The sequence below is a fragment of the Rana temporaria genome, chromosome 13, assembly GCF_905171775.1.
Source record: "Rana temporaria chromosome 13, aRanTem1.1, whole genome shotgun sequence".
NCBI lineage: Eukaryota > Metazoa > Chordata > Amphibia > Anura > Ranidae > Rana > Rana temporaria.
Window position 1 is genome coordinate 73,829,845 of NC_053501.1, and position 102,825 is coordinate 73,932,669.

Sequence of the window (102,825 nt, forward strand, 5' to 3'; positions counted from 1 at the left end):
ATGTGGTATAATGTCATAGTGGTATAGTGATGTCATAGTTGTATAGTGGTGTGATGTCATAGTGGTATAGTGATGTCATAGTGATGTGTTGTCATAGTGATATAGTGGTGATAATTATAATACAAGAACATTTAAACAGCCCAAAACAGCACAAACGCAGCACTAAAGAAACACACTTGAGTTTTTATTTGTATAATGTTATAGTGGTATAGTGATGTCATAGTGATGTGATGTCATAGTGATATAATGTCATAGTGGTATAGTGATGACATAGTGGTATAGTGATGTCATCGTGGTGTGATGTCATAGTGGTGTGATGTCATAGTGATATAGTGGTATAATGTCATAGTGGTATAGTGATGACATAGTGGTATAGTGATGTCATAGTGGTGTGATGTCATAGTGATATAGTGGTATAATGTCATAGTGGTATAGTGATGACATAGTGGTATAGTGATGTGTCATGGACCTTGGAGTAATGGAGTGGTTACTGTGCTATATTGAGACATTTCCATTATGTGATAAGCCTGTTTAAAGCCTTTGTGATTATCAGGTGTGGGTGTCTTCTGTCGGAGACAGCCCGTCTGAAGATGTAAGTGTTTATGCTAAGTGCCTTTGTACTGTTCTAAAGGTCAGAAGCCTCCTGTCAGGAGCATTGAATTAGCATTCTATTGTCTAAAGCAATGTAACCTCTCAGAGGTAGTAATTAAGTAGACCGGGTTATTGTGTACATTGATTACCCCCTGGGGCTTCTGTCTCAATACACAAGTCTTTCTATCCAAGCTATTGGACCAATCCCTGTTGACTATTTCAAGTCCTCATTTGCATGGTCAAGGAGGACTTGAGTGAAGACTGGATACTTTACAATTGACCAATAGGAAAGCGGTTGTTGGGAGTGGGATGTTCCAAATTCTGTATAAAAGTGTGCTGTGTATTTGAAAATAAAGAGTCCTGCTTGAACTTACATACAGCCTGCCTGGTGTTTGTTCTTAATGGGTCTGAATGGCACATAGCTGTAATTCGGACCCCGGAACTTTGGATGACTGGACCATCAGACGCTGCAATCTGCAAGCTGACTCACTGGTTGCAGAGGAGTGTCGGGAGAGCAGGACCTGGGCGAGGAAGGATCTCGTCACATGATGTAATAGTGGTGTGATGTCATAGTGGTATAGTGATGTCATAGTGGTATAGTGATGTCATAGTGATGTGATGTTATAGTGATATAGTGGTGTGATGTCATAGTGGTATCGTGATGACATAGTGGTATAGTGATGTCATAGTGGTGTGATGTCATAGTGGTATAGTGATGTCATAGTGGTGTGATGTCATAGTGGTATAGTGATGTCATAGTGGTATAGTGATGTCATAGTGATGTGATGATATAGTGGTGTGATGTCATAGTGGTATAGTGATGTCATAGTGATATAGTGATGTCATAGTGGTGTGATGTCATAGTGGTATAGTGATGTCATAGTGGTATAGTGATGTCATAGTGATGTGATGTCATAGTGGTATAGTGATGACATAGTGGTATAGTGATGTCATCGTGGTGTGATGTCATAGTGATATAGTGGTATAATGTCATAGTGGTATAGTGATGACATAGTGGTATAGTGATGTCATAGTGGTGTGATGTCATAGTGATATAGTGGTATAATGTCATAGTGTTATAGTGATGACATAGTGGTATAGTGATGTCATAGTGGTGTGATGTCATAGTGGTGTGATGTCATAGTGGTATAGTGATGTCATAGTGGTGTGATGTCATAGTGGTATAGTGATGTCATAGTGGTATAATTTCATAGTGGTATAGTGATGTCATAGTGATGTGATGTCATAGTGATATAGTGGTGTGATGTCATAGTGGTATAGTGATGACATAGTGGTATAGTGATGTCATAGTGGTGTGATGTCATAGTGGTATAGTGATGTCATAGTGGTGTGATGTCATAGTGGTATAGTGATGTCATAGTGATGTCATAGTGATATAGTGGTGTGATGTCATAGTGGTATAGTGATAACATAGTGGTATAGTGATGTCATAGTGGTGTCATAGTTGTATAGTGGTGTGATGTCATAGTGGTATAGTGATGTCATAGTGGTGTGATGTCATAGTTGTATAGTGATGTCATAGTGGTGTCATAGTTGTATAGTGGTGTGATGTCATAGTGGTATAGTGATGTCATAGTGATGTGTTGTCATAGTGATATAGTGGTGTGATGTCATAGTGGTATAGTGATGTCATAGTGATATAGTGATGTCATAGTGATGTCATAGTGGTGTGATGTCATAGTGGTATAGTGATGTCATAGTGGTATAATGTCATAGTGGTATAGTGATGTCATAGTGATGTGATGTCATAGTGATATAGTGGTATAATGTCATAGTGGTATAGTGATGACATAGTGGTATAGTGATGTCATAGTGGTGTGATGTCATAGTGGTATAGTGATGTCATAGTGGTGTGATGTCATAGTGGTATAGTGATGTCATAGTGGTATAATGTCATAGTGGTATAGCGATGTCATAGTTGTATAGTGGTGTGATGTCATAGTGGTATAGTGATGTCATAGTGATGTGTTGTCATAGTGATATAGTGGTGATAATTATAATACAAGAACATTTAAACAGCCCAAAACAGCACAAACGCAGCACTAAAGAAACACACTTGAGTTTTTATTTGTGCTGATTGTAGGGGGGGACAAAGTGAGTGGTTTTGGAAAAAACAAAAAAACTGTTATAACTTAAAAACCATAACAGCACAACTAAAAATTTTAGCAGCACAGACCAGCACAAACGTAGCACTAACCAACGAGACCAGTTTTGTGTCATTTGGGTGTTGTGGGGGGCTGAGTGACCTTTGGTGACCTTAACGATAAAAGATAGAAAGAAAATTTAAACAGCCCAAAACAGCACAAACGCAGCACTAAAGAAACACACTTGAGTTTTTATTTGTGCTGATTGTAGGGGGGGACAAAGTGAGTGGGGTTTGAAAAAACAAAAAAACTGTTATAACTTAAAAACCATAACAGCACAAATACAATTTTTAGCAGCACAAACCAGCACAAATGTAGCACTAACCAACAAGACCAGTTTCGTGTCATTTGGGCGTTGTAGGGGGGCTGTGTGACCTTTGGTGACCTTTAATAAATCATTAATAACGCAAAAGCGATAAAAGATAGAACAGAAATAATAGCAGCACAAAACAGCACAAACGTAGCACTAACAAACTAGACCATTTTCGTGTAATTTGGGCATTGTAGGGGGGCTGTGTGACCTTTAGTGACCTTTAATAATTCATTAATAACACAAAAACGATAAAAGAAAAAAAGGAGATTTAAAAAGCACAAAACGGCACAAACGTAGCACTAACCAACAAGACCAATTTTGTGTCATTTGGGCGTTGTAGGGGGGCTGTGTGACCTTTGGTGACCTTTAATAAATCATTTATAACGCAAAAACGATAAAAGATAGAAAGGAAATTTAAACAGCACAAAACAGCACAAACGCAGCACTAAAGAAACACACTTGAGTTTTTATTTGTGCTGATTGTAAGGTGGGCAAAGTGAGTGGGGTTTGAAAAAAATAAATAAACTGTTATAACTTTAAAACCATAACAGCACAAATAAAAAAATTTCCAGCACAAAACAGCACAAACGTAGCACTAACCAACAAGACCAGTTTCGTGTCATTTTGGGGTTGTAGGGGGGCTGTGTGACCTTTGGTGACCTTTAATAAATCATTAATAACGCAAAAACGATAAAAGATAGAACAGAAATAATAGCAGCACAAAACAGCACAAACGTAGCACTAACCAACGAGACCAGTTTTGTGTAATTTTGGGGTTGTAGGAGGGCTGTGTGACCTTTGGTGACCTTTAATAAATCATTAATAACGCAAAAACGATAAAAGATAGAACGGAAATAATAGCAGCACAAAACAGCACAAACGTAGCACTAACCAACGAGACCAGTTTTGTGCCATTTGGCTGTTGTAGGGGGGCTGTGTGATGTCATAGTCTGGAAAAAACAATTGCTAATATCTTCAAAATAAAAGCAGCACAAACGTAAATTTTTGCGGCACAAAACAGCACAAACATAGCACTAAAGAAACACACTTGAGTTTTTATTTGTGCTGATTGTAGGGGGGCCAGCTTCGCTGAGCTCCTCCCCTGCACTCCGCACTCTGCCCCCACCTGCACTCTGCACCCTGCACCCACCTGCACTCTGTACTAGGGTTGTCCCGATACTGATACTAGCATCGTTATCGGGACCGATACTGAGCATTTGCGCGAGTACATTTGCGCGCAAATGCTCCCGATGCCTTACCTGATACCTGGTTGGCGGGTAGAGTCAGTGGCCGGAGAGGGCGGGAGGAGTCAGTGACTAGAGAGGGTGGGTGGAGTCAATGGCCGGAGAGTGCGGGTGGAGTCAGTGGCTGGAGAGGGCAGGCAGAGTCTGTGGATGGAGAGTGCTGTCTATCAGTGCCCACAAGTGCCACCTATCAGTGCAATCAGTGCCATCTATCAGTGTCCACAAGTGCCACCTATCAGTGAAATCAGTGGCATCTATCAGTGCCCATAAATGCTGCCTATCAGTGCCAGCCACCTGTCAGTGCCACCTATAAGTCCCCATCTGTCAAACTGTCACATGACATTGAAAAAAATGTATCGGTAATCGGTATTGGCGAGAACTTGAAAAAAAGTATCAGTACTTCTACTCGGTCTTAAAAAAGTGGTATCGGGACAACCCTACATTTCACCCATACTATAAATGTCCATCTGAACTTTTTGCAAGCAAAATACAAGTCCAAGCAAACCACATATACAATGGGCAAAAAATGCATACTGTAACAACTAGTCAGTTTACATTCTGTTTAACTTCACTAGTCATTGTCACAACTGTATGTAAATAGAACATTTTGTAATACAATGATAATGCTACTTCCTGAAACATCCTATTAGCTATCCTTTAATTAGTATACACTTCTTAGGTCAACACTTTTATCATTAACTGCTATTGAGTCCTTTGTTCAGTAGAGATACTAGGGCGGTCCCTTACTGAATCTCAACAAACTTGCATTTTCTTAAAGGTCCTTACGAACAAAGAAATCTAATGTGATGCTGACTGAAAATATTTTATTTACTACAATTAGAAATGGAGTGTGCATGTAGCCATGAACATACAGTATAAATTAACTAAAACCAGAAGCTGCCGCAAACTGGTAACAGACAAATGTACACTGACTGTTTTTCAGGTTTTGCCCACTCCAGGCCTCTGCCATGTTCTGTTCTGTGAAGACTCATGTAGGTAGATTCAGTAAGAGTTAGGCCGGCTTATCAGTAGATAAGTCGACCTAACTCAGAATCTACGCCGACGTATGTTTAAGCGTATGCTCAAACAGAGATACGCTTAAACATATCTAAGATAGGACGACTTGCGCCGTCCTATCTTAGATTGCAATTTTTCGGATGGCCGCTAGGTGGCGCTTCCATTGCGGCCGGCGTAGATTATGTAAATGAGTTTGTACGCCGATTCACGAACGTACGCCCGGCCGCCGCAGTTGATTTACGCCGTTTCCGTAAGGCCTTTACAGGCCTAAAGTTATTCCACCAATAAGGTGGAATAACAATGTTAAAGAATGGCCGCCGTTCCCGCCGCGAGGTTCGAATTTTTTATGTCGTTTGCGTAAGTCGTCTGCAAATCGGGAGTTACGTTGTTTACGTCCACGTCTAAATCAATAGGCCCGTATGGCGTACTTAGCCGCAATGCGCACTGGGAGATGTAGGCGCCCGGCGCATGCGCAGTAAGAAAAAAAATGTCAAAAACGTGAGGTCAAGCCTCATTACCATTAAACACACCCCCCCAACCCATTTGAATTAGGCGCCCTTACGCCCGCTCGATTTAGGCTACGCCGCCGTATATTAGCAGGCAAGTATATAGAGAATCATTACTAGCCTAGCTAATTTACCGCGGCGTAGCCTAAACAGGCTACGCTACGCCGCCGTAACTTTAAGCCATTGTACCTGAATCTACCTAATGATGCGTACACACGATCATTTTTCGGCATGAAAAAAACTTTGTTTTTAAAAAATGTAATTTTAAATGATCGTGTGTGGGCTTCACATAATTTTTTAGGTTCTGAAAAACGACAAAAAAATTATTCGAACATGCTGCATTTTTTAACGTAGTTTTAAACCATGTCGTTTTTCGGGTTGTAAAAAATGATTGTGTGTGGGCTAAAACGATGTTAAAAACCCGCGCATGCTCAGAAGCAAGTTATGAGACGGGAGCGTTTGTAAAACTACCGTTCATAATGGAGTAAGCACATTCATCACGCTGTAACAGACAAAAAAGCGTGAATCATCTTTTACTAACACGGAATCAGCTAAAGCAGTCCAATGGAACTTCCTCTTTATAGTGCCGTCGTACGTGTTGTACGTCACCGCGCTTTGCTAGATAATTTTTTTTAAACGATGGTGTGTGGGCAACGTCGTTTTAATGATGAAGTTGGAAAAACATAGTTTTTTCAACATGCTGAAAAACTATGTTTTTTCTTCATGCTGAAAAATGATCGTGTGTACGCGGCATTAGTCCCAACCTTATCTTCAGTTCATTATATGGACCACTTGTATTTATAATTATAAATTGTTATTACATCCCCCTTAATTGCGTCTTCTCAAGAGAGAATACATTCAATTCTGCTCATCTTTCCTCATAGCTGAGCTCCTCCTTGTTTCTTATTAGTTTGGTTGTCCTTCTTTGCACTTTCTCCTGTTCCCTAATATCCCTTTTGTGAACTAGTGCCCAAAACTGAACTGCATATTGCAAATGAGGCTCTCTCTGTAGTCTATACCTCTTTTAATACCAGAAAGTATTTTGCTAGCTGTAGTAATTCACATATTCACCAGTTTATACCCCACATTAAGGGCCTGTTTACAATATTGCTCTGCGGTAATGCACACATGCATGTGGTAGCATGCATTATGCGTGGAAGTGCCATTCAGTGCTGTTCATCCTAAATGGCATCCCAACACACAATGCTGATTGATGTGCAAGCACTAACATGCATTGTAGTGCAGTGTGCTGCCAAAAGTGCTACTTGTACTTTTTTGGTGCATTAAGCACCCTATTTCAATAACTTAGCTGTCCTAATCAAATACATTTTAACATGCAGCAATGGTGCGAATTGGCCCCAACTAAATAAAGAATGTTAAAAGTGGTTGTAAAGCCACTTTGTCTTATTCATAGAATCCCCTGTGTTAGATTAAGTTATGTGCCCCAGTGTATGTGCTTTACAAAAAAATATGCAGCTTCATATCTTTATTCAGCCGCGCTCCTTCCCCGATCTAAGAACTATAGCAGGAAGGGCTAAGAATCCCCCGCTGATGTCTGCGAGGAGAGGAGGAGAGCGGGGGGGAGTCACGTGAGCACAGAGCGGCGCTCTAAAATAAGGTATGAAGCTGCATATTTTTTATATGGCACATACCCTAGGGCACATAACTTAATCTAGCACATGGGATTCTAGGAATAAAACAGTTATTTTAGCAGGATTTCGTATCATAGCAGCAGGAGGGTAGGGGCGGGGAGCAGATCAGCACTGAGACTAGCTGACAGGCAGGGAGGGAGGGGGAGAGGAGAGACAGTGGGCTGATGGAGGCACATAAACTGACCACGGTATCATGAATCAGCAGCCATGATAGACGTGGCCAGTTTATAGAGGGGAGGGCAGCAGCACCAGGCGGGATCAACCCGGTATTTTAGACTGTATTCATGCGTTATAGGAACAGAATACTTTTTACTTTTTTTTTTTTTTAGGGTTACAACCTCTTTAAGTCAGGTAGAAATCCTAGACCATAGACCAATTGTCTGGTGGCATCTTCTTTTCTGCCCCTTAAAATTCATAAATGGTTTCCAATATACAGAAATAATAACTCCAGGCACCCTTCAGTGTCCATAATGTAACTACTAACAGATCATTGGTCACATAATCTTTGCTTAAAGTATAACCAAAGACACAACTTTTTTTTTTAGTTTTAAATGGAGTGGAGAGAGATTAGAACCCCTGTCAGGCTTTTATTGCTGTCTGTGCTCCCATTAGATTCACCCTATTTATACCGTTTACCATTATAATTTAAATTGAAAGAAAAAGGTCTGTACCCTGAAAAGTAAAAGGGGGGAGATCTTCCATTGGGGACACTAGTTCTGGTGACCTGGGGATCCCCAAGGAATTCCCTTAATTTGTTGGGATTTCCTCTCACTTCCTGTTTGGCTATGGGACAGAAAGTAAAGGGAAATCTCTCAAATGGGACCCAGATGGGAAAAAATATCTGACCAGGGTTATAACTCTCCCTTACTCTATCCAAAATTAAATAAAAAAACGTTTTGCCTGTAGTTCTACTTTAGGTCTGAGGCAGACCTACTGAGTGACTGCAGTATAACTGCCTATACAGCAGTAGACTGTCATTTGAAAATCTTTGTTTTCAAAACAGTCATTCAATTTTCTAATGGTTAGTGGAATCAAATCAATGATCATTCTTGACTGTAGCAATGGAACAGGATGGAAATTTTTTCTTGAAAGATCAAAATTCTAACAGTTAGCCGTGGTTCACATTGATGCTATTTTAAAATCACGCTACTTCACTTGAAGTAGTGCAATTGTCACCACTTAAGGCCCGGACCAATATGCAGGTAAAGGACCAGGCCCCTTTTTGCGATTCGGCACTGCGTCGCTTTAACTGACAATTGCGCGGTCGTGCGGCGTGGCTCCCAAACAAAATTGGCATCCTTTTTTTCCCACAAATAGAGATATATTTTCGTGGTATTTGATCACCTCTGCGGTTTTTATTTTTTGCGCTATAAACAAAAATAGAGCGAAAATTTTAAAAAAAATTAAATATTTTTTACTTTTTGCTATAATAAATATCCCCCAAAAATATATAAAAAAAAAAATTTCTTCAGTTTAGGCCGATACGTATTCTTACGAAACGCAATAAGCGTTTATCGATTGGTTTGCGCAAAATTTATAGCGTTTACAAAATAGGGGATAGTTTTATTGCATTTTTATTAATTTTTTTTTTTTTTACTACTAATGGCGGCGATCAGCGATTTCTTTCGTGACTGCAACATTATGGCGGACATATCGGCCAATTTTAACACATTTTTGGGACCATTGTCATTTTCACAGCAAAAAGTGCTAAAAAAATGCATTGTTTACTGTGAAAATTACAATTGCAGTTTGGGAGTTAACCACTAGGGGGCACTGAAGGGGTTAAATGTGACCTCATATGTGTTTCTAACTGTAGGGGGCGGGGCTGACCGTGCGACATCATTGATCGCCTTTCCCTATATCAGGGAACAGACGATCAATGACAGCGCCACTGTGAAGAACAGGGAAGGTGAGTTTACACACACCTCTCCCCGTTCTTCAGCTCCTGTGCCCGATCGTGGTACTCCGGCGTGATCAGGTCCGCGGGTCCCGCGGAGCTTCGGACCGGGTCGACCCACGGCTGGGCACTTAAGGAGGACGTACAGGTATGTGATTGTGCCCAGCCGTGACATTCTGCCGAAGTATATCGGTGTTAGGCGGTCCTTAATTGGTTAAAGTAGCAAGGTCAGCGCGATTTCAGGTGTTACTTTATAGACATCTGCGTGGCTTCATACACAGATGTCTATTGAAGTCGCACCTGAAATCGGCAGAAGTAGTGCAGGAAATACTTTTGCAAATCGGTGCGGCACCCGCAAAATCGGTGTCCCGCCGATTGGAACAGTGCCATTGTTGCCAATAGGCTGTGACTTGCCATGCGATTTAATCTCTCAAATCGCATGATAAATCGCTCCAATGTGAACCTAGGCTTAATGTGGTTTCTGTTCAGGAAAAAGCATACATATTGCAACAAGCATGTTCTAGGCACAAATGAAACCTGTTTCATACAGTGCCTTGAAAAAGTATTCATACCCCTTTACATTTTCCACATTTTATCATCTTACAACCAAAAACGTAAATGTATTTTATTGGGATTTTATGTGATAGACCAACACAAAGTGGCACATAATTGTGAAGTGAATTTTTTGCAAATAAATATGTGAAAAGTGTAGCATGCATTTGTATCAAGTCCCCCCTGTGCTGGTACCCGTAACTAAAATCTAGTGGAACCAATTACATTTAGAAGTCACTTAATTAGTAAATAGAGCCCACCTGTGTGTAATTTTATCTCAGTATAAATACAGCTTTCATGGATGTCCACCTAAACTGAAAGGTCGGGCAAGGAGAGCATTAATCAGAGAAGCAGCCAAGAGGCCCATGGTAACTCTGGAGGAGCTGCAGAGATCCACAGCACAGGTTGGAGAATCTGTCCACAGGACAACTATTAGTCGCACACTCCACAACTCTGGCCATTATGGAGGAGTGGCAAGAAGAAAGCCATTGTTGAAAGAAAGCCATAAGAAGTCCCCGTTTGCAGTTTGTGAGAAGCCATGTGGGGGACACAGCAAACATGTGGAAGAAGGTGCTCTGGTCAGATGAGACCAAAATTTTACTTTTTGGCTTTAAAGAAAAACGCTATGCGTGGGGAAAAACTAACACTGCACATCACCCTGAACACACCATTCCAACCGTGAAACATGGTGGTGGTTGAATCATGTTGTGGGGGTGCCTTTCTTCAGCAGGGAAGCTGGTCAGAGTTGATGGGAAGATAAATTAAGCCAAATACAGGGCAATCTTAGAAGAAAACCTGTTAGACCCTGTACACACGATCAGTCCAAACTGATGAAAACAGACTGAAGTTCAGTTTCATCGGTTAACCGATGAAGCTGACTGATGGTCTGATGTGCCTACACACCATCAGTTCAAAAACCGATCGAGTACAAATCGGTGACGTAAAACACAACGACGTGCAGAGAAAAATGAAGTTCAATGCTTCCAAGCGTGCGTCGACTTGATTCTGAGCATGCCTGGGTTTGGAACCGATGCTTTTGCATACTAACCATCGGTTTTGACCTATCGGTCAGGCGTCCATCGGTCCAATTTTAAAGCAAGTTTTCTGTTTTTGGACCGAAGGACAACAGACCAATGGGGCCTACACACAGTCAGTTTTGACCGATGAAACTGAACTTCAGTCCGTTTTCATCAGTTTGGACTGATCGTGTGTATAGGGCCTTAGGCCGCGTACACACGACCGGTCCAAACTGATGAAAACGGACCGAAGTTCAGTTTCATCGGTCCAAACCGACCGTGTGTACGGCCCATAAGTCTGTTGTCCTTCGGACAAAAATTAGAGAACTTGCTTTAAAATCGAACCGATGGACGGCTGACCATCGGTCAAAACCGATGGTTAGTACACAAAAGCATTGGTTCAAAACCCGCGCATGCTCAGAATCAACTCGACGCATGCTTGGAAGCATTGAACTATATGTGATCTTGCTCTTCCGAATAAGCAGCACACATGCGTGCTGCGTGCTGACGGTGCCTCACTCCCGCTGTGATTATACACAGCAGGAGTCGGTCAGCGGGTACTGCAAACTCAATGGCACCCACCGATCATTCGTTACACAGGCAGAATGGCAAACAAGGCAGATTGCCGTTCTGTCAGTAGGGAAGGCATGGCTCCTGTGTTCCTGCTAAGCAGGGACATGGATCCATGCCTAATCCTAGTAAAAGCACCTCACATAGTACACAGAAACACTAGCTAGGCACACAATTAACATTTTGATTGCCCCTGATGTTAACCCCTTCAGTGTCCAGTTCAGTGACCCTGCATTTTTTTTTAGCACTGATCACTGTGTTTGTTTCACTGGTCCCCAAAAAGTGTCAGTTAGTGTCAGAATGTCCATCGCAGTCCAGCTATAAGTCGCTGTTTGCTGTCATTACTAGTAAAAAAAATTGCATTACCCCCAGTAGAGCTGCTGGATTTTTGGGTGGCGTGTTACCTCGTGGCTCCTCCGAAATTCCTAGGGGTGAATAATGCGTATTGCATATAGTAGAAGTAAAGGAATGTCCAGACAGGTGCTCTTTGCTGTGCTCTTTATTACCCAGCCAGGTAAAAAACAGTAAACTTGTGGTGAGGAAAGTAAAGCTGAAGAAGATAGGAGAATAGCAGATTCAGGCGTAATAATAGTAAACAGTCCTGCTCCTAAAAGTAACACTTCTTAGCACCACTCCCGCCAGAATGGGTTTAGTGTTTCCGGACAGGCCTCTCTCACTGACCTGGCAGCGAGAGTATCACTCGGACAATTGTAGGATAAAGTCTCTGCCACAGACCCTCCTTGGTGAACTTGATCTTGGGAGAAAGTCATTGCCACAGACCCCTCTCAATGAACCTCAGAAAGATACCTCTGCCACAGGTCCCCTTTGGGTTGGATTCTTGGAGATATGCCTCCTTAATTTAGTTACGTCTGGATCTCCTTCAACTTGTCGCCCAGGTACCAACCAACAGGTGATCAATCCCTCGGTGTCTGGCTACCTGTGATCCCCGGTGGTCTCGTCAAGGTCCTATTGGATCGCCAGCCTCTCAATGGTGCTCCTCAGACGGACTCCCCACCGAACAGCAATACAGCTTGGGATCTTCAAAGGTGGGAACCCAGTCGATCACTGGGTCCCCGTCGCTGTTCAGATTCTCCGGGCCAACATGGCCCCGGAACCAGGAACACTGCGTGGCACGCACGCCCCGGCCAGGTAGGCCATAACGCCGGGGCGCCGTGATGTGGCCACCCTAAAGGTGGGTGCCACACTGGACGAAGAAGACCCAGAACCAATGGCGTCTGCCCCATAAATACCCCTCCCCAGCATGCACAGCGAGGACAAACCCCCGTGATTGGCTGCTGGGAAAGAGCACCCAAACCTTGACCCACAGCACAGCCAAGCTAAGACAGAGAGCGTGTTTTGAAACTAACAATCCGGATCAGAGTTTAACTACACTCTGATCTACACTTAAATTTGACTAGCACCAGTACTATAAAGTACATAGGCGCTACAAAAAAAAATACAAATTAAAAATAAATAAGTAAATAAAAATATCCCATAGTTTGTAGACGCTATAACTTTTGTGAAAACCAAACAATATATTATTGTGATTTTTTTTACACAAAATATGTAGCAGAATACATATTGACCAAAATTTATGAAGAAATTAATTTTTTTTAAATATTTTTATTAGATATGTTTTATAGTAGAGTAAAAAAAACATATTTTTTTCTCAAAATTGTCATTTTTTTTTTTGTTTGTTTATAGTGCACAAAATAAAAACTCAGAGGTGATCAAATACCACCAAAATAACGCTTTATTTGTGGGAAAAAAGCACATTTTGCTTGGATACAGCATCACATGACTGCGCAATTGTCAGTTAAAGTAACGCAGTGCCTGGAGGGGAAATCTTACTGAGGTCAAGTGGTTAAAGTGTTTATGTGGAATTTTTTTTTTAAAGTTTCTGATATAGCAAGAAAGCATTTGAGGCCCTGACAATTGTGACTGTATTTGCTTTTCTATTAGGCCTCGTACACACGACCGAACATGTCCGCTGAAACTGGTCCGCGGACCAGTTTCAGCGGACATGTTCGGTCGTGTGTACGGCCTGTCGAACCGTTTTCCAGCGGACATTTGTCCAGCCGACCGTTTTCCAGCGGACAAAAATTTCTTAGCATGCTTCAAATTTGGGAACTGCTCAGGCTGCACAGATTTACAGTATAAAATTGGATCAAATTTCCTTCTTTATATGTCTTTCAGCATTGTAGGTCAATTATTTCCAATTGAAACGGACTTGGAAGTGTTTCAACATTGCAGTCAAATGGATTTTGAAACAGTTTTATATCATCTTCTTTCCCATCAAGATCAGAAAATCACTCCTGAAATTGTTTTTGCAAGCCCAGAATGATTTCAGTTGGAAATAAAGAAGGAAATTCTGTTTCACTTTCTTCATCAAATTTTTCACAACATGGGAAATTAAAGGGTTTTTAAAGGTGTGTGTGTATATATATATATATATATATATATATATATATATATATATATATTGTAAGGGGTTAGCTCAGTAGCCAGGGTGTGTGACCCTCTGAATGGGTTCACTACACACGGAACTATACAGAAAGGCAGTCGAAGACGGTTGAAAACAAAGATTTGGGTTTATTCTTCCATCTTGCTGGAAACAAGTGCAAGCATCCAAACAGCATAAACAAAATCAAACATAAAATAAACCCTGTTGATGGATGCGGTCAATGCTGTTCTCCCCCTGTATAGAATGACATACATGAACAGGGGCTGCCCATTGAAGTTTGAGCGTGTGTAGGGGCCATGGATAAATCCTATTTGACCCTACCTGGCTAATGACTCGCTGCCCTTTGCTGATTCTCTCCCCCCCTGCCCGCCCCCTCCTTCTCCCCCCGCCCTGCCCCCTCCCCCTGTCCCTCCCCTCCTCCCCCCTTCTTCCCTCCTCCCTTCCCCCTCCCGCCCCAAATTTTTCTTCGTTATTGATCAAGATTATTATGCTTAGCTGCACTCTGTCCAATCTTTGACCTGCCTAATGTTCTTTTGTGTGCTGCAATTCTTATGTCTCGTGATGCTCATGATGCTGCTATTTGTTTTATTTTTTGCACTTTGTACTGTACCACTTCTGCCTTAATAAAGACCAACCTTGTTGTTAAAAAAAAAAAAAAAACATAAAATAAACCCTGGCCACTTGGGGCGTCTACCTTCACCACACAGGAACCTATCTAGGGAGTCTGGCACAGCCTAGTGCTGGGCAGACACTGCTGGTCATACAGCAGAAAAACAATAGTCTTTTTGATTTTTATCACACAGAAAAATCAATCAATCACCTCTTCAGAAGTACTTCTGCTCACTGCTCTCCTTCACTCAAAAAGCCTCAGGATGCAGCAGTCAGTAGTAATCCTCTGGATTACTTATAGAGGCCTTAATTGCCTCATTTTGAACAGCTGAAGTTTTTTTAACGCCCTTAACCACTTAAGCCCCGGACCAATATGCTGGCTAAAGATCCAAGGGGTTTTTACAGTTCGGGACTGCGTTGCTTTAACAGACAATTGCGCGGTTGTGCGACGTGGCTCCCAAACAAAATTGGCGTCCTTTTTTCCCCACAAATAGAGCTTTCTTTTGGTGGTATTTGATCACCTCTGCGGTTTTTATTTTTTGCGCTATAAACAAAAATAGAGCGACAATTTTGAAAAAAATGCAATATTTTTTACTTTTTGCTGTAATAAATATCCCCCAAAAACATATATAAAAATTATTTTTTTCCTCAGTTTAGGCCGATACGTATTCTTCTACCTATTTTTGGTAAAAAAAATCGCAATAATCGTTTATCGGTTGGTTTGCGCAAAATTTATAGCGTTTACAAAATAGGGGATAGTTTTTTTGCATTTTTATTTTTTTTATTTTTTTTACTAGTAATAGCGGCGATCAGCGATTTTCTTCGTGACTGCGACATTATGGCGGACACTTCGGACAATTTTGACACATTTTTGGGACCATTGTCATTTTCACAGCAAAAAATGCATTTAAATTGCATTGTTTATTGTGAAAATGACAGTTGCAGTTTGGGAGTTAAACACAGGGGGCGCTGTAACATTTAGGGATCACTGTGTATGTGTTTACTAGTGTAGGGGGGTGTGGCTGTAGGAATGACTTCATCGATCGAGTCTCCCCTATAAAGGGGATCACCCGATCGATGCGCCGCCACAGTGAAGCACGGGGAAGCCGTGTTTACACACGGCTCTCCCCGTTCTTCAGCTCCGGGGAGCGATCGCGACGGTGCGGCTATAAACAAATAGCCGCGCCGTCGTCCCGGATCGCTCCCCGAGCGGACCCGACCTCCGCATGTACCGGGGGGGGTCCCGATCGGACCCCCCACCCACGTCTAGCAGAGGACGTACAGGTACGTGATTGTGCCTGTCCGTGCCATTCTGCCGACGTAAATGTACATGAGGAGGTCGGGAAGTGGTTAAATCTTTCTGGCTACTTCTGCAGCCGACACCTGATAATAATTGGTGTATTGTCTAAACAGGGCAGAAATGTATCTCCCGTCTGTGACAACACCCACAGATTTACCCGACTTCCTGTCACATACCCCCCCCCTCTTGTTTCAACCCTAGGGTTGGGACACAGGTTGCCAGGCAGGCATGCACTCGGGACAACCCATCTGCATTCCCCATTTTAGCACCGGGGCGATGCGTTACCACAAAACTAAATTCCTGGGGGGGCCAGGAACCACCTATTTATTCTCCTATTGGTCTCTTTGTTCTGTGCCATCCACTTCAATGGGGCATGATCCGTCACCAGTTCAAACTGTCTACCCACGAGGTAGTACCGGAGAGAATCCGAAGTCCATTTCACCGCCAAACACTCTTTCTCAATGGTGGCATAATTCTCCTCATGGGCCTTCAACTTTCGGCTGAGGTACATAACAGGGTGTTCCTCCCCCTTGATAATCTGAGACAGTACAGCTCCTAATCCCACATTTGACGCATCTTTCTGAACCACAAAGTCCCGTGAAAAATCAGGCGAATTTAAAACTGGCTCACTACATAAGGCCTGTTTTAAAGCCTGAAAAGCTGTTTCTGCTTCGGGAGTCCATTTGGTCATTACAGACTCCTTCCCTTTGGTCAAATTGGTCAGGGGAGCAGCCTGTGAGGCAAAATGGGGGATAAAGCGGCGATAATAGCCCGCGATCCCCAAAAATGCACAAATCTGTTTCTTGTTGGTGGGACGTGGCCATCCTGAATAGACTCAAGTTTGTTTATTTGGGGCTTGATTAAACCTCTTCCAATGGTATACCCCAGATACTTCGCCTCTTCTAGCCCAAGGGTATATTTTTTTGGATTGGCTGTAAACCCGGCTTTCCTGATGGAATCCAACACAGTCTGAACTTTTGGTAAGTGTGAGTCCCAATCCTCACTGTGGATGACAACGTCATCGAGGTATGCAGCAGCATAGGCTCAATGAGGCCGAAGGTTCTTATCCATGGTGCGTTGAAATGTGGCGGAAGCATTCTGTAACCCAAAAGACATCCTCCGATATTGGAAAGATCCGTCTGGAGTTACAAATGCTGTTTTTTCCCTGGCCGACTCCGAGAGAGGAATTTGCCAATAACCCTTGGTCAGGTCTAACGTCGTCATGTACCGGGCAGTGCCTAGGTCAGACATGTCCAAAGTCCGGCCCGTGGGCCAGTTGCGGCCCGCGGACCGGTTCTATACGGCCCCCATGGATGTCGGCAATTTGTCACCCTTGTGGCCCCCCAGCCCGAGCGCTAGATTTTAGAAAACAAAATTGAGTTCTCTAATGCCCACGATTAGACACACAGGCTGGAGCGTGTTGCTGTGGGCCTGTGGGTCCGTCCAGCCTTTCTGGGCGGAGGTACAGGCCAATAGCAGACACTGTGTCATTTCCCTAAGGCAGCTGCAGAGATGTCAGTGTCTGTGATTGGCGGCGGCGGTTGTCGGCGCTGATTGGCGGCGGAGGATGTCGACGCTGATTGGCTGCTGAGGATGTCGGCGCTGATTGGCTGGGGAGGATGTCGGCGCTGATTGGCTGCGGCGCTGCGTGCTGTATGTGTACCAGCCCAGCTTGTGTTATCCCAGCTGTGACAGGAGCTGTGAGAGGAGCTGTGAGGTAAACTAAAGACGCTCACTCACAACAAGCTAGGTCACAAATATAAGAAAAACGAAATAATTCACTTTACTGAGCCTAAGGAGGCAAGAAAGAAAATATATATATTAAAAAAAAAATTGCTCATCCTTGCCCTGTTTCTGAGCCTGTGGGAAAGTTACAAGTGGGGGCCAGAAATAATATATATATATATATATATATATCTTTAAAAAAATTGCTCATCCTTGCCCTGATCTGAGCCTGGGGGCAGAAATAATATATATATATATATACAGGGCTTTTTTTCAGGGGGAACTTGGGGGAACTCAGTTCCACCACCTTTGGCTCAGACCCTTTGGCGCCTGCTCACCACAATCACTTGTAAACACAGAAGTCTGGTTTCTGTGTTTACAAGTGACAGCTCTGCACTCTGTTTGTAACCACCTGAACTCTGCACTACTGTTTGTGAGATCTCAACGGGGTCGTGGTTGAGTTCCTGCACCTATTTTCTGAGAAAAAAAGCTCTGTATATATAGCTCATCCTTGCCACAGAAGTGATAAAGGCCAAATTTCTCAGGATAGAAAATAAATTATTTGTACTGAACTGAGCTCATCCTTCCCCTGAACGGAGCCAAAGAGGAGATATATCCAAAGATATACCTGTTGGGCAGTGTATTGGTGTATCGGACAAACCCGCCTAAATCAAAACCTCTGACACTGTGCTCACACAATCCCTTCCCCTTCTGGTCTATTTCTAAAATGGCGACTGTAAACAAGAAAAGGAAAGTTGACAGTGAGGGCCGCCGCTTCCAGGACAAGTGGAAAGTGGAATACTTCTTCACTGAAATAAGGAATCACTGTGTTTGTCTGATATGCCAAGAGACTGTAGCTGTTTATAAGGAATTTAATGTCAAGAGACACTACCAGTCGCGACATAGCACAAATGACAAGCTAACAGGGAGTGACCGCAGTGAAAAGTTGAAGCAACTTGAAGCTGTTTTAATGTCGCAACAGCGATTTTTCACAAGAGCCTGTGAGTCAAATGAAAATGCCACAAAGGCTAGCTATGAGGTGGCAACGTTAATTGCTAAAAATTGCAAATCTTTTGCTGAGAGTGACTTTATCAAAGAGTGTGTTATGAAAATGGTGGAGTATATCTGTCCCGAGAAGAAGCAAGAGTTTGCCAACATATGCCTGGCTCGTAATACTGTAGCACGGAGAATTGAAGAGATTTCATCAGATATTAAAAGACAGTTGACATCCAAAGGAGTGGATTTTGACTTCTTTTCAATAGCCTGTGATGAAAGCACAGACCTATCTGACACGGCTCAGTTTCTGATTTTTATGAGAGGGGTGGACGATGAAATGAATGTGACTGAAGAGCTACTTGACCTCCAGAGCCTTACGGACCAAACAAGAGGTAAAGATTTGTTTGTTTCTGTTAGTTCCGCCATAGATGACATGAAACTGCCTTGGAACAAACTTGCTGGTATTATTATTTATTTATTATTACACCTGCCATGGCTGGTGAACAAAGTGGATTGGCAACCCTAATCTGTAACAAGGTGATCGAAGAAGGAGGAAAAGCTATTAAACTCCATTGTATCATTCACCAACAAGTTCCCTGTGCTAAACATCTGAAATATGACCATGTTATGAAACCAGTGGTAAAGACTATTAATTTTATTCGCTCTAAAGACCTGTGCCACCGCCAGTTTAAACAGTTTCTACTGGACATCCAGGCTGAATATGAAGATGTTGTATATCACAACGATGTAAGATGGCTCAGTCGGGGGTCTGCACTGCAGCGTTTCTACTCTCTCAGAAAGGAAATTGGAGAATTCTTGGAAACAAAAAGACAACCGATGCAAGAACTATCTGATCCGATTTGGCTGGCTGATTTGGGGTTTCTAGTTGACATTACAAAGCATCTGAATGTACTGAACACAAGTCTTCAGGGGAAAGATGCAGCGGTGAATCAGCTTTATTCACAGCTCAAAGCCTTTGGAACAAAGCTGCAACTTTTCATAAGGCAGTTGTCACAAACACAGCCCAATCTCATACATTTTTCAGCGTTGCAGGAAATAATGAACAGTTTTCCACAGGACAACATCAGTGCACAAATGAGCAGATATGCAGCAGACATCACATCTCTGTCTGGGGAGTTTAAACGGCGCTTTCAGGATTTTTCAGCTATTGAAAAGGAGATGAGCCTTTTCTCCTCTCCATTCTCTGTTGACCCAGATAATGCTCCAGATCAGCTGCAGCTCGAGCTCATTGATCTGCATTGTGACAGCGAGTTACTCAGTCGTCACCAACAGCTCTCTCTTGTGAACTTTTACCGCCAACTGGATAAGAGCCGGTTTCAAGAGATTCGAACACTGGCTAAGAAAATGCTGAGCTTGTTTGGCTCAACATATATGTGTGAGAAGACATTCTCTGTTATGAACTTTAACAAGAACCGCGTGAGGACAAGATTAAGTGACTCTCACCTGCGTGACATTTTGCGCATCAAAACCACTGCCTTTGACCCAGACCTGGCCTATGTGCTGCAGTCCAGATCTCAGTTTCACCCTTCACATTAGTGCAGACAAGTTTTCTTGCTGCATCCTGGTTGTGACTATTATTTGAACGTGAACGTTTGTATGTTGACTTAAACGTGTAATAAAAAACCATTGAAACAAACAAAAAAGTTGACAGACAGCCTTTATTGTAATATGTTATGAACATTACAATGTTCCTGACATATAGTTCAGCTTCCTGGATTTTTTTTTTTTTTCATCCGGCCCCCATGCATGTTCACTTCATGAAATCTGGCCCTTTTTGAAAAAAGTTTGGACATCCCTGGCCTAGGTGATCAATTAGTTCATCTATGCAGGGCATAGGATAGGTGTCAAACTTAGTGATTTGATTAAGGCGGCGAAAGTCATTACAAAACCGCCAACTTCCATCTGGTTTGGGCACTAAGACAATGGGACTGGACCAATCACTATTTGACTCTTGTATCACCCCCAAATCAAGCATTTTTTTTAACTTCCTGGCGAATTGCCGGGCTTCTGGAATTCTATAAGGCTTCAACTTGACCTTATCCCCTGGTGTGGTGATAATGTCATGTTCAACTTCGGAGACCCAACCTGGCAGGTCTGAAAACTTCTCCTTATTACGGAGCACAAATTCTTTAACCTCCTGTTGCTGAGTTTTGGATAGCGTCTCCGCTATCCCAACTTCAGGGACAGCAAGGTTAAATGGAGCAGAAAATCGGGTAGTCTTAGCGACCAAGGACTCTCTATCCTTCCATGGTTTCAGCAAGTTCACGTGATAGAGCTGCTCAGGTTTTCGTCTTCCCGGTTGGCTAATTTTATAATTCACCACCCCCATTTTCTCCAACACTTCATAGGGACCTTGCCATTTGGCTAGGAATTTACTTTCGGCCGTGGGGACCAGGTGCAAAGGAACGGACCTGTGCCCCACGATTGTAAATCCTTTGTTGAAACAATTGGGCTTGGGCTAAATGTTCCTTCACAATCGGCATCACTTGGGCAATTCTATCTTGCATTTGGGCCACATGTTCAATCACACTTCGATGAGGGGAACTCTCACTCTCCCATGTTTCCCTGGCAATGTCCAGTAGGCCCCGGGGGTGCCTCCCATACAGTAGCTCAAACGGAGAGAACCCAGTGGACGATTGGGGAACCTCTCTTATGGCAAACATCATATAAGGGAGCAGATAATCCCAATTCTTTCCGTCTTTATCCACCACCTTCATCAACATTTGTTTTAAGGTTTTATTAAACCTTTCCACTAACCCGTCTGTTTGAGGGTGATATACTGATGTATGTAATTGGGTCACTTTCTGGAGTTTACAAAGTTCTTTGGTCACCCTAGACATAAACGGGGTGCCCTGGCCAGTTAGAACCTCCTTAGTAAGACCCACACCTCTGAAAACCTGAAATAACTCTTTGGCAATGGTTTTAGCAGAGGTGTTTCGGAGAGGAATCGCTTCTGGGTAACGGGTGGCATAGTCCAATATTACCAAGATGTGCTGGTGCCCTCTAGTGGACTTCAGTAAGGGGCCATCCAAGTCCATGGCGATCCTCTCAAAAGGGACCTCGATAATGGGCAGGGGTACCAACGGACTGCGGAAATGTGGCATGGGTGCAGTAATCTGACACACTGGAAAGGAAGAACAGTAAAATTCCACTTCCTTAGTGATCCCAGGCCAATAAAACCTCTGGGTGATCCTCTCCCAGGTTTTTTCTGCTCCCAAATGTCCCCCAAGAATGTGCCCATGGGCCAGTTCCAAAACCATCTTGCGGTACGGTTTCGGCACTACCAGTTGCTCAATGGTGTCCTCTATCCTCTGTGACACTCAATATAACAGGTCCCTTTCAATAATGAAGTAAGGGAGGGCAACCCTCTCGTCAGGGTTAACTAACTCCCCATCTATCTTCACTACATTCTCCCGGGCTCTTAGCAATGTGGGGTCCCTCAATTGCTCAGTGATAAAGTTTTCTCTGTGCACCTCGAGGTCATCAAACCCTATCGGCCGCTGTTCCTCTTCTGAGGTAGCAGGCTCCTCCCTAGGGACTGGTGTTTCCCCTGCTAAGACTGAGAATGGAAACTCAGGAGAATCCTCAGTTATAGGTTTCTGGTGTAGATGGTTTAGGCTCAGAAGAACCACCTACTGGGGAATCTGGGCAGTCCCAGAGTTCCCAGAATTTTGGGAAATCCCTTCCCACAATGGCGTCATGTGGCAGTTTGGGAACTAAACCCACCTGGTGACACAAGTTACCGAGGGAGGTTTCAAAGGAAAGGGAGTATTCTCGAGTGCCCCCATGTACACAAACTACAGCCATTTTCCTAGGATGTAAGGTTTTTCCCACCACTAGATCACTTTTCACTAAGGTGACCAGGCTACCTGAATCCAACAATACCACAACATCTTTACCATCTAAGCACATTCTACATAAAGGTTTCTCATTTTCCTTTACTGCAGTGCATGTGGTTGCAAAAAAGGGACTGTCGTCTCTCTGTCAGAAAGTCACACTGCATGGGTTCATCACCCGCTGGGCAAACCGCTGCTACATGTCCCTCTTCCCGGCAACGGTAACAAATCAACCTTCTGGCCCTCTCCTGTGGGATGGGTCTTCCAGGCCGCTCTCGCCAACCATTAGCAGTAGTCCCGATAATTCCTCTAGTTGCTCTTTGGTCCCTCTCTCCACCCCTATCCCTTGATGCAGTCTTACCTATAGGTGGGGAGGGTCTGGTCTTGGGGTGAAAAGTCTGTGCGTCTCTGGTAGAAGAGGACAAATTCTCTGTGGTTAGGTACCTTTCGACCAGGTCTACAAGTTTGTCTGCGGTTTCCGGACCACCATGGTTCACCCATTTCTGCAGGGTGTTAGGAAGAGACCTAAGAAATTTGTCCATGACTACTCGCTCCACAATTTTTGGTCCGGACAGAGTTTCTGGCTGCAGCCATTTCCTAGCCAAATGGATGAGGTCATACATCTGCGACCGAGGTGGCTTGCTCAGCTGATAACTCCAATTGTGGACCCGCTGAGCACGGACATCCAGGGTTACACCAAAACGTGCCAATATTTCCTCTTTTAACCGATCATAGTTTTTCACGTCTGCCAGCTCCAAATCAAAATATGCCTTTTGGGCTTCTCCGGATAATAGGGGGGCCACTAGTCCAGCCCACTGTTCTTTAGGCCAACTCTCTCTTTTCGCTGCTCTCTAAAACGTGGTCAGAAACATCTCAGGGTCCTCATCTGCAGTCATCTTTGGCAATAAGTGTCTTACCCGAAAAGTCGGTATGTTACTGGCCTGACTCCCAGCCTCGGTCTGCTGTCTCTGAAGCTGTTTCACGATGGCCTTCATTTGCTGCTGGTGTCTCTGTTCCAAGCCTGCAATGCTCTCTCGTTGAGCTGCAAGGCTCTCTTGGTGAACCTGTTGAGCTGCCATGCTCTCTTGGTGAGCCTGTTGTTGAGCTGCGTGAGCCTGTTGTTGAGCTGCCATGCTCTCTTGGTAAACCTTTTGTTGAGCTGCCATGCTCTCTTGGTGAGCCTGTTGTTGAGCTGTGTGAGCCTGTTGTTGAGCTGCAAGGCTCCGCTGCAAACCTGCATTTGTCTGCTGTTGATTTGCATTTGCTAAAGCCAGCTGTTTCAGTATCTCCTCCATTTTGAGTTTACTTTAACTGCCCGCGGCACTCCACCATGTGTAGGGGGTTAGCTCGGTAGCGGGGGTGTGTGACCCTCTGGATGGGTTCACACGGAACTATACAGAAAGGCAGTCGAAGACGGTTGAAAACAAAGATTTGGGTTTATTCTTCCATCTTGCTAGCATCCAAACAGCATAAACAAAATCAAACATAAAATAAACCCTGGCCACTTGGGGGGTCTACCTTCACCACACAGGAACCTATCTATGGAGTCTAGCACAGCCTACTGCTGGGTAGACCCTGCTGATCATACAGCGAAAAAACAAAAGTCTTTTTGATTTTTATCAAACAGAAAAATCAATAGCACCTCACCTCTTCAGAAGTATTTCTGCCCACTGCTCTCCTTCACTCAAAAAGCCTCAGGATGCAGCATTCAGTAGTAATCCTCTGGATTACTTCTAGAGGCCTTAATTGCCTCATTCTGAACAGCTGAAGTTTTCCAACGCCCTTAAATCTTTCTGGCTACTTCTGCAGCCGATACCTGATAATAATTGGTGTATTGTCTAAACAGGGTAGAAATGTATATCCCGTCTGTGACAACACCCACAGATTTACCTGACTTCCTGTCACAATATATAAAAATACTGTATGTGTCTATACAAATTTATATATACATATACACACTATGGGCCAGATCCACAAAAGGGATACGACGGCGTATCTACTGATACGCTGTCGTATCCCTGTTTCTATCTTTGGAACTGATCCACAGAATCAGTTTCCAATAGATAGGCAGAAGATCCGACATGTGTAAGGGACTTACACTGTCGGATCTTAGGATGCAGTACCGCATCCGCCGCTGGGGCTTTTCGAGTCGAAATGCCGCTTCGGGTATGCAAATTAGCACTTACGGAGATCCACGAAGCTTTTCAGTATTAAGTATTAGTTTGCAATCGTAAAATTAGGGCTGCTTTTACAAGGCCTAAACTGTTTAGGCCTTGTAAAAGTAGACCCTTCTATCCCGCGTCGCCGTCTTTTTTTTTTCAATTTTTTTTTTCGCCGCAACTCGTATTTTTTTTTTTACGCCCGTCGCGATTCTCAAAACCCGGCGCAACGTAAAACCGCGCAAAGCACGTCGGGAAAATTACAACGTGAGCATGCGCAGTACGGCCGGCGCGGGAGCGTGCCTAATTTAAATGGGACTCGCCCCATTTGAATAGGAACGCCTTGCGCCGGCCGGATTTAAGTTACACAGCCGAAAATTTCTAGGTAAGTGCTTTGTGGATCGGGCACTTAGGTAGAAATTTTCCGGCAGTGTAACTTAAATGGGAATATTTAAGTTACGGCGGCTGGCTGTGGATCTGGCCCTATGGGCCAGATTCAGGCAACACTTACGCCGACGTATGTGTAGATACGCCGCGTAAGTGCACATGTGCGCCGTCGTATCTATGCGCCTGAGTCTCAATGCAAGATACGTCGTTTACGTAGTACTACGTGAAAAGGGCTGGGCGTAGGTTACGTTCAGTGATTCGACGTATCTTAGGCCTTGTACACACGACCGGATCTATCCGCTGGGATTGATCCGCGGATCAGTTCCAGCGGACAAATCCGGTCGTCTGTACGGCCTAGCGGATATTTATCCGCGGAGATTCCTCGGCCCGATCGATTTCAAGCGGATATAAATTTCTTAGCATGCTAAGAAATCTATCCGCTTGAATCGGCTCCAGCGGATTGATCCGGTGGTCTGTACAGACTCACCGGATCAATCCGTCCGCTCCCCTCCCTCGCATGCGTCATAATGATTCGACGCATGCGTGGAAGTACTTACCTTCCAGCGTCGCGCACGTCGCGACACGTCACCGCGGATGAATTCCGCAAGGATTTGGATCCGATGGTGTGTACACGCCCTCGGATCCAAATCCGGAGGAGGAATCTCTGCTGGAAACGATCCAGCGGATCGTTTCCAGCGGAGATCCGGTGGTGTGTACGTGGCCTTAGGCGTTCGATCCGACGTGATTCTGAGCATGCGCACCGGGAAGCGTCCACGAGACGGCGCATGCGCCGTTCGTTCGGCCCTTCATTTGCATGGGGTCACAGTTAATTTAAATGTATCACGCCCACTACCTTCCCACTTTGAATTAGGCGGGCTTACGCCGGCAAATTTACGTTACGCTGGCGCAACGTAGGGAGCAAGTGCTTTGTGAATACTGCTCTTGCCTCTCAGAGTTATGTCGGCACAAAGATGCGCCGATCTACCTGAATCTGGCCCTATATATATATATACACTGTATATGGTTGTTAATATTCATTTTTAACCCACTGGTGCCGATATTAAAAAGAAATAAGCCTGCTTCCTCACACCAGCTTCTCTACCTCTACCTACCTGAGCTGGTGAATCTGGAAGGGAGATATTTCAGTGGAAGAGCTGTGAGAGTGGAAGAGCTGTGAGATCTTCAGGTCTCGGTTTATTAAACTGGCCATTTGTGACAAAACAGCCATGTGCTGTGATGAGAAGTGGAGAACATGTTCTCTGCTCCTTATCTCAGTTTATTAAACCGACAATGATCTGAGATAAGCCGTGATCATCATAATCTCGGCTTATCACGGTTAATGAAACATACACCTCAGAGTGATCCCAAATGCAGTGTGGTGATGGGGTGGAGAAACTAACATGTTACAGAGAAGTTTGTGCAGGAGGAGAGGAGTCCTGAGAGTAACAGTCTGCAGGAGTTGGTGCAGAGGAGTGACTGTAAATGTTGGTGCATCACTTATTCAGTGCTATTGATTCTACAATTATTCAACAATGATGGCAAAGTGATCTGTTCTATGGGCATCCCATACCTCTTTTCCCCAACCAAGTGTTATCCCCCAAACAAAAAAACAAAAGCAAATGACTGTTCATTGTCTGAGAGTGATAGATGGAGGTCTGGCAGCAGAGTGACATGGGGGATGATAGTAACTAGTACCATCCACTACACCAATAACTGATGTTGGTGATGCAAAAAAGAACTTGGCTCTTTCCAGCATATACAGAATATTAACAATGTGCCCTCATTACATCATATTGGGAAACAATTCACACAATCATCCACCATCTAGATCCCCTGCTCCACCAAAATCTACCTTCTGTGTCTAGCTCTGAAAGACTTATGCCCTGTACACATGTACGGGTTTCCCAGCTGACTTTTTACCATCGGGAAACCCGAGGGGAGAAAGCCGCGAACCAGCTCGGCAGCTTTTCCCCCCTACACACGGCCGGTTTTCCTGGCAGGAAAACTGCCATGAGAGCAGGAAACCCAGCCATGTGTATGCTCCAGCTCAGCGTTTCCTATAGGAAAAACTGTTGGGAAAAAGACCGGCAAGAATCGCGGCAGAAAAAAAAAGAGAACGTGTTTTCCTGTCGGGAAAACTGCCATGGAGCATACACATGGCCAGTTTTCCCAACGGAAAAAACTGGTCGTGTGTATGAGGCAATAGGCTTAGTAGCCCTTGAATATAAAAGGAGTTGAGTCCCCTCCCTTGTGGAACTACACACAAGGACCCGAGATGGTAAAATGATGGAAAATCTCACTGCCCACCTCCATAATACACACAATAAAGTCTGGGACTGTGACATCTCACATTGCATGATTAGGTAAACCAGCTCCCTCTGACCCGATTGCTTTCTGCAACTCTGAGCTGTGAGACTGGCAACTGAAGTGGATCTGTTGGATTTTTTCATTAATTTCTAAAATCTTTCATTCTGTTCTAGCTCTGATGTCCTTATTTCTTTAAGTGACTATATGCTTACACCAACAATAAGTGTACATTTTTAGTTATACAGTATGTACAAGGAACAAGATTGAATTCAAGGCAAAAAACAACAACCCCAGATTTATACCTTTTTTTTTGTATGTGCAAAAAAAGAAGAGAGTGTTTATGTTCTGCCCACTTAATTTTTTCAACATCACAACCACCATTGACAGTGTACATCATCTAGCGCCTATGTACTCCTTTACTGTCAATATATTGTCTTTGTAAAGTATGAAAAATATGCTGCAAATGTATTATTATGTGTCATAATGCTTGATTTAATGTTGCTTTTTACTTTGTGGAAATTCCTAAAAACCAACGGCCCGTTTGGGTCATAATGTGTCCTGCTGACGGAGCAATGACGTACAGTTTACCCTAGAGAGGGCATTGATTATTATTTATTATAGGTACTTTTATAGTTCAGGCAAGTTACATAGGGCTTTATATATCATACATATGCTAGGGCCAATTTAGACAGGAGTCAATTAACCTACCAGCATGTTTTTGGTACGAAATTAGAGTACCTGCAGGAAACCCACGCATGCACAGAAACATGCAAACTTCAGGCAGGTTGTGCTGTGGTTGGGATTTGAACCTACAACCCTAGTGCTGCCAGGCATATGTGCTAGCCACTGTGCTGCATCATTTTATTTTAACAATGTTACCATTAGATTGACAGACCACTCGGTTAGCAGAGAGCGCGATTCGATCTCACCCAGGTGTGTTACAACAGCGAATGAATATTCGCTGTTTTAACACATACTCAATCCAGCCAATAAGAAGCAGGTGTGAGACCCATTTTATGATTGGCCCAAAAGAGAAGACTCCCGATTGGCGCGGAGGAGGAGGGAGAAAACGAAAGCACCCGCCGCTGTGATGGCCCGTGGAGAGCAAGAGAACGGGAAGCCGCCAGTGATGGGGTAAGTGCTACCGACTGACCAGAGGGGGGGGGGGGTGTTATACTGTTTGCCGCCCTCCAAAAAAAAAAAATAATTCCACCAGCCGCCACTTTATACAACTGAGTTACCTGTGTTTGTATTTACTATATACAAGATATTGAGATTATATCAGGCCCTTCAGGTCTGCTATGGATATTACAGGTCCTTTAGAGGGGTCTTTTAGAAGACATGAAATCACCCAAGACAATATGAATATTATAATGAACGCTTAACAATTTAATTAAATTCTTTCCGTTTCAGTAAATCTTTATTCAACAAGTGTTATGCAATCCGAGTACAACAGACTTTGATATACAAGCGTACACATCTTAAAATAGGGAGCAATAAGAGAGTACAAATATGGGTACATCAAATTGCCCATATGACCATACTGTAACGCCAGTTGCAATACCAATGATGAGCATTCCTTTCAGAGGGGGCTCTGTGCACTATAGATATATCCTCAGTGGGTCATTTGAAATCTCTTATCAAAATTTGAGTGTTGTATTGGGGGAGGTCTCTACCCAGGGAACATCCCTCAAGCCTTAAAGAAGAATTCCAGGTATGGATATTTTATTACATATTTACATTATTCTAGCTTGAACCAATGGAAGCCGGCAATCACTGCAAACCATTCTCTGGTTGGATGAGGTAGAGAACGTTAAAATCATCACCACCCATGTCCACCTCATCCTTCTCGTTCAAATCAGGAAAATGCAAAGCATTCCCTGAATGGGTCTGTACCAAGCAGCTGATCCCGTTGTTCAGAATGCAGTAGGGCAGCCACTCGGATTGGGACTTAGAAGCTGGTGGAAATCATTGGACTACCAGTCTCTACTTCAGTGATTTCCAGATTCTAGGTGCATCAGTCAGGTATGGTATATGCATAGTTACATTGGCCCAAGCTAGACAAGGCATATATATTTTGTCCCATTTATAAAATATCTATACCTGTAATTCTCCTTTAACCATGACAATGAGTAGAGGAAAAGGGGGGGGGAAGGGGAAAAAAAAGGGGAAGTTGGGTCAGGATTTTTTTTTTTTTTTTTTTAACAGAAGGAATATTTATTGATACAATCAAACGATTACAAGCTTATGCAGTACAGGTGTTACAAATCAGAGCATCAAGACAGTCAATAACAGTCGTATAGAAACAAACAGGTTGTGCACAGAGTAAACAGTCCTAAAGTTCGGCTGCAAGGGTAAGGAAAGGGGAAGAGAGAGAGAGGGGAGGGAGGGAAGTCACACATCTTGCCCAGTAAAATAGAGTATTAATCAGGGGGGGGGGGGGATCCACAGCCATTCCAGGGGGAACAGAACAAATCAATATCAGGTCACATTAAATTGTTAACCGTCTAGCTGCCAAGTTGGGTCAGGTTTAATGAAGACTTTTCAATCCAATGTTGACTGGCATGACACTTCTCTGAAATCTCATCCTTATAGCAACTGTTATCTGATTTTACTGACTCACTCCACAAATTTCCATCAAAAGTTTCCCCTGTAGTGTGAAGAAAAAATAAAAATAAAAGTATAAACAATGCAGGATAAACATTGGACAATCATATGTGCCATTGGTAATATTTAGCTTACAAGAATAATTAAACTACAACTTTAGTCATTACATGATATACAATCTTGGAGAGATACTTTGTCTCAAGAATCAGGAGCCCCAACAGAGTAAGTACTAAATGCATCTTTTACCATAACACTACTCGATGTATGGAGTTTGCAGACCCCCTTCCCTGTAGGTGCAAACCATCTTAAGCATATAGGTTGTACCCCCCCCCCCCCCCCCGAAAAAAAACCACCCCAATTCTCTAGAAACCCAAAAATACTTCCCTCCAACACGTTTAGCCATGCATTCAGTTCCAAGCTTCCCATCTTTCCTGTATTGCGCTGTACACAAGAAATATTCCATAGAACATCACCTTTAAGGATTTTTTCCCCCCTCAACTTGCAGCTTAGTTCTTTAAAAAGCAGAGTTAGTTTCTTACCAGTAACCCTGTTTCAAATAGTCTTCCAGGGCAGCCCTTGAGAGATGGAGCTCCTCCTCACAAACAGGAAACACGTTGCCTTTAAGTCTTTTTAAGAGGCAGCCCCTCAGGTCCCTGGTCAGTCATCTATGAGAACTGAAGGCCAGAAAATGAAAACATAATACAAAACCCCACAAGGTTAGACATTTTAGGGTGGGATCGTGCTGCCCCTGGAAGACTACTGGTAAGAAACGAACTCTGCTTTTCCCCCAGTCGTCTTCCAGGTCAGCTCTTTAGAGGATAACCAAGAAACTCACCAGATTTAGGGTGGGACAACGGCTTGGCGGACTTTCCTACCAAAAGCCTGGTCCTGGCTGGAAATCAGATCCAGCCTGTAAATGTTGAACAAAGGTCGAGAATCTTGACCAGGTTGCAGCCCTGCTGATTTGTTCTGGAGTGGCTCCTGCCCACGAGGCTGCTGAAGCCCTTGTTGAATGAGCTTTAAGTTATTTTGGTGGTGTTATCTCCATAAAACTGTAGGACTTTAGTATGGCTGACTTGATCCATCTAGCCATTGTCTTTTTGGATGCTTGCTTGCCCTTCAGTTAGCCTGCGTACAAGACAAAACAGAGCATCTGATGTTCTGAATTCATTAGCAACTTCTAAATATTGAAGTAGAAACCTTCTGACATCAAGAAGACTTAGTTCATGTTCTTTGCCATTTGGTGAACTGCAGAATGAAGGTAGAATTATATCCTGGGACTTATGAAAAGTTAACGTCACTTTCGGAGTAAATCCGTATCTGTTTGAAGGATGCATCTTGTAGCGGCTCGAAGGGAGGTTTGATCATCCCCCTGAGAACCACCGACAAATCCCATGTGGGACATTTTTGGGTCTTGGGCTTTTTGAGAAAACCAGGCTCTTTTGGGCCAGTATGGTGCGATCAATACAAGTTCTATCTGTTCCTGTAGTAACATCACCACCCGCGGAATCAGATGAACCGGAGAGAAGGCATAGCAGTTTGAAATTCCAAGGATTTTGGAGAGAGAGAGAGAGTCTATCCCTAGAAGCTGATCTTGCTGGTTTAGTGAGAAGAAACGCTTCACCTGGGCATTCTTCCGAGAGGCAAACAGGTCTATGTTTGGAACTCCCCAGTGGGCTGTGATTTCCCTGAACACCTCCAGGTGTAATACCCATTCCTCTTGGGATATCTCCTGGCGACTGAGAAAGTCCGCTACTTGGTTGTCTTCCCTTTTAGATGGACTGCTTCCAGTGATGGCAGGTTCTCTTCTGCCCATCTGCATATCTGATTGGAGATGTGACTTGGGGAAGGACTTCTTGTGACCCCTTGTTTGTTCACATAAGCCACTGCTGTGGTGTTGTCCGAGTGTATCAGGATGCGATGACTTCTTAGCTGGTTTTGGAAGAATTCTATGGCTTTGGCTATCGCCATAAGCTCTCTCCAGTTTTGGATGCTTGTGCTTCTTCAGGGTACCATCTTCCAAGCCAGACCCCCGATTTAAATTTGTTGGGACCCTCACCACCACAGGTCCTAAATGGTATTTTGCCCATTGGACCGTTGGTATTGATGTAATCAGACCCAGAATTGACATCAGCTCCTGATAGATAATCAGGGAGGTTGTTCCGTACAGAACTCACCCTCCCGATGAGGCCTTGAATCTTCTCCTCCAGTAGGGAAGTCTTCTGTTCTATGGAGTCAAGCAGATATGCCAGGAACCGGATGTTCTGAGTGGGACACAGATTGGACTTTTGTAAGTCCAAACTTTTGTATGACTCCAGCCCAGAGACTTCAGTCATAGTTGCGCTTCTGTAAGGTCTTTACTAGCTGTGCTTCTGACTGAGTTGCAAACAGTAGGTCATCTAGATATGGAACAATGGTCATCTTTTTCAACCTTAGAGGGGCCAGAGCTTCCTCTAATACTTTGGTGAATATGCTGGGTGACGAGGATAGCCCGAAAGGAAGAGCTCTGCTCTGGAAGTGCTATTCCTTTCCTTCTATTTCCGCCGCTAACCTTAGACATCTCTGGGACTCTTCTCGGATGGGAATGTGGAGATATGCATCCCTGAGATCCATGGTCTCCATAAACGTTTCTATTTGCAGGCTGTTTTTGACCAAGAATATGGATCCCATGCAAAAAAATTGTATTGTATGACTTGGTTCAAGGGCTTTAGATTTAGTATCGAAAGTTCCGGAAGTTTTTTTTTTGATCACGAACACTGAGTAAAAACCCCTACTTTTTTCCTTCTCTGGGACTGGAGTAAGGACCTTCTGGTCACCGTCTCCCCTAACAGTGGTGGAATGGCCTTGGATTTGTCTGGATCTCTGGGAAGTTTTGTTAATAGAATCTCTCCGGAGGGCAACAATTGAATTCCAGGAGTAGCTCCTTGTGAAAATGTCCAAAATAAATGTATTGACTGTCGTCTTCGGCCATTGAGGTAGGGAGGTAGCCAGTCTTCCCCTACTGGCACTCTGTTGTCATTGCTTGGTGGTTTGGTTAGAAGAGCCAAAAGAAGGACATTACCCTTGTTTCCCTTTGTGACCCGTCCACTTTTTCTTAGGACAATCTCTCTTCTCTTGAGGTTTTTTCATGATGAAGAGAACGCCCCCTTTTGTGGAGGGTTGCGCTTTTCATCAAGAAAGGTTTTCTTCCTGTCCGCTGTTCTTCCCAAGGCCTCGTCTAGGCCTGATCCGAAAGGAAAATCCCCAGTAAATGCGATTGCATAACCTAATTTTGGATGCAGAGTCCCCCTGTCCAGGTTTTCATCCAAATCACAAGTCTTGCTGCAACAGCTAGTCCTCCTGACCCTGCTGCTAGTTTGACGGACTCTGCGGATGCGTCCGCAATGTAGCCAATTGCTTTGGAGAGAACCGGAAGTCTTCAGGATCTCCTCCCTAGACGTTCCATTTTTAATATGGTCTTAAAATTGGGATAACCAAAATTCAAGATTTCTTGCCATGCAAGTGGTGGCTAGTGCTGGCGACACTTTTCTCCCAAGCTCTTTTTAAGATAATGTCACCCCTCTTATCCATGCCATCTCTCAAAGTATCTCATATCTTCGAATGCCAATGAAGATTTTTTAGAAACCTTGGAAAGTGGTGCTTCCAATTTGGGAGTTATGTTCCACACTTCCTGTGGATCGTCACTGAAAGGAAACCGCTTCTTGTGACTTTTGCCGCAAATACGTTTTTTTTGGGGGTCTGCCCATTCATTTTTCATGGTGTCTGACATCACCGGATGAACTGGGAACACTTTGGCTTTTTTCTTCCTTAACCCTTGGTACATCAGGGCATGTTTGGAAGGAAGTTTTCTCATCTTTAATATCCAAAGTTTCATATATGGCCCCAAGCAAATCCTCCACATCTTCTAGGGACAATTTGTACTTGGGGCCTTTCCTTTCCTTTTCTCCCATCTTCCTGCTACGAGTCTGACCTGTCTGTGGCCAGAACGCCAACTGTGCTGCTGCCCGCTCGCTCCCTCACAGTCTCCTGTGACCCTGATGAGACTTCTGATCTTGGTAAGGCCATGGGAGAGGAACTTCCAGTAGGATTTGCTGGAGGTTCAACCTCTACAATAAATTTGAGATCTTTGAAAAGTTAGTAGCCTATCATCCCTCACGAATCCAAAAAGTTTTGCATAAACTGCATCTGTCTGTCAATGCAAATTTGGCATAGCTGTTCTATGTATGCCAAAAGGCATCTTGGTAGCACATTTTGCACTCCGCTTTCTGGGAGTGGGCTTTGGCTCTTTGGGTGGTTTCACCTGCAAAAAAAAAAAAACCCACACACCACAGGGGGACCCATGGCGGTGAGAAAACGCCACCATACCTTACTAAAGTGCACACCCGGTGACACCAGTAACTCCTGATGTAATCCCCAGCTTGCTAGTGAGCACCAAAATTCAAGCTGCTGTCCCATTTCAAAGGATACAACTGTCACCCACTGGTGCCTACCTGCATCCTGCTGGTGCCTTCGCCTCCCGGAGCCTGGGCTGATGGTATTTTAGCCTCCTCCTGCATCCTGGAATTGTGTGGCGTCCAATACTGTCATCTGCAGCCGTGTCCATGTGTGATAGCACCAGCGCGGCCATCCATCCTTCCTGGTCTTTTAAGGGGGTCGGACCATGTCCACAGCGCAGGCCGATGATGTCACCGCCCCAGAAATGACGCGCCAAGCTAGCCTCCATCATGGGTACATGATGGAGGCCCCGCCAGAGCTTGCCAAGGGGACACCGCATTGCCGCCTCTCTCCACGCCTGGGCTCAGAGGGGGGATGGATCCAGGACACCTCCTGCCACTGCACAAGGAGGGTTGCCTGTGGCCTGTAGGCCGACCGACCTCCACCAACAAAAAACACAGTAAGGATGCACTCACCCCTCTATCCAGAGGCTCCCATAAAGTCCACCCTGCTGCAGCCCGAGACCCCTGCTCAGCTCAGCCCTTGGGAGATGAAGCCCCTCAGGTCCTCTGGCAACATGTCTCCTCCGGCGGGCGGTGGATAAGAGGTTAAGTAGCAAGTGCCTCAGAAACAGTTAGTAAAAAATTAACATACAGGAACCTGTCCCATTGGTGTGAGCAGAAGTATTGTGTCACAGCATAACATATACCATGTGGTGGTGACCTGCATAAAATATTTGGGTCTTTCATGCAGCTCATATGTAGAAGCTTTAATGAAGCCTTAGAGGGAAAATGGTTGTAAGCAGTGGTGGGACAAGGCAATTCACAGTGTCCAGGGCAAATATGCCAAAATGCACCCCCTCCTCCTCCCGAGCAGGGGGCGGAGCTAGTTGAAGCATGTGCAGCGCACCAAAACATATGTAATGGTGCGGGATGCACCAGTATTACACACACACAGAGCCAATTTGATTGCTTTGATTTTGGTTTACAGCCAATAAGGAGTAATAGCAATAATAGCTGCCCAAGGGTGATTTCTGAAGATTTTAAATGGAGCTCGAGAACTAGCTGAAGCTGACCTTGGCTTCTGTCAAATGGTCCTGCTGGAAATCCTCTTGATCAGCAGGCTGCAGCACTGATCATTGTATTCTTGATCAGTGGAGGAGTCCTGCTGTCAATACAACAGCACAGAGTGGAGAGGGGGGGGTTCTGAATCCACCTTGTTTTGAGTTTTTCTTCCAGCAGTCTGAACAAAAAATAAATAAAAATAAATAGTCTGTACCCAGCTTTAGACAATGTGTCAGGGAAAACATTTGTCATTCTTAGTGCTCTTGCACATGAACAGTAAAGGTGAGCATACACTTTACAATTTCTGCACAATCGCGCTTTGATTTACCAAAACTTTGTAATATGAGGACAAACCTAAACAATTCATTATCCAGGCCCTTGTACTACATAGTTGGTGGTAGATCCAAAAGATATTGTACAATCAGATTGTATAGTAAGCTGACCATAGATGGATCAGTTTTTGATCAGTAAGTGTCCGATAAAAAAAAAAAAAAAAAAACACACCACACACACACACACACACACCACACACACCGAGGAGATCCCCCTCATTCACACAAGCGAGGTGGGTGGATGAATCCTCTCCACTGAGACATTGCATTGTGATAGTGGTTAGAATACATTGATTAGCCCTGCAGATCAAAAGGAAAACATTTTTAACAAGCCGGTTTGAGAGAAGTTGATCATATTAGATTGACTTCTCTTTAGGAATGGCCATAGATGGATTGAAACTCATCCAGTCCTTGGTGAACCAGCTGAATTTCCATTCATGTCCAGACAAGCCCTGTACACACGATCGGTTTGTCCGATGAAAACAGACCGATGGACGGTTTTCATCGGACAAACCGATTGTGTGAGGGCCCCATCGGTTTGTTTTCCCATCGGTGAATAAAATAAAACATGTTTTCAAATTTTCCTATGAATAAAAAAAACGATAGAAAAAACGATAGTCTGTGTGGAAGTCCATTGGTCAAAAATCCATGCATGCTCAGAATCAAGTTGACGCATGCTCGGAAGCATTGAACTTAATTTTTCTCAGCACATCGTAGTGTTTTACGTCACCACGTTGGACACAGTCGAATTTTTGACTGATAGTGTATAGGCAGGACTGATGAAAGTCAGCTTCCTCGGATATCGGACGAAAAAATCCATAGGATTAGATTCCATCAGATATCTGACCGTGTGTACAGGCCAGGGCATAAGCCTCCATGTACGCGAGTTGTTTAGGCCCATTCAGACATGTGAGAAAAGCCTGGAGCAAAAGAGGGGGAAAGTTCTAGGAGGAGGCAGCATGTCTGGGGTGGACAAAATTCTGGCCCAACTGCAGGCAGAAGCCGCAATGCAGGGCGAGGATTGGCTCCGGGTCCAGCGGCAGATGCAGGTACGGCGGGGAGAGAGGCCGTGCAAGCTTGCAGGTCCAGGCCTCCGGAGCGCTACTCACTGGCCCCTCCCCTAAAGCTTGGCGGAATCATGGGAGTCCCCCTAGGGCCCCCCTGGCAAGCGCACTGCCTTGCCTAGGGCGGGGGATCCCAGGAGGAATCCCCCACCGGACCACTAGGCCCGCACGGCGCATGGAGTCGGATGGTGCGGGCTCTGCCCCCGGAGGCGTCTCCAGGTGGCGTGGAGCCTCGGCGGGGGATGTCGGCGGCGGCAGTGACCGGGCCACCTACCTCCTCAGGCGATCACCTTCAGCAGGCACAGCATGGGTCCGGGTCGTGTGCGTCACATCTGGAAGATGGCGGTGCAGCAGGCTCGTTGCAACCGCGTGGGCGCAAGTCAACGGAGAAATCGGTGGGCGGGTCCGGTGCCCTGGGGAGGAGTCGATTGAGCGCCGGGCCCTCGGCTGCCAGGGACAGGTCGCCTGGTGAGCTGTCTGGTGAGGAGGAGCAGTCCGGTCGGCTGTCGGAGGGGGAGCTGGTAAGCTCGGAGGATGATCAAGGACCCAGACGGTCGGTGGGATTTCTTCCGGGCGGCCCGGTAAGTCAGCTTCTCTTCCACTTTCATGGGGCCATACTGGGGGTGGTGGCGGGGGAGGTGGGCCGGCGGTCAGAGAGGGGGGGGGAAGATGTATTGGCTCAGGATCTTGAGAGTGGGCAGGCTGGGGGGAGCGTGGCGCCCGCTGTGGGTGTGACAGGGCAGGATGGCTTGCAAGGGTTCCTGGCGGGACTTAAAGTGGAGGTTCACCCGGAAATACAAATTTTTAACCTTAGATTCCTGCTCATTTTGTCTAGGGGAATCGGCTATTTTTTTTTTAAATCGAAGCTGTACTTACCGTTTTAGAGAGCGATCTTCTCCGCCGCTTCCGGGTATGGGCTGCGGGACTGGGCGTTCCTATTTTGATTGACAGTCTTCCGACAGGCTTCCGAGGGTCGCATCCATCGCGTCACGATTTTCCGAAAGTAGCCAAACGTCGGTGCGCAGGCGCAGTATAGAGCCGCACCGACGTTCGGCTTCTTTCGGCTACTCGTGACGCGATGGATGCGACCGTCGGAAGCCTGTCGGAAGACTGTCAATCAAAATAGGAACGCCCAGTCCCGAAGACCATACCCGGAGGCGGCAGAGAAGATCGCTCTCTAAAACGGTAAGTACAGCTTCGATTTTAAAACAACTAGCCGATTCCCCTAGACAAAATGAGCATCAATCTAAGGGTAAAAATTTTTTTATGGGTGAACTCCCGCTTTAAGAGCTTGGTCAGCCAGTTTGAGAAAAGGGGGGACTGCCAGCCCAGTGGCGGCATGGGTTCCGCCAGTAGGGGGGTGTCAGGGGACTCACCTCTCAGTCTCGGAACCCTTCCAGAGGGTTAAAACAGTGGCGCGCAATTGCACATCGTCGCGCACCTGTGGTGCGCGTGCGTTAACGGCGCGCGCGCGCTGATTCCTTGGCGCCAAAAACGGCTTTAAATGGACACTGACAGCTCCAGCACATTGCTGTCTGATCTACAGTCTCTGAACGTTGTTTACCTGAAGAAACCTGATTACCTGCTATTACCTTTTGACCCGGCTTGTTTGACCTTCCGCACCTCTCCGATCCTGACCTCGGCTGCTATCGACTTACCTCTGATTGATCCACCGTTGCCCGACCTACCTGCCTGTACCACGACGACTCTCCTGCTTACCCCATCTGACTATCTGAACTATCTAATGTGATCCGGCTTGTCTGACCCTGCTTCCGTCTGCTGTCTATTAACCAGCTTGCCTTCTCAGTTGTTGCTGTGAATCTTCTGTCGGTGTCACGGACCCTGCTTCCGGTTACTTCAGCTCCAGTCTACACTTCCAACAGTGATCTACATCTACTCATCTATCCAGCTAGCCGGCACTCCTACCCCGCCAGGCTCTTGAGTCTGCTGTTCCCTATCCAGCAGCTCACAAGCCGGAGCTGTGAGAGAGGCCTACTCCTACAACCGGGCTCTGGTTACCAGGTACGTGGTACATAACAGGGGGCCTGTAGTGGCCCCGACTTCCGGGACCGGAGCTGCTCTGCCTGCTCAGACGGCGGACATAGCAGTGGTGGGTACCGGGACGCAGGTTGCCACGAAGGCGGGTGGTATGGTTGATCCAGCTGCGAGGCAGGATATTATCAGGTTGGCAGACTCTGCAAAATGCCTTTTTTTTTATTTGGCGCAGGGTTCCCCTTAATATCCATATCAGACCTGAAGGTCCTGGTAATGGAATTTGGGGGGGGCCCCCCCCCACGGTTGTTTTTTTCAATGACTTATCTGTATTGCGGAAACCCGACAATTCATTATAGCCGCGAGTTGTTTTAAATTACTTTTTTCCTTTAGAAATGTCATTTTGTGCAGGGACTGTTATAAACACGGGAATTATGTGCTACTTTACAGGCATACTATAGACACCCCCCAGGTACCAAATCTAAAGCAATATTTCACTTGTATTGTTTCACTTTAAGCATTATTAAAATCACTGCTCCTGAAAAAAACATCAGTTTAAAAACTTTTTTTTGCATTGATACATGTCCCCTGGGGGCAGGACCCAGGTCCCCAAACACCAGGGGGGGGGGGGTGTTAAGCTCAGCTCACCCCTACTCAAAAGCCCTGAAAATCCTAATCCTACAACCTATAAAAAGGAAAAAAACAACCCACATGTCCTAGTGGTCAAAACGTAAACATATTTCCATGTTGCATTTCAGTTATTTATAGCCTACTCCTATTAATCTGAATGATCTTGAGGTCTGCAAACTTACTTTATGAAGATCCCCACACATTTACTTCCTAGGATTCTAAGACACTACAGAGGTGCTGAGGAGGTGGATTCTATATAGGAATTACTGCTTGTAAGCAAGGTACCATGGCATATGTAGTCTTTAGAAAATTCAAGTTAGACTTACCGGTAACTTGTTTTCCATAAGTCTTTCAGGACAGCACCTTGAGAGATAGTGACTCCAACCACAGGAAACACCTCCCTCCAGATCTTTAAAGGAAGGGAGGTACCTCCCTAGCATACCTCAGTTGTCTCAGAGAAACCTCCGGCCCCGGCTGGAACACAAACACATACGTTAGTCACAGCATAGCATATTAAAACACTAGGGCGGGTCGTTGCTGTCCTGAAAGACTTCTGAAAAACAAGTTACCGGTAAGTCCAACTTGAATTTTCTCAAGGCGTCTTTCAGGACAGCATCTAGAGAGGATAACAGAGACTTACCACCTTAGGGCGGGACAACAGCCTGTAGAACCTTTCTGCCGAATGCCTGGTCACTGGCAGATGTGAGGTCCAATCTGTAATACTGCACAAACGTACGGTAGCTTGACCATGTTGCGGCTTTGCAAATTTGCTCAGGGGTGGCACCAGCTCGCTCTGCCCATGTGGTCGCAAGTGCTCTTGTTGAATGAGCACAGATTCCTACTGGTGGCACGATGTCTGCGTGAAAGTAGGCCTCCAGAATAGATAACTTTAACCATCTGGCCAAGGTAACTTTTGAAGCTTGGCAACCTTTCTTGTTGCCTCCAAAAAGAACAAATAATGATTCTGTGTGTCTGAAGCTTTTTGTTATTTCTAAGTAGCATAACAAAGCCCTTCTTACATCCAACATATGAAAAAGTTTTTCTCCCTGAGGGATTTGCACAGAAGGTAGGTAGCACAATATCCTGGGAGCGATTCCCTGTTGACGCTACCTTAGGCAAAAATTGTACAACTACCGAGAGATTCCATTTCGGGAAACCCTTAATCTGAACCAGTCTAGACCTAGAAAGGGCTTTGAAGAACCTAGCCACTAGCGGTTCTGAGGCCACAGATCTTTCCAGGAACACTGTCAAAGCAGATACTTGCACTTTTAAAGTACTGATTGCAGACCCTTATCTGCTCCCTCTTGCAAAAACTCTAAAATGGACCAAGATCGTTTCGGTCTTGACCAGACGAGTTACAGCAAGAAGTATACACCTTCCACACTTGTGTATATAGCCCTCGCGAAGCACAGCCGAAAGCTCCAAGGGTGCGCCAGAGCGTCTATTCCTAGGGACCCATCTAGTCTGAAAAAAGAAAAAGAACTGGAGGTACTTGAGAATTTTTCTTTGAGGCAAACAGATCCACATCTGGCGGACCCCACTTGTTGGAAATTTCCACAAAGACCTCCGGGTTCAGAGACCACTGACTGACTCCCATACCTGATGTCTGCTCAGGTAATCTGCCACCCTGTTCAGGGACCCCTTTAGATGTATAGCTGAAAGGGACCGCAAGTTCTTTTCTGCCCACAGAAGAATCTTTGCAGCAAGAATCTGCAGGGGTCCGCTTCTTGTGCCCCCCTGCCTGTTTAGGTATGCCACTGCCGTGGCATTGTCCGTTAGCACCTGAACATGGTGATTTTGAAGATCCGGGGCAAACTTTGTTAGAGCCAATGCAATCGCCTTTAGCTCTCTCCAGTTTGAGAACTGTTTTGACTCTTCTTTCATCCACCCTTGGATGAATTTTTTTTTAAGTGGGCTCCCCATCACCACACACTGGCATCTGTAGTCAGTCATTTTTCTACTGGAAAGGACCACTCCAGACCTCTTGAAAGGACCTCGTGATTTTTCCACCAATAAAGTGACCTCTTCAATCGTGATGGAATTTTTATCTGAGTGTCCAGGGATCTGAGATTGTAACCCCACGACCTCAGGAGAAAGGTTTGTAGACACCTGAAATGTAGTCTTGCCCATTAAATGGACGGCTTCGTTGAAGTCAGGACTCCTAATGCCGACATTACCTGCCTTACTGTTATAGGCTGGTTGGTCTGTAGCCACAACACGGCATCCTGAACCTTGACCTTTTTCTCCTGTGGAAGAAACATTTTTTTGGCTCACCGAATCGACTTGGTAACCCAAGAAACAAATCTCCTGAGATGGAACTAGGGATGATTTTTTTAAATTCAAAATCCAGCCCAGAGATTCCAGGTGGTTCTGCGCCCTGGATAGGTTGTCTAGTAATCTTTCTTTCGATGGGGCGAAGAATAGGTCGTCTAGGTAGGGTATAACTGCCACCCCCTGTAGACGAAGCGGGGCTAGGGCTTCCGCCATCCCCTTGGTAAAAATTTGAGGAGAGGATGACAGCCCAAATGGAAGGGCCCTGTATTGCAGATGAACTACTCCCTCCATTTTTACTGCTAACCCGAGTTACCTCTGTGACTGAGGGGAGTTGGGATATGCATCCCTCAAGTCTATTGACGCCATATAACAGTCTGGCGTCAATAGATTCTTTACCGAAAAGATTGAATCCATCTTGAACTTTCTGTATTTGACAGATTTGTTTAGAGGCTTCAAGTTTAGGATCATTCTGAATTTTCCTGTAGGTTTCTTTATCAGGAAAATGTGTGAACAGAACCCCAGTTGCTGTTCTTCTGGAGGTACTTGTACCACCACACCCTGTTGCATCAGCTATTTTAAAGAGGACTTCATGGGCAGGGATTTTTTGGGGTGTTTGTTATCAAAAACCTGCTTGGAGGTGTCTCCGAGAACTCTATAACATAACCCTGGGCAAGGGTGGTCAGGATGTACCGATTGGATGTTACCACTGCGGAAGGAACTTTTGCAGTCTTCCGCCTACCCCCACGGCTGAGTCATTGAGATTTCTCGGCTTGCGTAGGAGGATGGAAAAAAAATCCACCTTTCCCTTTGGCCTTCTGTGCGGCCCAATTCCTCCTGCCTCCTTGGGGTTTGTTGTCTTTTTCTTGAGCCTTTTGAAGTTTGAAAAATCATCAGGCCCAAAAAGAAGGTTCCCCCGAAAAAGGAATCCCGCAAAGCTTAATTTTTTGAAGCTGCATCACCTGGCCAGGTCTTTAACCACAAGTGTTAGTCAAGGCTGCGGACCTCGCCGACATCTTGATTGCTTCAGCTGAAGCATCTGCTATGTAAGAAACTGCAGCATGATAAAGTGTAAAAAGATAAAAATGTCCTGTTTAGGCGAGTCCGCCACTATATGGGCTTTCAGCTGGTTAGTGCAAAATACTATGTTTCTAGCTACACACGTTGTGGCCATAGCGTGTTTTAAAATTATTCATAATAGATTGCCAAGATCTTTTTAACAAGAGATCCATGCGTTTGTCCATCGGGTCTTTTAGGGCCCCCATGTCCTCAAAAGACAGATCAGTGGACCTGGAGACCTGAGAGAAGGGCGCATCCAGTTTAGGGACTTTATTCCAGACTGCAGAGGGATCTTCTTCAAAAGGGAAACGCCATTTGTGGGCATTTTGAGAAAAAGGTTTTTTTTTCTCTGGATCCTGCCATTCTTTTGTTATAGCATCAGAAATTACCGGATATGTCAGAAACTTGGGCTCACCCAGACCCGCATACATGCAGTCATGTGAGCTCAACTCCTTTTTTTCTCACTTAGGCCCAACGTGACATGAATAGCCCTAAGTAAGCTATCTACCTCCTCTAAGGATAATTTAAACCTGGAAGGGGAAGCTGCTGACTCCTCTCCTGAGTCCTCTGAATTTTCACTAGGAGGTACCTGGGACTGTCCTTCCCTAGTGACAGGTTATTCAGCTAAAGGTTCTACCGTTGGTATTTGTCACCCACCCCTGGTAGGACTGTGAAGTGGAGGCGTGAGAGTCAGCCGAGGTAACTAAAGAGTCACGAAAAGCTTGAATCGTGGCAAATCGTTCCTTCTTTACAGAGGCCATCAACTCTTCCCGTACAGAGGCTGATTCCTCCTGAACTAAAGAAGATATGCAGGTGCTGCATGATGTTTTCTTCCAATTCTCTCCCATCGTTGTCCTACACGAAGGACATTTATTTTTTGGGTCAGAGCTCTTGACCTGGAGAGAAGAAAAAAAAAAGGGGAAGAAAGCAGGGGAATTTTTAGTACAGGTGCACTAGGAAAGGAAAGTGAACTTCCAGTGCCCAGACAGGCCCCTTGCCACTAGGGGGTATAGAAAAAGAGACTGGAAACAACAGGTAAGAAAAAAAAGGCAGACTTAACCGCTGCCTCCTACCTGAAACCTTTTTTTTTTTATCTGAAAGATGTTTTATTGTGCCAACAAAATAAAGTACAGAATACAGATCATCATAAAGAAAATCACAAAAAACATCAAAACAAAAACATGTATATCCTGTAAAATACAGTAGTGGCACCAAAATTATAAACAAGACACATACATTCAGAAAGAAAAGAATAGATAGTGCTGGGAAGGCAAGAATAGCCTCACCCCCCAACACAACCACACACAAGGCCAACGGGCCACAACTTAAACCCTGCACCCCACAGTCTGCCCACATAATCTGAACCACTTCCCACCATCAATAAAATTCTTGTGCCTAAAGTACAGTACTTATGTAGTATACCCTTCAAACAAAGCCAGGTTTTCCTCCTGGATAGAAAAAGCCTCTCAAACCTGCAGCAACCAAGTCAAAACCAGTCTTGGAGGTGCCAACCCAGGGGGTCTCCAACCAGAGCTACCAAATAAAATTAAATTTCCAGGCTGCATTTCTATGCCGATATGTATGGTGCTCCCGTATAAGGATGAGATTAACCTGTTCAATCCATTGTTTTAGTCAGAACATGCGGAGATAACCAGAATCTAGCCACCAGCTTTTGTGCTAGGTACAAAAAGTCTGATCACTGCAATATTAACTGGATGAGGGTAAATTTCTTCATCTACTGCACCCAATATACATATAAGGGGGTCCAAAGGGACCCTAACTTGGAACACAGAGGAAATAACCTCAGTAACATTACCCCAGAACCGGTGCAGCTTGGGACAGCGCCACATCAGATGGATAAGCGATCCTTCCTCCCTGCAGTGTTTGGGACATAGAGAAGAATCTCTTCCCCAATGGAACAGTTGAATAGGTGTATGGTAGGCCCTATGTAGCAAGAACAGGTGAGAAAACCAATGTAACTGCGAAACTGAAGTAAGAGGACCAGCTTGTAAACATGTGTCCCATGTTTCACCATTAATAACCCCCAGGTCCTCCGTCCACCCTCTACTACACGGTAGAGTCCTGTATGGTCGATAAAAGACTAGAATAGATATGGGATATTAGGCCTTTTTTTTTCCTTACCAAAAAATATATCTTTTATCAAGCGAGGACTAAACAATTGGAGAACAGAAATCTGACCCAGGGCCTGCCGGAGCTGCAAGTATCTATAGAATTGATGTCTAGGGAGGTTAAATTCAGGTCTGCAATTCCTAAAATGATTTAAGTACATTTTGGCGATATAACTGGGCAATATTGTAGATACCCGCCAGTCTCCAGGGCAGGAAGCCGTCTAACTTAGACACTTCCACTAAGTTGGGATTGTCCCAAAGCGGAGTCCCCACTATGAATCTTGAGATACGTAAATTAGACTGTACCATGGACCACAGGAATACCACGGTAGGCGCCACCTGTGGCAGGTAAGGGAAACCCGCCTCCAAACATGCCAGAACCGAAGCGTCCCGAGACCCTGTACGCAACAGAGCGTCAATAGAATCCGATTCATTAATACACCCCATTCGACACAAATGCTGTAACTGAGAAGCTACAAAATAAAATTTGGGGTTAGGGACTGCAGCTCCTCCTTGATCCTTACCATATTGTAGTGTAGAAAGCCGAAAACGGGCACTTTTTTTTTTCCAAATTAAAGATCTAAATAAGATATCTATTCCAGTGAACCACCGACGAGGTATCCACTGAGGAGAATTGTGCATGATATATAAGAGTTGAGGGCACCACACCATCTTGGTTAGATTTATCCTACCTATAACTGAAAGCGAAAGTTTACACCAAGTGTTACACGTCATTTGTAATCTCTTGAAAAGAGGCAGGAGATTCTCCTCTAGATACTGCTGTGGACTAGCCGATACCTAGACCCCCAAATATTTAAAAGATGAGACTACCTTCAGGGACCTTTCAGCATCCGGCAGCGAAGCAATTGGGCCATCTACAGGCAAAGGGACAGACTTACTCCAATTTATTGAAAAGCCTGACAAGGAGCCAAACTGTTTGATTAACTCTATTAGCCAGATTCAGGTAGGGTGCTGCATCTTTAAGGCGGCGTAGCGTATCGTATTTACGCTACGCCGCCTTAAGTCAGAGAGGCAAGTACTGTATTCACAAAGCACTTGCCTCCTAACTTGCGGCGGCTTATCGTAAATGGGGCCGGCGTAAGCACGCCTAATTCAAATGAGGATGGGGGGGGGCGTGTTTTATGGAAATGATTGGTGACCCGACGTGATTGACGTTTTTTACGAATGGCACATGCGCCGTCCGTGTACAAATCCCAGTGTGCATTGCTCCAAAGTACGCCGCAAGGACGTATTGGTTTCGATGTGAACGTAAATTACGTCCAGCCCCATTCACGGACGACTTACGAAAACAACGTAAAATTTTCAAATTTAGACGCAGGAACGACGGCCATACTTAACATTGACTAGGCCAGCTATTTCTTGGAATAACTTTTCCACTGCAAAATGCCTTAAGTAAAACGGCGTATCTTTACTGCGACGGGCGCACGTACGTTCGTGAATCGGCATATCTAGTCATTTACATATTCTACGCCAAACTCAAAAGGAAGCGCCACCTAGCGGCCAGCGGAAAAATTGCACCCCAAGATACGACGGCGCAGGTCGTCGTATCTTAGCTAGGTTTAAGTGTATCTCAGTTTGAGCATACACTTAAACTTACGACGGCTTAGATTCCGAGTTACGTCGGCGTATCTACTGATATGCCGGCGTAACTCTTTGTGAATCTGGCTATATAGCCGCAGTAAGGGATGTGTCCACATCCCCCAAGTATAGTAATGTGTCGTCCGCGTAAAGGGAAACCTTCTCCATGCTCGGACCCCTATTGAAACAAATGACCGATGGGGACAATCTTATCAGAGCTGCCAATGGTTCAAGGGCCAATGCAAACAGCAGGGGTGACAGTGGACACCCCTGCCTTGTGCCTCTAAAGAAAGAGTCAGAGAGGTCTCCATTCACGCGGATCCTAGCCGTGGGGGCAGCATACAGCAAACGTACCCACCTGATGAAAGTGTTCCCCCAGACCAAAGCGATCCAAGACCTTCCACAGATAGGGCCATTCAACGCTGTCAAAAGCTTTGGCAGCGTCCAATGAAAATATCGCTCTCTGACCTGCATAATCAGCAGGTATCTGGAGATTAAGAAAGAGGCACCTGATGTTAAGAGCCGTTGACCGGGAGGGAATGAACCCTGACAGATCTCTATGAACTAGTTTATGAATAACTTTAGCCAGTCTGGTAGCCAAGCCCCTCTGCGATCTCATCTTCATAGCCAGCATGTGGCCAGTGCCCTCCCACTCCTCAAAGTATTTTTGTTGGAGAAAAAAAAAAACTCTTTATTTTCTACCTTAGTCAGTACTACATGTTTAGCTATATTTTGAGCTTCATGTCATGCCCTCTCAGTCTGTTCAGAGGGGGAGTCAACAAAAGCAGACTCAGCCCTCTCAACCTCCTGAAGCAGGAATTGCTCCCAAGACCTAGTCCCAGATTTAATTGCATTAATAGACCTGATAAACTGACTCCTTAGATAAGCTTTAAGTGCATCCCAAAAAATACTAAGCCCCGTAGAATGTTTGTTGACCCTAACAAAAGCAACCAAATCAGCATGAACGGGATCAGGGGTAGGGAACAGTAACAACCAGAACGGGTTGAGCTTCCAACAGGCCCGCTTAGTGATTCTGGACATCGTTACTACAACACATAAGGGGGAATGGTCTTAAATAGTTCTTGCCTCATACCGTGCGGAGGACACCAGGGGAAGTATCTCACTATTGCCCAGACCAAGGTCAATTCTAGAAAGGCCCTTATGTGAAGACGAATGGCATTAGTAACATTTCTCCTGTGGATGGCTGAGCCTCCAAACATCCCTCAACCCCAGCTCCTGTAAAAGCCTGGCGAAGGGCGTCAGACCCCCTCTCGGTTTGGCTGCCGATGTCCCAGGTGAAAATTTGTCAAGATCCGCACTCAAAAAAATATTAAAATCCCCCATAATAAGAGCAGGAACACCCGGGTGACGTGACAAGAAAGTGGCCAAGGTCTTAATGACTTCCACTGAGAAAGGGGGCTGTTACTGATCAAAAATGTTCTGTTCGATTAATCGTTTTTTTTTTAAATCGATTAATCGACTAATTTCGATTAATTATAACGCACATACAGATCCAACTACTTTTAGCTGATCTCCTTGCAGGCTGATTCCCAGTGCAGCTACCAAACACTGGAAAAATGGATAGCAGGATACAAAAAACACACAAAGGCAGCACTCGATGGGAATAGCATTAAAACTTTTATAGTCTTCAAGTAGGTAACAAAATAAATATTGCACTGGAGATAAAATCGATGTAGCGACATAAACTGTAAAAATGGTGCGAGTAATACCAAACGGTACCAAAAGCAGTCATAAAAACATGTAGTCAAGTATGATACTGGTATAAAAATGTGTACAACAATACCACTGCTGAATCCAGATGAGGAGAGGTTAACATCAGTCCGTCGGCATGTAGATGTCCCATGAAGGGACCTATCACAACTCCCAGTGGATGGTTGTAGAATACCAGGTTGATAGAGGGAAGTGATAGAGGGAAGTGTAACAGCCCTTGCGTGTGGCAGATAGTAAGGTCCCGCCGGGATGCAGATATGAAGGCACAGCAAAGGAGCCCTTCAGATGGACACGGCAAGCCCCGCCAGTGTCCGTGACGTTACTAGATCTCTGACGGAACTCCCTGAAGGCCCAGAAGCCGCCGGAGAGGCGAGTACCAATCAAAAGAATTTTAATTGATCAAAAAGATTTTGATCGATCAAAAAAATTAAAGATTAATCGATTAATTAAAAGTTAATTTGCACAGCCCTAATACAGGGAGTGCAGAATTATTAGTCAAGTTGTATTTTGAGGATTCATTTTATTATTGAACAACAACCATGTTCTCAATGAACCCAAAAAACTCATTAATATCAAAGCTGAATATTTTTGGAAGTAGTTTTTAGTTTGTTTTTAGTTTTAGCTATTTTAGGGGGAATTCTGTGTGTGCAGGTGACTATTACTGTGCATAATTATTAGGCAACTTAACAAAAAAAATATATATACCCATTTCAATTATTTATTTTTACCAGTGAAACCAATATAACATCTCAACATTCACAAATATACATTTCTGACATTCAAAAACAAAACAAACAAATCAGTGACCAATATAGCCACCTTTCTTTGCAAGGACACTCAAAAGCCTGCCATCCATGGATTCTGTCAGTGTTTTGATCTGTTCACCATCAACATTGCGTGCAGCAGCAACCGCAGCCTCCCAGACACTGTTCAGAGAGGTGTACTGTTTTCCCTCCTTGTAAATCTCACATTTGATGATGGAGCACAGGTTCTCAATGGGGTTCAGATCAGGTGAACAAGGAGGCCATGTCATTAGTTTTTCTTCTTTTATACCCTTTCTTGCCAGCCACGCTGTTGAGTACTTGGACGCGTGTGATGGAGCATTGTCCTGCATGAAAATCATGTTTTTCTTGAAGGTTGCAGACTTCTTCCTGTACCACTGCTTGAACAAGGTGTCTTCCAGAAACTGTCAGTAGGACTGGGAGTTGAGCTTGACTCCATCCTCAACCCGAAAAGGCCCCACAAGCTCATCTTTGATGATACCAGCCCAAACCAGTACTCCACCTCCACCTTGCTGGCGTCTGAGTCGGACTGGAGCTCTCTGCCCTTTACCAATCCAGCCACGGCCCATCCATCTGGCCCATCAAGACTCACTCTCATTTCATCAGTCCATAAAACCTTAGAAAAATCATTCTTGAGATATTTCTTGGCCCAGTCTTGACGTTTCAGCTTGTGTGTCTTGTTCAGTGGTGGTCGTCTTTCAGCCTTTCTTACCTTGGCCATGTCTCTGAGTATTGCACACCTTGTGCTTTTGGGCACTCCAGTGATGTTGCAGCTCTGAAATATGGCCAAACTGGTGGCAAGTGGCATCTTGGCAGCTGCACGCTTGACTTTTCTCAGTTCATGGGCAGTTATTTTGCGCCTTGGTTTTTCCACACGCTTCTTGCGACCCTGTTGACTATTTTGAATGAAACGCTTGATTGTTCGATGATCACGCTTCAGAAGCTTTGCAATTTTAAGAGTGCTGCATCCCTCTGCAAGATATCTCACTATTTTTGACTTTTCTGAGCCTGTCAAGTCCTTCTTTTGACCCATTTTGCCAAAGGAAAGGAAGTTGCCTAATAATTCTGCACACCTGATATAGGGTGTTGATGTCATTAGACCACACACCTTCTCATTACAGAGATGTACATTACCTAATATGCTTAATTGGTAGTAGGCTTTCGAGCCTATACAGCTTGGAGTAAGACAACATGCATAAAGAGGATGATGTGGTCAAAATACTCATTTGCCTAATAATTCTGCACTCCCTGTACATTGTAAATTACCCAAAGAATAGCAAAAAAATAAACCGACCACAAGGGTCAATGAGAGAGGAGGTATGAACAAACGGAACAGTTGTACCAATCAGTCAGTGTTGTTCATCTTCCTTTAAAAAAGTAACTAGTTACAATTACAAGTTACTTGCCCGAAAAAGTAAGTGAGTTAGTGACTCAGTTACTTTATTAGCAAAGTAACTAGTTACTTGGAAAAGTAACTGAGATTTTTTTTTTTTATATTCTACAATGCTATTACGTTCTATAACATCTTTAGTATCAACGATGTTTATATTAACTGGTTGAAGAATAAAAACACTATATACAGTATTTTAGAACATTGCGTACTGTGTACAATTATTAATATCATCATCACACTCCACCTGCCCAGCAATACTGTACTATATAGATTCAGTGTGCAGTGTGACACTGCTGCAGTGCACACTGAATCTATATTGTACAGTATTGCTGCCTGGGCAGGTGGAGTGTGATGATGATATTAATAACTGTACACAGTATTGCATTTGCTGGGCCTGCCCCCCACATACAGAATGCAGCCATGTGTCTTCTCCCCCCCCCACATACAGTATGCAGCAGGCCCGGACTGGGACAAAAAATAGGCCCGGGCATTTTGGATTAAGCAGCCCATGACATGCTAACCGACACCTCCGGCAGAGAACATAGGGGAGGTGGAGAGCATGCAGGGAGGTGGAGAGCACAGGGAGGGTGGTGGAGAGCACTGGGGGGTGGCAGAGACCATGGGGAGAGGTGGAGAGCCCTGGGGGATGGCAGAGAGCCCTGGGGGGTGGCAGAGAGCACCGGGGGTGGCAGAGAGCACCGGAGGGGGTGGAGAGCACCGGAGGGGGTGGAGAGCACCGGAGGGGGTGGCAGAGAGCACTGGGGGGGTGGCAGAGAGCTCTGGGAGGGGGTGGCAGAGAGCTCTGGGAGGGGGTGGCAGAAATCACTGGGGGGGGGTGACAGAGAGCACTGGGGGGGGGGTGGCAGAGAGCACTGGGGGGGGGGTGGCAGAAATCACTGGGGGGGGTGGCAGAGAGCACTGGGAGGGGGTGGCAGAAATCACTGGGAGGGGGTGGCAGAAAGCACTGGGAGGGGGTGGCAGAAAGCACTGGGAGGGGGTGGCAGAAAGCACTGGGAGGGGGTGGCAGAAATCACTGGGGGGGGGGGGGGGTGGCAGAGAGCACTGGGAGGGGGTGGCAGAAATCACTGGGGGGGGGGGGTGGCAGAGAGCACCGGGAGGGGGTGGCAGAAATCACTGGGGGGGTGGCAGAGAGCACTGGGAGGGGGTGGCAGAAATCACTGGGGGGGTGGCAGAGAGCACTGGGAGGGGGTGGCAGAAATCACTGGGAGGGGGTGGCAGAAAACACTGGGGGGGTGGCAGAGAGCACTGGGAGGGGGTGGCAGAGAGCACTGGGAGGGGGTGGCAGAGAGCACTGGGAGGGGGTGGCAGAGAGCACTGGGAGGGGGTGGCAGAAAGCACTGGGAGGGGGTGGCAGAAATCACTGGGGGGGGGGGGTGGCAGAGAGCACTGGGAGGGGGTGGCAGAAATCACGGGGGGGTGGAAGAGAGCACTGGGAGGGGGTGGCAGAAATCACTGGGGGGGGGTGGCAGAGAGCACTGGAAGGGGGTAGCAGAAATCACAGGGGGGGTGGCAGAGAGCACTGGGAGGGGGTGGCAGAAATCACTGGGGGGGTGGCAGAGAGCACTGGGAGGGGGTGGCAGAAATCACTGGGAGGGGGTGGCAGAGAGCACTGGGAGGGGGTGGCAGAATCACTGGGGGGGGTGGCAGAGAGCACTGGGAGGGGGTGGCAGAAATCACTGGGGGGGGGTGGCAGAGAGCACTGGGAGGGGGTGGCAGAAATCACTGGGGGGTGGCAGAGAGCACTGGGAGGGGGTGGCAGAAATCACTGGGAGGGGGTGGCAGAAAACACTGGGGGGGTGGCAGAGAGCACTGGGAGGGGGTGGCAGAGAGCACTGGGAGGGGGTGGCAGAAAGCACTGGGAGGGGGTGGCAGAAATCACTGGGGGGGGTGGCAGAGAGCACTGGGAGGGGGTGGCAGAAATCACTGGGGGGGGTGGCAGAGAGCACTGGGAGGGGGTGGCAGAAATCACTGGGGGGGTGGCAGAGAGCACTGGGAGGGGGTGGCAGAAATCACTGGGAGGGGGTGGCAGAGAGCACTGGGAGGGGGTGGCAGAGAGCACTGGGAGGGGGTGGCAGAATCACTGGGGGGGGGGGGGTGGCAGAGAGCACTGGGAGGGGGTGGCAGAAATCACTGGGGGGGGTGGCAGAAATCACTGGGGGGGGGTGGCAGAAATCACTGGGGGGTGGCAGAGAGCACTGGGAGGGGGTGGCAGAAATCACTGGGAGGGGGTGGCAGAGAGCACTGGGAGGGGGTGGCAGAATCACTGGGGGGGGGGTGGCAGAGAGCACTGGGAGGGGGTGGCAGAAATCACTGGGGGGGGTGGCAGAGAGCACTGGGGAGATCACGAGGAGGCAAAGAGTATGAGAGGTGTAGAAGGAGCAGTGGGGGCGGCTGCATATAAAAAATCTTTTTCTCCATCTCCCTTCTGCAGTATTGGAATGCCTGCTTCTCCTCTACCTCCCGCAGCCTCAGGCATTCCAATACTGCAGGAGGGAGACAGAGAAAAATATTTTTTATATGCAGCCGCCCCCACTGCTCCTCCTATCCAGGTTACAGGAGGAGGGGGGGGCTGCACTCACGTTTTCTGCTCTATATCCGGGCCGGTGTAAGGAGCAACAGGTGTCCGCTCTGGCTCCTCCCCCTCGCAGTCACGCCCCCCGGCCGTGGAGAGGCCGAAGGCTTCTCATCTAGCTCCTCCCCCCTGTGTTTACGTCCACCCGGGAGGCCGCGGAGAGGCTTGATGAGCGGCGCGGGTTTAAAGAGACCTGTGCCCCGCGACTTGCAGCCTGGCGGCCTCTCGGTGGCCGCGGTTCGCCCGATGGCCAGTCCGGGCCTGGTATGCAGCCATGAGTCATGTGTCTTCTCCCCCCCCCCCCACATACAGTATGCAGCCATGAGCCATGTGTCTTCTCCCCCCGCCCCCAGGGCCGGACTGGGAGTAAAACCCAGCCCTGGAAAACATTTCATACCAGCCCCATAGCATTATTATACCAGCCCAACATCATAACGTCATTATTTTTTGTTCATAAAAGAGAAAACCATACATTTTAAAGAAACATTTAAAGAGCATATTATATAAAGATAAGACAGATATGAAAGCACATAGGGCTACGGATATATATATATATATATATATATATATATATATATATATATATATATATAATGTTACACAGTGGAATCTCAGATTACGAGCATAATCCGTTCCAGGAGAATGCTCGTAATCCAAAGTGCTCACATATCAAAGTGAGTTTCCGCATTGAAGTTAATGGAAACGAAAATAATTTGTTCCGTATTGACTTCAATTGCATGCAATACCGCATGTGGCCAGAGGTGGGGGGCGCCGGAGAGCATCGGAGACACTCGGAAATGTCACTTGCCACTTGTCACCAGATTCAGCATGTCACTTGCCACCCATCCCCTCACCAGATTCAGCATGTCACTTGCCACCCATCCCCTCACCAGATTCAGCGTGTCACTTGTCACTTGGACTGGGCGACAGCAGGGGGACTGGGCGACAGCAGGGGGACTGGGCGACAGCAGGGGGACTGGGCGACAGCAGGGGGACTGGGCGACAGCAAGGGGACTGGGCGACAGCAAGGGGACTGGGTGACAGAGGACTTAGCGACAGCAGGGGACTGGGTGACAGCAGGCTGGGTGACAGCAGGGGACTGGGTGACAGAGGGCTGGGTGACAGCAGGCTGGGTGACAGAGGACTGGGTGACAGAGGACTGGGTGACAGAGGACTGGGTGACAGCAGGGGACTGGGTGACAGAGGACTGGGTGACAGCAGGGGACTGGGTGACAGAGGACTGGGTGACAGCAGGGGACTGGGTGACAGCAGGGGACTGGGTGACAGAGGACTGGGTGACAGCAGGGGACTGGGTGACAGCAGGGGACTGGGTGACAGAGGACTGGGTGACAGCGGGCTGGGTGACAGCGGGCTGGGTGACAGCGGGCTGGGTGACAGCGGGCTGGGTGACAAAGGACTGGGTGACAGAGGACTGGGTGACAGCAGGGGACTGGGTGACAGCAGGGGACTGGGTGACAGAGGACTGGGTGACAGAGGACTGGGTGACAGAGGACTGGGTGACAGCAGGGGACTGGGTGACAGCAGGGGACTGGGTGACAGAGGACTGGGTGACAGAGGACTGGGTGACAGAGGACTGGGTGACAGCAGGGGACTGGGTGACAGAGGTCTGGGTGACAGCGGGCTGGGTGACAGGGACAGAGGGCTGGGTGAAAGAGGGCTGGGTGACAGCAGGGGGCTGGGTGACAGAGGGCTGGGTGACAGAGGACTGGGTGACAGGGACTGAGTGACAGGGGACTGGGTGACAGGGTGACAGAGGGCTGGGTGACAGAGGACTGGGTGACAGGGGCTGGGTGACAGGGGCTGGGTGACAGGGCCTCGGTGACAGGGGCTGGGTGACAGGGGCTGGGTGACAGGGGCTGAGTGACAGAGGCTGGGTGACAGAGGCTGGGTGACAGAGGCTGGGTGACAGAGGTTGGGTGACAGAGGCTGGGTGACAGGGACTGGGTGACAGGGACTGGGTGACAGAGGCTGGGTGACAGGGACTGGGTGACAGAGGCTGGGTCACAGAGGCTGGGTGACAGAGGCTGGGTGACAGGGACTGGGTGACAGGGACTGGGTGACAGGGACTGGGTGACAGAGGCTGGGTGACAGAGGCTGGGTGACAGGGGCTGGGTGACAGAGGCTGGGTGACAGGGACTGGGTGACAGGGACTGGGTGACAGAGGCTGGGTGACAGAGGCTGGGTGACAGGGACTGGGTGACAGAGGACTGGGTGACAGAGGCTGGGTGACAGAGGACTGGGTGACAGAGGCTGGGTGACAGGGACTGGGTGACAGGGACTGGGTGACAGAGGCTGGGTGACAGAGGCTGGGTGACAGAGGCTGGGTGACAGAGGCTGGGTGACAGGGGCTGGGTGACAGGGGCTGGGTGACAGGGGCTGGGTGACAGAGGCTGGGTGACAGAGGCTGGGTGACAGAGGGGCTGGGTGACAGAGGCTGGGTGACAGGGACTGGGTGACAGAGGCTGGGTGACAGGGACTGGGTGACAGGGACTGGGTGACAGGGACTGGGTGACAGGGACTGAGTGACAGGGGCTGGGTGACAGGGGCTGGGTGACAGAGGCTGGGTGACAGAGGCTGAGTGACAGAGGCTGGGTCACAGAGGCTGGGTGACAGAGGCTGGGTGACAGAGGCTGGGTGACAGGGGCTGGGTGACAGAGGCTGGGTGACAGGGACTGGGTGACAGAGGCTGGGTGACAGAGGCTGGGTGACAGAGGCTGGGTGACAGAGGCTGGGTGACAGGGACTGGGTGACAGAGGCTGGGTGACAGAGGCTGGGTGACAGGGACTGGCTGACAGAGGCTGGGTGACAGAGGCTGGGTGACAGGGGCTGGGTGACAGAGGCTGGGTGACAGGGGCTGGGTGACAGAGGCTGGGTGACAGAGGCTGGGTGACAGAGGCTGGGTGACAGGGACTGGGTGACAGAGGCTGGGTGACAGAGGCTGGGTGACAGAGGCTGGGTGACAGAGGCTGGGTGACAGGGACTGGGTGACAGAGGCTGGGTGACAGAGGCTGGGTGACAGGGTAGAGAGAGATTATACAATCCAGATTACAATTTGCAGGGGCAGGAAAGGTGACAGAGAAAGGGGGGGTGCACCATGCAACCCCCCCCCCCCTCTCTCTGTCACCTTTCCTGCCCCTGCAAATTGTAATCTGGATTGTATAATCTCTCTCACCATTGCATGGACCCCCCCTCTGCACCTACCTTTTCTGCCCCTGCTCCAAGGGTGGCCGGCGCCGTACACTTCTTCTCCTCTGCCTTCACACGTGGAGAAACATAGTGGGCGGTGCTGGCGCCGCACGGGACGATGGGACGTTCGGTTCTCCTGCTCGGCTCCTCCCCTCCCTCCATCAGCATGATCGCTCCAGTCACTTCACACAGCGGCGCGGGAATGAATGTGCCAGTGAAGCGGCGAGCATGGCGGCCGCAACCCGCCGGCGGCCGGCCCGCCGCTGCTTATAGACATCACACTGGAGTGGCTAATCATATCATCGCACGCAGGGGTACAATTGTAAAGTGCGGCCGCGATGGCGGCCGCGGCCCACAGCCGACGCTGACCTGATAAATTTGACTGACAGCAGGCGGCCTACCGGGAATTTTCCCGCTATCCCGGTAGGCCAGTCCGGCCCTGCCCGCCCCCACATACAGTATGCAGCCATGAGCCATGTGTCTTCTCCCCCCCCCCCCCACATACAGTATGCAGCCATGAGCCATGTGTCTTCTCCCCCCCACATACAGTATGCAGCCATGAGCCATGTGTCTTCTCCCCCCACATACAGTATGCAGCCATGAGCCATGTGTCTTCTCCCCCCCACATACAGTATGCAGCCATGAGCCATGTGTCTTCTCCCCCCACATACAGTATGCAGCCATGAGCCATGTTTCTTCTCCCCCCCACATACAGTATGCAGCCATGAGCCATGTTTCTTCTCCCCCCCACATACAGTATGCAGCCATGAGCCATGTTTCTTCTCCCCCCCACATACAGTATGCAGCCATGAGCCATGTTTCTTCTCCCCCCCACATACAGTATGCAGCCATGAGCCATGTTTCTTCTCCCCCCACATACAGTATGGAGCCATGTTTCTTCTCCCCCCCCCACATACAGTATGCAGCCATGAGCCATGTTTCTTCTCCCCCCACATACAGTATGGAGCCATGTTTCTTCTCCCCCCCACATACAGTATGCAGCCATGAGCCATGTGTCTTCTCCCCCCACATACAGTATTCAGCCATGAGCCATGTGTCTTCTCCCCCCCCACATACAGTATGCAGCCATGAGCCATGTTTCTTCTCCCCCCCCCCCCCCCCACATACAGTATGCAGCCATGAGCCATGTTTCTTCTCTCCCCCCCCCCCCCACATACAGTATGCAGCCATGAGCCATGTTTCTTCTCCCCCCCACATACAGTATGCAGCCATGAGCCATGTTTCTTCTCCCCCCACATACAGTATGGAGCCATGTTTCTTCTCCCCCCCACATACAGTATGCAGCCATGAGCCAGGTTTCTTCTCCCCCCCACATACAGTATGGAACCATGTTTCTTCTCCCCCCCACATACAGTATGCAGCCATGAGCCATGTGTCTTCTCCCCCCACATACAGTATTCAGCCATGAGCCATGCGTCTTCTCCCCCCACATACAGTATGCAGCCATTAAATGAATTTAAAATGAATTTGGTAATGTTATTTCAAAAATATAAATATATTACCTAGTTGTCTGGCAAGTTTTGGAAGGACAGAATTCATGAACCGACAACGTTTAGAATAAAGATTATTTTTAACTTCCCAGGAACCGGTCTTTAGGACTGTGTATGTTTCATCTTCATTGGTGTAAAGAGGCCAGGTGAAGTTGTCTTCAGCATTATGAGGTGTTCTGCAAATAAAAGAAAAAAAGTGGTGATTCTGTGGACACATGACCCAAAGTTGAAATAGGTTTTGTGTTTAAGATATAACAGGAGAAAAATTGTATATTTGCAGCAAAGATTTAAACTCTCACCATAGTTCTAGTTGCTGCTGGTCCCTTAACCATGTTTGGGCCAGGGGTTCTTTATTGCACTAGCCATTTCTACAATAGCTTGAGGGAAATAAGCAAATTACCTGTAACACCCCTTTATCACCAATAGCACAAGGCAAACCTATCCAATACAGGATCAGGCAGGGGCGGACTGACCATTGAGTCATCAGGGTTGCCAGGCTCAGTAAAACCAGGGACAGTATGTAAAAATCTATGTTTTTTTTTTTAGATCTGTCCCTGATATGTCCAAAACCGACATGCTTTTGATGTGAAAATCCCAAGATTTTAGCTGCCCTGCCTCTGCACTGCCTCCTGGCGTGGTGGTCATCTGTAAGCCCAGGGGTCCCATAATCTTCTATTGCCCGGGGGCCCCATGAGTTGTCGGTCCGCCCATGGGCGTAGGAACCGGGGGGGACGGGGGGGGACGCATCCCCCCCAGGAAATAATGCGGGGGGGGACAGGTATTGTAAAATCCCCCCCAGGTTAGAAGGACTAGAGCCGCGGCCGCCTCTCGCAGACGATCGGTGGTCCAGGGCCGCCTGCGCCGCCGATGACACTGTCTATTGTGTCTGTGAGTGCGGCATGTCTGTGTTGCTGCTGCTGCATACTTTACATGTTCTGTTCCGCTCCGCTCCCGATTGGCTGGCGGCAAACGGGGGCGGGAGCGGAGCGGAACAGAACATGTAAAGTTTGCCGCCAGCCAATAGATGATTTGCTCACTTTACAGCCCCGCCCGGCGCTCGTCCTGGCGGCGTGATGTCACTCACGCCGGGAAGGGATCATCGTGGGACTAATGGGAGGAGGCTGAGCTGCTCTGCTGCACCTAGAGGAGCCATCGCCGCTGTTAAGGCAAGTTTAAAATGGAATGGGTTAATACTGCGCTGGTCTAAATAAGTGAAATAAATTTGATTTAAATTATAACACAAAATTAATGAAAATAAATGACAAATAATTGCTGCTGCAGCCAAAATGTTAGACGTACATTAAAGGCAATATATAGAAAAAAGCTGCGCTGCATAAGTGATGAAGCCAAAAAAATAATCAATACCTATTATGATACTAATCACATCAAAGGCTAACATAAGTGATTAATGATCAAAATCAACTTATAAAAAGTGACATGTGCATGCAATAATTGATTCAAAGTGCAATCCGCATGAATATAGTCCCAAGAAAAAATTCAGAAATATCCAAATTCGTGCAAACTTCAAATGCCAGAAAAAGAAAGTGCTGAAAGTGTCCTCAGGGAAATCGTGTCCAAGTAGCAGGAAAAGATGAAAGCCACCACCTCTTATCTATATCCTGCTTACCAGAAAGACTGGATCCCTATACAGAGATCAAATACACATATGGCTCCTCAGCCCAGATGGTAATCGGTCACTCCAGCAAGCAGAAAAATCTTCTGGTCTCAGGACACAATATTACTTTCCTCTACCTCCACAATACCGCTCTCAACGAATCACCATGAAGACATTAATTCCCAAGGAAAGAAGAATCGACATAGGGCAGTATTGCTAGCATAAGTGTTTAATAAAAAAATCAGTCTCACTTACATTCAGTAGAAAAATAGTAGGCGTTTAGTATATAATAAGCCGGCCGGCTCTCTTGTACCGCTCGCTCCTTCCGGATGGCAATGAGGTACACACTGTAATGGCGTCAGCACGCCGCTCCTCCCTACGCCGTTTCGTCCTATAGCAGACTTCCTCCAGGGGCACGAGCGGCGTGCTGACTCGCCACTACATATTCTCTAGTAACAGTTCAAGGACCGCCCTGTTCTGACGTTCTGTGACCTGGCTGGCGAATCCGCCATCTTTGAATGGGGATCGCTTGCCCTTACTGATTTGCAATGTCAGTATAGTTATAGAGTTTACTTAGTTAGATGTTATTTGATCCGTGGGGCTTAAATGTATTGGAGGATATATAAAAAATGTGGTGGCAATCTTTAAAACCAAAATACAAAAAGCCGATGATCAAAACTTCTCTCTAGCGCAAGATTATAATTGTCACAGCGCATCCACACTATTATAGTATGCTTACACCAACATAACGTGAAGCATGTATATGTGACAAAATGTAAATATGTAAATATAAAAAAAGGGTTCTCTTTTAATAATTGAATGTTATAAATAAAATTGGCAATAGGTTGAAAGGTGGTTATCCACCACTAGATGGCAATATGCTCATCATCAACATTGTCTACATAGAGAATGATGTATCCTTTCTCAAGTTGACATATCAGCTCATCCAAAATAAATTGTAATGAGCATTCTGAATAAAAAATAAAAAATAATATCTTTAATTAAAATATGTTGAATTAAAAATTAAAAATGAAATTTGACTTTAAACATGATAATTAGCTGATAATGATAATGATAATTAGCTGTGCGCCGAGGAAATTCACACATAAATATATGTGAATAGAGCACCTCAAAATCTACCATGAAATTAATATATACAACCACATATACGGCGCACAGCTAATTATCATGTTTAAAGTCAAATTTCATTTTTAATTTTTAATTCAACATATTTTAATTAAAGATATTATTTTTTATTTTTTATTCAGAATGCTCATTACAATTTATTTTGGATGAGCTGATATGTCAACTTGAGAAAGGATACATCATTCTCTATGTAGACAATGTTGATGATGAGCATATTGCCATCTAGTGGTGGATAACCACCTTTCAACCTATTGCCAATTTTATTTATAACATTCAATTATTAAAAGAGAACCCTTTTTTTATATTTACATATTTACATTTTGTCACATATACATGCTTCACGTTATGTTGGTGTAAGCATACTATAATAGTGTGGATGCGCTGTGACAATTATAATCTTGCGCTAGAGAGAAGTTTTGATCATCGGCTTTTTGTATTTTGGTTTTAAAGATTGCCACCACATTTTTTATATATCCTCCAATACATTTAAGCCCCACGGATCAAATAACATCTAACTAAGTAAACTCTATAACTATACTGACATTGCAAATCAGTAAGGGCAAGCGATCCCCATTCAAAGATGGCGGATTCGCCAGCCAGGTCACAGAACGTCAGAACAGGGCGGTCCTTGAACTGTTACTAGAGAATATGTAGTGGCGAGTCAGCACGCCGCTCGTGCCCCTGGAGGAAGTCTGCTATAGGACGAAACGGCGTAGGGAGGAGCGGCGTGCTGACGCCATTACAGTGTGTACCTCATTGCCATCCGGAAGGAGCGAGCGGTACAAGAGAGCCGGCCGGCTTATTATATACTAAACGCCTACTATTTTTCTACTGAATGTAAGTGAGACTGATTTTTTTATTAAACACTTATGCTAGCAATACTGCCCTATGTCGATTCTTCTTTCCTTGGGAATTAATGTCTTCATGGTGATTCGTTGAGAGCGGTATTGTGGAGGTAGAGGAAAGTAATATTGTGTCCTGAGACCAGAAGATTTTTCTGCTTGCTGGAGTGACCGATTACCATCTGGGCTGAGGAGCCATATGTGTATTTGATCTCTGTATAGGGATCCAGTCTTTCTGGTAAGCAGGATATAGATAAGAGGTGGTGGCTTTCATCTTTTCCTGCTACTTGGACACGATTTCCCTGAGGACACTTTCAGCACTTTCTTTTTCTGGCATTTGAAGTTTGCACGAATTTGGATATTTCTGAATTTTTTCTTGGGACTATATTCATGCGGATTGCACTTTGAATCAATTATTGCATGCACATGTCACTTTTTATAAGTTGATTTTGATCATTAATCACTTATGTTAGCCTTTGATGTGATTAGTATCATAATAGGTATTGATTATTTTTTTGGCTTCATCACTTATGCAGCGCAGCTTTTTTCTATATAAAGTTTAAAATGGCTCAGTCAGGCCTAGCCCTTCAGTTAAGACAACCCTCATAAGCTAATACATTGCCCCCAAAGCAATCAAGCGAACCTAGGCTGACATCACGCACATTGCACATTGCTAATGTTTGCACTGACATTTTTTAATGGCTCCCCAATGCACTAAAGGAACACACCTGCATTGTAGCACTGGGCACATGGTGCATGGTAATGCACTACCTATGGCATATGTTTTCATGACATTCCATATTGTGTACTCTCCTTCTTTTATTCCTTATTTCTTCTGCAAGCTAAATCCCATAATAGGCCGGCATCATGTGACATGATGAGCCACCAGGAAAGGAACAATATGGTCAACAGTTACACAGTTTTCTATATTCCTGGTACTTATCATGCCGGCCTATTATGGGATTTAGCTTGCAGAAGAAATAAGGAATAAAAGGAGAGTACACAATATGGAATGTCAGGAAAACATATGCCATAGGTAGTGCATTACCATGCATTGTGGTGTGCCAGTGCTACAATGCAGGTGTGTTCCTTTAGTGTATTGGGGAGCCATTAAAAAATGTCAGTGCAAACATTACATTTTTTTTTTGGGGTGAACTCCCGCTTTAAGGGGATTGGCAACAAAAACCTTCACATTTTTCTTTGTATATATACCCTTAAAGTGCCAGGTGGGTGCACTGGTCAGTGGTCATAGTAACGCATGCATTAATGTCAGTGCAGGACATTAATAGGAGTTACTATGACCAGTGCAGGACATTTACCCCCCTCCCCCTCGCCGCCATGCTGTATATTAAAAAATGCTAATGCTATATGTCGGTTTATTTTTACTAATGCTATATGTCGGTTTATTTTTACTAATGCTATGATGGTTTATTTTTTTATTGCTGGATTTTGCTCTTCGCATTACCCTCTCTGGATTGCTTTAATAGTTTGATTTATTGGCTTGAGATACGAATATACCTGGCGAGTAAAAATGCTGTCCCCCCCCAGATTTGTAAGGGTTCCTACACCCATGGGTCTGCCCCTGGGATCAGGTGAAAAATTAAGGAAAACAGAAGAAAGAAGAAACAGCAGTGACCAAAAGAACCAGCTAGCTGTATATATTACAGTTTTATTTTTGGGTATGAATAGGCTTTATTGGGAAAATTTTTGCTACTCTCCAAAACCATTATGATCTTTAAAATCTCACGGGTGCATCCTATATTAATGGTTATTTGTAAAATAAAGATTGCATAAATAAAAATATCAAAGTGAGGGCAGAATCCCTCTAAGATTTCCCCATCTTAGGGCAACAATTTTTTTTTCACCTGCTTTCTCAGCGACAATGGTCACCAGTACAAACAGTGTTAAAGCGGGGGTTCACCCTATTAATAAAAAACATTTTTTTTTTCCCCTCTAGCATAAAATGAGGCATATACAGACTGATTTTACTGTTGTGGGTTTAATAACACTTTAAATATTGTGCTGCACTATTGTTATGATTAAGATATAAAAAAAAAATTCTTCCTATCATTATTCACAGTAGTACACAATGGCATAATCTTCACGCACAGTGATCGCGTTGATGGTTCACAATCTTTAAAGCGGTGGTTCACCCTTATTAACAACTTTCTATCATTAAATTAGGCATAGTAGCGCGAGCTACAGTATGCCTGTCTTTATTTTTTTTAGCCCGGTACTCACTCTGCAATCGTAGAGAGAAGAATCCGACTCCCCGCGGGGAATGGGCGTTCCTATGGAGAGGGAAGGTGATTGACGGCCGGCTCTGGCACGTCACGCTTCTCCGGAAATAGCCGAAATAGGACTTGGCGCTTCACGGCGCCTGCGCATAGTCTGTGCGCAGGCGCCGTGAAGAGCCGAGACCTACTCCAGCTATCTTCGGGGAGCGTGACGTGCCAAAGCCGGCCGTCAATCATGCTGCCTCTGGATAGGAACGCCCATTCCCCGCGGGGAGTCGGAATCATCTCGCTAGGATTGCAGAGTGAGTACCGGGCTAAAAAAATAAAGACAGGCATACTGTAGCTCGCGCTACTATGCCTAATTTAATGATAGAAAGTTGTTAAGGGTGAACCACCGCTTTAAAGATTGTGAACCATCAACGCGATCACTGTGCGTGAAGATTATGCCATTGTGTACTACTGTGAATAATGATAGGAAGAATTTTTTTTTTATATCTTAATCATAACAATAGTGCAGCACAATATTTAAAGTGTTATTAAACCCACAACAGTAAAATCAGTCTGTATATGCAGTAAAGCATGCTTTTTTTTTTTTACCAACTGTGGAACCTAAGGTGTTATTCCACCGCATTGTGTAAAAAAGGCTGTTTGACCCTTTCTTCCACTTTGTAGTGACTCTGCACATGCTCAGTTTGGGGTGTATTGCTAGAGAGTTTTTTTTTTTTTCTTTGGCCCTGTGCCAATCAGCACTGTCCAGACAGAGGCTCAGGGGTCCTGCATCCACATAGGACACAGTCAAACAAAATATCCTGCGCTCAACAGTAGTGTGAGGGCAATGGAAGAAGCTTGATATTCCCATGTCTCCCAGTACATGCACAGGCCTTGCTGCCCTCCAAGGGTCAGGGGATACCCAAGGGGAAAGTGACAGGGCGCACCAACCTTGTGCATTACCCAAGTAATATTTATTAAAATCAAAAACGAGGGAAACACTCACAAAAACAAGTGGATAGTAAAAATAGGATTTTTTTTAATACAGCTTTCCTGTAAAATCCTTTTCTTCGGAATACATCACGGGACACAGAGCCTTAATTAATGCTTTATGTAGTCACCACTAGGGATGAGCCGAACACCCCCCCATTCGGGTTCGCACCAGAACCGTCGAACGGACCGAACGTTCGCGCAAACATTTAGAACCCCATTGACGTCTATGGGACTGGAACGTTCGAATTCAAAAGTGCTCATTTTAAAGCCCAATATGCAAGTTATTGTCGTAAAACGTCTTTGAGAACCCGGGTCTTGCCCCAGGGAACATGTATTAATGGAAAAAAGGTTCTAAAAACTGTTGTTTTTTTCAGGACTCCTGAAAAAAAAAAAACTACAGTTTTTAAAACTTTTTTTCCAAAAAGACCCGGGTTCTCAAAGGACGTATAGACACCCAGCAGGTACAATATTAAAGGAATTTTTCTTTTTAATTTAAGCATCATTAAAATCACTGCTCCTGAATCTTTAGGTGCAAACTACAGAGGACACAGCCAGTACACACCAAGTAGCTTTAGGTGCAAACTACAGAGGACACGTAAGAATACTGCAGCTAGCACAATCACCTGCCTGCCAGTAAATTAGGAAGAACTGATCTAGCTTAACTATACAGTGTATAAATATATGTACAACACCTGGGATGTATATATATCCTCTACACACCAACATTAACTGACTAGCCTGCCTGCTCTATCTACCTGAAAAAAATTACTCTCTATCCTCTCTTAACCACCGCAACACACTACACAAGGCCGACCTGCAGGCGGCTTTTTATAGTGTGGGGCGTGTACTAAACCCCCTGAGCCATAATTGGCCAAAGCCACCCTGGCTTTGGCCAATTATGGCTCTCCTTTTTTTGCAAGCTGTGATTGGCCAAGCATGCGAGTCATAGTGCATGCTTCGCCAAACATCAGCCAGCAATGCCGCAGTGAATTATGGTCTGTGAAACGTAACTCGAATTTGGCACGAACGACCCGTTTTGTTCGTATTTCGACGAACGATCGAACATACGATGTTCGAGTCGAACTTGAGTTTGACTCGAATACGAAGCCTATCCCTAGTCACCACAGGTGATTGGACACTGGCAAACACAATTAGAATCAAGTTCCTCCCCTATATAACCCCCTCCCAAAATGGACAGTACCTCAGTTTTGTAGAAAAGCAATAAGTGTTCCACGTTAACTCCACATATATTTTTTTATTTTTATAAGGCAGGATGGAATATTGGACCCTGCGATAGTAGGTCTGGGCGTAATGGAAGAACCCAAGGTCTTCCTATTGCCATCCTTATGACTTCTGCGTACCAGGGTCTCTCGGATGGATACGTTACGAAGTATAGGGTTGGGCCCAAGATTCATGAGATGGATTGACAATTTATACAAACATCCCATGGCAAGGGTTAAAGTTAATGGAAGTATGTCATCCGCTTTTGAAATGTTCAATGGAACAAGACAAGGGTGTCCGCTTTCACCACTCCTATATGTAATTACATTGGAACCATTGTTGGAAAAAAAAAATTAGGAAAAATGCGGATATAGGAGGAGTAGGAATTGGAGAAGAACATAAGGTTGCTGCTTTCACGGACGACATACTTCTATACATAACTAAGCCAAGGTTAATCACTACCAAATGCAATAAAAGAATTGAAGGATTATGGTGAGCTCACAAACTTTAAGATAAACCCCCACAAAAACAACGATATTAAACTTAGGAATAGAAAGGAAAGAGGAAATAGCTTTACAACAGGAATTCCCGTTCTCCTGGGAGCCAGAAGCACCAACATATCTGGGAATTAAATTAACTCCTACTATAGGAAAAATATATTTTGCCAACTATGTTTCATTATTGAATGAAGTAAAAGAAGATATAAAAAAAAAAAACATAACCGAGGAGACCTACATCGTGAATGGGAAGAATAAATCTATTAAAAAATGGTGATCCTACCAAAACTTCTATACAAATTCCAAATGCTCCCGATAGATATACCTCAATGTTTTTTTAAAACTAGGAGAACAATCATTTTGAAATATATATCTGGCATAATAAAAAACCTAGAGCAGACATGTCCAAAGTCTGGCCCGTGGGCCAGTTGCGGCCCGCGAACCGGTTCTATACGGCCCCCATCGATGTTGGCAATTTGGCACCCTTGTGGCCCCCCAGGCAAGGACGAGCGCGAGATTTAAAAAAAAAAAAAAAAAAAAAAAAAAAAAAAAGTTCTCTAATACCGACGATTAGGCAGATACACAGGCTGGAGCATATTGCTGTGGGTGTATTCCAACACCGCTGACACGGGGCGCCAATAGCAGACACTGTGTCATTTCCCTAAGGCAGAGCTGCAGAGCTCTCAGTGTCTGATTGGCGGCGGTGATTGGCTGCGGCGCTGCCCGTGTCCAAGGCGGCTCATGTGATCCCTGCTGTGAGGAGCTGTGAGGTAAAGAGTTCACTCACACATCATCAGCATCAGCTATATCACAAATATAAGAAAAACAAACTCATTCTTGCCCTGATCTGAGCCTGTGGAGGCAAGAAAATATATATATTTAAAAAAAAAAAAATTGCTCATCCTTGCCCTGTTCTGAGCCTGTGGAAAGGTTACAAGTGGGGGCCAGAAATAAATACAATATTGCTCATCCTTGCACTGATCTGAGCCTGGTGAGAGATTACAAGTGGGGGCCAGAAAAATAGCTCATCCTTGCTACAGAAGTGATAAAGGCCAGATTTCTCAGGAGAGAAAATACAATTTGTACTGAACTGAGCTCATCCTTACCCTGAGCGGAGCCAAAGAGGAGATAGATAGATAGATAGATATATAGATAGATATATATCTATTTATCTATCTCTGACGGTATGCGAGGTGCGATACATGACAATAGGTACATTTCACCTCGCATTCGTTCCATTATGAGGGAGTGAACCGGAATCCGGTCTGGGTTTCACAGCCTCTGGGGCTGGTTAGGAATCCGGTCTGGATGTTTGGGCCCACTGGAGTCCACAGTCAGGTGGACTCTAAAAGACCAGGAACCTGAGTGTGAGGGGCTCTATGGAAAGTAACTGCAAGAAAAGGTTTGCTTTATTGTTTTTTTGTGGGTGATGGGGACCAGCCCCGCACTGTATAGAGAGGAGATCCTGTTTGTTTAGTTTAGCGCCGGAAGGCAAGGATTTTATTTACTGTTTTGTTTATTTTTACCTGCATACCATTTACAAATAAAATCTGGCATCCACCAGACTTAAAAGAAAGTGCCTGCTTGCGGACTGCGATTCAGAAAAGGTGATCCCCACAAGCTAATCCCTCACACGTGGTAGATTCAGCGGGCACTTTTCTGAAAATGGAAGACATTTTAAAGGCCCTGCTACAGGCCAATGCGGCTCAGCGAGAAACCAACCGCCAAGTCGCAGAGGCTGTTGCAGCACAACAGGCTGCCCAGCAGGAGATAAACCGACAGTTCGCCGAAGCTCTGGTGGAATTGAAAAAGGGGTCCGCCCCTCCGGTGTCAGCGGAACCAAAGATAGTACGTGCCTCCTACCACCTGCAAAAGATGACACCGGCGGATGATGTTGAGGCGTACATGGCGACTTTCGAGAGAGTCGCTGTTCACGAAGGATTGCCAAAAGAGCAGTGGGCGGGACTATTGGCCCCATTCCTAACAGGAGAACCCTAAAAGGCCTATTTTGACCTAGAACCAGATAAGGCCCAGGACTATGAGACTCTAAAGACAGAGATACTTGCACGCTTGGGTGTCACCATGGCCGTCCAGGCGCAGCGTGTGCATCAGTGGTCCTACTCCAGCAACAAGCCACCCCAGCCACAAATGTTTGACCTGGTCCACCTCACCAGGAAGCGGTTGCAGCCAGAGACTCTGACCAGCCCTCAGATTGTGGAGCGTGTGGTAATGGACCGGTGCCTGCGTGCGCTTCCTGCTGCCCTGAGGAAGTGGGTCGGACAGGGGGACCCCAGCACTGCAGCCCAAATGGTGGACCTAGTGGAGAGGCACAGTGCTACAGAGGACTTGGTAAACCCACCTACGCCCCACTTCGCTGTGTCTAGGGGTGCAAGATCTCCCAACGGTTCGGGTAAGACTGTTCCGGCGTTCAAGAGCTTGGGGAAAGTGGATAAAACTGTTGTTACAGCAGATGAGACTGTAGGTCCTAGACCTGGAGACTGGCCAAAGAAGCCAGGAAGGTCTTTGGGACCGTTAAGAGGACTGGGGGTAGGGCAAATAGTGTTTTCGTTGCCATGCATTAGGCCATATTGCTGCAGACTGCCCTCTAAATGATGAACCTATGCAATGTGTTTATGCTCATAGGAAAAGACGCATCTCTTTGCACAGGTCGCATGTGTTGCGGTCGGTCAGAGTCACCTTGAAAAACAGATGTGCGTTATTGTAGTGGATGGCAAACCTCTCACAGTCCCTACTAGACTCTGGTAGTGTGGTGACCCTAGTCAGGAGTGCTTGTGTAGACCCCGCAAAACTACACCCCAGTAGTATTGGGGTAATTTGCATCCATGGGGACACTCGGGACTACCAGACAGCGGTGGTTGAGGTTGATACCCCCTGGGGCAGTGTAACACATTCAGTGGGGGTGGTACCCTCACTGCTCCATGAAGCTTTAGTGGGGAGAGATTTTCCCCATTTTTGGAAGTTATGGGAGAGCCAAGGGAGGCTCGTATATATAGAGCTCCCCCTGCTGGCGAAACACAGGAACTCTCACCAGACCCGTTTTGCCAAAGGGAAAGGTATGCTGTTGGTGCGATCGAGGAAGCCGGAGATCCTCTTCCTTTCCCTGCCATGGCCGGGGAACCGGAGGACTGGGAAGCTAGCACCCTGCCTGAGGGTAACAAACAGGATGTCCCATCTGACCCTGACATAGAGAGTAGCCAAAATGTGGTACCAGACCTGGAAGTCAGGAGAGAGGATTTCTGTACCGAGCAGCTGCGAGAGCCCACACTCATGAGAGCCAGGGAAAATGTTAAGATGTTGGATGGGGAACCGGTGGATCCTAGTAGGGTGGTGTCCTTCCCCTACATCGCAATTAAAAACAATTTGTTAGGCGCATGCGCGGAGGCGTCCAAGATGGCCGCGTAAGCTAGGAGCTCCGCTCTGCCTCAGCCCCACGCCAGCCCTAGCACCGGTTTCACGGCGGTGCCAAGACCCCGGAGGGTCGGATTAGATTGGGGAACGCTCGGTCGAGCCCCCCATGTATAGCGGAGCGGTCCGGAGGGGCCTGGAGGCGAGTTACACGGCGCTAGAGATACAGGCCGATTCCAAGATGGCGGCCGCGCCTCAGCTACAACTACCTCACGCAGGGGGAAACGCTGACCTGAGGCAAGTGATCGCTCCGGCCACTTTAAATTTCCCTCCTTTGCTGGCCCAAGGCTCTCCAGGCTCCCTAGCACCCTCAGCAGCCGCCTTGGGTCCCCAGTCAGACTCCACACTGCTCCATTACAAGGGCCAGGCACAAGGTGTAATACAGGCCTCACCAGTCTCCATGGCTGCTGGTCACTCAGAATCAGAAATACCTCAGAATGCAGGGGAGCTCTTTTTGAAGTTCTCTGAACTACTTGAACGTGAGTTAGCCCAAACAGCAGTTAACATTACTAAGGAAATACATGCTGACTTCCAGAATCTGGGCTCCAGGATGGAGATCATAGAAAATAAATTGGACATCACTATATCCAGAACTAACCAGAACACTGACCAAATACAATCACTTCAGGAACAACTAGACGTGGCCCTTACTAGAATTGACGACCTCGAAAATCGTTCCAGAAGGGACAATTTTAGGGTGAGGGGTCTCCCTGAATCCGTTACAGACATCCCCAAAGCTATCCAAGACCTCATCAAAAGCATGATCCCCGCTATTGCACCCCACAAGCTGGAGCTGGACAGGGCCCATAGGTCTCTGGGCCCCCTGAGAAAGGATGGATCTCCCAGAGATATTATAGTAAAACCCCATTACTTCTCAGTGAAGGAGGAGGTCATGAGGGCATCCCGTCAGCAACCCCGCATATCCTTCCTGGGTCAGGATATTCAAATCTTTGCTGACATTTCTGCAGCTACTATACAAAAACGCAGATCGCTGAAACCTTTATTGCTGATTTTGTCCCAAAAGGACATCAAATATTGGTGGGGATTTCCGTTTGCCTTAAAATTTGCCTTCAAGGGTAAAACTCACGCCTTTACCACGCTATCTGAAGGAGAAAAAATTTTGCTAGCCTTAAAATTGATCTCACTGGACTCAGCAATGGACACGTCAAATCTTCCACCAGGTCCTTACAAACGGTCCACCCCGGCAAGTCCTTTATCCCCCACTTGGCACACAAGCAAAAGCAGACGCACCAAAGACACCACAAAGACCTGAACTAATCATCATAGCGGTCCCGCCCGCTGTTCTGGAAGTTTTCCTCCGCTTGGTGCTCTCAAAGGAGGATATTATACCTGTTAGGTATAATGTATCTGGGTTCTCTATCCGTGGCTGGGGACCCATGAAATACCCGGAAAAGAAAAGAAGGGAAAGGGGAAAAAATTTCTTTTTTTTCCTTTTTTGGAGACTGTTTTGTTTTCTAGTCACATGTTCTTTGCACTGACCGTGATCCGTACATTTTTCTCTTGAGCCGTGATAGTATACATTTAGAGTGTTATATGATAAGCTATTGTTTTCTTGTTGACTCTAAAGGGTTGATAGGGGCTGAGGCAGTTGCCTTGCGCCTCAGATCATACCTGGACGGGGACTATGTCGCTGTCGGGGTTTGGTCCTGTAGCCCGAGTTAAGGGCTACGTTACTGTTTTGTCTGACGAAGGTGGATGGGATCTATATCCCTTCCATGTTCGTTGTGAAGACATACTTCATATTTTACAATGTATTATTTCTACTTTTGTTTGTTCTCTTATTTTTCTTCTTACTAACCTTTTTTCCTTGATTGCCAGTTCGTGCATATGTCATCTTACCTATAGTGTTCCAGGCCTCGGCTCCGGTCTTGTTTCGCTCTGCTGTCTCCCATGCCTCCATGTCGATGGGGTAAGTTCCAAATTGCACCCACTTTATTCTCCCAATGACCTCACCACATAACTTGACTTTGCCGAACTTGGTTAGAGTTGCCTCACACAATGTTCAGGGCTTGAACTCGCCCGTCAAGAGAAGGAAGGTGTTTCAGTCTTACCATTCCCGGAGGATGTCAGTTATCTTATTACAAGAGACACATTTTCCGACCACTTACACACCCTCCTTTCTCCATGCGCAATACCCACAATTTTTTCTGGCTAATGCCGAGGATAAAACGAGAGGGGTGGCTATCCTTTTTGCGAAATCTTGCAAATTTAACCCGCTCCTGACTCACAGAGATCCTAATGGTAGATTTATGTTGGTTAAGGGGGAATTGGATGGACTTCTAGTGTCATTTATTTCATACTACGCCCCCAACAGAGGACAGACCGGGATTTTTTTCGGGCTCCATTAGTATTGCTAGAGGTACTAGACAGGGCTGCCCATTGTCCCCCTTGATTTTCGCAATAGCGATTGAGACACTTGCTATTGCGATCAGGTCGGATCCGGATATTAGGGGGGTATCGTGCGGCTCCCAAATCCATAAATGCGCTCTCTTTGCAGACGACCTTCTTCTGTATATCTCCTCCCCGACCACCTCCCTTCCAATTCTTTGCAACTTATTGGAGTCCTTCGGGAAGATTTCGGGTTTGCGGGTGAATTGGAATAAATCTCAAGCCTTAAACATCTCCACCCACCCCTCAGTGATCAATCACTTGAAACCCCATTATGAATTCCAGTGGGCCGAATCATCCATTCGTTACTTAGGCATAAACCTCACAACCAAAATTGAACTTCTCTACCAGGCTAATTATCCACCTATATTTCGGAAACTAGAGCTAGATTTACAGACGTGGGCTCGACACAAACTTTCGTGGACAGGTAGGGTCAATGCAGTCAAAATGACCCTCCTACCAAGGTTACTCTACTTGTTCAGATCTCTACCAATAGCGGTTAAAAAAGACCAACTCCGTTCATTACAGAGTAAAATTCTGAAATTCGTTTGGGAGGGCAAAGGTTATAGAGTGGCACAAAATGTCCTTTATGGGCTCAGAACACAAGGAGGTCTTGGACTACCAAACCTGTTCAAATACTACCAAGCTGCCAGATAAGGACAATTTTCTGCTATTTTTGCGGAATGTGAAAAACCAGAGTGGATAGATATGGAAGGTTTGGCGATCCCTAGCCTTTCAATAGAGAGCCTTTTTTGGTCATCCCAAAAATCTAGACCTTCGATACTGTCCCCCACATTGTCGCAATCTTTTAGACTCTGGGATGGTCTGAGACACCTTCCTTCTTTGGTCTCGGAGACTAAGCCTTTGACACGGATCTTTCTCAACCCGCAGTTTCCCATAGGGATGGACATTTCAGCTTTCCAATGGTGGCTGGACAAAGGGATCTATAGAATAGGCGACTTTTTGACAGCCACGGGCCCACTTTCACTGGAGCATTGTGTGAGGACACTTGACTTACCGCTATCGGAGAGAGCCCGGTACACCCAAATTTTTAACTTTGTGTCATCCCACTGGTCTGACAATTTCAGGCACGCAACTCTTACTAGTTACGAAAGTTGGTGTAAACAATTGACGGAACACAAGGGGGGAATATCTATATTATATAGAGCTCTATCCGAGGTTTCCACAAAATTCTCATACATGGAGGCATGGGAGAGGGATCTGCGGATGACCTGGGACCTGAGTAGATGGCACAAGGTAGGTTTGAAAACTTTCAAAGGTCTAGTGAATACTTCCTTAGCTGAAGCTAACATAAAGGTTCTGATGCGGTGGTACCTGGTACCCAGTAGATTGGCTGCGATGTTTCCTACGTCTTCCCCGTTATGCTTTCGCAACTGTCAAACGCACGGCACGATGCTTCACGTTTGGTGGGAGTGCCCCAGAATCAGGGGATTTTGGAACAGAATCTTTTGCCTTATCAGAAAAGTTACGGGAGTACAGGTGGAGAAATCCCCGCATATCGCTCTGCTAGGTTCCGAAATTCCTCGAGTCTCCAAACCCATACAAAAACTGATAGCTTTCATGCTCATAGGAGCTAAAACCACTCTAGCGGCAGCCTGGAAGCAACCTAGGGTCTCGTTCTTAGCAGCTAAGGGGAAGATTTCATGGATCATGACGCAGGAAAAAATGGTCAGCTCTATCTCTAATACCAGGGATAGTTTTGAGGCCATATGGGAACCTTGGGCCAGACATGTTGGTGTATCCCTATCGCCGGGTCAGGCTCTGTCCCCCTCAGGTACTTAATTGGACTACTGGCAATCAACTCTTTTCTTATTTGTTCTATCTTTCTTTTTATTTCTTTTCTTTCTTCCTTTCTTCCTTTCCTTCTCCTTCTGTCATGATACCTTTGGTACAATCTCCTCTTCGAGATGTTTGATTTAGTTATTATACTAGTCTATTAATAGACGACACTTTCAGGGGAGCACCCTGGGGGAGGGGGAGAGTTTGGTTGGGGAGTGGGAGGTCTTCCTACTCACACATCCCTTGGGATGTGACGGGAGGTCTAGAGCTCTTCTCCACATTTTGGGCGGGGTCCGAGGTTATCTAGGGTCACAGAAGTCTCTCATCGTTATTAAGTTATGCTATCCCTTTATCCGACACAGCATGCTCCCTTTACGGGGTGTCGGTTGAGACTCTGTACGAAAAGCGTTGTTTTGGATCCTCGTCCCTCTTCAACTCTGGCTACACATAGATGGGTAGGAGATCTCCTACGGGGACATTAATTTATATTTTTATTACTCTCTCTTCATGGTGCTAGATTAACTTAAGATGTACATTGAAATTTGGACTGTATCTTCATTATTTATTGATCGCGACACGCTATACTGAGGCCATACCCTTATGCAACACCTCCGCTAAGGCTATTGCCAAGGAATTGGTCCAGGTATTTAGTCGAGTGGGGATCCCAAAGGAGGTCTTGACCGATCAGGGCACACCTTTTATGTCGAGGGTTACCAAGGAGTTGTGTAGATTGTACAAAATCTCCCATCTCCGCACTTCTGTCTACCACCCCCAAACCGATGGTTTGGTCGAAAGATTTAATAAAACATTGAAGAGTATGCTGAAAAAGGTGGTCGACAAAGATGGAGAAACTGGCATTTTTTGCTACCATATCTCATGTTTGCCATACGAGAGGTCCCGCAGGCATCCACAGGCTACTCCCCCTTTGAGCTCTTGTATGGTAGGCATCCCAGGGGCCTGCTAGATGTGGCCAAAGAAACGTGGGAAGGTGAGGTTAGCCCATATAGGAGCGTCATAGAGCACGTCTCTTTGATGCAGGATCGAATCACAGCTGTCCTGCCCCTGGTACGGGAACATATGGAGCAAGCCCAGGAGGCCCAGAGGAGGGTCTATAACCGGGGTGCCAAGGTCTGTTCTTTCAGCCCGGGGGACAGAGTGTTGCTACTGGTTCCCACGGTAGAAAGTACGTTTCTAGCAAAGTGGCAGGGTCCCTTCGAGGTTGTCGAAAGGGGAGGTAAACTACAAAGTATACCAGCCTGGGAAAAGGAAACCATACCAAATTTACCATGTGAATCTCTTAAAGCCCTGGAAGGACTGAGAGACTTTACTGGCCACATCCCCGCCTCCAACAGACCGGATACCCGGGACACCTGACGTCCCCCTCACGGATTCCCTGTCCGTAGCACAACAAATTGACGTTAGGGCATTCCTGCAGAAAAAGAGACTGTAACGGACACAGGCATGCTGCCGAGACAGTTATAATCTTCGTGCAGGGGGACTACAAGGAACTGCATGGCTTGTCACAAGTAGATGTACCACATTGTATTCTGAGCTCAAAGGGTTAACTGGACAAGTCTCTTTCATTGCTGGAATGCTAATGAACTCTCTTTTGTGTGCAGGTAAACAGCCCCCCTGTGAGGTGTATGCTGAGGGGGATTATGTGTGAGTGATAATTGTTTTAAAGGTTAATTGAATTCTATGTGCCTGGCCAGGAAATGTTAAGTGGGGTGAGGTGCCGAAGCGGCTAGAAACTGGCCAAGTGATTAATTCAAGGAGATGTCATTGTTTCAGGGGGTCTGTGTTGAAGCCCCCTACTGGGAAAAGGGGAGGGCGGAAACTGTCATTGTTCTTGTAACAGTTGTAACCAGATATAAGCAGGTGAAATATGCCAAATAAAGTGAGTCTGCTTGACCCTCCAAACGTAGCACGTCTCGTTTCTTGGAAGGGCGTTCGATGGGATATACCGGCGGTACCTGCATATCGCAGCTTGCCAGGGAAAAGGACGTCTCCAACGGCCGATACCCCTCACTACCAGTGGGTAGCCGTTACAGAGACTTTTTCTCCCCCCTTCCTGGACTGACCAACACATTCCAACATGACATAGTGACGGAACCAGGGGTTTTGGTAAATGTAAAACCATATAGAATTCCAGAGGCCCGGCGAGAGGTGGTTGCGGAGGAAATAAAACATTTGTTGGAGTTGGATGTGATCAAAGAGCCCCACAGTGAGTGGTCAAGTCCCATAGTGCTGGTCCCAAAACCTGATGGCAGTATCAGGTTTTGTAATGACTTTGGAAAGCTTAACTGTGTGTCCAAGTTTGACGCCTACCCGATGCCCCGGGTCTACTAACTTGTGGACAGGTTGGGACAGGCTCGCTACATAACGACCCTAGACCTAAGGAAAGGTTATTGGCAGATACCGCTTACTGAATCGGCCAAGGAGAAGACTGCCTTTTCGACTCCTGAGGGTTTGTTTCAGTATAAGCGGATGCCGATTGGTCTGCACGGAGCCACTGCATCATTCCAGCGAATGATGGATGACATTTTGAGACCACATCGCTCATATGCAGCGGTGTACTTAGACGATGTGGTCAGCCATAGCCCAGACTGGGAAAACGCACTTGCTCTGTGTACAAGCGGTGGTAGATTCCCTTAGGGAAACCGGTCTCACGGCCAACCCAAAAAAATGTGCCATAGGCCTGGAGGCCAAATACCTTGGGTACATTATTGGCCGGGGAGTGGTCAAGCCGCAGACCAATAAGGTTGAGGCAATTCAAAAATGGCCCCAACCAGTCAATAAAAAACAAGTGAGGGCCTTCCTGGGCATTACGGGATATTACAGGCGGTTTATACCCAATTTTGCCACCATTGCCGCCCCCTTGTCTAACCTGACGAAGGGTAGGGGGTCGGTCATGGTCAAGTGGAATCCTGAAGCTGAGGAGGCATTTCAGAATTTAAAACAGGCTCTTTGTATGTTACCCGTACTAGTAACCCCAGACTTTAGCCAGGAGTTTGTTATACAGACGGACGCCTCTGAGGTGGGCATAGGGGCCGTACTGTCACAGAACAGGGACGGGGAGGAGCACCCAGTGGTATATCTGAGCCTGAAGCTGAACAAGCATGAGAAAAATTATGCCATTGTAGAAAAGGAGTGTCTCGCCATTAAGTGGGCCTTAGACTCCGAGGTATTACCTACTAGGGAGATCATTTAAGCGGATCACAGACCATGCTCCCCTGAAGTGGATGTGTGACAATAGGGAGAAAAATGCTCGTGTGACAAGGTGGTTCCTGGCTTTACAGCCCTTTAAGTTTACGGTGGAGCACAGACCGGGAAAGCTCCAAAATAATGCAGATGTCCTCTCCCGGGTGCACTGTATGGTTGGGTCAAGTGCTCATCCGCAGGAGCTTGAGCAGAGGGGGAGGATATGTGACGGTATGCGAGGTGCGATACATGACAATAGGTACATTTCACCTCGCATTCGTTCCATTATGAGGGAGTGAACCAGAATCCGGTCCGGGTTTCACACTCTCTGGGGCTGGTTAGGAATCCGGTCCGGATGTTTGGGCCCACTGGAGTCCACAGTCAGGTGGACTCTAAAAGACCAGGAAGAGAGCACAACAGTGTGCTGAGGTTTTGGAGACTCAGGAGGCAACCTGAGTGTGAGGGGCTCTATGGAAAGTAACTGCAAGAAAAGGTTTGCTTTATTGTTATTTTGTGGGTGATGGGGACCATCCCTGCACAGTATAGAGAGGAGATCCTGTTTAGTTTAGCGCCGGACGGCAAGGATTTAATTTACTGTTTTGTTTATTTTTACCTGCATACCATTTACAAATAAAATCTGGCATCCGCCAAACTTAAAAGAAAGTGCCTGCTTGCGGACTGTAATTCAGAAAAGGTGATCCCCACAAGCTAATCCCTCACAATATATATATTGTGAGAATGGGACCCTGTGCTGTGGGAGAAATGGCTGCTTTACGCCAAATTCTGTAGAGAAACACACGTTAATGGGTCAGCTGTGTTTTGGGCTTTTTAAAGCGGAGTTCCAACCACAATTAGCATTTTTTAAATGTATGTCCTTTCATCCTGCGTTTTTATAATATAAATCTGGTCACTTACTATTTTACAATCCGCCGCCGATCCGCATAGATATTCAAAAAATATAGTTTATAAAACTATATCTACACCGTTGTCATTTTGCTTGTGGGCAATGTGAAGCCTACAGGCACTTACTTCCTGGAAGTCTTGGATGGGGAGTGATAATTGGACAGCGCACTGCATCCTGGGAAATGATGACACACATTTCCAAGGAGCATTAGAGGGAGATGATGTCAGAATCCTAGGTGGATTCAAAGGCAGATTTCGTGGGACCGCATAGCAACAGGCATTTCCAGATGAGCAAAAAAAAAAAATCTTTTTTTTTTTTCTTTTTTAGTCGTAAGCTAGAGTTTAAAGCAAAATAGTTTTTTTGATGGAACCTCCACTTTAACCAATGCCTCCGACAAATGCTGGAGACTTTGTAACAATAAAGGGGACTTACTGCACATATTGTGGGGTTGTCCAAAACTTACCTCTTATTGGACAAATGTGTTTATTATCTCTGCTTTAACGAACCGTTGGGTACCTCCTGATCCAGCTTTGGCCCTGTTATCATTGGGGATTGACAATTTTTCAGCCAATCTTCAGAGCACTATTATACACCTGCTTCTGGCTGCTAGATTGTCAATCACAAGAAAGTGGAAAAACTCCTGCCCACCCTCTGTCATAAATGTCATTGATTTAACCAACCTCCACAAAACGTACGAACAAATGTTGGCATCCTCCAGGAACTCTTTGAGTATACATGAGAATAGATGGGCTCCCTGGAATACTTGGTATAACCATCCTGATTAGTCACTCGAGTGCATTGTCAATGTTATGAATTCTCTTTTTTTTTGGAAGATCCATCCTGGACATTATAAGTCCCATTGGGATATCCGGGGTGGGGGGGGGGGGGGGTCTACCTCCAGTTTTCTTGTTTTATTACTTATCTATTCTATTACTTATATAGATACTTATTCAACAATTGTTAGATATGTTTTTACTCTTCAACAGCATTCATTGGATGTATACGACAACCCACTAATAATTTTGCTTATATAAAAGACTAGTTCAACTTATTTATTCATACGTTTATTTGATTTCTTTTATATGATAACATCCATGTATTAAAGTATACAAAGTCTTACAATATCTTATTCATTGTAGAATATGATGTACTGTACTTATCTTATGTAAAATTTTTCAAAATACCAATAAAAATTATTTAAAGAAAGAAAAAAAAAAAGTTGTCCCTGTCGCAGAGGAGGTTGGTGCCATTATCGCAAACCATCATTCCTGGCTTAAGCTGGCGTGGCGTCAACCACCTCTGAGCCTGCCCCTGCAGAGCTGACAGAACCTCTGCCCCAGTGTGGCTCCTGTCCCCCTAGCAGACCAGCTCAAGCACCGCATGGCATCTTTTTGCCTGCATACCCCCTTGAACGCCAATGGAGCACCTCTGGGTCCAAGGACAAATCAGCACAGGAAGAGGCCACGGAGGAACAAGAGGGGTAGAGGTGTGTCACAATCACTAGTAGTAATATTTTGGAGGCATGGTGGCGCAACAACCTCCAAACACTACTGTACCTTGTCCTCCATCCTTCCCAGCTGCCAGCAGAGTCACCTAACGTGCCGTGAGAGATAGGAAACATCTCTGTGCATGCCCGCTGGACCATGAGTCAGCGGTAATATGCACCTTACCGCTGACCGCCCTGTACATTGCCTTCCACATGCCGGTAGAGAGCCGGAATCGCCTTCCGTGAGAAAAAGTGGCATTTGGGAACCTGCCACTGAGGTACGAGCAGTACCTGCCACAAACTCACGGAAAGGGGCAGAGTCTACCAACTGAAAAAGGCAGCAGTTGAAGTGCTAGCAATTTAGCCAAGCTAGCATTCAACTGCTGGGCATGTGGATGGCTGGGAGCAAACTTCTTTCGGCCCTGCAACAGCTGGGGCAGGGGAATTTGCCTGGTACAATCTGACGTTGGTGTACCAATAGCAGATTGTCCGCAAGTACTTGGCTTTGACACACCTAATTCTACACCTTCATTCCTATGAGTGCAGGCTTCAGAGAGAACTAAAGGTATAGTGGGTTGGAGATCCCAGCTGATGAGGAGCAAGGAGAGGTCCGCTTTGTTCGTTGGCAAGCGTACCTAAAAAGACCCACACCAAAGAACTGCATGGCAGGTCGACATATGTCTGGTCAAAAAAAAAAAAAACACAAATCACAATGAAGTGCCACACTATACACAACCAAATATATAATGTAATATATATATATATATATATATATAAATAAATAAAAATATATAGACTTGATATAACAAAATAAGTGTAAGAGCCGAGCAAAGTCAGCATAGAATACGTGCAAAAAAAATAAAATATTAATAAATAAAAATGTATATATAGGAAAGTCTGAGTGGTGGTCCCAAAAACCAAGTGTTGAGAAATGAGGAGCTTCAGTGTGCAAAGGACACCTCTTGTGACTTCTTAGCAGCTTACCTCACAGCTGTTGCTCTAAAGACCTGATAATTCTCAAGGGATACACATCCGATAATATGATCAGCCAGGTGGTAGGAAACCCAAACCAGTGAGTATCTACTTTAGCTCTTAAATCAGCTAGACTAAATGCCCGGTAGATATAGAGAGATTCTCTAAGTGGTGGATTCAGGAAACCAGCACACGTGTTGAGGGGTAAAAAACTACAAAGTGCACACACCTCCAGTGATGCCAAGCAGCTTACCTCAAAGCTGTTTTAATGACAATGACAGCTCATAGCACCTCATTTAACAGCAGATATTGCGATGAGCATATATGCAGTCAGAGGAATCACTCTCGGATGGTACCATGTGAAAACAACAAAGGAATGTGTATAGTGTAACTCTGTTATCCCAAGGTACACTCAGATGGTAGACACACTACTGCACTCACATGGAACAATGAATAGCGGGCTTGTCCCCACGAGCGCCGAGCTCGCAAAAATCCTTATGATCCCATTAGATCTCTCCTTCTCCCAGTGTACAGCAAAGTTGTACTCGAAGAGTGGCAATATGGTCAAGGAGGGATTAGATCACGGGGGGGGAGGGGGGAATCTATGCAGGGATTAGATCAGGGATCCTCAAACTGTTGTAGAACTGCACATCCCATGAGGCATTGTAACACACTGGCATTCACAGACATGATTAGGCATGATGGGAATTGTAGTTCCTGAACTGGATAGCCGTAGTTTGAAGACCCATGGATTAGATCATAGGGGGGGGGATGCTAGATGTTGCTACAGACGCCATAGCAACTCACTTTCATCAGTTTTATACAAAACTGTATAACCTACCAAAGCCACATAGAAGATAGAAAGCAAATCATTTAGGATCATTTACACAAAAGCGGCCTGCCAAAATTGGAGAAAGTAGTGTTAACTCCCCTAGAAGATAGAATCTCAGAGACTGAAATTCAGCTAGCAATTAAGGACCTTAAATCGGGGAAAAGTCCTGGCCCTGATGGCTTTATGTCTGTCTACTATAAGACATTTTGTGACCTTCTGTCCACTCCCCTGACAGCCCTAAACTCCCTGTCTTCCCCCAGGCTGGTTCCACCTAACTCTCTCTGCCTACATTACAGTTGTCCCAAAACCTGGGAAAGACCCAGCCGAATGCTCCAGTTATAGGCCCATTTTCTTATTAAATCTGGACCTTAAGATACTTGCAAAAGTGATGGCTAATAGATTAAGACCACTTTTCTCATCCCCAATAGGTCCGGAGAAAGTGGGCTTTCATGCCCAGCAGGGAGGCAAAAGACAACATGATAAAGGCCCTGCTCTTAATGCATGAGGCCCATGGCCGAGATTCTGAGGGCCTTCTCTTGTCCACGGATGCAGAGAAGGCCTTCGATAGGGTCGCCTGGGAATACATGTTGGGTCACTTGCAGACATGTGGGTCTGGGTGGGTCCACACATGATGTCTTGGATTTCTGCCCTTTATGATAACCCCACAGCCAGATTGAAGATTAACGGCACCCTATCAGAGGAGGTCAGGATCACGAATAGAACTCGTCAGGGGTGCCCTCTGTCCCCATTATTATTTATCCTGTCACTGGAACCGTTTATTAGAATGGTGAACGATAAAATCAGTAGCGGGTTTTGAGGTAGCAGAGTCAGAATACAAAATAATTGCAGCCTATGCCGACGATCTTTTATTTATTTTTTAACTGATCCCCACATTACGATCCCCAACCTGATGCGGCATTTCGCACACTATGGTTACATTTCAAACCTTAAAATAAACTTCACCAAATCGGAGGCAGTGAACATCTCCCTAGCTGAGGATACGTTAAATGAGAGCCCGATCCAACTGTCCTTTTAAGTGGGTCACCACTGAACTTAAATACCTGGGGATATGGTTAACACCGAGACTGGCGTCCATCTATGAACGCAACTTCCCTAAATTACTACAGGAAATACAGAAAGACTTGCAGAATTGGCACTCTTTTTCATGGTTCGGAGGGGCTGCAATCTTAAAGATGGTCATTCTTCCGAGATTGTTGTATCTTTTTAGAACACTCCCAATTAAGATACCTCAGAAATTGTTTAATGCTTTACAATCCGCCCTTCTGCAATTTTTGTGGAAACATAAAAAATCCAGAAGTTCTCACTGCTCACCAGACCGAAAGCCCAGGGTGGGATGGGATTGAAAAATTTTTACAACTATTACCTTGCATCGCACCTAACCAGAGTGATTGATTGGCACTGCCATGGCGATTCCAAGGCTTGGGTCTCATTGGAGGACTCCTTATATCAGTTCCAACTGAAATTGTCCCCTTGGACGTCATGGCGGAGCCAAAAAGAATATCTTAAAAAACATCCGTTGACAGGTACTACTCTCAGTTTGTTCCATAAGATAGCTGACAAGACTAACTTGACTTCGACTTAGTCCACTGTCTCTTTTAAAAGACAATCCAGACTTTCCTCCAGGAATTGGGAATAATACCCTTCAGACTACTGACTATGGGCGTCAGCTCAAGATGGGGGATTGCTTTTATAAAGGACAGTTCAAAAGCTACCTGCCTTTTCTAGGAAGATGACAGAACTTGAAGAGCTTTGTGCTAGAGGGTCCCAATGTGATAGGGTAATGTCGCTAACCTATGCTTGGCTACAGAATTCTCATACTGCTACTGACGATAGGTTTCGACAGGCTTGGTCCCGCGCTCTACATATGGACATTACTGACAACCAGTGGAAAACAGCATGCATACTTTCACATAAGTGTTCCATTAGTACCAAAACACAGGCAACCTCATACAAGCTATCAACGCATTGGTATGCCACTCCAGATAAGCCTAAGAGGTGGTATCCCCACTCCCCAGACTGCTGCTGGAGGTGTGGTAAGGAAACAGGAACCTTATCCATATTTGGTGGGAGTGTGAGGCTTTGTGCTCCTTTTGGACTACAGTTAGCCGCTATAAACAATCTTTGACCAAGCATTTGTTGAACGCTGCCAAGTCTCCGATACCACTTCTTTGGAAGTGCACTAAACCCCCGTCTATACAAGACTGGCTGAGGAGGGTGTCGGAGACTTGCTACATGGGAGACACTTTGGCCCAATCCACGGATTGTGCAGAAAGGTATCATAATACGTGGTCTCTGTGGTTTGCTTTCAAGGCCTCATGTGCATATGAAACTGAGGCCCGATACACACGAGCAAACATGTATGATGAAAGCGGTCCGTCGGACCGTTTTCACAGTACATGCCTGCCAGAGGGCTTCTGTACGATGGTTGTACTAACCATCGTACAGAAGTCCGTGCGTAAACACTACGCGGGGCGTGTCCGCGTCGTCGCCGCGACGATGACGCGGCGACGTGGGCGGGCCTGCCATTTAAAGGCTTCCACGCATGCGTCAAAGTCATTCGACGCATGCGAGGGACGGCGGGCGCTCGGACATGTACGGTAGGTCTGTACTGACGACCGTACATGTCCGAGCGGGCAGGATTCCAGCGGACGGTTTTAAAACACGTCCAGGAATATTTGTCTGCTGGGAAAAGGCCCGGCGGGCAAATGTTTGCTGGAATTCGGCCCGCTCGCGCCTACACACGACCGAACATGTATGCTGAAACTGGCCCGCGGACCAGTTTCAGCATACATGTTTGGTCGTGTGTACAGGGCCTAACAGTCACCACCGTTTACGACCTTCCATCACCCCACGACAGCTTATTGACACTCCACAATCAGGCAAACGAACACGACCCATAAGAATTCCCCCCAGAAACGAGACACACAGCTCTGTTCTGGTTTCAAATGAAAGACAACTTTAATGGCTAGCCCTCAAGTTTATATACAGTTTAAGCATGCAAGGAACAATCAAACTCTCCACCCACCCCTCACACCATGGGGGGGCTTCAATACACCTTCAGATGGCTAATTGCTAAACATTCCAGACATCTCGGCGCCGGGGCTATAATTATCATGATCTGATCACTGCACCTGAGAAGTCACATTCCTTCATTAACAGAATTCAAACAAAACACCATCACACAATGAATACCCCTCAATCCACATCTTTAGACAGACGTTCTGTCTCCGCATACAGCTTGACAAGTTCCATTCCACACACACAAACAGTATTTAGCATACATCATGAAAGATCCTGGACCAGACTCAATTAGCATGTCAACAGTCTACACAGAGAGATGAGTCATAGAATATTCTTTGCAGACATTAAGGAATATACTGTAGATCACAGTCCATGCCAAAACAATCCAACATATGTCCCCCATCTCCTGGCTCAATCTGTGCCCAAAAGTCACTCCTGTTACATGGCTCCCTCCTTGTGGAACACTCCGGCAGACCCGGCTTGATCCTTTTCGGGTCAACTTGGGGATGTCCGGAACTAGGAGGCCGGGATGGCGTCTGTTTGCCGGGATAACCCATCAGCATTGCCATCTGGCTTACCAGGTCGGTAGCTGATGGTGAATAATGGAATTCAGTTCTGGAACAGTCACTTGCTTTGCTCTCTCAATGGCTCCCAAAACCTGTTGCTGATGCTCCTGGGAGAGATAAGGCACAACCTGAGCGCAAATCCCATTTAACCTTTTGACAATTTCAGCCTGTTTGTGCATTTCAATGTTCAAGCCACGGGACATCTCATAATACATGACGTAGTGTCGTTGTATCTCCGATTTCTCACTGGCCAACTTGTCACATTCCCATTTTAGACTATGATATTGTGCCGAATATACAGTACATGTCGGGGAAGGTAGTCTTACCCGGGTCTCAGCAGCAAGCGAGTTGGTTCCAGCAACGCGGGGCACAGGTAGTCACTGGGTGGGCGTCAGCGGGGCGTACGCAGAAACAAGGGGGGCCAAATCATTCCCCAGTAGTACATCCGCTGGCAAATCCTTCATCACCCCCACATTCACATGTCCCGAACCAACCCCCCAATCCAGGTGAACCCGGGCAACGGGTAGCCGGAAGACGGTGCCTCCCGCTACTCTTACGGCTACAGTGTCTCCGGTGTGCTGGCTCTCTGGGATGAGTTTCTTCTGTCATCGTGGCCCCAGTATGGTAGTTCATTGGCTACCTTTCCATTGACCCAGTCTGCCTGTGTTGCTGCTTGTATCGGATCTGCCTCGTGCAGAATGCCCCAATGTTCTTCCTCCTCAACACAGTGGGCCGCAGGCATGGGTTCCCCCTTTCTGGCTGTCTCCATGACTGACTGCCTGGGTGGATTTCTGGGTGGAGTCTAGCTTTCTGCGTCCTAGCTGTTTACACCCAAAACACCTAATGGGTTGTGAGTAGTCCTGGGAGTTGAACCTGGGCTGCTGAGGGTAAGTGGCCGCTGGAGGTGGTGTTGTAGGATGGTCTGACTGGGGTTTGTAGGCAATAGCCGGCAGGGGTGCCGCTGATCGATAATCCACCCGAGCTGTGGTCTTGACCACAGAGTTGTCCAGTTTGCGGGCGTCTGTGTATTCGTCCGCCAGGCGAGCTGCTTCAGACAAGGAGAAAGGGTTTCTGTCCCGGACCCACTCTCTGACTTCCCGGGACAGTTTGTCAAAGAAGTGCTCCAGCAGGAACACCTGCAGCACCTCTTCCCCGGATTCTGCTTGGCATCCATCAACCCAGTGGGATGCTGTGCGGTGTAGGCGGCATGCCCACTCGGTATATGAGTCTCCAGTCTGCTTGCTCTTCTCTCGGAACCGCCTCCAGTATGCCGGCATACCTGGCCAAAAGTGCTTCTTTTACCAGTCCATAGTTCATAATATCCTTGTCTGGGATGGCCCTGAACGCTTCACTGGCGCGGCCGGACAATTTCCCAGACAAAATGGTAATCCATTCCTCTGTGGGCACCCGGTGTAGGGCACATTGCTGTTCAAAATCAGCAAGGTACCCATCTATCTCCCCTTCAGTTTCAATTAATGAGGACTGGAGTTGGGAAACACTGCTTTAAGCGATGGAATTATCCCACTGCTGTGCCACCACTGGAATGGTCACCACCGTTTACGACCTTCCATCACCCCACGACAGCTTATCAACCCTCCACAATCAGGCAAATGAACGCGACTCATAAGAATTCCCCCTAGAAACGAGACACACAGCTCTGTTCTGGTTTCAAATGAAAGACAACTTTAATGGCTAGCTCTCAAGTTTATATACAGTTTAAGCATGAAAAGAACAATCAAACTCTCCACCCACCCCTCACACCCTGGGGGGGCTTCAATACAACTTCAGATGGCTAATTGCTAAACATTCCAGACATCTCGGCGCCGGGGCTATAATTATCATGATCTGATCACTGCACCTGAGAAGTCACATTCCTTCATTAACAGAATTCAAACAAAACACCATCACATAATGAATACCCCTCAATCCACATCTTTAGACAGACGTTCTGTCTCCGCATACAGCTTGACAAGTTCCATTCCGCACACACACACACACAACAGTATTTAGCATACATCATGAGAGATCCTGGACCAGACTCAATTAGCATGTCAACAGTCTACACAGAGAGATGAGTCATAGAATATTCTTTGCAGACATTAAGGAATATACTGTAGATCACAGTCCATGCCAAAACAATCCAACATATGTCCCCCATCTCCTGGCTCAATCTGTGCCCAAAAGTCACTCCTGTTACAGAAACGTTAATGGGTCTGTAAAGAAGAGGAAGGATTCCAATATTATTCTGTATTTACAATAGACCAAAGTTAGGAAACGGATAGTTTCCACCTGATTGTGAATTTATCATTAAGAGCATTTTGATGCGATTTTCTGAGAGTTCCATATTGACCACTCCCCTCCTTACTTTTCTTTCTTCTCTTTTCATTTACCCTCTGACTTTTCTATTCTCTACTTCTTGAAGTCAAAGCTGACTTACCGTTTGGATATTTTAAAAGTGATAGAAAAGGTCTTATAAGAAGAGCATGGTGAGTTTTTTAAATTTGTCCCCCCCACAATTCTTTGAAAAAAAAAAAACAAAAAAAACAAAAAAACAAAAAAAAACACTCCCACACACAATTCTTCTCCCCCCCCCACAAAATGTTCATATTAACAGGTTCTCACGCACAGCATATGCATACCACAAAGTTACACCCCAAAACAAATTCTGCTATTACTCCCGAGTATGGCGATACCACATGTGTGAGACTTTTACACAGCGTGGCCAGATACAGAGGCTCAACATGCAGGGAGCACCTTCAGGCGTTCTGGAGCACCCAGGCCAATTTTGACATTTCTCTCCTACATGTAAAAATCATCATTTATTTGCTAGAAAGTTACATAGAACCCCAAAACATTATATATGCTTTTTTAGTAAAGACCCTAGAGAATACAATGGTGGTCATTACAAATTTTTATCTTGCACGGTATCTGCGCAGCAATTTTTAGAACGCATTTAAAAAAAAAAAATGCTTTGTGCTTAAAAAAACAAAAAACAGTAAAGTAAGCCCAATGTTTTTGCATAATATGAAAGATGAAGTTACGCCGAATAGATACCCAAAATGTCATCCTTCAAAATTGCACACGCTCGTGGAATGGCGCCAAACTTCGCCACTTAAAAATCCCCATAGGCGACGCTTTTTATTGGTTACATGTTTTGAGTTACAGAAGCGGTCTAGGGCCAAAATGATTGCTCTCGCTGTAACGTTCGCAGCGATGCCTCACATGTGTAGCTTGAACACCGTTTTCATATGTCGGCGAGAATTACGTATGCAAGCACACAGGGACAGGGGCGCTAAAAAAAAAAAAAAAAAAAAAAGTATTGTTCACTTTACTTTTTAGTTTGACACTTTTTCCCCCAAAATAATTTTTTTGATCACTTTTATTCCAATTATAATGAATGTAAACATCCCTTGTAATAGGAATATAGCATGACAGGTCCTCTTTACAGTGAGATGTGGGGTCAATAAGACCCCACATCTCACCTCTAGGCTGGGAAGCCTGAAAAAAAAAAAAAAAAAAACACCACATCCTGGCTTTGATCATAGCGGTGAGTCGGTAGAAGCACCGGAGGGTGGCGGGAGGGGACGTCCCCTCTCGCCTCCCGTAAGAATGATCAAGCAATGATCATTCTTTTGGTGTAGTGCAGGAGTGCCCAACCTTTTGAATAGCAAGGACCATTTAAGCAACTTGGTAACCAGTCGTGGGCCACAATGAGCGGAGCGGGCAGATGACAGGTCACCGCTGCTCTATGGCCCCTCCGATCTGCCAAGATGAAAGGGGATGAATTCCCATCTGTTTTTTGGATTGGAGGTAGGCGAGTGTAAATGGACATCTGTTGCTCTGTAAAGGTGAAATGAGGGTCCCATTTGGTCGGGCTGATGATGTGAAAAGGGCCTAAGACTGCTTTCAACTGATGGTTTACCCACACCACGGGTGCAGTGTAGTGCACCTGTGTCTATCCAGCAGGTTAGCTGAACTTTGCCATAGACTTCTTCTGTGGCAAAGCCTGCGCTGTAGAGGAAACATCAGCTTATGGGGCTCTGGTCCGTACCCGCTTTCTTCCTCTACCACCAGCTTCATTCACAACACTGATGCTGTGGTATGGCAGATCGGCAACCTGCGATTTGGCCTTGCCAACTCGCTTTTTCCAGAAGCAGGAGGTCACGGGCCACTGGTTGGCCACCCCTGGTGTAGGGAATCGCCGGCTGAAAAAGCGGATATCCGAATGATGCCTGTAGCTGCACCCATCATTCAGATATCCCCACTCAAAGTCAAGGACGTCATATGACAGCCGGCGGGCGGGAAGTGGTTAAAACACACTTTTTTTTTTAACACAAAGTTGTCCATTTATACAATATTTCTAGCACGTAGCATGTATCCCAGAAAGATTCTGGGAGAACGTTCCAGGGACGCCCTTCCAGAATAACTCGATAGCGCTGTAGATCACTAAACTGACAGCTTTTTCACAAAAACTGTAAAAAAAATAAAAAATAATTATATCAAACTGAAAAGATATAGCTGGATAGCTGAATATTTTGTGAACATTTTAAAGTTTTTTTGGCGTCTGTAGATGAAAGTATGAAGGAGCTGTGAAACTTTTGGTAGCGGAAGAATGTTTTAAGGATTTGAAGCATGCTCTCATTGACTTCAATGTTAAAAAAATAAAAAAAAATAGCTTAATATTTAAAAAAAAAAGCTTAATATTTTAAAAAGTATAAATAGTAGAAAATAAGTTGAAGAAGCCCCATCATTAGGTGAAAGAGCTGAACATGTTAAAAGTTGAATGGTCTTAATAGCTGAAAGTATGCAGAAGTTACGCAGAGCCAAAAAAACGTACGGAATAAAAATAAAAAACAAATACTAGGAATGTTATTAAGCATTCCCACTAATAGAAAAAACGAACAACATTACTGGGAATGCTATTGAGCATTCCCACTAAATATAAATGCAATCACTGTTGTGCTATAGTCTTACAATACACAAAAAATATCAGCTCACTGCACAACCTGATGCCGAGTAGGAGTCTTAGGTTTGCCTGGTTCAATCCAAAGGGATACTTACAGCCCACAGCTCTGTGTCCATGCCGCTTACAGAAGGCTCTGGCGTGCTGGGCGGGCTCTGGTGTGCTGGGCTTTTGAACCAGCCTCTTGGCGCCTGCACACAGGTGTCCTGCATTGCACATGGATCACTAGCAACCGCCGGCCCTCCCTCCTCCTATCCATGTCTCTAGCCAGACAGTAAAAGCGTTCTCCCGGCGTGCGCCCTGCTGTCATGGCTTCGCCCGGGAGACGAGGAAGAGGGGGGGGGGCGAGTTTACTGGGGCATCTTGTGGACCCCTGTATGCGTATTGTGACAGAGCCTGCAGCGGAAGGAGGCGAGTGGTGCTATATTTGACCGACTTCACTGAGCATGTATTCCTGGAAGGCTATGTAAGAAAACACCAGGTTTGCACTTACTCCCTCCAGTGGTGAGAACCAGGAAAGACATCCTACTCCAAAAGATGATAATACATGAATAAAAATTATCTTCTTCTTACCTGATCCACGCAGCAGGAAAGCTACTAAAAGTAGTTCCAGCTTTCACCCATCAAAACGGGCAAGTTGTGCCAACCTTCAGGTTTACCAAGGGTTTTATTAGGAAAAAAACTCATACCCAGACCTGTAGAAGACTGCCAGAAACTTTTCGTGCCACATATGTATTAGTACACCAAAGTCTGGATCCCAGAGCCCAGACCTCCGCAGAGAGACATTACAGACACACCTTGTTTCTTCTTACACGAGGCCCGGGTACCAACCATCTTAGGCCTTTGATATCAGCCCGAGGAATGGATCCAGTTATAGCTCCTAGGTCTCCCCAGGCAGACCATCAAAAGAGCATTTTTCTTCTTAGCACATGTTGAACGTGACCAACCACCTTAACACTGGCGAAAAAACGAAGGTACTCTCCATTTGAGAGGAGTTATATAGGGGGAGGACTCAGTGCCAGTGTCCAATCACCTGTGGCGACTACATAACCCATTAATTAAGGCTCTGTGTCCTGTGATGTAGGATCAAGAAAACAAGTGGATAGTAAAAGCATATCAGTGTCCACAATGGACAAAAAGAAAACAGGTCACCAGGACCGTGTTCAACACGCCAAAGTACCTTCCAGATGGCTGACTCATCTAGAAGGTCTTCTGGCGTGTTGGACACAGTCCTGGTAACCTGGTTGCTTTTTGTCCATTTTTGATTTGATAAATATTACTTGGGTAATTTGCAAGGTTAGCGCACGCTCTGTTCTTTATTTTACAGCCTCGTAGGACAGTCGGAGGAGAATGAAACTCCTCCAAGCTGTAACCAGACACCGATAGAAGTCACGAGACTGCTATATTCTGATGGGAAGAGGTATTTAGCAGTTTACATTTACTAAAATTGCATTTCCATGTTCTGTGTACTGTGGGAGAGCTGATATAGTAAAGTGCAGGGTCCTGAGTTTAGTAACACTTTAAAATTACAACAAATCCTTTTCACATGCTCCAATGAGTAAGGTGTAATAAAAATAGTGTCCTCTTCCCGACTTGAAACACAAGCATGCAAACACCTGTGCAAAATGGTTTTTAATACACATTGGAGCAAAGTGAAAAGGATTTTTTTTTATAGACATTTAATGTAATGTTAAAAGTGGTTGTACACCCTGTACAACCACTTTTACCTACAGGTAAGCCTAGATTAAGGCTTACCTGTAGGTGCTATAAATATCTTCTAAACCTACACAGTTTAGGAGACATTTACAATAGAGACTTGCGCCGATGTCTGCGACGCATATGCACTTTAGAAATGACGATGGTGCCGTTTCTAAAGGAGGTCATGCTGTGACTGGCGGCCTAAAGCTACACTTTACCAAATATATGATTAAATAAAACCGACATGCAATTGTATTGCCTTCCCTTGAAGGTTCAACTAAAAAAGGCAAGAATTTTTTTTTTTTTGTTTAGTTTTAGAGTGGAGAGTAATTCTCCCTGTCAGTTTGCCCTTTTTACCATTATCATAGAGATACCAGAATGACAATATAGGGGGGGGGGGGGGGGGAGGATTTCTGGTGACAACCAGGGATTCCCTCACTTTGAAGGGATTTCCTCTTACGTCACGTTTTGGCTATGGGACAGAAACTGCGGTAAGTGAAGGGAAATCTCCCCAGTGTGACACAGATTGCCAAAAGCAAAACTGACAGATATATATATATATATATATATATATTTTAGTTTAGTTAAAAAACAAATAACATACCCATTTCTTGCAAAGTTGGCCCACACTTTCATAACTCGCTTGCTAAGATTTTGTTCCGCTTCAGTGAAATTTCTTTCTTGGATAAGCGCTTTCCCAAACATAAATGGCAATATGGCCCCATGGGAGACTCCCATCCATTCCGGCCAGACCTCTTGCGAAGATCGATGACCAAACTCATAGAAATATATGTTGAGTTTGTGTTTTAATACTTCCTGTGCAAAATGCTTCATTGGGCAAATCATATAATAATCTCGTACAATTAGCCCCATGGCGTCTCTGTTCTTTTCTTTACTGTCTTTATTTTCCCAGTCTTTATATTCGAATAAAATTAATTCTGTTCCAAGATCTCCAACTGTTGGAAAAATTCGTTCAATTCCCTTGGCAAAATATTCTGTAGTTATAAGGCTGTCATGTGCCATGCTAAAGCCAGGAGCAACCGATATTACAAAAGGATTTCCATCATCCTTAGTCCCACCTATTAAAACCTCTGTTTTTTTTAAACCCTCTTTTATAGCATTAGATGGTGTATCACTAATAAAGTCATAGTCAACAATGGGTGTTATGCGAGTAAGAGCAAAGGGGTGTATGGTTTCAACATATAACTGTTTGTCAACTATCTTTGTAGCATCCATCTTTTTAAGACAATCTACCATTGCACTGTCATCATTAATAGGACATCCTAGGAGGTCTGCCAGTTTCAAAGTTAACCTCTTTGCCCTTTTATGAGTATTTATTGCCCATGCTGCACTAACAGAGCCACTTTGTAAAATGACTCGTTTGACATATTTTTGACTTCCAGGAGAAAGTAAATGAAAGCCTACACATGCAGCTCCAGAACTGTGTCCAAAGAGAGTAACACTGTTGGGATCTCCACCGAAAGCAGCAATGTTCTCATGAACCCATTTAAGAGCCAACTGTTGGTCAAACAAGCCAGCATTTCCTGGAATATCCTTGTTTGCTGGTAATGCCAAAAATCCAAAGGCCCCAACTCTATAGTTCATCGACACTAAGATTATGTTCTCAGAAAAAGTCAGAATGCTTGGGTCATATATTTCCAAGGAAGATGTGCCAGCAAGAAATGCCCCACCGTAGATGAAGACCATGACTTGAGCCGATTTTGGCTTGGATGATGGAACCCAAACATTTAGATGGAGGCAGTCTTCACTCATTTCATTGTTTACTTGCCACATATTTGCACCTGCAAAACTAGCAAAGGCCTTATCCTTCCATTGGTAACAGGATTTTCCATATTTAGTAGCATTATAAATGCTGCGCCAAGGTTTTCGTGGTTCTGGCTTTTTAAATCTTTGTGTTTCAGTTGGAGCTTCACCATAAGGTATGCCCAGATAAGCTATAACTGATCCAGAGAGTGTTGGTAGATGAAATCCTCTGACTTTCCCTTGCTTTATTTCTACTACTGTATCCTCTTCATTGCTTGCACTCAAAAGTGAGGGAAGTATTACAAAAATGTAAATAGGTAAATAGACAAGAAATTTAAGCTTTCCAATTGCCGGCATTCTTCTTCCTATAATTAAAATAATATTATAGTAATTAAGCAAAGTCATAATTGCATTAATCGATAAATGCTAGTAATAACCAAAATGTATGCATGTCACAATATATAATAAAAGCACATTCACAAATATAATCTATTGCAGTGCTTCTACAAATATGCACTTAACTTAACCCAGGGTTTGACAAATTTGCTTGGAATCTAGGAGCCAGCTAAAAAAGTTAGGAGCCAGAAAACGCACCCCGCCCAGACGAGCTCGCGCGCAGAAGCGAACACATACGTGGGCAGCGCCTGCATATGTAAACGGTGTTCAAACCACACATGTGAGGTATCGCCGCGATTGGTAGAGCGAGAGCAATAATTCTAGCCCTAGACATCCTCTGTAACTTAAAACATGCACCTGTAGAATTTTTTAAACGTCGCCTATGAAGATTTTAAAGGGTAAAAGTTTGTCGGCATTCCACGAGCGGACGTAATTTTGAAGTGTGACATGTTGAGTATGAATTTATTAGGCATAACATTATCTTTCATAATATTAAAAAAAATTGGGATAACTTTACTGTTGTCTTAAATTAAAAAAAATAAAAAAATTTCCCAAAAAAGTGCGCTTGCAAGACCGCTGCGCAAATACGGCGTGACAAAAAGTATTGCAACAATCGCCATTTTATTCTCTAGGGTGTTAGGGTAAAAAATATATATAATGTGTGGGGGTTCTAATTAGAGGGAAGAAGATGGCAGTGAAAATAGTGAAAAATTACATTAGAATTGCTGTTTAACTTGTAATACCAACGGCCACCACCAGATGGCGCCAGCTCACACAAGGAAGAGCTGGGGACTTCACAAGGCCACAAAGCCGCGGCCTCAATTATCGGACATCACCGCCCCCCTGCGATCGAGCGGCGGGGGAGGTGAGGCCGCGGTGGGGGCCGCGGCCTCACCTAAAACATCCTGCAGGCAGCGATCCAGGGAAAAGGCTGCGAGCGGCATCTGCCGCTCGCGGCCTTTTCCCAGGATTGCGGCGAGCTGCGGGCAGGATGTTTTAGGCGAGGCCGCGGCTTCGGACTAGTCCGTGGCGCGCCAGTCCTATGGAACAAAATTTTATTTTTTTTGCCCACCTTCCAAGCCAAGTCGCCAGGACGCTATTTCTAGTCACCATGGCGACCAGGATTTTTCGAGCCCTGACTTAACCTCTTTGCGTATCTGTCTACTTCAAAGAGTCTAAAAAGATTAAACGCTTTGGGACAGAGCCTGGTAGGGTGGCTGAACAAGCCCATAAATATTGAGGAGCCTGGCCAGCAGGGGAGTCCCTTAAAGAGGTACTGCTATGTAGCCTGGGATGGAGCTCCAGAGAAGAGGAGGTCTGCAGGAGGAAGAAGGAAGGATTCCACAGGGGAAGGACACACTGCTTAGCCTGGAAAGTAATCAGCCCAGCAGAGGGCCTAAAAACAATTATATGCGTAGCTGCAAGACAGACAGTGTAAGCACCTCTAAACCCCCGGGGCGTAATGCCGCATACACACACAACCGTTTTTTCATGACAAGAAAAATGCAATTTTTTAAATTGGTCATTAAAAACGACCGTGTGTAGGCTCCAGAGCATTTTTCTTGTCGTGAAAAATGGGCATTAAACATTTAGAACATGCTCCAATTTTTCTCGTCGGCAAAAACGGTCGTGTGTAGGCTTTAACGACGGGGGGAAAAAAAATGTGCATGCTCAGTAGCAAGTTATTGGAGCACTCGTTCTGGTAAAACTAGCGTTTGTAATGGAGATGGCACATAACACAAAATTAGCAAAAGCAGCCCAAAGGGTGGCGCCATCCAAATGGAACTTCCCATTTATAGTGCCGTTGTACGTCACCACACTTTGCTCAAGCATTTTTTTTTCCATGATCGTGTGTATGCAAGGCAGGCTTGACAAGAATCACATCGAGGAAAACGTTGTTTTTTCCATGACATGAAAAACGGTCGTGTGTACGCGGCATAACGGCAAGTTCTTGGAAAGTCTTCAGGAGACAGTTTATTGCTTACCCATTCCCTTGCCTTGGAATTAGATACCGTAGCTAGGTGTGCTGATATTTTTCTTCAAGGGGAGCAAGAGCTCCTACAAGGTGGGACTTTGCAAAAAATCCATACAGGCGATTACTTTGTTGTTCTTTGAGTCAAGTTGGGCATCCCATAACCCCCTTCTAACATATCCAAGTTGAAATCGCTAATAAATCCTAAAAGCCAAGCCTATAGACCAGTGATGGCGAACCTTGGCACCCCAGATGTTTTGGAACTACATTTCCCATGATGCTCATCCACTCTGCAGTGTAGTCGAGCATCATGGGAAATGTAGTTCCAAAACATGTGGGGTGCCGAGGTTCGCCATCACTGCTATAGACTGTTTGTCTCTACCTGAAAGAGAGAAAAAAAAAAGTGTGTGTTGCCTGGCTGTGCAGACTATAGGGGGAGCCAAAACTCAGCGGTTTCTAAGGGGGCAATGATACATACCTTAAAGAAATTATATATGTTATTGTGGTCTTTGCTCTTTGATTTTTACGGATATTCAAATCCTGGGAGAGTGTGATTAAGAGCTGCCAACACTGCCAAAGTGGTATTAAAGGAGTAGTACAGCCAAGGATTGTTTGGCTGTGGATCACAGGAGAGCAGTTCGTTGTGCACACCTGTGACCCATTTTCAGCAGACAGGGGGCCAAAGCCTGCTGTTGGCTGACATCACAGGGCTGGTCCAGGCTTGGGAAGGATCACGACCATACCAGTGAGCAGAGAGCCGTTGACCGACACTGCTGCATCTACCTAGGCAAGTATGATTCTACTTCTCTTTTAATTGTAGCCTGGTATTGGCACAAAGTCTCTCTGAGCCTAGGTTCACACTGCTGCGAATTCAAAATCGCGGTAAAATGCGCAATTTTACCGCGATTTCGCGGCCGCGATTTTGCCGCGATTTCGGCCGCAATTAAATGTAAATCGCGGCCCGAAATCGCAAAAAGTAGTACAGGAACTACTTTTTGAAATCGCACATGCGGCGTCGCACTGATTAGGACAGTGCCATTGCCAACAATTGCCGCCGATTTGAGATGCGATTTGACATGTCAAATCGCATCTCAAATCGTACCCAGTGTGAACCAGGGCTAAATACTGTTTACCTGAACTATATCAACCTGTTGTGGAACAAGAAATCTCAGCATGTCCATCTATTAAGTTTCTAATGACTTTCATTGGTCCAGATCGGGTGCAAAAGGGGAAAATGTGCTGAAGGAGGGGGATGCATGGGATGTATAGTTTCAATACCTTTATGTGAAACTGCGCTCTGTGAGGGAAAACTACAGCTCCCAGGATACCCATCAACTGGGGAATAGGAGAGAGAACTTTTGTAAAGCTGCCCAGGAAACCCAGAGGCACTTGGCGCCAGAGTGTAGAGCGTGTGGCATCTGAGTGCCTGTATGGCTTACCCCAGTGGTTCATGGGAACCAATCAGAATCATCAACTTAACTTTGACTACCTCAGAGACAGATTGGATCGCTGGGTCAGCTTCAGCTACCTCAGAGGTACAGAGCAAAGTCGTCGGTTAAACTTCAGGTATCCAGAGACATAGTGGTATCGCCAGTCTATCTTCCTACATTCCATAGGCGCAAGATAGGATTCTTAAAGTGGAGCCCCCCCCCCCAAAACTAGGTACCTGCTCCCCATCCCACCCCCCCCCCCACCCCAAATGTGGCATGTCAGGAGTCATTAAAGCAGGAGTTTCACTTTTGGGTGGAACTCCGCTTTAAAGCGCATGTGCCACTAAAAAAATATATTAAAAGCCAGCAGCTACAAATACTGCAGCTGCTGACTTTTAATATCAGGACACTTACCTGTCCTGGAGTCCAGCGCCGTCCGCAGCAGATGACGAGTGATCGCTCGTCACCCTGCTGCTCCCCCCTCCATCCACGGTGAGGGAACCAGGAAGTGAAGCGCTCCTGCTTCACTGCCCGGTTCCCTACGGCGCATGCGCAAGTCGCGCTGCGCCCGCCGATTGGCTCCCGCTGTGTGCTGGGAGCCGAGTGTTCCCAGCATACAACGGGGGACGGACGGGAAGTAAGGAAAAAACCCGTCTTTTGCCTGTATCGTGTGGCCGGAAGTGGGTGCAGATACCTGTCTGTAGACAGGTATCTGCACCCCCCTCCCCCCTGAAAGGTGTCAAATGTGACACCGGAGGGGGGGAGGGTGCCGATCAGCGCGACTTCACTTTAGAGTGGAGATCCGCTTTAAGACCTGCAGGCAGACTTGAACTTACTAAGATCACGCAAGGTGCTTGGTGATAGCATAGTAAAAAGGGGTGTGCTATGGTATGCCTGTCACCACTGTGTCCCTTGGCATCCTTGTTACAGTTTATGCCGACTCACTAATTGGTATCAGAGTCCAGGCCTGGCAGTTCATTGTCTCTCCTGTCATCGTTAAGAGTAGCGAGTCTCTGTATAAAGTTTTCTAGGCTTTGCGAATTGTCTGCCCATTTTCTTCTATGGTAATGCATCTGATTCGCAAATGTGTTCCTTTCTGAACACAAATTCTCTTCTCCCTGCTCACTACAGCTCCCCCTCCAAGGTCAGCTGATCCACAGCAACAATGGAGAGGAACCACTGAACAGCTGTTTTTTCTCTTTGCAGAGAAAACAGAGATGGAATTTGCGCCGCACATGTGTGAACCCAGCCTTAAAAAGGATATTTACTCGAGAGATAAAACTATAATTCTACCACCTAAAACTTAAGGTTTGAGTATGCCACCCTGTTCTAGTCACCAATTCTCAGGAAAGTGATGGCATCAGCACTGTTCTCTGAATTAATGAGGGCCTCCAGGTAAAGGCAAGAGGAAACTGACCCATCGTGTGAAAATTCAGAAGCCTCATTCTCATAATAGAATGCTTTAACCCAAGTTTAAATCTGTTATAAAACCTGAAGCAGACAGAAGCCAGTAAAAGGCAGTTTGTGGTGGATCACTTTTCACAGGGTGTTTGACAAGTGGTGAGGAGGCCATGTCATCTCCTCACTGCATTGTGCATGGTTGCAGGGAGGCTGCAGAATGGGTTCCACTTGCTGGTGATGCCACCAGCTGAATGTGGCATGCCACTCAATATTTGTGCAGCCACAAAGCATCAATAATTGTCAAACATTGAACATGTAAACCCTTAAATATACCCAGTGAAGAGACTGGCTTCAGATGATACACCAAGATGAAACAAATGCTCCTGCATAAGTTGTACATGTCAAAGCCCAGAATTTATCAAGCTTGTCCGAGCATTCAGGGGAAAAAGAAGAAAAAGAAAAAGAAGAGGGGGGGGGGGGGAGAGAGCTGAAAGTTAAACTCTGCAGAGCTCAGCAAGAAGCGATCTGAGACCCTTTAGGGGCCTTTCACACGGGAAGATAGAATGGTGCTTTTAGCTGCAGATTTTCTAGTTTTCTACCGCAGCTAAAAGCACACAATGCTTTCCTATAGCCCCATTCACACACAACGTTTAGCTGCGATTCCGTTGCATGCGGTTTGGTGCGAATAGAAAAAATAGAATTGAATGCGTCCAGGTGCGATTTAGCGCAGCTATATGCACTTAACCGCAGGTAATCGCAGTCTTTTGTGTCAACTGCGGATAGCAGCGTGAGAAAAAAAAACAAAAAAACAGGAAGCACATCATAATCAAAACAAATAAAAAGGGTTGCTATGGAAATGACTACCGCAGCTAAACTCGGCCGCATGTAACCGCAATGTACAAATGCAGCTAATCGCAGTGCCCAGAGCCTTGAATTTCACTGAAAATGTTGCGGCAAAACTGCCGTCCGTCTGAAAGGGGCCTAATACAGCAACAGAGCCAATAGCGGCTGGTGCTCCATTTTTTGGGGTAGGGCAGCAAATAAATCACCCACCCATCCCCCCCGGTCGGTCCATCAGTCCAACACCCCCAGTCGATCAGCAAACCGATAAAAAAAAAAAAAACACCCGACACTGCATGTTGGTTAGGGGCCAAGCACATAGATTAATGGGGCAGCACCCCTAATGGAGCTCCAAGCTTGGGGTCAGGAAAACTTGTCAGAAGTGGTTCTTGTTGATAGCAGAGGAACAAAGCAGCAGACAAAAATGACACTGAGGCCTCGTACACACGACCGGACATGTCCGCTGAAACTGGTCCGCTGACCAGTGTCAGCGGACAGATCCGATCGTGTGTACAGGCAAGCGGACAGATTTCCAGCGGACGTTCTCTATCAGCGCAGATTTCGGTTTGATGGTGTGTACAGCCATCAGACCGAAATCTCCCAGCGGACATGTCCGATGAAAACGGTCCAGCGGACCGTTTTCATCGGACTGTCCGCTCTGCTGTACGGGGCCTTAGGCTTCATTCACACCTTTGCGTTCTGGATCGCAGGCCGCAAACCGCAGTAATTCTGCCCATGATTGCAGAAATGCAGAATGTGTTTGCATTGCCATTATTTATTTTCTTATTGGCACCCCAAACGTGATGCGATTTTGCCATGATTGTCTAGTGACAAAACACGCTATAATCATGGCAAAATGCAACCACAAACACTTCTAGCTCTGTGCCAAGATTTGGTACATGAGCTTATTTTGGAGCAGAGGAAGGTCCATTCAAATGAATGGCTTCACAAAAATAAAAATAAAAATAAAAGTTAAAAGTTTTTTTGTAGCTGTAGCAGCTGTTGCTGCAGATCCCTTTGGTGTGAATGGAACCTTAGGATGGATTCACATCTATGCAGTTTTATTGCTTTTTGCACTACACTCCATTTAACATGACTTCCTATGGAACATGTTCAATAGTGCAAATCTGCAAAATGCACTAAAACCGCATAGGTGCAAATCCAGCCTTAGTGCTCTTAATTAGAGACAAGTACAAACTTTACAGGGATATGCTTTGTTTATATTTCATGTCTGAGGTTTACAACCACTTTAATGCTGATTTCATAACAGGGCTTCATTGTGAATGGTACCCTGGTGCAGTGTTTCTCAACTCCAGTCATTGAGGTGCCCCAACAGGTCATGTTTTCAGGATTTCCCTCAGATGAAATGGCTGTGGTTATTACCAAGGCAGTGAAACTGATCAAATCACCTGTGCAAAATAATGGAAAGCCTGAAAACATGACCTGTTGGGGCGCCTTGAGGACTGGAGTTGAGAAACACTGACCTAGTGCACCACCACAACATAAAATTGCATTGAAGAAAAGGTGCAGGTATGCTTTTCTGTCTGACCTGGTATGTAGACAGTTCATTTAACCACTTAACCCCATATTGCTGCCCAAAGACCAGAGCACTTTTTGCGATTCGGCACTGCGTCGCTTTAACTGACAATTGCGCAGTCGTGCAACGTGGCTCCCAAACAAAATTGGCGTCCATTTTTTCCCACAAATATAGATTTCTTTTGGTGGTATTTGATCACCTCTGCGGTTTTTAGTTTTTGCGCTATAAACAAAAATAGGAGCGACAATTTTGAAAAAAATGAATATTTTTTACTTTTTGCTATAATAAATATCTCCCAAAAATATATATCTCCCAAAAATATATAAAAATATATATATATATAAAAAAAAAAAAATTTTTTCCTCAGTTTAGGCCGATACGTATTCTTCTACCTATTTTTCATTAAAAAACAAAATCGCGTTTATTGATTGATTTGCGCAAAAGTTATAACGTTTACAAAATAGGGGGTATTTTTAATCATTTATTTTTCTTACTAGTAATGACGGCGATCAGCGATTTTTTCGGTACTGCGACATTATGGCGGACACTTCGGACACATTTTAGGGACCATTGGCATTTTTATAGCGATCAGTGCTATAAAAATGCATTGGATTACTATAAAAATGCCACTGGCAGTGAAGGGGTTAACACTAGGGGGCAGGGAAGGGGTTAAGTATGTCCCTGGGTGTGTTCTAACTGTAGGGGGGGTGGCCTCACTAGGGGAAATGACAGATCTTCTGTTCATACATTGTATGAACAGAAAATCAGCATTTCTCTCCCTGACAGGACCGGGAGCTGTGTGTTTACACACACAGCTCCCGGTCCCCGCTCTGTAACGAGCGATTGCGTGTGCCCGTCGGCGATCGTGCCCGCCGGGCACGTGAGTCGGGGGCAAACGCGCACCACTATAGGCCTGCGCGAGAGCCGACGTTATATTACGTGCTCTCGCGCAGGGCAGCCGACTTACCAACGTAAAACGGCGGTGGGCGGTCGGCAAGCGGTTAAAATCTATTAGCCGCCTTAATGCAACACATGTTAATACAAAGTGGGGGGGGGGGGTTTGAAGTGTCCTAAACCCCCCCCCCTCTTTTTTTTTGAGACACTCCAAAAAAGGCACACACTTCAAAATAATAAAGCCTTAGATGTATAATAAAAACAGTTTAAACATATCTGAATAAATCATAATAAATGATAAAACAGCAGCACTCGCAACATTGTAACCAGCAACATGCAAAATACATATAGAAAAGACATGTTGCACTGTCTAAATGAGTGAATCAACCTTCAAATATTATGAATAATACTCATATATAACAATAAAGTCCATAGTAATTTAGTGCAAAAGTCCTTAAAACGAGTGCAACACCCAGTGCTTGAATAGATCAGACACCATTATCTCCTTACCAGATCCAAAGCCCTATCACAGTCTCTCCTCACATCTGTGAGCTCTATTATCCCCCCCCCAGCATCAGCTTGACTTATCCAGCCTCCCAGCAGGGGATCATTAGTGAAAACGCGCCAAAGATGTAGCCACAGGATATCCTCAGGAGCCGATTCAATCAGTGGGGTGGATAGAGGTACGAATTGCGCCCTCTTACGGAGGCGCAGCGTACCGTTTTAACACTGCGCCTCCGTAAATTACCTGCACTACGCTTCATTCATGAAGCAGTAGCTACGTAATTTGCGCGGGCGCTCCTTAAAACTGCCCGGCGTAAGGGCGCGCAATTTAAATGATCCCGTAGGGGGCGTGAATCATTTAAATTAGGTGCGTTCCCGCGCCGAACGTAGTGCGCATGCTCCGTTGGGAAACTTTCCCGACGTGCATTGCGGTAAATGACGTCGCAAGGACGTCATTTGCTTTAACGTGAACGTAAATGGCGTCCAGCGCCATTCACGATTCACTTACGCAAACGACGTAATTT

The 102,825-nt window shown here is 45.8% G+C and overlaps 1 protein-coding gene across 1 annotated transcript; it reads right to left on the reverse strand.

Moving 5' to 3' along the window:
- Window positions 1–28,695: 28,695 nt before the first annotated feature.
- Window positions 28,696–102,366, reverse strand: LOC120920639 (cholinesterase-like). Its single transcript, XM_040332833.1, has 4 exons — window positions 102,308–102,366; window positions 92,168–93,692; window positions 57,738–57,901; window positions 28,696–29,977 (listed from the first exon to the last, which is right to left on the reverse strand). The coding sequence occupies exons 2-4, from the start codon at window positions 93,682–93,684 to the stop codon at window positions 29,835–29,837; spliced, it is 1,824 nt and encodes a 607-aa protein (XP_040188767.1). The 5' UTR covers window positions 93,685–93,692; window positions 102,308–102,366; the 3' UTR covers window positions 28,696–29,834.
- Window positions 102,367–102,825: the final 459 nt, after the last annotated feature.

Bases quoted from the DNA above. Each gene is read 5' to 3' on its own strand.
- LOC120920639 (XM_040332833.1), bottom strand. From the start codon at position 93,684: ATGCCGGCAATTGGAAAGCTTAAATTTCTTGTCTATTTACCTATTTAC. The intron at 57,902-92,167 runs GTATGTTATTTG...TTTTATTTGCAG, and splicing joins GCCAACTTTGCAAGAAATGG to AACACCTCATAATGCTGAAG. The intron at 29,978-57,737 runs GTAATATATTTA...TTCACACTACAG, and splicing joins AAAACTTGCCAGACAACTAG to GGGAAACTTTTGATGGAAAT.